At 41.8% G+C, this 144,179-nt stretch overlaps 1 protein-coding gene and 1 long non-coding RNA gene across 3 annotated transcripts; both read left to right on the top strand.

Moving 5' to 3' along the window:
* The first annotated feature begins 39,912 nt into the window (after window positions 1-39,912).
* On the top strand, window positions 39,913-43,253 carry LOC144930167 (uncharacterized). The gene is made up of 3 exons (XR_013635271.1): window positions 39,913-40,116; window positions 40,395-40,566; window positions 43,090-43,253. It is a non-coding gene; the product is annotated as an uncharacterized LOC144930167 (long non-coding RNA).
* Window positions 43,254-43,435: 182 nt separating this feature from the next.
* On the top strand, window positions 43,436-98,481 carry ZPLD1 (zona pellucida like domain containing 1). 2 transcript variants are annotated; one of them, XM_078851315.1, is made up of 11 exons: window positions 43,436-43,514; window positions 52,915-53,028; window positions 70,360-70,580; window positions 75,098-75,279; window positions 75,970-76,042; window positions 79,529-79,626; window positions 83,182-83,262; window positions 84,793-84,964; window positions 85,949-86,057; window positions 93,814-93,843; window positions 98,403-98,481. In XM_078851315.1, exons 2-11 carry the CDS (start codon window positions 52,923-52,925, stop codon window positions 98,429-98,431), a joined length of 1,101 nt encoding a protein of 366 aa, XP_078707441.1. In that variant the 5' UTR covers window positions 43,436-43,514; window positions 52,915-52,922; the 3' UTR covers window positions 98,432-98,481. The 2 variants fall into 2 exon arrangements, with proteins under 2 accessions (XP_078707441.1, XP_073162839.2); XM_073306738.2 differs by lacking the exon at window positions 98,403-98,481 and adding an exon at window positions 95,209-97,099.
* Window positions 98,482-144,179: the final 45,698 nt, after the last annotated feature.

The following is a 144,179-nucleotide window of genomic DNA, read 5'->3' as shown; positions in this document are numbered from 1 at the left end:
ACCTTAACTATTATGTAATACCCATGGCACCAAAATATTTTCTGTGGCTAAATCAGACCAATGAAAATAGGAGAAAATAACCTCTTGCTATACCCTGTTATATAATGTTTAAAAATACTTGTGGCTTAACTAGCATTTGTGGATAGTCTATTTCAGTAAATAAGTACATAAATAAACTATAGAGACATCACGCTTTGTCTGCAATGTACCTTTCTACCCTCTCGGTAGTCCTGTTAATGCTGTTACAATGTGTATCAATTTCATTTTTATTCCTTTCATCAGATGCTGTCCCTGCCTGTGTGACTTACTCTGTAAATGGGATGGTGGGAAACCTGGGCAGTTTCTTAACTTTGTTCTCTGCAGGCAAGTTTGACTGCGGGAACGTAGCACCAGGGTTTCCACTAGGAACAATTTGTTTCCTGGTTTCTTTATATGTTTCCTGGAATGAGAAGGTAGCACTGTTTCCTTAAATCTGTAGAGCAAGCCAGGCAAGTGGGCAGGATGAGGAAGGGAGGCAGAGGTTCTGAAATGAAGCGGATTTGGGGATAACACTATTTTCCTTATTCTAACAAAGTTCCTTTTTCAGTGGTTAGAAGAAAGTGACTCTTTCTGGATTTCTTTACTATTTGCATTATGACAATACTTCTCTCTAATATTAAATGGGTGTATATTTTTAGTAAGTTCAAGTCAGGTTATAGATAATAGATAAATAAACCAAGCTGCCATTCCAGATATTTATTATAGTGGTGTGTATCTCAGGAGTCAGAAAATGATCCTCAGCGACTTCACTTGACCACAAAGCTGCATCATGACACCGTAAGAGTTATTACCATTGTATCAGGTTAAAGCAGTTCTGCCACTTTGGGCATTAATCTTGGCTGGTCTCACAAACTAAGCATGGCTCGCTGGGTCAACACTCGAATAGGAGAGCTCCAGAGAAGATATGTGCTGCAGGAAGAAGTCTTGGTGATTCAGTAAATAGCACATTTCCCACTAAGTGAGAATTAAAAACGTGGGCTGGTCACGCACACAAATTGCACCGGTTTAGCTATTCTGCAATGGGGATATGGAACGGCAGTACATGTAGACACAACTAAGCTGGCTTTACTGTAGCTAGAGTGTACCAATATCGTGAAGCTGCTGCAGCCTGGATTTCAAGCACAGGCTAGCTGCCAGAATAAGTACCCAGGCCCCTGGGCAGGCTTGTACAGCCTGTGATTAATCCTGTGCTGCTGTGGCTTCACTGCTCTTGGTACTAGCACTAGCTACCGTGAGTTTGCCTGCTCATGCTGTGCACTCAGCCTCCAGCTGCAGAGTGGACATACCCTAAGGATCATAGAATCATAGAATATCAGGGTTGGAAGGGACCTCAGGAGGTCATCTAGTCCAACCCCCTGCTCAAAGCAGGACCAATCTCCAATTAAATCACCCCAGCCAGGGCTTTGTCAAACTGGGCCTTAAAACCTCTAAGGAAGGAGATTCCACCACCTCCCTAGGTAACTTATTCCAGTGTTTCACCACCCTCCTAGTGAAAAAGTTTTTCCGAATATCCAACCAAAATCTCCCCCACTGCAACTTGAGACCATTACTCCTCGTTCTGTCATCTGCTACCACTGAGAACAGTCTAGAGCCATCCTCTTTGGAACCCCCTTTCAGGTAGTTGAAAGCAGCTATCAAATCCCCCCTCATTCTTCTCTTCCGTAGACTAAACATCCCCAGTTCCCTCAGCCTCTCCTCATAAGTCATGTGTTCCAGTCCCCTAATCATTTTTGTTGCCCTCCGCTGGACTCTTTCCAATTTTTCCACATCCTTCTTGTAGTGTGGGGCCCAAAACTGGACACAGTACTCCAGATGAGGCCTCACCAGTGTTGAATAGAGGGTAACAATCACGTCCCTCGATCTGCTGGCAATGCCTCTACTTATACATCCTAAAATGCCATTGGCCTTTTTGGCAACAAGGGCACACTGTTGACTCATATTCAGCTTCTTGTCCACTGTAACCGCTAGGTCCTTTTCTGCAGAACTGGTGCCTGATCCATTCGGTCCCTAGTCTGTAGCGGTGCATTGGATTCTTCCATCCTAAGTGCAGGACTCTGCACTTGTCCTTGTTGAACTTCATCAGATTTCTCTTGGCCCAATCCTCCAATTTGTCTAGGTCCTTCTGTATCCTATCCCTACCCTCCAGCATATTTACCTCTCCTCCCAGTTTAGTGTCATCTGCAAACTTGCTGAGGGTGCAATCCACACCATCTTCCAGATCATTTATGAAGATATTGAACAAAACCGGCCCCAGGACCGACCCTTGGGGCACTCCACTTGATACCAGCTGCCAACTAGACATGGAGCCATTGATCACTACCCGTTGAGCCTGACAATCTAGCCAGCTTTCTATCCACCTTATAGTCCATTCATCCAGCCCATACTTCTTTAACTTGCTTGCAAGAATACTGTGGGAGACCATGTCAAAAGCTTTGCTAAAGTCAAGGAACAACACGTCCACTGCTTTCCCTTCATCCACAGAGCCAGTTATCTCGATGTAACATTGAACCTAAACCAGTACAAGTTTGTGCGTGGACACTTACATTGGTTTAAACCTGGCTTACACTTGTTTCGCTTTGCTCTGTTTAAATAAGAGGAAATGCCCTGTTAAAATAACAGGGGCAAGCTAAACTGATATAATAGTGTTTACTCACAATGTTGCCAAACTTAGCTGAATTGGTCCACCTTCACACTTTCAGTTAAACTGGTGCAACTGAGTGTAGGCCAGAGTTAAGTCTCTGCATTGTAGTGCTAAGGGTGCTTTGCTGCGGGACCTTCCATCTTTCACATGAGCCATGACACTGAGACACTGACCATTCATTCCTAGTCATTGAAGATTCCACAACCGTTTGGCTCAGATTGGGGTGTTAGGACAATGTGATGTGACAATGTGTGTCAAATTTCAGTTTGGGTGACTAGAGTCTACTTCCCCGAATTTCCCACTTCAATTGTAACTTCAATTGAAGTTCAAATTGTAACTTCATTACCTGTATGGTTATGTCAGATTGCAGTGTGCTGTTAGAAAGCGCTCGCATGCTACTCTAGAAATGGCTGCATTTTAATGGTGGATGAAATGATTCCAGCACAACATAAGAAAAGGAGGACTTGTGGCACTTTAGAGACTAACAAATTTATTTGAGCATAAGCTTTCGTGAGCTACAGCTCACTTCATGCATCTGATGAAGTGAGCTGTAGCTCATGAAAGCTTATGCTCAAACAAATTTGTTAGTCTCTAAAGTGCCACAAGTACTCCTTTTCTTTTTGCGAATACAGACTAACTCGGCTGCTACTCTGAAACCCAACAGAATATATTAATATTAAAGAACTTTGGTGCTTTTCTGCCAAAAAAGCACACTATAAGTGTAAAACTAATAATAAAAGTAATGAGATGGAGATACTAGAGGTGTCTGAACCATTAAGGTAGCTAGAATCTGTTCTGTTTTTTCCCCTCTGTGCCTGACTATTCTCACCCATTTCCCCCCCTGCCAGCACCTCCATGTTATACTGATAGGCTAAGCACTGTTGTTACCCTTTTAATGCTGACCTGTAACAACTGTTGCTATTCAATACTTGTGCCTCCCCAGGAAAGGCTACCAAATGGTGTGATGGTTTTGTGACGTGTGGGAAATGTGAATAAGGATTGATCTTGAACTCACCCAGCTGCATGTTGAACTCTAATTCTAAACCACTTTTGTTTTGTTTGTAAGTACTTTGGTTCTGTTTCATTGCTGTGTTTTCACCTTGGATGTTATGTTTCCATTCTGTATTAGGCTTCCCTTGCATCTCTTGTGGCTAGGTGAGGAATTACATTGCAGACTTCAATTAAGTTGCTGTCTGTCCTAGCAATAAGTCTGCATGTTGGAGTTTAATGGGCTGCAGTGTTCAGCTTATCTACATATTAGAGCTGCGTACAACTTGTTGGCTTCATACTTTAGAGTTACAACAACCTATAATTTCACCCTTGTGTTTCACTTAAATAACAAAATATGATTAAGGTTTTTTTTTGTTGTTTTTTTGGGGAGGCAGGCCTGTTTTTGATGGAAGATTTCCTGGATAGAGGCATGGTCAGGATCTAATTCTAAATCACAGTACCTTAATTTAGATGCATATTGAAGAATATGAAGCTAACTTGGATGTGTTTAAAAACCGTTTGTGCCACTGTTCAATCGTAAGACTGCATTAAAGTTCAGTCAGCAATAAGACTTGCGAAGTTCCATATGGTCAATATAGGAGTGTCTCTGCATTCCAACCAGTGGAAATAATTTATTTTGACTTTCAAAAGGCTTTTAATATGCTCATTTACAAAAGAATGCTAAGGGATCTTGGGTAACCATTGTGTGTGAAGAAGAGCCCTGTTGTGCATTGAAAATTGGTTTTGATATAGGAAACAAAGACTGGGAATAAACTGCTAATTCTCAGTATGGAAGAAGATTAATAGTAGGGCATGCCAGCCAGGAACATGAAAGGGACGGGGAAATCAGTGATATAGCTTTAAAGAGTCAATTGCCTACTTCTAACGTTCTATTCACAAAAATGAAGTGAATTTAAGATCCATTTACTGCAGCTTATTTTTGTTTCTCTAATTAAGGCTGAAAGTTAAAAGCAACAGTCTCTTGCATCTGTACCAAGGCCATGGGGATGGGAATGGAGGGCTCTAGGTTTGTAGAAGAGGAAGTAAAAGACTAAGAGGTTTCAGAGTAAGAGTGATCTAGTGAATAACCAGGGGCCTGTGAGCCAGAGAACTCTTGGGTTCTGTTCTGAGTTTTTTCCACTGGCTTATACAAAAATTTCAGCGTGTAAGTAAATCTTTGTAGGATTGGTCCCATGCTGTGTAATTTTGTCCAAGTCACTTAAAGGGACAGAGTCAGGTTAATTTGTTAATTTTATATATTTCTTTAAATACAGATTTCTGTACCAATCTAACTAGTAACGCCTAAAATGATTACTATTGGCAAAAATTTAAATACCTACTTATTTTTTCTCCATTTTTATGATGTATATTTTACTAATGTACTCAAACCTGGTCTCTGTGCTGAAGAACTTGCCCAAAAATACAATCAAAATCTGTTCGTCTACTTTGCAATCAAAGGGGTGTTTGTAGCAGCTGTAGACATACCCGAGATAGCTTTGATCTAGCTCAGTAGTTCAAAAACTGTGGATTGGGACCCCAAAGTGAGTAACAACCCCATTTTAATGGGATTGTCAGAGCTGGTGTTAGTCTTATTGGGGTGCAAGGCTGAAGACCTTGGGCTTTGGCCCTCCCTGCCCGGGATGGCAGGGTTTAGATGGGCTCAGACTTTGGTGTCCCCCCCCGTCCTGGGGTCATGCAGTAATTTTTATTGTCAGAAGGGTGTTAGGATATAGATATTCAGACCTGTCTGTAAAGGCCTGTACTCTAAGAATTTAGATGTATTCTTATCACTTGCCTAGTTATAGAGATATAAAAGAGAGAATCAAAATCACTGTCTGCCGGTGTAAAGGGTCTTCTCTTACTGTGACAGTCTGAGGCCCTGTTCTTAGGCTAAGGCCTTTGGCTAAGCAGCAGAGGCAGCCACAAGCTGGGAAGCGAACTGTCACATCCTCACATTCCAAACTAGTCACATTGAAAGAAGGTGCTATTGGGCTGTTAGGAATACTGTCCTGTCCTGATAGTGCCTATCACCTCCAGAGAAAGGGAAGTGCCTAGAAAATGTAAAAGGAAACTTAGTTTGATAGCATCCTGTCTGGCAAGAACTCACTTATCAGTAGCTGGGATGTGAAATCCCCACTTCTGTATTGTTTTGTCATTATAATTCCCACTTTGCTATTAGAAAAGGAGTACTTGTGGCACCTTAGAGACTAACCAATTTATTTGAGCATAAGCTTTCGTGAGCTCACGAAAGCTTATGCTCAAATAAATTGGTTAGTCTCTAAGGTGCCACAAGTACTCCTTTTCTTTTTGTGAATACAGACTAACACTGTTACTGTTACTCTGAAACCTGCCACTTTGCTATTGTTTGTCTGTATAATCTCTGACTGGTTCTGTGATTGTTTCTGTCTGCTGTATAATTAATTTTGCTGGGTGTAAACTAATTAAGGTGGTGGGATATAATTGGTTATATAATCATGTTACAATATATTAGGATTGGTTAGTTAAATTTCAGGAAAATGATTGGTTAAGGTATAGCTAAGCAGAACTCAAGTTTTACTATATAGTCTGCAGTCAATCAGGAAGTGAGTGGGTGTGTGTGGGGCGGAAATGGGAACAGGGAATGGGGGTGGGGAAATTGGAATCATGTTTGGCTAAGGGCAGGAATGGGAACAGGGTAAGGCTCTGTGGTGTCAGAGCTGGGAAGGGGGACACCAAGGAAGGAAACCGGAATCATGCTTGCTGGAAGTTCCCCCAATAAACATCGAATTGTTTGCACCTTTGGACTTGTTGCTCTCTGTTCATGCGAGAAGGACCAGGGAAGTAAGCGGGTGAAGGAATAAGCCCCCTAACAAAGGGGGTCACAGTGCAATGAAGTTTGAAAACCCCCGTAGGACTGAAGCCACAGCAGTCTGGACCCTAGTGCAGGCTAGCAGTCCAAGTGAGTACCCAGGGTGCCCGGGCAGGCTTGTACAGCCTGCACTGAAGCCTGTGCTGCTGCACATTCACTGCGATTTGGTACCTGTGCTACCGAGATTAAGCCAGCTCAGGTACGTCTACGTGTGGTGAAATCATGTCTCTGACTGCAGTGTAGACATACCCCAAGGCTGCATCTACAGGGTGAGCTTAGGGGGCTACTCGCATACCCGTGTTACTCGGATGGGAGGTAGTGCGAGTATAAAGAACAGTGGAGCTGCAGTGGCAAGGGCTTAGCCATGCTGAGTACATATTTGGGGTTCAGGTGTGTGTGTACCCTGTATGGCTACACTGCCCCATTGCTGCCGCTGCTCGTGCTAACGCGGCTACGTTACTATTTATACTCACGCTAGTTCCCATGGAGCTAGTGCAAGTCTGTGTATGCGAGCTGGATATCCCCCCTCCCCAGTCGTACTGTATTAGTTAGCGTGGGCAATGAAAATGAGCTATTGTTTATAGTCCATTTCTAAGATTCCTGGTTCTAGTAAATTAGCAGGATGCTGGAATGTTTGGATTTCATGCCTGTGTTTGTGGGGGAAGGGGAGGAATCTTATTAATTTCTGATCAAGTTAGATTGAATAAGAGTCCTTATAAAATTAAATGCTAGGCCTAAATTGACCTTTATATGAATCCTGTATATGAAACTCTATTTACTATGTTTCAATTTCCTCATTTGTAAATTGGCTATAATAATATTAGACCTGAACAAATAATTCACAATGAATGATTTATCCTTTTTCTGCTTGCAGAATATCCACAAACAACTCTTGATGTATTCGTTACTCAGTAAATATTGTTATATTTATGAAATGATCATGAGGACAATTCTGTGAGTATTTATTTTTTATGTGCTATTTGAGCGGTATTGATTAGGAGTGATAAATTACAGGATATTCATTCTGTTCCTTAGCTGGCTGAGTCCATAGCCTATATAATTATAAATAAGAACCTTTGCATGAGTGTGAGAGAGACATGTTTTTGGCAAACACTCAAGCATGTAACTCTGAAATTTGTCATTTTTTGCAAGGATTTGTGCCAGTAACAATCAATAACATGAATATTTGTGAAAAGCAAACACAAAAGAAATGAGCATGGTCAAAGCAATTCATGTAAACATTGGCAGACCTTTATTGTTAACCAGTATTCACCTATCACTGTGATACTTCCCTAACTCAAACGGATGTTGTGTTGGTTAAAGTTCCTAAGGTGCTTCATAGATATAGATAGATAAACACTTCCTCAAGTGTTTATTGGAAATGGCAATTTTAATAAATTCCTCTGAATATAGCCAGCCACTCAGTTTGTTCTGATGTACTGATTCTAACCTGGTATTTTATTGGTTGACTGTGTCATGATATCCCTGCTGGAAAAGATGTGGGTGGAGTTCTGAGAGGGGCCTTATTATTTATCTGTTTCATCAGTTTAGCATATCCATTGTTACTTTTCTGACTCACAATAGTGACTAGTCTATACATGGGGGGAATCCAGCATTACGCACATTTTAAAGTTTGGCATGAAAGGGACCAACAGTTATATGATGCTGCTTTGTGAGAGAATGAAAATAGGGCTGTCCCTCCTAAATTCCTATCGATATAGATAACACAGTGAGGTAAAGTAGTGCCATCCCTACTCATTTTACTTGAGGAGTCTTATTGAAGCCAACAGAACAATTTTTTTGAAAGTGAGCAGGATCTGGCCCTTAATGTGACGACTGCTGTTGGGCTCATATCCCAATTAAGACCAAAAGATGACAAGGGCTAAAAGCATGAGCCTCCATAGTGTGTTCAAGTTAGCTCCTCGATTTTTAGCCTCTGTGGATCATGCATATGAGGAGGGTGTGTAATACACATGAACAGTGAGTTCCAATGACACAGAAATTAGAGATAGAAGATCTTTATTAGATCATTGTCCAGCCCCATGCATGCAGGAAATAGGCCACTGAAAGATGTATGAGAAATTAAACTAACACTATATATGCTCTCAAGTCAAAGATGCTGAGTTTCAGCTTCATCTCTGCATGTCTGCATTGTGGTGGTTCTAAGTCAGATCCCTTCTGCTGTTGTCCCTTATTTTTCAGTTCAGTTGTGTGTGGGTAAAAGATCTTGAGCTACAGTGGCTGAGCTGATATTAAAATCATCTAAGAGGCTGCCTGATCTATATATAAAGCTGATGCAGGTCAAAATTCAAAGCTCCATCTTCTTTCTGAGGCAATAATCTACACAACTGAGCAGTCTGTGACTGCATTAACTCACTGCGATTTTTGACAGAAGAGACCTTGTTTGCACAAATCCCTTTGAATACTGATGGGAGTGTGATTACAGCTTTAACAAAAGTGAAAGCTGAATACAAATTTGGGAGGGCCAGGCAGTGTTTGGTATCACTTAGTGTTTTCATCCAAATTCTAAATCTTATTCATCCAGATGACTCTGATCTTCATATCAGTGCTCCAAAGGAAAAGAACAGAGGAGCAAAACAGCTTTTTGACCAAAGAACTGATTTTGTTATCATGTTACCAATGCACTCCATTTGGGATATTGTTCAAGGGCAGGATCAGTGCTGGGCTTTTGTTAGAGACCTTATGTTTAGAATACACTCGCTCTCCTGAGAGTTAATCCAATGGAAAAATGTTAAATTCAGGTCAGAAGATACAGAAGGTAGGATTTTGCTCAGCACGTTGAATTTTGCTGGCAGAGTAACTCTGCCTTAAGCTTAACACTAGCCTGATTCTTTTGAAAGCTTTCAAACTTAATAGCTAGATTCTATTTTCCAGTGTCAGGTTTTGTTCCTGAAACAAATTGGCAATTAGCCACCAACTAAGGGAACAAAGGGGGTTTATTCCAAGTAAATGCAATCATCATGCCTTGTCTTGGTATTTTTGTTTTCTTATGAGAGTAAAAATATCAGGTGTGTATTTTTAGCTGAAGAAATTGAACAGAAGTGAGTATTATATTTAGGGTAGCTATTCTTTTCTTCTTGGTGTTCAGCTGCAGTACCCATGCTATAGCCCTAATATCACTGCTTCAGGTGTAGCAGTTTCAAAATGTAAATGGACAAATGGTTGTAGTTGGCCTCTGCACGATGGGGACAGGGAGAAGGCACAAGGGTCCCCTCCCCATTTTGTGCCCCTTTGCATAGACTGGCCAACATCCCCCTGGAGAACACAGTCACTGCTCCCTGCAAGTACTCTTCTGGGTACCTATTGTCTGAAAGGAGGCTTGGGTGAAGTCAGAGCCATGGCTTTGCCTCCTGTCTCTGTCCAGGTATGGAATATGGAATGGCTCCCTCCTCTCTAAGAGCTATATTAGAGCAATAGAATGTGCTCCTCCACTGTCCCCAGAAAGAACTCAGTCTGCCACAGGGAGAATTCTCCCTGGGGGCTTCAGACTACCTGTACCCTACTCCAGCACAGTAGAGGAGTGTGTTGCCCAATGGTAATGTAGCATTCAGACCTCAGATTAGAGAGGAACCCTTCTAGAGGCATTAGGTCCTGCAGTGAGCTGAACAAACTGGAATCCTAGTGAATTCAATGGGATTTGAGGGCACTGGGGATCAAACCAGTAACAAAGTGGTACTTCGTTCCACTCTGAGCCCCCCAAACTCATCACTGTTCTGTATTTAAGCTAGCTCAGAAATACTTGAGTTTTTAAAATAGTGCTTAAATGAATCTCCTGTCAGACCAGAATCTTGTGAGGGGCGAGACCACCTACTTCACGTTCTATTGGGAATGCCCATGTCAAACATGAGGTTAGGGCAAAGTTCCACTTCGGTGCAGTACTTCAGTGGCAATTTTAGAGGTTTATATTCTTCATGCTATGTCACCGTATTTGAGATCTGTGTTAATGGCAAGACTTGCTGGAAATGATGCTAGTGGGTCACAGCTCATATTTGGAAACCATTGTGTTCTGCTTTTGCTGTCCATTTTCTGGCAGACTAGCATCTAATGTCATATAAGGCTGTGATTATTATTTTTTTTCCCCAATGGAGCCTAATGGAGTGAAGTGTTCAAATCCCAGTGAAATTCAATGGGATTTGGAAACCTCTCCTGTAGGAGCCTTTGAAAAAAATCACAGCCTTAGGCCTTGTGTAGGTGGGGAAATTTACTGGCAGAACCTACACAATTATATTTGTTTCAGAGTAGCAGCCGTGTTAGTCTGTATCCACAAAAAGAGCAGGAGTACTTGTGGCACCTTAGAGACTAACAAATTTATTTGAGCATAAGCTTTCGTGAGCTACATTTATATTTCGTGAGCAATTATTTGTATAATTCCCTGTGTGGACACTGAGATTTAGAGGACCCTTTTTTGATGTATCTCATCTCTTTGGAAGTGGTTTAAACTAAACCAAGCCATTTTGTGGCCACATGCCTACTTCTAGAAATAATTTGGTAACTCCGAAAGAATATTCAGTATATTGCGAATACCCTTTTGTATATTCCTTTGTCCAACAAGGATTTTTCTTTATCTTGCAAGATTCAAGCACACATCCTTGTTTTAATGCTAGCATGAAAAAAAGTCATTAAATAGCTCTGCAAAGAAAATCTACTCTAACTTGTATTGCTGGTTTATTCTTTTCTCAATACCTAATGCTTCTGAAGTGAGTAGAGGTCATCAGTTTGAACCATCCAAAAGAAGTCGTTGTAAATCAGTGTTCCTCATCAATAACACAGAATGCCTAGGAAAACTCCCCACCACCCTTCCTAGAATTCAGAAGTATTTTGTTTCTGAAAGTGGACACCATCCTAGGTAGCAGAGAAGGAAACCAAGTAAATAATAGAATTCTCTTAGTCATTCAAAGTGGATCACTTCTGCTGGACAGATTGTACCTCTGTGCATCCATGTTTTCTAGATGGCTGTTCCACCAATCCGTATGGTAGTGTTAGAACAAGACACCTACAGAATCAGATACAAGCTGGTGGAAGAGTATGGCTACCTGTTCCAATGTATATTATTTTTATGAGCGATGATAGACATTTTGATAGACTGATGCAGTTCTGCTTCCTTTGTCTTCATCTGATCCTGCAATTCCTTTCCATGTGTAGAGATCCAGTTTTGCTCCAGTAGGAATGCTGCGCATGGCAGGCATGGACATTATATGAGCAGAGCAGTGGGTCAGATAGAGTGGTTATGCATAGCAATTTAATAGGTGGTGTCCATTTAGATGGGAATCATTGGATGATATTTGCTTTGTGATGATCTGTGACTAAACAGAAGGCTAGATGGATTGTTCCCTGGCAGGCTCCTGCAACAGGAGCTATGTCACCACAGGAGCAGCTCTGGAAAGAAATTATGATTCAGATACCTCTCAGCTGGAACTCTTGATTGCTGTATGGAAGGGAAGTATGCTGCATTTACCCATTAGCAGAGCCAATAGTATTTCTCCCCCCCCCAACCCCCAGCTCTCTGCTGCATAAAGCCTGCTCTGTTGGCTGGTGGCATGTGACCAAGCACTCGTATACCACAGAGATGAGTGTAGTCTGGATGGGTGGATGGATATGTAAAGTTGAAGTGGTAAAGCTCTGGCACAGCCTACTCGTTGGCTCCTCTCTGCTCTCATTGCACCTCTCTCTGCTCACCTTGCTCGTTCAGGAGAATATTGGGCACACAGTCTCACTTTTCCTTCTCCCCAGACTTAGGATCCTAGTGAGCCCTGTGTTGCTGAGCTCCTGGCTGGGCCAGGCCTTACATCCTGTAATGGGCGGTAGTCACCTCTTTAGCACCTCCTGCTGCTGTGTGCAGTACTGCAGGCCTTTTCCTGCACCTGGAGCCCCCTGTGGGTTATTGGCTCGCTTTGCGGCTCTTCAGTGGCTTAGCACTCTGGCTAGGTTACACAGTCAAAAATCCCTTTCAGGATAGCAGAGAGACCAGCAAAAACCCTGTCTGTCTGCCCTCACCAGGGCCTTCAGCCCTAGCTCTGGGGCCTTTTAATCCAGACCTTCACTTGGGTTACTAAAGGAGCCTCGCCCCCTTCTAAGGGCTTAGGCTGCTTTGCCAGTGGGGGAACCCAGGCCCACCCACTACTCCAGGCTCCAACCCAGGGTCGCTATTAAGAGCAGCTGCATACTGCTCCCTTCAGTTAGTTGCTGCCACTTCCCTGGGCTTCTTCCCACCTGCCCCCTTTATTGTCAGCCCATAACTTAGGTTAAAGTCCTCTCTCTCTCCCATTTTAAGCAAATGCAGCCAGCTGAGCCCCTGTGGCCAGAGCAGAGCCCCTTTCCTCTCTCCTCTGGTCCCTGCCAGGAACTGCCCCGCTAAGACCCGGCAGCTGCTCTTATGTGAACCTTCTGGGCTGTAAGTAGCTGCTTCCTTGCAGTCTCTCAAGACAGGCCAGCAGGAACCACCTTCACCACTCCTTTCTTGGGTGGTGTAGAAGGACTGGGGGGGTCTGCTGATCGGAATCACAAAGGCCAGGTACAGGGTACCCTCCCCTTGCTCTCTGGTGTGGTCATGGAGGGATCAGTCATAATGGAAGCCAAATATTAAATTCTTGTTTGCTACTGTTAGGTTGGCAGATAATTTGGGTGCAGGTGTTGGCTAATGTTGAAATATAGCCATAATAGCCACAATAAACAGGCTTATAATATCCCATAGTGTACCTCCGTCACAGGGTAGAGCTTCTCCTACCCTCCAAGTTCTGCTGCCTAGCCTGTGCTCGTGGTCTCCTAATCACAAACACACAGAAGCTGTTTCTCTTTGACCATGTGGGCATTTATTCTTCATTTACAAAGCAAAACAGAATGTAGCCCAGGCACAAACAGCAGGAGAAGAATTAGGGTCTGGCTACTCTAAAGAGCTTACAGTGGCGCAACTCCCTCTAGTGTAGCTGCTCTAAGAGGACTGGGAGAGAGAGCTCTCCCTTAATTACTTCAGCCCCCACCAGCGGTGGTAGCTATGTCAATGTAGTGCTTAAGTCAGCGTAAGTTATGTCACTCGGGGCCAGCTAATTCACATGCCTGAGCTGCAGTATAGCCAGAGCCTCCCACACAGCTTTCTCTCCTCTCCTAGGCTTACCATCTGAGCTCCCCTTTCTTTCCCATCCCTCCCAACTACATATCCTCCTAATTACTGCCACCAAACGTCAGTAATCCTTAACAGGAATGGGTTACTTGCTTCAGTGAAGCCTGCAGCCTTCCTGGCGCTGCAGCAAACTCAGTGACCAGGATGCTACAGGTAGCGCCCTCTTACTATCTCACTATATGTAGGCTTGTCATCCAAATATCTTCCTTACGACAACGATGAAACAACTTAAGACTATGCATATAAATTATTGCTCTTATCAGTTATGATAAAATTATTCATTTGTTGTCAATATTTCATTGTCCAAATGCATCACTAAAACGATTGTGTAGTCAATTAAATCTTAGTTGCTCTTTGGAATCTTGTTGTGCTTCTTTTTCTTTTGCAGATAGCCAGACGTCCCTAACTAAGCGTTCGTTGAGGTTCTTATTCTCAATTATCTTAATGTCATGGGAATATTTTCGTACAGGTATTGATGGAATTTAAGAGATTACCTATTGTGCTGGTAGTTCATACTTTGCTCAGTACTGTACTTCACTAGAGTAAGTTGGAGTTGGACACTGAAGTCATGTTGTAGTTGGCTGGTGGAACCTTTCTGGTAATATCAAAGCCATGTACCAGCCCCTAGTGAGTACCTGGCTGAGATCTTCTCCTCACTATACAATCACGTGAACAAATTAGAAATCTCTGATTAAGTCATAAACTTCCAGGGGGACAAATACCGCACTCAGCTCTTGCCTGCCTGAGCTACCTTGTCTAAGGTTTCTTTCAACAACAGACTGGGATCCATTTAAGACTGAACAATTCATTTGTCATACCATGCAATACATCTCTTGGCTTCTGATTACTGGTTTGATGGTGCTCATTCTTTTGCAAGGGACCTGCTCCTCTTTAAAAGTTCAAAGTTGTTGTCTTTCACTAGGGTCTACTGACCATTGTTTAGAGGTGCTGAGCATATCCTGACTTCTGAAAAATCAGGCCAGATTCTTCTGCTCTAACATAACAAGCCAAATAAAAAAAACCCCTCCAGTTCCAGAACGAAATCCAAATACTGGATTTTGAATATGCTTTAATAGTGCTCGTGGCACTTCTTGGATGGTTGAAAACACTTGCTCTTGAGGTTCATCCTTCACAATGATCTTTGGATTTTGCCACTGGCTAAGTAACATACCCTGTTCTAACATATTACTTAGACCCAAAGTCTGTCCGTACGTAAGTGCGTACAGCTCTTATTAACTTTAATGCAGTCAGTCCCATGTACCCAAGGCAGAATTTATCTCTTAATTAGCATGCCACAGCTTTTTCCAATTCTCTTCCCAGCAGAGCATATTTATATCAAGCGAGGCATCCAGAAATTCCAGGCATTGCTTGTAGTGACTGAAAGTGATGAGAATCAATATTTAGCTTGCCTGGGGAGATGGCTATTGTCTGTAGGCAGAACATAATCTGTGATTAATGTCTTTTTCTTTGTACAGAGATCAGGAAGACGAACATGTGGAGTCGTTAAAAACAGGTTAGATGAAGTGCTTAAGAACAGTATATATTCAGCAAAAGCAGCAGTCCTGCCTCAATGGACTGGAGGGGACAAATGACCTACTGTATCTCGAATATAGGATGCATGATTTTTTTTTTTTAGTGAAATATTGTATAGTCAAGCAGAGATGCTGTTGTACTCATGTCACTGTTTCAGAGCAGTATATTTAGAAAGGAGTGGGGATGGGGCATATTTTCTAAAACTGGATTTCATGCAGCCTTGGTCTTGAATTTTGTTTTGTTTCAGCCCCAATTCAACAAAGTGCTTAAGCACATGCTTAAATCCCATTCATTTCAAGTAAGGGCAAATCCTCAGCCAAGTTCCCAGCCTGAGTGCAGATTATATACAGGCAATGGGAGGTAAATAATGATTGTCCCTTCCCTTTGTCCCCAGGTTACAGAGCAGATGCTGCTGCAGCCTCGAAGACGCAATAGTTCTGTGGTCCTTATGCATCCCCTTCAGATGTGTTTGTGAGTGTGAGGTACAGGAGAGGGAGGGTCTTCATACAAGTACATTCTCTTGGCCTGCCCTTGCCTTGGTGCTGCCCTGGTTCCATGCTGAGCAAGAGGTGTGTACTCCTCTTGCAGCTAGCCATATCCTGCCTTATTGCACAGAAGAATCTCACCAGTTCTGGCCCTTTGTGGGACTGGGATTTTCCCCTTAGAGCAAAGTTTTCCTTTTTGATTTTCCTGGTGTATCTTGAACTCTCCCTCTTCTTGGACTGATTGTCTGTGGGAGATATGGGACTACATTAGTAGGGAAAGCAGAATACTGTATTAGTCAAGAGTCACTCTTGTGTGGCTGTGAGAGGAGAACTTTGCCCTTGATTTGCAAACATCTTTCACAAATCAAACTGCTATACGACATCAGGGGGAAGCCCTGGAAAAACTGGGCTTAGCTGTTTAGTGTGTTTTGCTGCAGGGAGGGAAGAAGGTAATTTGTAGCTCCATGGACTGTACTGTGGTAGAATTCAGCTTGCAAGCAGTAAACCACTGAGCACCCTGGTGACAGGCCATAGTATTTCACTACCTCAGCCTCCCTTGTTGCCCAACTCACAGGCAAGCAATATTGGTTTCAGCCCCTAAGGGAAAAGGAAAAAACTACGATTAGTAGTGAAAATGTAATAGCAGCATTCACACCTTGTGACAGAAAGTTAAGCCTAAGGGCATTTTTGATCACAGAAAAGCCTTGTCCTTTCTGGCTGGCTTTGTAGCACTGCTGTCAGTTCTCTATGCCAGAATACAATTTCATCAATCTCAGTGGCTGTGCCTGTTGTCCTGGAGGGAGGAAAGGTACCATAATATATTTTTTTTAAAAACCATCAGAGGAGTATGACGAACCTCCTACTGAGAGTACATTGTTTGCAAATTGGCATATTGAAATGTACTTGAGCCCATTCTCTGCTTTGTTTCCTTGAATATGTTTTTGTTGATTTAGGAAAGTAATTTTCTTGGTGTGGGCATTTGTTTAGCGTTTCATTAATAGCTGTGCACTATACATTACTAAACAGGATTGGAATTTAGTAATGTATCTCACTTGGAATATGAATCTTCTGTTCAGTGCACCTCAGTGTGTGCATGTTTTGTTTTGATTTTCACAACAAAAAATGCATTAAAAGAACATTAAGGCTGTGAAATAAGTGAAATGGAAAGGTAGTGATAAGGATGAAACCTGCACACAATGCAGAACTCCATGATAAAGCTACACTTCTGTAACACTCTCTGGAGCTAGCCACTGAAGGGTTAATTTCCTTGTTTGTTTCTCAACTTTAATGGCTATGTGAACTGGGGAGGGCGGGGGAAATCTGTCCCTTATCATTTTTTCTGTTGAAACACCTGTAACTAATACCCCCATGAAACAATGCACGTAAATGGTTGCTGGCCATGCACAGAATAAATGTTGAAGTGCTCTGTGAATTTCTCCATGTAAATTTTTACTTGATTGTTGTGTATTTCCATAATTAGTGTAATTCTATCTAATTACACAATTTGTGTATGTATGTTAATCTCACATTTACAACTGTTTTATAATTATAAAAATCATTACGGAAGACAAATCTTTATTGGGCATAACCTTTTTGTATATTTAAATATGTGGTGCATATACCATGTACACAGGGCTTGAATGGCAACATCTCAGACATTTGAAAATGTGGTTACTTTAGTACAAGGGTTTCAAACTTGAAATAATGGCACAGGGTAAATTGATGTAATTTACCCATCCCAGAGATAATGCTGTGCATGCCACCTGCATCCTTGTATTTGTTGCCCTAGTGAACTTTGGAAATTCTATTTGATTAAGCTGGGACAGGTCATCTGTGTTTTCTTTATCAGGTTCCTGCTGTAAGATGCTTCAGCTTAGTAAAACACAGGTCTTTTCATCCTGATGTTATGGGGCAGGGGATAGTGAATGACATGGAGTTTGGAGTTAGGCATAACTCTGAAAACTAGTTTTTGGGTTCACAAAAATAACGTTGATATTTTTCCCTTGTAATCTATAATCATGGGTGTCACAGTTCAAGGCAACTGCACCTGTATTCCCCCTCTATGGAGCAGCAAGGGCATCTGGCTCCACTGGCTGTTGTCTCTCTTTGGTGGAGACCCATGTCTCTCTCCCTTTTGATGAGGTATTTCCAGGCTGAACAGTTTCCTGGCCTCCCTGTGTTGTTCTCAGCAAGAGGCTCTGCCTAAGCAGACCTGCTTACTTTCTTCTCCGAGACTAACAGAGAAATTGCTCGCCGTTATAAGTTACGCACACAGCACTTCCTATAAAAGCCTGTTGTATTCCTAAGGTACAAGCACTACAGAGAAAACATGAAAAACAATGGAAGGACCTACATGCAGGCTAATCAGCTTACCAGGGATCACTCCAACCCTAACATGGGCTCTGACAGGAGCAGTCCTTTAATATCCCACCCATGTGGGATTCCCCATGGCTTCAATTTCATCACAAATTCAGCACAGAACAAGCACCCAGTCTCATGGGACATCAGTAGGCCCAGTCCTTCCCATCATTGCATAAGGATTGGGGCTCTTGTGGACTACAGGTCCTGTCTCTTTTACTGGATCAGGAAGAAGGCCTTGCATCTGTTTAAAATCCAGGCTATGTATTTAATTTATTTTTTGTCTGTTGGTCCCTGGAGGACCCAGTTGTAACTAATATATTAAGCCATCCCCTGAAGAGGTGTGCAAAAGGCTAATAACTAGAGGAATTGCTTTAGCATCCCCTTCCTACGAGAGAAGTTATGTATGTACCATTCCACAGTAACACAAATACAACTGCATTTTTAACACAATGGACCACAAAGGTGTTAAACCTAATTCAATAAGGTTTAACTTAATACAGCAAAGTTTTTTTTTATCTTAATTCCGTAAAGTTTGTCCAGGATATTGTCAGTCTGTCACAATGGGAACAAATTAAACATGTGTTTTGTTTTTTTTTAAAAGGATATGCTGGCTAAAGGGAAATTGATTCCATACTTCTGAGCTAAACAAACATCCTAATCTTTAGGCTGCCACAAATAGATGTTTTATAATATGGTACAAGTATTTATTTTTCATTAGACTTCCCTCTCCTCTCAGCTCCTTACTCCATATTTGCTCTGGATTTGTCTGTCTTCTATATCTGTGCCTTGAGTCTCATCTTCTCAGTAGAATGTCAAACTATCAATGTTTGATTGAGTGAGCTTGACATTCGTGAGCTTTCCCATTTCTAGCAGATAACAGACCATTTTTGTCTTCGATTTCCTTTTCACTCTCACTACTGTAACTGTCAGCCACTTTCGTATAACATTCATTTTATCAGTTGGTGTAATTCATTATTGTGGTTTACATGGTAAACTTTACCCTGATAAATGCATTCATAATATTCCCCATTGCCATTGGATTTTGTGGCAAAACCAAAATATACAGAGAGATGTTATCAGTTGATCCTGTATGTCTTCAAAAGGGAGATCACATATCATAAGATGTGCTATTGTAAAATTCAACAGATGGGTAGTACCATAAACTCTAATTAATCTTTATTACATTAACTGTGGTCTTGATGAAATCTAAAAGTCTGTCCTCCTGCTTTGTATTAAATTGTGTATTTAATTTTGTCTCCCACTTAATCCCAAGTGAAATTTTTCAATGTGAAGTTACTCCCATGCAAAAAAGAATACCCAAGAACAAATGTGGTTGTGTCGAGCACCAATATTTTCTCCACGATGCACTTTCTTAGCTGTTGTTCCAAGAGATTAGTTTTTTTAATATGGCACTTTTACTTATTTTGTCTTGCAAATGATTAATGAATAAATATCTTGTCTGCATTAATCTAATTTTTAAAATGTTATACTGATCATTGGCATGTGTTTGTACTAACAGTCAGAGAGGTGAGGCTGGGTGTTTGGTGACATCAACTGTCATTTAAAGATTATGTGCATTTATGGTTGTCTTCTTGTATGTACTCATGGTCTCTAACACCCATACTCTGTTTGTAGTGTAGATATCCATGTACTAAACTGCTGAGCTACATGATAAAGGACATGGATCTATGCACTTTGACTCTAACATTCCAACCCTCTGAGCAGCTTCAAACAGCTGCCATTTAAAAAACAAAGTCAAAGTCCCGTAGAAACAATTCCTCCTTATTCTTCTCTGCCTTCCAAATGTAAAATCTCCACCACTCCCAGATTTACTCTTGTGCCCAGTTGACAATATTGAGTCCTGTGCCAGTGACAAGTTTGAAGATCAGGTATAGAAGAATTATTTTTAAATTTTTCAGAAGTAAGTTTTCTTTGATTTGTTAGAATTTTTCCCCTCCTTATGAATCCTGCACATGCTACCCAGTAGAGTTGTAAACTATTATTCACTGAAAATAAAATAAAAAATTGAATGAAAGTTTATGAATTCATTTCACCTGCGATTGATCCCCTTTTCTGGGGGTATCTTGTGAATATTTCTAGCAAATAGGTTTCCTGGCAGGAATGCTTGGCAAAACAGTGAGTTTTAATTGAATACTGCAGAGTACTGGCAAAAATCAAATTTAGAACGTCATAAGTGTGAATATTTATCTGAGAAACCTGATTCTGGGATTTCAGGTTTTTCAGTCACTGGCGGGGGAGGTTGTCCCAAAAACCTGAAACAAGAAAAACAAACGTCTTGTCTTGACTGGGGGGAGGGGGGACATTCAGTACTTACTATTGGTTAAAATTACTGGAATTTCAGATTCATATATTTTTAAGGCCAAAAGAGACCATTCTGATCATGCAGTCTGACTTCCTGCATCACACAGACCATAAAACTTCATGCAGCAATTCCTGCATCAAGTCCATAACTTCTGGTTGAACTAGAGCGTCTCTCTTAGGATCTCCAGTCTTGACCTAAACATTCCAGGTGATTGAGAATCTGCCATGTCTCTTGGTCTGTTTTACAGAGAAAATTTTACCTTGGGACAAAAATCTAAAAGGAGACAGCCTAAAAGAAAGGCAGTTTCCGTAACCACAGAGGGGGAACCAAAAGTTACAGGTCATTTTGGATATTTGTGTTTGTGAATTGAAGCTTTCTGCTCCACAGCCCCTTAGCCCTTTTTTTAGCTAGTCCTGCAGTGTGTCTAGTGAATGTGGTCCCGTTGCTATAGAATGATGACTTCACAGTAGCAGGAGGTACTGATGGGGGAGTACTCCGTTTGAAGATAAAGATCTTGAATAATTAACCAACATGGCAAGACAAATACTGTTAAAATCATGGCAGATAGCTCACAGTAGATACGCTTTAAAAGTTTTCACCAGTTTAAAAATTCCTTTTTGAAATAATGACAAGCAGAGAGATTTCTGAATATTAAACCATCCAGCTCTGGAAATCAAAACACTTTACAATTAAAGTAACATTCTTGTTTAACTTAAAACTGGAAAAAGAAAACATTAATCACAATCTAAAAGTGATCAATTTAAATATCTGCCTGCTGAGAGGAGTAAGCAGTTTAATTTTGGGAGCCTGCACACTTCTGCTTTATTCTCAATCAGCAGTGAGTTGTGCTCATAAATCTTCCATGCATCAATGGCAGATTTTACACCCGAGGGCTATATAGTACACTCCCTTCAATCCACACTCAGAATTTTCATTGACCTTAATGGGGGTGGAATGATGCCTGGTATGAATGGTAATAGGAAATCACGTTAATTTCTTGGTTACCAGCCTTGATGCAGGGCTGCTGGAAGGTAAATTGATGTCTTAGGCAACAAGTTAGGTGGCAGCTACCATCTCCTACCACCCCTTCTTCGAGGGGAGTCAGTCCTTAGGTCTTTACTTCCTAACAGCCTCTTCATGGGTAGCCTAGTGTCTCAGCTTCATCTACTGGTTCTGACAAGATCCCCTCCTCCAGGGGAGCAATAGAACTTGGACAGTTACATGAACATTTGTTGCATAAGACACACTTACCGTTATAGTAGAGTACACAGATCTAGCCTGTTCATGGATCGGAGATACTCTGTGCATCTTTGTCGTCAAGGCAGTTGATACTCAAGAGCACAAGCTAATATAGCTTAATACATACCTCAGAACTCCGGGTCCTGTCCTGTTCTCCCACCCCCCCATTTTTTTGAGAGATCAGTATCTATTTAGGGTGGATTGAGGTTTAAAGCTTGTTTCTCAATATTCTCTGTAGTAAAAGTCCCCTGTGTAGGTCTGCAATGTTTCAGAGCATATAAAACATTTTAATTACTCTCTTTTTGATGGACCATAATTATACGTGTATATAAACAAAACACAGCTGTTTCTTAATCACGTGTACAATGTCAATGATCTCTCTGTGACACACCAGGATACAATCCAGACTAATGAGCAGTTGTGTGAAACCTGCCCTGCAACCATGGATGCCTTACACTGCCTTGAGGAAGTAGCTCTGCTCAAACAGCCTTCTAGCATGTGTGTGAGAGAGAGAGAGAGAGACACTGCAGCCTGCCAGCCACACTTGGGTTATACTGTTGGCTTTCACTAACCTTGGTTATACTGCAGGGTGACCCCAATACACTCCCAGTCTCAGATGTCCCCCAGGAATGTGTGTCCTTTACTGCCCAGTGCTCTCCTGGACAGTACAAAATATTTTAAGTTCATTCTTCCTTAAAGGGAATAATATGCCACCTTATTTCAAATGATTATTTAGGCACTTTAATTTAAACACACTGGATTAGATAAAATGGTAAAACAGGTTTATTAACTCCAGAGATTTTAAATGCATACTCACAATGAGGCCTGAAAGTCAGAAATGGTTACAAAAAATTAAAGATAAGACATTGACTAATACCTTACTTCACAAACTATATCAGATTCAAGCAAAGTTTCTCACCTCATGCTTTCAGCAGTCTTACTGACCAAACTCTGTAGGTCAGGACCCCTTCCCCATAGTCCAACAAATACTTCCTTTGTCGCTTCAGGTACAGTGAATGCAATGGTCAGGAAGAGAGACAGGGAGGGTGCCTTGGGGTGTTTGTCCCTCCTTTTTATAGTTTGTCCCTCTTTTGAAAACACTTCCAGCTGGGCACTAGGAGACAGTCTATATGGAAGGATGTTCCCTGCTGGCTTTTTCTCACCTATTTGATCCTTCTTTATTTCCCTTCCTGCCTGATGACTCTGTTTGCTGCTTAAATGCAATTTAAGCAGAGCATGCATTCCATTGTTTAAGACAGATCTGTTTGCCAATCATTGTTTGGGCAGGGCTGTGGGGTTTGGAACATGTGTTAATAACACCATACAGGGAAATCTTATAACTTTATGTACAATGTTGTCACCCATTTTATCAGGACAATACTGACCAACAAATGATCAGTTTTCAAATGATATCTTCCAAGACATTAAACAAAAAATTATTACAGTAGTGTGTAAGTTGTAAACATCAGGCTATATTCTGTCACACTTGTTTCCTGAGTCAAACTTTATTGGTCTATTTGACTACTTTGGAACACTTGTGGTGCCATAAGATGCTTTGAACTATTTGTAAAATCTCTTCAAGGAGTATGTGAGGGTGAAATACACTCCGCTCACAAAGTCTGATGGGGAGGGGGGGGCTCTCTACATGTAGCGTGTAGAGCAAATAGGGAGGTGAAATCCACCCTTTCAATCTTTAGTAGAACAAGGAGAAATTTTTAATCTGAAACTTTTTGGTGAAAAATGCAGCTTTGGCAACATTGAAATGTTTCAGGATTTCATGTTAGTCTTGTCAAATTGTTTCAGGGAAAAAATCCACCAGAACTAAATGTTTCATTTTGATATTTTCAAAATGAAAAACATTTTAAATGTTTTGTTTCAAACAATGGCTTATGCCAAAATTTCCTTCAATTTTTTAAAAAAACCCAATCAAAAACCATTTAAAATGGTCAAAATCAAAATAAAATGTCTTGATTTTTTTTTTGTTTAAATGAAACTTTTGTTTGGCCCCACAATCTCCCCGCCCCCCAGAATTGCCAGTGAACTGAAAACTGTTATTCACACAGCTCCAATCTGGAGCTAGGGAGTAGGGCTGCCATGCAGCTCCTTATGCCTGCTTGTCCAGCCAATGGGAATATATTGCCACTTCAGTGCCAGTTGCACAATGAGTTGAAGCCATAGGATCTGTATAAAGGGGAATCCATTGGTCCCTCCTGGACTTGCCTCCAACATGCCCTCCTGCAGAGCCTGTGTGAAACTGGTGCAGAGAGACCTTTTTCACCTATGGTGTCTCTGCACAGGGCTTAGAAGCTGCACGTAGCTACAGCTGAATTTGACCTTTGGACTATTCATTCAGGACAAAAGATGACAAAATGTAGTGCAAATATAAAACACTTCGATTTAGTAAAGTCACAAAATCATTCTCTACCCTAACCAGTTGCAGAGACCAGTTGCAATCTGTTACTGACAGCAATATCTCTGCCAGAGTTACAAAGAGGAAATGAATTCCTCAGCTGAGAGCTCTCCGATGTGGGGGACCATCGCTTCGGAGTTTGTTTGCACAGTCGAGTACAGGGGTTCTCAAACTGGGGACCCCTCAGGGGGTCGCGAGGTTATTACATGGTGGGTTGTGAGTGTTCAGCCTCCACCCCAACCCCCACTTTGCCTCCAGCATTTATAATGGTGTTAAATATATAAAAAAAGTGTTTTTAATTTATTAGGGGGGTTGCACTCAGAGGCTTGCTATGTGAAAGGGGTCATCAGTACAAAAGTTTGAGAACCACTGCCCTACGGGTATGCATACCCTGGTTGAGAACCACTGGTCTAGTACAAGGGGCCCCTGATCCTCCTTGGAGGTTAATTAGGTATTGCCCCAATTGAAATTAATAAACAATAATTTCTACAGAATATCCATTGAGTGAGGAAGAGAACCAAGAACTAACTACAGGACTCCAAGAACTGAGTATACATGACACAGTTCATACAAGTCATGAAATTGTGCCTAAGGATTAAAAAAAAATCACGTTGGGACTTTTACCCATAATGCTATCCAGTTAGAGAGGGCTCTATCTTACCTATCTTAAAGACTGCCAGTAAAATAATGGTAGCCTGTCGTTCTAGTGCTATTTAGTCAGTGTATTATTAACGCTGTGCGTGTGACACAAAACGTTATAGCATTATACAGAATTTCTCCATGATACTTAATGTTACAGTTTGAAGAAACAAAGTGAAGTTAATTTTTTTTGGAAGTTATCTTTACTGTTTTAGGATGAGTAATAGAGCTGTGTGTGTGTGTGTGTGTGTGTGTGTGTGTGTGTGTGTGTGTGGAGCACAATTTACAACATGTTCTTGAGTATTGCTCTTCCGGCTTTGAGTCTTTCTTTGTATGTATGTGCTTCAGCCTGCAGCTTCTCCCCAAGAAAGATGCTATTGGATAGTAAAGGTGTAAATTAAATGGAGATATTTGCTTCCTTGGCGCTTCTTGCTTACTCCATGTCTCCTGGCTGTAAAAGTGAATATCTTTTATTTCCCACACACTGCTCAACTTCATATTTGATTTCATGGCCTCTGTTCCAAATCTGAGCATAATAGACTGGCAGTGATGGGCTGGAGCGGGTTCTCTGAGCTGATTTCCCAGCCTTCTCTGCCTGCCACTAAATCAGTCCTGCACAGATTACTTATCCCTGAAGCTCATAAAAATATTTCTGAAGTGCAGTTTTTATTTGCTTTCAGAATGGACTGGATTGCACCAGATAGCATCTTTTCAAAAGCTTTCCCTGGGGCAGAAACCCCCTGGGTCTTCTGCAATAATTTCATACTTTCTCCCTTTCACTGCATATTCCAAACAATGTGGTATATTTTCAGTATACTCGGTGGGTTAGATACTCAGCAGCACCACAGTTCTTGTGCGTGCAGATGATGGAGGAGGAGCTAGGAGGAAGGTGACTGTAAGACACCCTGGCACTCTCCCAAGCCTCAGGACAGTTGGATGCAGAGTCAGACCCTGACATAATTTACAAGTACTGTAGCTTTAAAGTTGTTCTATATTCTGCCTGTAAAAGCCCCCCAAGGGCTGCTATGCCATTTAGGGATTGCGGGAGTGCAATATGGCCAGGCCCCTCCTGCTGCTGGCTGTTCCCTTCTATGCATGGGGTGGGGCCACTCAGTGGTGACATTGAGCTTACGATGTCAGCTCTACACCTGCAGAGGAGTCCACTGAATGGTTCAGGCTGAGGCAAACTTATTTTGTGTAGGAACCCCTTTCTTTGCTTACCTCCTTCATGTAGATGTAGGGCCAAATTGTGCCCAACTTCTCAGAGTTTGCAAAGGGGGGTGGGCTCAAGGAACATATTCTGTGCTGCACTCATTGCCATGGCATTGGAGGATACACAAAATGTGGTAACTTTTTTAAAAGCACCCAAGTGACTTAGGAACCTATTTTAAGACGTGATTTAGGGAGTTAGGCCCAAGTTGTTTTTGAAAATGAGATGTAGGGTCCGAAGTCACTTATGCACTTCTGATAATTTTACCCAAGGAGACTAATGGCCATCAAATAGGGTTTCTTTCCAAACCTCTGCACTGGGTAAAATTACATGCAAGTTAATGTTGGTTGGTTGGTTGGTTGTGGTCATGGACCAGGATCAAATTGTGCTATGTGCCGTACAAACACAGAACAAAATGAAAATCTCAGCCCCATAGCACTAGCAATCGAAGTGTTGTGTTCTAAGGGCGTTGCCAGCACTCACGATTTGATTGCTAGTCTTGCAATATGTGGTGTTTTCCCAGGAGCTGAAGCTTTAAGGAAGGCTGCTATTATTACATGCAACTCTGAGCTTTTTTTTATGGTAAATAAAAAGAGCCCTGGGTTTATTATTTCGTAAATCTCACCATTTTTAAGCCAATCCCATAATTTTTGTGGCTTGACTCATGAACTGTTGGCAATGCTCTGAAAGGTGCAAATTAGTCTTATGGGCCAGAGAATCTGCCCCACTATGTGGTTGACACTAATGCTCAGGGACTCCTGTTTCCTTTCAGACCACGTCCAGACTTGCATTCCAGAATCTCCAGCCCCATGCTAATGTCTGTCCCTCTAGGAACATGATCCTCTTTCTTCAGCTCCACTCCTCATACTATACCCCAAACAACACTTAGTGCTTTCTCTGCGTCTCATAATTTCTGATCCATTCCAGTCAGGCAACTAGCATATCCACTAATTTTATGCTCACCACTGCTTGTTTTCTTTTCACAGTTAGGTTTAAAATTGCTGTTTGCTATGATGCACTAAGTAGAATTACTGGTTCTGCTGTTGGGTCAAATGGGAGTATTTGCAGATTCGTTTAAATGAAACTTTATGCTCTGAAATGCTATCACACTTTTTTAGTGCATCGAAGTTGTCTTATCTAATCACCAGTCTCAAAAGTGTACTTAGGCTTCAGTGGTTCTTAATAAATCTAGCACTATAACATACGATGCCCAGAAATTGGTTCATGTCTTACTATCTATAGAGCTAAGTCCTTCAGCTTCATTAATTTCTTTTTCTTTCATAGATTCTGGAGAAACATATTTACTGGATAATGCATGTCCATTGGAACCCCCCCCACATCCCATGAATTTAGTTTTCTTTAAGAATTCAGTTCTGATTTTAAAAAATCAGATACTTCACTTGAGGCTGTATTGTGTTTTTTCTCTCCCCCCCACCTCCCTGGCCCCTTTCTTTATATTGGTCCAGAATATCACTACTAAAATTAAATGCATTTGCTACAGATTGTATCACATCTCTGATTACATCTTGGACAAATTCTACTGCAGAGGAAAATCAAAATGATTTAGGAAGGAAAGATAGTGTGTGGGACTGGGATTTAGGAGGTTGGAGTTCAGTTCTCAGTTCTGCCACAGACTCCTTGTGTGATTTTTGAGCAGGTCGCTTTGTCCCTTGGTGGCTCAGTTCATCGCCTGTGAAATGTAGAGAATGTATAGTTTCTCTCACTCTTAGTCTGTTTTGTCCATTTAGACTGCAAGCTCTTAGGGGAAGGGACTCTCTCTTACTATATGTTTGTATAGCATCTATCTAGGACAATGTGGCCCAGATCTAGGCTGGAGTTGCTTCAGGATTTCCTAATACAAATAAGCCCAATATGAACAGATTCAGTAAATACTGAGCTGGAATCCTCTTCTGGTTCTAATTCATGACCATCTTTGAGATGCAACTTAGAAAATATTTAGTTTCCATTTACCATCTATAAACTCTCATTCATTGTATTTGTAGAGGTGGGGGAACTTCAAAATTGTTCATAACATTTATTCATATATGTCAATTCATGGGCTTCGCATACACACCTGACCATAACATGACCTTTTAAAGATATTTTCTTGCAGTTGTGATAAAAGAAGATAGGCAGAGGGTTAAAAGGAGAAAATAGGAGTAGGCAGTGTCTTTTAAAAGACAAGACTATTTTTAAATGGTTTAGAAAATTTGAGTTGTGCATATGTGACTCCCCTGTACCCCATGTTCACCCCTGTTGTATGGTTATGAAATATTTTGTGCAAAGTGTGCCTTGTGAGGTATCATCTGAAAAGCCATAATCTGCTGAATATTCCTATCCTGTTGAAATGTGTGTAAAATGAAACTGCGTGTCAAATTATGAGAGTTTGTTATATGATTGCTACTGAAATATGCTGTAACACCCTCAGCCCACTTTCTCAAAGGCACATTGGCATGGCAGCTAGCTGCTAAAAGGCCATTACCTGCTTAATCGGAGATTCACCAGCAGGGGAGTTGTAAACAAGAAATTTACAGTTCATCTAAAGCGGGGATCAGCAACCTTTGGCACGTGGCCTGTCAGGGAAAGCCGCTGGTGGGCTGAGCCGGTTTGTTTACTTGCAGCGTCTGCAGGTTTGGCTGATCGCAGCTTCCACTGGCTACGGTTCGCCGTTCCAGGCTAATGGAGGCTGCGGGAAGTGGTGTGGACCAAGGGATGTACTGGCTACATCTTCCTGCAGCCCCCATTGGCCCGTGGGAGCTGCGATTGGCCAAAGCTGTAGACGCTGCAGGTAAACAAACCGTCCCGGCCCACCAGCAGATTTCCCTGATGTGCCAAAGGTTTCTGATCCCTGATCTAAAGGATAGTTTGGACTAATTGTCTGCACCTCAGCGGGGAGACAGGGGGAGGGCTAATCCTCAGAGAGGAGAAGGATATAAAAATAAGGGACAGTGCCACCACATTACCTCTCCTCCCCCATCACAACTCATGGCAGCAAGATTGCTTGAAAGACAATAGGAGCATCATTGGACAGGGAGGAGTGATACTAGTTGGAAGGCTTTCCAGTTGGTATGGACTGCTGAAAGTTTTTGGGTGAGAGACCTTTGTCTTCAAATCTTATTTAGCTTGGTAAAGTTTAGGAATTAGGTTGTCTTATCTTTTTGTTTCTTTTATAACCAATTGTTATTTTATGCCTTAGAATCACTTAATCTACATTTCTCTAGTTAATAAACTCGTTTTATTGCTTTCGCTAAACCAGTGTGTTTTGGTTGAAGCATTTGGGAAATCTCTACTCAGGTTAACAAAGGCTGGTACATCATCATTTCCCTTGATGAAATGATAGACTATTAATGTGCTTGCATTGTTCAGTAGTGTGCTGGACAGTACAAGATGCACATTTCTTGGGGTGCAAGGCTGAGACTAAGAATTTGCAGGTGTCACCCTATGTGTAGCTTGAGTGGCTGAGAGAACATTCATGTAACTTTATGTGCTAATGGCTGAGTGTGAGCAGAGCCTGGAGAGGCTGCTTTCCACTAAGCAGTGTAAAAGGCACACTGGGCCCTGGTGGATGTCACAACACCTTGTTAGATGATGTAACTGTGTGATGGTATTTAGTGTTCCCCTCAAACTCCCTGCTGTCTTTCCTCCTACTGGTTTCAGCGTAACAGCCGTGTTAGTCTGTATTCGCAAAAAGAAAAGGAGTACTTGTGGCATCTTAGAGACTAACCAATTTATTTGAGCATGAGCTTTCGTGAGCTACAGCTCACTTCATGGGATGCATCCGATGAAGTGAGCTGTAGCTCACGAAAGCTCATGCTCAAATAAATTGGTTAGTCTCTAAGGTGCCACAAGTCCTCCTTTTCTTTTTCCTCCTACTGTTTGTTATGCTCACTTGTCATGTCCTAAACTAGACTGTAAGTTCTTCAGAGCAGTAATTGTCTCCTTATGTGATTGTGCTGCACCTAATATGCATTGATCCTGAATGGCTTTTGGATGCTACGGGCATGCAACAATGAATAGCAGTATTAATTATTGCTGGTCCTAAGTCCACTGTGAAGTCAAAACTGGTTTGACCTAAACGTAAAATGCGTCTTCTTGCATGATGGATAATAAGAACAAAGGGCCTGATCGTGATCTCGCTTACCATATACTGATGTAAATCAAGTGTAATACCACTGAAATCTAGTTTAAAACTGCATAAGATCAGAATACAGCTCAATATCTGCTCACTATCATGATCATCATCAGTCATCAATACCATGATGTATTTGAGTAAGCTCCCTTACCCTGTTTTCTTTGGATACCCTTACATTTCCTTCCTAATATTAAAATCCCCTTCTTTAGTGGTGGTTCTTGTGGACTCCTCTATGCTTTGTCCTACTAGGACATATTTTAGAAAAGTGATTCCTTATCCCCATAGGAGACACTGTTTTTCTAAAGGTTGAACATTTGGTCTGTCGGAGATATACACCGCCTCTTCCACAGGAGAGATTCAGGAAGTTCCAGCCCAGAATAACCACTAGCCAAGTGGATAGGACACTCACCAGGGATGTGGGATATCTTGATTCAAGTCGCTACTCCAGAATGGGGATTTGAATATGAGTCCTCTCATCACATGTGTTAAAATATCCAGTGTTAAAATACCCCAAAACAACACAATTTTTATTTGCCAAAAATTCAGAAAATTTTTGGTTGCAGTTTGTCCTAACCTGAACTGAATGTTTTTTTGTTTGTTTGTTTTTTTCAATTTTTCCGAACTGCCAGAAAACTGAAAAATCAATTATTCTAACAGCTATTGAAATTGTAATTTTTGTTTTTTGCTTCAGGGTCTACCTCGCTAAAATGTTTATCACTTCTCAGTCTGATCGTAATGTTGTATGCAGTCTCCTTTTTCTCTTGCAGTTCCAGTTTTAAATCTTTCATGTTCTGTTTCTTGTAGGACAAAAGTGTGTGTTTGTTCAATGCATTTTTACATTGGCTGTATGTTTCTATATCATTTAATGGCTTGCTTGCATATATGCAATCCTTTGCCCCCCACCCCCCTCCCCAGCTCAAGTGATCTGCATTCAAGTGGTGTAATTCTGCAAATATATTTTTAAAAAAAATCTTAACTTTTTATTCCACGTGAAGGAATACCGTGTATTCCCACTGAGTCTGTGCTCTCAGATGAAGAGTGTGATCTTACTATTTCTGAGATGTAACTGAGTATACTGTCTTAACTATCTTGTTAATGAGAACATATATAGGGAATTGATAGGATATTTTTATAAGGGATGTAAACCTGGAATGTTTCAGGGCCCAAGCCAACCACTACCTGATAGTGGTTAGGAAAAAACCTTCCCCCAAAGGAAGATTATTCCATAATTTTCCTCCATGGAGCTGCTTACACCTTCATCTCAAACTGCTGTTACAGGCCACTGTCTGACACAGTGGACTAGATGGACCACGGGTCTGATCCCTTGGAGCAACAATTATGTTGCTAATCAGACTTCACATAACTTTTCAACTAGGCAATAATTTTATTTTCTTGGGACCTTTCCCTTTTTTTAGTTCAATTTCAGTTTTAGTTTCTTTTGGTTGCTGTTGTCAAGTTGTCCTGAAAAGAAGTGATGAGGTCAGTCAGCTTGTTACATTAACAGAAACATTTATTTAGTACGTCTTGTTCAGGTGGAGCACATAGATTTGCTCTATCCATGGATAGTATTAATCCTTTGCAGATCTTTCTAGTCAACCAAAATTGAAGCATTTGATTGACATCTTGCTTAGGCAGAATGCTGATATATCTTAAGCCTGCAGAGATGACTCCCCAGCTCAGGGTTAAGGCACTTTGAGGAAATGTTAGTTTTGACTCCATTTGTTAAGTCAGACTTTCATTACAAGCCTTCTTCTTTTAATGGGCTCCCTTAAGGACTTGCAGGTAGGATGACCAAATATCCTAATTAATATCAGGACCATCCCGATATTAGGGTCTTTGTCTTGTATAGACACCTATTCCCCCCTGCCCCCCATTATTCTCCCCCGTCCTGATTTTTCACACTTGTTATCTGGTCACCGTACTTGCAGGTAAATTTACCAAATGGGCTATGAATTCACTGGAAAAGAGGTGTGTTTTTTTACCTTAAGAGAGCTAACTTGGGATAGCTTTCTCAATGCGGTATTGTAATAGAGACAAGGGACAGGTAGTATTTTTGTCATTGTAGCTAGTTGAGGTAAACTCCGTGACTGAAGTAAAAACCACCTGTATCCCCTAGGATTTTGTATCCAGACAGCTATCTCCAGGTGAAAACACACCTTTTCTGCAGCAAATACATGATAATAATCATTGGCTCCCTCTCACTAAAGAATTGACAGTGTTAACTTGGGTTACTTAAGTATGATGGAGGTACTTCAATGTTAAGCAGCAACCTTAACTTCAGCTCAACAACATATTTCCTCTGTCATAACCAGAGAACTTCAGTTCCCAATGCTTTCACTACAGCTTCTTTAATCAGCACTACATTCATTTTTAAGTAAAAAACCTCCTCCCCATGCCCAAATTAAACGTGCCGCATTTGGAAGGTGTGGCACTGAGGTGCAGAGAGATTCTGTGGCGTGCCCTGAGTCGCAGTGAGTCAGCGCTGGAGCTGAGAGTACAACCCAAAATCTCCTGGCTCCCTGTCTCGCGCCTGAAGCCCAAGACTACCCTCCTTCTTGGCTGTCGCTACTCAGTGTCTTTTTAATCTGTCCAGGTGCTTATGTGTCTGCACGGCACCACGGTCTGACCATGGCTGATCTCTCGCTGTTGCATCGAGCCTGGAAACCTCATACATGGAATGTGGTTTCTGAGCAGTTTTCTTGATTAAAGCCCTTGAATGAATAAATGATGAAGTGGACTTAACAGCTAGGGAAGAAATGGCTCAGATAGAGCAGTCGGTCTAGAGTGGATATGTTTCCAACATTGTTTTTGTTTTTATGGATTATTTAAATGAAGTCACTCTAATCACAATGGCTCATAATGTTTTCATTTTGTATAACAGCATTTACTTTGGTCGTCTTGTTACTGTACTCAGCACGCTCTTATGATATCTACCCGACAGCATCTTTCTCTAATGTACAGGCAAATGAGAATTGTAAGCCTTTATTTCCTCCCCATTTCATCTGGAAACAAAGATGAAATTCAAGCCTTGAAGTGTTTTTAATTCTTTTATTTGTTTTCTTCCTCCCCCTTCCCCCATGCAATAGCAGGGCAAGCTTCCCTCATGCTGTCCCACCAATGTGTTTTGATCTTGTCCTGCTTGCAGTATTTCTGAGATATTCTCACAGCGTGATGACAAAGAACTGTGATGAGGAAAATCATGAGTGTGGTCACGCAGGGCAACTCAAAGGGGCTAATTATGTCGCACTGATTTATGGGCACATCTGCAAAGGGCTGTGTAGTGGAGTGGTCACCCGCTCCTGCCTGGAAGGGCTTAAAACAGCCCTGGGGCAAGGGAAAAGCTGGGCTGATTGGGAGGCAGCCTCAGCAGTGGGGCCAGTGAAGCCAGGAGCAGAAGGACTCGCTCTCTAGCTTGTGGAGAGGGAGGGACCTGGCTGCTGGGAGCATACTAAGGTACCTTAGGTGGAGGAGGGCTGGGGGAAGGCCAGAGGAGCTGGGGAGCTCCGGCCTGGAAACCCCCGAGGCTGCAGGGATAGTGGAAGGCCAAATAGGTACTGGGGTTGCAGAGGGCAGGAAACAAGGATGGAAACAAGGATGCTAAGCAAGGGACACTGAAAGAAAGGAGAAAGCGGCCTCTTCACTAGTGGTGTGTTTAAAAAAAGAAAAGGAGAGGGTAAACTAAGGTTTTTGGTGTTCCAGGCTGGGCAGAGGTACGTTAGGCATTTAAGGGTAGGTAGAGCCGCCCTTATTTTGAATTGGGTTTAGGCGAGGATGACATCAGCACTAAAACTCAGAAGTGACATTAAAATGCATATTTTCATCACTTAATTTCACATGCAGAGTGACCACACTGCATGAATTTAATGCTTTTGAGAGTTTTATAAATAAATACATTGAGTAAATGCAATATTTCCCATTTGCTATGTTCACCCTCAACTTTACTACTGTTCTTCACTAGAGTGGATTTTGTTGCTTGGTAACGGGTAACAGTGTACTTTATTTATGATTTCTTTAAATGGTCCCTAAAACATGCTAGGATTTTTAGAGGATGACAGAAAAAGAAGTCCCTGCCCTAAGAGCTTGTAGTCTGAATTTCAGACACAATACAGTGAATGAGGGCAAAGGGGATTGTGGTGGGCATAGGATGTAGAAGGAAAAGGTGTACAAAGCTTAGGCTATGCAGTAACTTGATATGCACAATGGATCGTTCTAGGGAGACCTAAATAGGCAGATACCTTTACCACAGCCATAGCCAGTATTTCCCCCAACAGCTCTCCTACTAACACTTGCTGGCATGCAATGACGAGGCCCTTGCCTCCCACCAACCACCAAAACATGTAATCCCTAGCCCATTGCTCCCCTAGTGTCTGGTGAAGCTAAATGATGGCTTACTCCTGCATAGGTGTGACAAAGGTGGATGGGAGAGAAGGAACTGCATAGTTTGGCCTAAAGAACAGAAAGAAAAGACTCTCTCAGGAAGAGGTAGGGGTAAAACAAATGAAAGTGCTGATATACTTTAAAATACTACAGTGAATTTCCAAAATTTAAAAAAATCTAGTGCCCTTAGTTATTTTTCCCTATAGAAGATAAATGGCTCCCAAAGAAAAACATTTTTGATTGAATTTTGCACTAAACAAACACAATCATGTCCCGCCCTGCAGTCAGCCAGAACATGGGATGAGCACAGCTTTAAAAAAAAAAAAAAAAAGAAAAAGAAAGAAAAGGTAGGTGTGTGGGGGTGTGTGTACCTTTAGAGCATAAAGAAATGAGACAATGGAGTAGCAGACAGCTGGTACCAAACAGCCGGATTCACAGGAAAGGGCAAGCCGTCGGCAGATGAGGTGAAAACACTAGAAGGCCCAAAAGTGACAGCACAGCATTTTAGTGCTTACTTTGCAGTTTCAAACCACAAATAAAATCCCTACAAGGAGAAAATGGCAAAGGGGAAAATGTGATTCTTAGCGTCATGGGTCTAGAATGTCGTCTCCAACACAGAAAGGGGAGAAGAATGGAGAGGCTGGGAAACACTATGTGGTTCACCTTGAGGAGATCCCAGGAAATGTGTTGGAGGCTATGGAGTGGAAAGAACAACAATTTCTCAGACCCTGTGGGGAATCCCTACATGGTGGGAGATAGGCCCCTGTGATATGGTTGTGGCCTCTCTCTTCCCTCTGCTGACATGGCTTCATCAGAAGGTATGTTGGAGGACTGTCTGCTTGCCAAGGCCTGAAAGAAAGAATATACTCATGTGCTTAATTTGCTAAAGTGAAGTAGTAGCTGGTTTGTTTTTCCCCCTGCAGTAACCAAGTTCTGAGTTGAATAATAATCTCTCAGTATTGTACTGAAATTGGCCTGGTTGGTTTGCAGATTTTAAAGTATCCAAAGGTGTCTGTTATGTTCATCACAAGTAATAGAATTAGAGGCCCTTTCAGTGGCTAAAACACCAGATATAGTTGATTTGGTGATGACCTTGCTGTTTCTTAGGCAAATGCTTTTTGTTGTGCAGCTGTAACATTTTCAGGCTGATGAAATGGCAACAGAAAACACACAGGGAAGTTGGTCACCCTGCCAAAGACAGCTAGGCATAGTTCCCTCTTCACAACTACTTTGCCTTTGGGACTGTGCTGCACTTCTGGCTCCTGATTGGGTGTGGGAGCCGGGAACAGACCAGGGACCGGTTCTTGCATTGTGTTGTCACTAAATCTCTAGGTCAGTCCTATGTTCTCATTTTGATAGCTGTGTTGAGGTGTCAGCTTTTCATTTGTTTCAAGGGTTCTTTAGGTCCAGTGGTGATTTTTTTTTAACCTATCGCAAAAAAACCCCTTCGAAATACCACTGTATGCAATATTAGTACAGTGCTGCATTCAGTGCCTTGTACAGATGTTGGAGTCCATTTTGGCGCATGGCTTGCGGTGCTTGGAGGCAAGGGGGTGCTCCAGTTATACCATGTGCTTGAGAATATTCTTAGCCCAGTGAAATTGGTGCGCTCTTGGCACATGATGATTTGGGAGCTCATTATCTCTTTTGAAAAACTCATTTTCCAGCCTACTGATTAAGGTTATGAGAGCCTACTTTCAATATGCCTCCTGCTCAGTTTTTAATTCCCTGGCTGACAGTAAAGAAAATTCTAACCAATTGTCAGGATGGTTTATATTATTCTTTTGTCTGGATGGCACATTGATCCAGTTGAATATGCCTTCTTGAAAAATGAGTTTGTCTAAAATCCAGCTTGCAAAGGGGAGGTATAAAGGTACATAGAGTTTTCCTCTGACTGGGGACCTTTCTGTTGTTCTGTATTTTGGTACAGAGTATAACTTAGAGTTCTAATCTAAAGATCAAGCCTCTTGCATGGGAGAAGCTGAATTTTCTGCTTTATTGTGCTTAATAGGGTATTCCCTGATTGATTGATTGTACCTCGGCATGTTACGATTTTATGAATGTGAACTTCCCTGTTAAGATTGTTTTAGTAACTAACATGACTACATTCCAAGACCCCCATTCAATTTTCACTCCGTGTTTACTCAGTATTTACCTAGGAAAGTTTCAGAGAAGCGGGTTGAAATCTGAGTAAATACTGAGGGGGATTGTCCATATGGGAAAATTTTACCAGTTAGACTATAAATATTAGTATAACTCCTCTTATGGACCATGTTCTAGAATAAGAGTGTTTTTCTTCAATTCAGCTTAAACCCCTTTTGTATGTCAGAACATAAGCTAAACTAGAAGAGGGCTTATACCAGAATAAGGGTGTTCATATGGGGTGTTCTATGATATGACTGTAGGGTATGAATTTAAAGCTCTATTATACCAGTATATCTTTCCAATGTAGACAAGCACTAGATTGTGCAACTGTTACTTGCATGGTGATCGCTGATTCATGCAAGTAATCCACTTATTTCTGTTCTATTCAGTTCTCATAACACCCATCACTGTAGCATCTGGGACGGCGTGTGTGTAACTTCTCACCGGTGTGAGTAAGGATTGAATATCTGAGTAAACGCTGAATAAAGGTATCAGGATTTGTTCCCCAAATAATGGAAAATGCAGGCGTATTTCTTTGCAATGCAAGCTGAACTACCCACATTTTTCAACCAAATAATTATTGCTTCACTCACTCTACATTCTAAAAACGAACAGACTCCCAGTCCTTGAGATAATCTTTCAGCAACTTAACGCTAAACTCCAGAAAAGCACTTAGGGCCATCACAGAGAGGCTATTTTACTCTTTCTCAGAAATATACGATGAACTATCTGAATGGGAGAATCTGTCCACTCCTCTAAGTACTTAATGGGTTGCTTATTTCTTCTTGCCAAAGAGAGGCTGGTGATGCGGCTGCTTTGTTGAAGTAGCCAATGGCAGAGGGAGGGGAAACGGCACTACTGTAAAGCAACAGAGAACTAGCTTAATGTCACTTTCCAGAATTAAAAGGCCCCCCTCTACCCAACCTCCTGAAATTCTTATAGGCCTCCATAGAGGAAGAAAAATGCACTGAGTTAATGAAAGATGTAAATATAACACAATTAACAGGGAGAGGGTGTAGGACAATGGTTAGAGTAGGGGTTGGGAATTGTCTCTATTAAGTAATCAGGACTCTCGCTTGATTAATAACTGAAGGATGGATTGTTTAGTGTTAACCTCATTTCAGTAATGTGGGTCTACATTTGTACGGTATAATTTTGTTTGTAGGACTAAATGTGATGGCTAATGGTTTGCTGGAAATTAATTTTTAAAAAAATTAGATGATCCCAAAGCAAAACACTAGGTGTCAATATCCCTGAACTGTGAGGAAATGCAGATCCAGATCTGTATTTCGCAGCTGGCCCTTATTCCTGTAACAGGCCAGATCAAAAGCCTGGATCCTTCCAAATGAGCTGAAGGTGATATCTGAGTTGCGATCCAAACTTGGAGATCCATTGCTTTAAAATACAATAAAGAGAATATTTTAAAATGAAGAGGAGTTTTCACACAAGAAATTCACTGCTCTGCTGTTCCAAAGCACACTTATCTAGTCACTGCAAGGTATTTGTATAATCAGGGAAAAACTGGGAGTAGCCTGTTGCAGAAACACTCTCACAGATTTTAGTTTCAGTTAGCAATTGGTGACTATGTTCCCTTCACATCAAATTTGTCTTGCAAAAAGTAACAGCATTCTAACCCTATGGTGGATGAGGGAATTCAGACAAGGAAAAATATGTAACAGGTCATTGGTGACTGTCTTGTTTTAGCTACGCACATCACGGGTGCTTAATGCGTAATAAATAGTGAGAGTTATGGCAATGATGTATTTGGCTAAATATTTGATATTTAGAAAAGAAAAGCAGGTTATTTTAGAACTTGATTATTATTATCATTATTACTATTATTATTATTTATTTATTTGCATCTACAATTCTGAAAGCCACTTTTTTTTAAAAAAAGTTATAATAGAATAAAGTTTTACCTGCTGAGAAATCTTGGTTTAAAAAAAATCCTCTTGGACCAAATCCTGAAGCTTTTACTGAAACAAAACTGCAAGAGGCGTTTAGTTTGAGACTGGACTGTGTGAGAATTTTAACATTTGTCTCATTATAATCAAGCTATATTTTCCACTGAGCTGAGCAATCCTTTCGACCATACTTTTCCTTTCCTTCTACCTCAGCATAGCTCTTTGGCTGCCAAGGCCAAAAGGTGCATCATTGCTGGCTTGCTTTTTAAACCTCTTTCAAAAAAATCCACATGAAGAATCACCCCACCAAATAGCAAAGGAGAAAGCTTGAAATAAGGTAGGATTTATTTATTGACCATGTATAAAGTTTTCTAAACTATCCGTTTTGAGCATCAGCAGTTCTGATTTCAAAGAATGTACAAAAATGAGTGGTGAGATAGGGAAAGGTCTGTGTGGAATGGAAGAAATTTGAGTTTGTAATGAGTAAAGCATGTTGGAATTGTAATGAGGTATGTTTGAGAGCCAGAACAAGTAAATGTATTTTTTGTTTTCTCTTTTGATATATGATATATGCATAGCACTGTGCACTTATATTTTCTTGTGAGAATGACTGATTGAAATTTTGCTATAGAAAGTGCAAAAAACATTGAATATTTTACACAGCAAAATCATTTCTCTACAAATGAATAGCATAAAGTCAAAGAATTAAATGTCTAGCAAGCTCATGCTTTGTGGAAGACAGTCAGTCGCTTGCTATGACCCTTAAAGATGCAGATTCTTCAAAAGAATGAAGATAATTTAGTTTTTGTTTTATTTTTCCACATTAATGAGTAAAGGGGATTCCTATTCTTTAAATGTAAAGGGTAGGTAAATAAAATGTGTTTAGCAGTAAAATTACTGAATGCCATTATTTATAGAGACCTGGATAATGGATCCTTTTGTTTTTATGGGTACATGCAGCATGACCTTTAGATTGTACCTAGTACAACTCAATATTGAAGTGCCCATTTCTAAGTAGTAATAAGATTTGTTAATTGCTTTCTATAAATAACCAGATGAGTTAATTACCATTGGAACAAGTTTTTTCCCCCCTCTGCTATCTAATGTTAATGGATTTAAGGCTAACTTGTGGCCACTCCAATGATGACTGGAAAAGTGAGTGGGGAGAGCACAGGGAGCCAGGCCTACCATCAATTAAAGTGGTAGCTGTAATTTTGATAGTAGGGGATAGAGAGAGAGGTGAATTGTTTGTGCTGTTGGCAGTGTTAATGACCTATAAAGGAATATGTCTTACCAGCAGGAAGGTCCCAAGTCTTCATAGCTGTACAGTGAAGAGCACTGTGGTAGACTGTCTGGGTCTCTTCTCACTTATGCTGATCTAACTACTGACTTCAGTGGAGTTACTTCTGGTTTAGCTCAGTGTGTGAGAATAATCTGGCCTCATTGTGCCTTTCAAAGACATAATATTATACCTCTTCTGTACAGGTCAGGCTTTGAGGACCTGTCATGCAATTCATAGCACTTCATACATAATGGAATTATTTGCTTTGTATTGAAATGGAAAAGTGAAACTACATAGCTGAATCTGGCCCAGGATTTCACTGTGTTCCTAAAGAAAGGAAAACAGCCCAAACATCGTTGGAGGTCTCTGTGAAGCTGTACTTGCTGTCAGCGGTAATGGAGAGAAACTGCAAGCAGTGTTGTAAGATGATTTTATGTTTTTAATCATCTCATTTCAAAACCAGAAAGCAATTTTTTTATAGTAATGGTTTGGTTTTTTTTAAAATCAGGAGATTGGCATATTGGAAATCTGTTACAGGGTAGATGATGCTGTAAACACTCTTGTCTGTGAGACTGAAATTGCACTGCAATATTCAATCATAGATTTGCTTGATGCAGAAAGCTAACTTGTCTAAACTTTAGTAGGAATTAAGAGATGAGAAACTCCTTGTTGCTATGTTTGTCTTCGTTTTGTATTAGGCCAAACCTGGGCTCTTTCGTGTAGGCCATACCACACTGCTGATGGCATGGAATGGACTTTATATAAGAACATAACAGCCATACTGGGTCAAACCAAAGGTCCATCTAGCCCAGTAGCCAGTCTTTCGACAGTGGCCAATGCCAGCTGCTCCAGAGGGAATGAACAGAACAGGTAATCACCAAGGGATCCATCCCCTGTCGCCCATTCCCAGCTTCTGGCAAACAGAGGCTAGGGTCAGCATCCCTGCCCATCCTAGCGAATAGCCATTGATGGACCTATCCTCCATGAACTTACCTAGTTCTTTTTTGAACCCTGTTCAAAACTTTAGTTTTTACTGAGTCCTTACCTAACCAAACTCCTATTAATATTAATGACAGGTTTCAGAGTAGCAGCCGTGTTAGTCTGTATTCGCAAAAAGAAAAGGAGTACTTGTGGCACCTTAGAGACGAACAAATTTATTTGAGCATTTTGTTAATTTTGGGGGGAAAGATGTCAAGGTTCCTTCCCCACTCTGAACGCTAGAATACAGATGTGGGGATCTGCATGAAAACTTCCTAAGCTTACTTTTACCAACTTAGGTTAAAACTTCCCCAAGGTACAAACTGTTTTACCTTTTGCCCTTGGACTTTCGCTGCCACCACCAAATGTCCAACCGGTATATTATTAGGAAAGAGTCCGTTTGGAAACATCTTCCCCCTCCCTCCCCCAAATCCTCCCAAAAGTTACACCCCCCTTCCTGGGGAAGGTTTGATAAAAATCCTCACCAATTAGCATAGGTGACCACAGACCCAAACCCTTGGATCTTAAGAACAATGAAAAAGCATTCATACTCTTAAAAGAAGAATTTTAATAGAAGAAAAAGTAAAAGAATCACCTCTGTAAAATCAGGATGGTAAATACCTTACAGGGTAATCCGATTCAAAACATAGAGAATCCTCCCTCTAGGCAAAACCTTAAGTTACAAAAAGACACAAAAACAGGAATATCCATTCCATTCAGCACAGCTTATTTTTCTCAGCCATTTAAAGAAATCAGAATCCAATGCATATCTAGCTAGATTACTTACTAAGTTCTAAGACTCCATTCCTTTTCTGTCCCCGGCAAAAGCATCACACAACACATTATCACACTGGTGGTATCAGAATGATAATCATGAGCAGGACATAAATGCATAACCTCAGCACAGCATGGCTTCTGCCATTACTGCACTTAGAAGATGACTGCTGCAAAAAAATAATGCAAACTATGTTGCAAACTATGTAGGCCTGTATACCTACACAATACTTTGATGCTTAGAGTGATATCCTAAATGCAGTAATGGCAGAAACAGGACTTTGCTCTGTTTAAAAAAAACAAACCAACCAAAAACCAACCCACCACCCATAAAAATTTGAGCAATTTGTTAGCCTCTAAGGTGCCATTAATATTAATGGGAGGAATTAGCCGGAATAAGGGTCAGGTATTTACCTGGGTAAAGACCCCCTTAATGTTTGGTCTATAATAATAAATCAGATCCTGTAGTCTTTACTTGGTCAAAACTCCCGTTGAAGTCAATGAGTTTTGCCTGTTTAAGAAATGAGGAAGGCAAGATTTGGTTCTCTATGCTTACTGTGAATCAGTAAGGGCCAGATTCTGCCTCTCTCTTATGTGGGTGCACAGTGTTGGATGACTCAGGGACTGCTTCCTCCAAATTCCTTTGGAGGTGCACAATGCGCTGATGGAGAATAGGACATTGGTTTCCCTCCACACTGACCAATTGAGCTGGCTGGCTGTGCGGGGGTGGAGGAATCTGTACCTCAAAAAGGGGCATGGTAGTGTGCACACAGCCTCTGCCTTGGGGAGAGTACTTCTTGCTGTTCCTTCTGGAGCACTGTGGCTAGGCATCACTCCTTACTATGGACTGTACTTACATGGCATAACTGAGTTCTTGCTATTTAAGGGGCAGTGTGATTGCTTATTTCTGCTATTTGTCATTAAACACTGGTGGTATCAGAATGATAATCATGAGCAGGACATAAATGCATAACCTCAGCACAGCATGGCTTCTGCCATTACTGCATTTAGCAGATGACTGCTGCTGCAAAAAAAATGCAAACTATGTAGGCTTGTAAACCTACACAATACTTTGATGCTTAGAGTGGTATCCTAAATGCAGTAATGGCAGAAACAGGGCTTTGCGCTGTTTTAAAAAACCAAAGCAATCAAAAACCAACCCACCACCCATAAAAACCCCACCTTACTCAAACATTCCCTGTGGTGCCAAAAACTGTAGGTTACCATTTCCTTACCCAATGAGTAATAATAGTTTATAGGTACGGACTCTTCCAAGTAAAACCAAAGCAGGGAGAAACCCCCTCTGCCCAAGGTGCTTTTTAAAAAAAAGTAGAATTCCAGAACTACAGAAGTAGATGTTATGAAGTAGGTTCAGTTTCTAGCAGCTTGATCTTTGTCTTTGTGCACAGTTGGCTTTGTGTGCATTGATGTCTTGTTGGTAATTATAGTTCTGATGACACTTTGTATTCACGATGACACTCCATATCAGTTTCATCGCAACATGAAATGTTGCTTTTTTTTAATGAGTTTAACCCAGAATTGAAAAGGCTAGACATTTCTCACAATGGGACATGGATAACCTTGCAGATTAGCTACTGATCCTATCTCAGTGCTTGTCTCTCACTCTTTCTCTCTTTTTAGGCAGACAAGGGTTTCCCTCATCAAGCTGACGACAGAATAATTTTTCCAGGTTGATTGCTCACCCCACATGGACCTCTTGAGATATTTGTACAGAAGAAAAATGGAGATCAAAACCCAGGGAAATAAAAAGAGAGAGAGAGAGAGAGAAATTCAGGGTTGAAAAAAGCTACCATAAAGAACCTGCTCCGGTTTCAGTCTGGTGATGAACAGACTTGTTAAGAATTCTAAGACCTGTCAAATTTTCCCATCCTAAATCCAGGCATATTTTTAAAAGAATTTTCATAATGAGTGTCTCTTTTCCCCCATCTGAAGGGTCGGAGTATTTTCTGAAAAAGTTCTGCAGGGCAGAGAAGTCAAACACTTATTCACATGCAGCAGTACAGGATAGATGGAGTACAGTTGACTTCACAGCTACAGGGGATTTGGTAAGTGCCCATCATGTAAGCCACCTAAAACTTTCTAGAATATTAGCATTTTGGTTTTTTGTTTGTTTGTTTGTTTGTTTTTAAAAGGCTGCTTTCTTTGTTTATCATTTTATCACCTGTTAGGCAAGGCTGACCTCATTGGGAACTCGAGTGATGGAGGAGAGGGCATTACTTTAGGAGCTGACTATGAAAAAAGGGAAACAAATGTGAACATTTGCCAGTGTCAGAGTCTGAAAAGAAACATTAATTTTTCAACTTGGATTTTATTTGATAAGATCCAGTCCAGACCCATATTATTGTTTTGATGTGAGAAGGGCATCAAGGGTCCTCTCAGCAATTCCCTTTCAACCTTGAGGTTACCGCTGCAAGTCAAACACAGTCAAACCCTCTCAACATGATTCCATCAAGGAAACAATCTTATCTGACTTGCAGTGTCAGTCTGCCAGTTCCCACACTCCTTGCATTAATAGAGACAAACCGACCGCTTTGATAGGCGAGATTTCTTATCAGGATCAGACTGCAATTGAACATCAGTTCACTGATTGGAAGTGACATCTTGAATTACAAAGATGACTGGATATACTAATTGTACTAGCGTTGTTTCTTAAAATAATAATGACACTATATTCTTGACCAAGAAATAGCTGGAATTTGAAATAGTCTCTGTTAAACTGATTAACAGATACAGGTCAAGCTGACATGGTTATTGTAAATGTTACATGCACTGTGAGAAGTACCGTTACCCTAGTCTGAGGACAACAAAAGATTGTCTAGAGGCCCTGTTTTTTTACTTGTCTTGATCAAAGAATATTTTATCAGTGCATGAAATACTTTATTGTTTTCATTCAATTAGATCTTGAGCAGTATCCTTCCTCTCATTCTAGAGGCTGATTTTAATGGGACTTCAAACCTTGTTATGAATCCAGTCTGTTTATGAAAGGGACTCAAAACAAGGTGAAAGAAATGTCTGTAAATTAATTATTTTTCCATTTCAACATGGAACCCATTTCTTTTTCATTTTTAAATAAAAACCTGGCAATATTGTGTATGTACTCTGACCGAAAAGGTTTTAGGAAACTTATGGTATTATGTGTTTTCTCAAAATGAAATGTTGGAAGCAAAAACTGTGAAACCTGTAGGGATTAGATAAAGTTGTAGTATATTGCAGCAAAATTTTTCAAGTAGTTTCTTAAAACCAGGAAAGCTAAAGTGATTCTGATATAATAAACTATTGCTAGTTTGGTGCAGAGAAGTCTTGTTTTAATGGTGACATTGCTACAGTATCATCTATTTGCTAGTGATATCAAACTGTTATTTACTAAAGATTTATATTTATATGGCTCTCTCCAAAAGTGTAAAAGAGTCACTAAAATAGAACAGTATTCATTTAGATATTTATTTACTTGTGTGACTAGATGACTCTGGGGACAGGCATTAAAATATGGAGCATTTCACTGCTAGATCGCTGGTTTGAATCCAGCCCAGGGTTAGAGGCAACTAAAGGTCATTAGCATCTGATGCCTTTTTTGGTGGTCTCTGTAAAATGCTTTGATAGTCCTTGTAAATTCCCAGGAGGACGGAAGCCAACATCATGATCAGTAGTCTAAGAAGACAGTCAGTTGACTCAAACATGCATTGACAATGAACTACTTCTTACCCCTACCCCTGTTCAGCATAGGATTGAGGAATGTTGTTGGGCCTGCATGGGGAATTCTGTGCAACTACGGACTGGGCTGTGCACAGAGGACTTTAGTAATTTTGTCTGCAATCTGTCCCCTTTTGAAAATTTACTCACAGTTGAAAAGATCTTGGGCTGATTCTGATCGTATACTGGTGTAAATCAGGAACAACTCCAGTGAAGTCAATTGAGTAAAACCAATGTAAACTGGCATGAGAGAAATCTGAATCAGACCTTTTATCCCTCTCAGTAGTGAATATATTTTTAAAAGTAAGAAATAATGCTTATTTTACAAACATTCTGCTATTATTTCGCACATTACAAATTCTTCTGGAATACACAATCTGTAGTTAGTGCTCATAAAAACTGTAGGCTGTTTTGGGTAGTCATTTTTAAAAAATGATCAGCTTCTTGTTTATAGAGTACATAAACAATTAATGTCAGATTTATGTGTTGACTCATACTAAGAACTGCAAGTATACAAGGATGATGCTGGGATCAAATATTTGATGTTCAATGCAAGAATTATGCCTCACTATGGACACTCCTGCATATTCTATGTATGATCTTTGTTGCATCATCTGTATGTTCTCCTGGCCCTTTTGTCAATATAATGGTATGACCCAATAACTGAGGGTGGGTAGGGGTGTCAGAGAGAAATGAAACTAGCAAAGAAGCAGATCTTCATTTACCTTTTAAAAAATGAATATTTCTTTTTCCCTTTTGTAAAATCCCCCAGCACATGAATGCGTTGATCTTCAACATAACTGATTTCCCTTATTCCCATTTAAACATTGTTTAACAACAAATTAAAACTTATTTATGTGCTGAATGCCCCGAAAAGGCTGGCTAGTGGGCACATTCACCACATATTTGTGGGCTTAACTCTGTTTCCAGTTTAGCATTGCAATTCACCATTCAGGGATTGCTGATCTGCAGAATTTCTCTCTGCACTTCTGTGGGATTTTTCTGTTTTGCTTGATTTCAGAATTAGATCTTCATGGTATGGTTTGAAACTAGAATTAGATCTTCATGGTATGGTTTGAAACTAGAGAAATCTAAATCTGAAAAGGAAAATAATTCTTTGTTCTTCTAAGTCTCTGGATTGCTCTCGCAGAATGATTGTTCTGTCCACCAGTAAACCTTATAGTTGAAGCACATCCTACAGCTTCTTCATCTCTCAGGTGGAAGTATGACATAACTTCCCTAAGAAGCTATCTAAAAACATATGCTTTTAATTGTTGATATATCTATATTAAAAAAAATTTTTAAGACCAGAATCCTGTTGTATCTGTGTCAGCGCACAGTCAACCTGTGGAACTCCTTGCCTGAGGAGGTTGTGAAGGCTAGGACTATAACAAGGTTTAAAAGAGAACTGGATAAATTCATGGAGGTTAAGTCCATTAATGGCTATTAGCCAGGTTGGTAAGGAATGTTGTCCCTAGCCTCTGTTTGTCAGAGGGTGGAATGGATGGCAGGAGAGAGATCACTTGATCATTACCTGTTAGGTTCACTTCCTCTGGGGCACCTGGCATTGGCCACTTTTGGTAGACAGGATACTGGGCTGTATGGACCTTTGGTCTGACCCAGTATGGCCATTCTTATGTTCTTAGAAGACCCAAGGATTCAATGCATTGGTGAGAAACAAGGGAAGACTTAGTACTAAAGACACGGGCAGGATGATGATAGTGTCTGATCGTCTAGTTAAAGTGGGATATGTTGCAGGAGAGAGTTGGCCTGGTAACAGGAGGAAGTTGGCCCATATTTAAAATGGCTACTGCCATCCATGTGGTGCTGCCCATTTTAATTGGTATTTGTATTTATTTTTCCACTCATATTCACTGGAATATGAATACTGGCAAAATGACCATGTAGACATATGGAGTGAATAGAACTGGAAGAATTGTTCCATAATTACAACTCAAGATATTTCACCATGTCCATCACTGATACAGACTCTAGGTTTGAAATCAGATTCAGTATTTTCTTGAATAAAAGTGTAGAGTCATATTATACGTTGTTCAGTAGCATTCAGACAGCTAGTAGGCATGTGTGAAAATTCTTGCAAACTTCAAATGTTCTGTAATTTTGATCATGGATTTTTCATGTCTGAAAATTTGTGTTGGAAAAATTTTCTTTCTTATTTATTCTTTAAAAAAACCCACACCTTCGAGTCATTCAATGAGGGATCATAAACAGCATCATGTGAGTTTGCTGACCTGTCAGACACTGTGAATAATGATAGATTTCTCTCATAAATTATTTGGTGAATACTTAAAAATAATAAATATATTAATGGAAATCAGGATTGGCTCACAAATGAATAGTGATCAAAATATAGGGCTAAATTAGTAACAAATCTTAGTTTGTAATGAAAATCCAGCCAGCCCTACCAAAGAATCATGTCAGATCTTGATTTCAAGATGGAAGGATGGGAGCGGAAGAAAATAAGTATGATAGACACAGAGCTTATCAGTCAGATGCAGAAGGCCAGAGAGAGGGGCTCGAGCTGGATAATCCACAGACAATTACTTTGCCACAAACATCAAGTTATAGATTGATTTAAACAAAATGCTTTTGTATTCAATCACAAATAATACATTTAATTCTGGACATTTGTGAAGATTTTCTGGCACGGCAAAACTTGGGAAAGCAGGGTTAAGGTTCCAAAAAATGGTGATAATGATGTTACTGGGAGGTTGTTGTCACCATGATCTGTTTCTTTATGATGCAAAGTGTAGAACAGTCAGAACTGTCTCTGTGTTGTGCATATAAAGAACCAACTTGATTCAGTAAAGATCTCTGCTAGCTGTTTCTATATTGTGAAAATTTATTGTGTCATTAAATAGGGTCCTTAATTTGTAGACCATTTACATTTTGAATTGATTATTGTTTGTTTGAAAAAACGGAATAAACTGCAGTTTGCAAAATGACTTAATTAACCTGGCTTGATAGGTCTTTTTAAATCTCTGACTGTCCCTTTGTCCGTGTCCTTTCTATTAATGCTTGAGATATTAATCAAGTGAACTTCTGTTGGTGTTAATGGAAATCTTGTACACAAATTTCACCTCTGCCCCTAAATCCATAGGGAAAATAGAACCTTTCAAAGTAGAAAATAGCATACTTAGTACGAGGGAGGGGTAGGGGAAAAATCATTTGGAAGTGAAATTTTTATTAAACGGTTTAGAAAAATATTTTGGTGTGTTTGGGCCACCTTTTCAGTTTTCTTCACAAAGCCAAAGCATTTGTGTTTTTTATAATCATTTGAACATTAAAGATTACTTGAGAAAACCCTCAGCAGAGACACCAATGGGAAAAGAGGACTTAGAAAAATAAATGAAAACTCAGCATGTGTCAGTCAAAATTAGATCAGGTTTTTCAGCTAAGGATTTCATAGCCATTAAGGATCATATTTGCCTTATGGCATATGTCAGCATCTTTAGAGTCCTAAAACTTCAAACTGTCTTTTTGACAACTGACTATATTTCTTTCCTAGGCTAAGCAGCATTTTCAGGAATGTGCTGTGTGTGTTTTTCTTTTTCAAAATAGGCTCAAAGGACTTCACACAGCATAGTTAAAAAAATAGCAAAATTATGTGTACCGTGATTATTTGCTCATTTTTTTTCTTGTTTAAATAGAAAAAAATATATTTTTTGAATACTGAAACTAGACTTAACTCTCTCTCAGACAGACAGACACACAGACACACACACACACAATCCGTCGTGACTTGATTACAGTGTATAAATATCTTCACTAGGAGAAAATACAGGATACTAAAAGGCTTTTTAATCTAGCAGAAAGAGGCATTATGAGATCTAATGGCTGGAAATTAGTCAGACAAATTAGAAATAAGGCACACGTTTTTAATGGTGGGGGTGATTAACCACTGGAACAAACTAAAGTGATGGATTCTAAAGGAAAAGTGATGGATTCTCTATCTCTTGAAGTTTTTCTAGAAGATATGCTTTAGTCAAACGCACATTACTTAAAACAGGAGTAACTGGATGAAATTCTGTGGCCTGTGTAATTCAGGAGGTCAGACTAATGATCTAATGGTTGCTTCTGGCCTTAAAAATCTATGAATCCATATCTATATAAAATTCAGCAAATAGTCCAGATAAAATGATGAGGTTGATAATTATAATAGTCTGGCCATACGAGGTTATATAGGTATATAATTTTACACAGACTGTTTGCTGCTGGTGTTGGTCCATTCACCAACAGGATGGTCACTAGCACTTTTGTACTGGAGTATTGCAATGAGTACTATGTCTTTTAACAGGCGGTGGACATGTGATGGGGAGACTTGGCTGTAGGTGTGCCACTGTGGGAGGCTTGCCCGGACTAGTGGTCCCACCAAACATAGTTGTTAATCCAAAATATGGTATACTAAACTTGAGCCAGTGGTTGCAGAGGCTGTTCTATTCTGTTTTGCACAGGTTTTTAATACTGCACTCATCACTGTGTTATCTGCCATAAGATCTACCCCATCTAATGTTGTATATAAATAATATTTCCTTAGATGTGGAACAAGCAACATAACTACTGAAGATTCAATTGATTGTGTGTGTCAGCTTATACAGGTTAGGAACGTGTGCTACTTTTTTATACCTCCTTGGAGAAGAAATCCTAAACCTCAGTGGAAAATTACCAAAGTCCCACCTTTAAGTTGTTCTTCTAAAAATAAGATGGGTAACATGAAGCTATTGAAATTTTTTTACCCAATTTTTTTGAAAAACATAAGTTGAACAAAAAACTAGTCAGGCCCCCAGATCAGATTGCCTGGGCATGAATATGAAATGAAGGGTCCACTAGAGTATATTATACCTATAACAATCTGAGTATGTCTGTCTTTAACATGCTAGTCAGAAATATACAGTAGAATCCTGCCAGTGCCTGTTCCTGCCCCTATGAAATCTGTTGGAGTTGTCATTGACTTTAATGGTAGCAAGCTGAGTGCTAGAGATCATGGTGTAGAATGTCTGAGTACTGTCTTTGTGATTTAATATGCTTCACTTCAAGGCTCTCTAATTCTGCCTTTCTACTGCAGATAAGTCTGCAGTTCCCAGGCCAAATCTTGAGGTTCTTCTTCAGTATTTACTCAGGATCCAATTGTACTCTCTGTATCCATGTATGGAAGGGACAATCCATGCATGAATCTCACCTCCACTAAATGGAAAGGGTGTGGGCTGCCTCTGCCCCCCCATACCTCCATCTTTCCTGCACTCCTTAAAAGATGGCTCATGAATCTGGTGTTCCATGAAAATCTCAGAGATGCATGCTCCTCACACTGAAGGGTTGGTAGGGGTGGGAAGATGGGGAGAAACTGAGCACTCTGCCCTTAGACAGACTTAAATTGAAGTCCAGTGAGTAAGGAGTAACTAAAAACTGAGTAGGCTTGTTAGATTCTGGCCTACTCAAGAGGTTACTGGAGAAGAAGTGCTGCAAAAGATGTTATTTATTTGGGTCCATTTCTTCTGTTTTCCTCCTCTCCTGCTAAGACAAATAAAACATCAGCAGCTGAGGTTAGGTTAAATATTCAAAATTTTAGAATTGACAGTAAAATCTGTTTTCCATTGAAACTGGAAAGGTTACTGTTGTTCAGTGTTTTCCTTAGCTGCTTTTCAGATCAGGGATTTTGGTAGTAAGAAAACCAGTGTAGCAGCTAGAGAGGTAAAGCCAGATGGGTGTAAATCCAGTGTCATTCACTGAGATCACAATGTAACTGGATCAGAATCTGGCCCAAATAGAGCAGAATAATTGCAACTTTGTCCATCCAGTTCTGTAAAAGGAGAGGCGCCAGGATGTTTTACTGCAGGAGAGATGTCATTTTCCTGAGTGAAAAATCTGGTTCTTACAAAATAAAAATACAGATTGTATGTGAAAGAGCATTTCCAGCAGTGGGAAACAGAGGGTGAGAAGCAGAAAGTGAGAGAGTGCAAGTAAAGATTTTTGCAGCAACTCATGTAGCCAGCCATTTTCTTTCATAGCTTTTTCAACTCTTCTTGTCAACATTCACTGACAATAGGGTCTAATGAATGAAATAAGAAAGCCAAAATGTGCTCTTATTAACAATGCTTGAAATAAAATGGGATTGAACTTTTGTGACCGAGGAAATGTTGGCCCAGAAGCTGCACAATTGCTGTAAGACAAGCCTCTTTTGGATGTACCAATCAAAAATCTAGTTTGATTATACAGTACCATGTTTAATAAGAACCTACTATGTACGGTATTCCATTTTTTACTCCGTGCTTGTTCAAGCAAAACTGCACAGAAATTAATGGGTCAAATTTCTCCCGATTACACTCATGTAACTCCCTTGACTGTGCTGGGATTGCAAAAGTGTAAACGAGAGCAGAATTTGGTTCAACATTGTATATGCTCCAGCTTGCTTAAATTTTACTTGGAGGGGAGGAGGAGTTTTTGTGTACAGGGAATGTACCATATGAGGCTCTCGCTGCATGAGCCTTTTAAAAGGCTCATGTTTTGTTGGCTCTGTGGGCCCCATCCAAACCCCAATGGAGCTTTTCCGTTAATGTCAGTGCGCTTTGGATCAAACCTTGTGCAGGCACTAAAGATCCATTGGTACTTTTGCGAGAGAAAAGGGTTTAACCTAATGTCACTGGCTAGAACTTTTCCCTCACCCTACAATTGTCAACTCCTCTGCACTATGGCTGCCGTTCGCCATGCTAGAATGGCTGCATTTCAGTCATGTTGTATTTATACAGTTTGTGAAGGACTTTGAGATTATTTGGGATGAAAGACTGATGATAGTAATCTGAGTAATGTATCACTAGTACCACCATTATAGAAACCTAAACTTCGGAATTTCCCACCTCTTAGAATTTCACAGCATCTACTGTCTGGAAACATATGGAGTATCTTAAGAGCTACATTAGGGTGCAAAGTTATTTCCTAAAATAGAAAAAGTTCTATGTCTTTTAAATTCTGCAAGTTGTAGATCTTTTGTCAAACATTTTTGACATTTTGATAAAGCAAACATTCTTCCTGATTGGCCTATGTTATATATCTATTGCATATACACTATATCTTGAGGGTTTTCCCTCAGTCAAGTTATGCTCTAATATGTCCATTTGTTCTGATTTTGGAAACTGGTTGCCAAATTTCATTAAATTTTCTGTTTCTATGCAAACTCTCTAGTAAAGGCCAATGCAACTGCAGGCATGCTTCCAAGGCAGAATTTGGTGATAAGATATAAAAAGACAGATTTATTTCAGCACCTTAAACTTGAGAAGTAACTTACATACATTTAGCTGTATTGTTTTCAATGGTTTACTGAAGCAAAACTGTTTTTCTATCAAATCTATCTGATTTGGCAATACCTCTCCTTAAGTATTTGAAATTAAAAGAACAAAAATACTCTCTGTATGTGATAGTTAAATGCTCTGTTAAATCTGTAATATACTTTTGAAGCCTTTATTTCTTAGCTGTTTTAGGAGCTTTTTTCAAACCTTGTTGGACTTTGTTCTTGCCAATAGGATATAGGTCAACTCCCTAGAAATCAATATGCATTACTCTAATCCAGCAGTCGGAGAAATGGGACCCCCTACCCGTGGTGTATTGTCAATTTGGTTTGTGAGCCTTGTCCCTGATTCCTGGGTTGAAAACCTGAGTGGCTATAGAATCGTTTAATTGTTGCATTATGGCTCTTTAATGCAATAAACAGATGCATGCAATAACTTCATAATGTCTTGCTAGGTTTTGCAATGGAACGAATATGGTTACTGCTCCTCCTGACAATTCAGGTGCTTTCGGTGACTGCACAGTTCAATGGATATAACTGTGAGGCCAACCTACATAGCAGGTTTCCTGGTAAGTGTTAATGGGCTTTTTAGAATGGGCTTTTTAGAATGCCAACAGTGTGCTAGTTGCCTGCGGGCAGGTTTAAAGACAATAAGTTTGATTCTCTTCTCGCTTAAACTGGTATAAATCATGGGTAACTCTGCTGAAGTTAAGAGAGTTACTCATGGTGCGAGAGGAGAATCAAATGCGTTTGAGCTACCCTAAAGAGTTTACCATCTAAATACACCTACAGGGAGAGCTTGCATCCATAACAAAATTTAACTCTTGTCATTACTGACATTGCTAGAATTGTGCAGCTGTTCACTGGATTTTTTTTTTTTTTACCAGTACCATTCAAGGCTCCTTGCTTCTAAGTGTTAATGAAACAGCATGTTGTTTGTAAATAGTGGCCTGAATTAGAATACATTAAGAGTACAGCTTGAAACTTACTCCAGGTTTACTTTAAGGGCTGGTCTACATTTATAGCTCAGCAGCTGCAGCTCTTTAGTGAAGACTATCTATGCCGTCAGCAGAGCTTCTCCCATGAACATAGGTACACCACCTCTCCAAGAGGCACTAGCTATGTTGATGGGAGAAGCCCTCCTGTTGAGGTAGCACTGTCTATGCTGGAGGTTAGGTTGATATAACTATGTTACTCAGGGGCATGGAAAATCCACACCCCTGGGTGATGTAGTTATATAGACAAAAATTGGTAGTGTCGACCAAGCTTAAGAGTGGGTAATTCTCAGACAATCAGAACTTGTGGCTGCCTGATTCAGCAGCAGCATAAAGTGGACTCTCATTCTACCTATCTGTCTCCTTTCTGGTGTATGTGGGCGGGGGGGGGGGGAGGGGGAAGACAGGGACATGGCAAGGCCTGACGTAATGTAACTTACAAATATCATTCATGTCAAGAACAAATCATGTCAAACCACCCTGATAGCTTTCTTTGACAGGATAACAAGCCTTGGAGATAGGGGGGAAGCAGTAGATGTGGTATATCTTGACTTTAATAAGGCTTTTGATACTGTCATTATGCGCTTCTAGCATGACCTTCTCCTCATAAACAAACTAGGGAAATACAACCTAGATGGAGCTACTATAAGGTGGGTGCAGAACTGGTTGGAAAATCGTTCCCAGAGAGTAGTTATCAGTGGTTCACAGTCATGCTAGAAGCGCATAATGAGTGGGGTCCCACAGGGATCAGTTCTGGGTCTGGTTCTGTTCAATATCTTCATCAATGATTTAGATAGTGGCATACAGAGTACACTTAAAGTTTGTGGATGATACCAAGCTGGGAGGGGTTGCAAGTGCTTTGGAGGATAGGATTAAAATTCAAAATGATCTGGACAAACTGGAGAAATGCTCTGAAGTAAATAAGATGAAATTCAATAAGTACAAATGCAAAGTACTCCACTTAGGAAGGAACAATCAGTTGCACACACAGAAAATGGGAAATGACTGCCTAGGAAGGAGTACTGCAGAAAGGGATCTGGGGGTCATAGTGGATCACAAGCAAAATATGAGTCAATAGTGTAACACTGTTGCAAAAAAAGCAAATATAATTCTGGGATGTAGTAGCAGGAGTGTTGTAAGCAAGACAAGAGAAGTAATTCTTCCACTCTACTCCAGCTGAGGCCTAATCAGTGTGGAGTATTGTGTCCAGTTCTGGGTGCCACATTTCAGGAAAGATGTGAACAAATTGGAGAAAGTCCAGGGAAGGGCAATAAAAATGAATAAAGGTCTAGAAAACATGACCTATGATGGAAGATTGAAAAAATTGGGTTTGTTTAGTTTGGAGAAGAGAAGACTGAGAGGGGACATAACAGTTTTCAAGTACATAAAAGTTGTTACAAGGAGAAGTGAGAGAAATTATTCTTCTTAACCTCTAAGGATAGGACAAGAAGCAATGGGCTTAAATTGCAGCAAGGGCGGTTTAGGTTGAACATTAGGAAAAAACTTCCTAACTATCAGGGTGATTAAGCACTGGAATAAATTGCCTAGGAAAGTTGTGGAATCTCCATCATTGGGGATTTTTAAGAGGAGGTTGAACAAACACCTGTCTGGGATGGTCTAAGTAATACTTAGTCCTGCCATGAGTGCAAGGGACTGGACTAGATGACCTCTCAAGATCCCTTCCAGTTCTATGATTCTATGTATTGGCAAGTTTTTTTTAAAAAAATTAAAGTAAAATACTTCTATGGTTTAGGAGTTACCCCCTGCAGCTGGGGTAACTGTGCTCACACTGCCAGTATGACTGTATGCTATGAGAAGGTTATCTTGGGGAAGGCAATTTTGTCCCTGATTTTGAGCCCGCTGAAACATAGATGTGTGTTTTTGATAAAATTAGAGCTCATTCTACAGATGAGCATAATTTACACTCTGTGCATAATTGAGGAGAAGAGAGGAAAGTAGCTCCAAGCCAACTTTCTGCGCCCCTGTTCCTGGCCATCTTGGAGCCAGAACAACTGAGTAGCCACTGCACCAGCTGGTATGCTCCCTATACAGTGGAGGGAAGAGAATGAGTGGCATAGAGCCAGTTTACACCATCTTTATTCCAGATGACAATTCCCCTGCGGCAGAGGGATCTTTGGCTGTCCATTCAGGCAAGGTTTGATTGAGGTTACACTGCCATAAAACCAAAGTGAAGCAGTGGAGAATCATGCCCTGTGTTTCTCAGGCCCATCTTTAATGATTATACATGGAAGTCTGTTTCAGGCTTCTTAAATTAACCTTTTAACAATGTTTCCTCTCAGTGTGTGACAAAGTGTTAGGATAATTCTTTCCATTACATATGCATCAAGAGGTGTATATTTGCTACTTGATACTCATGAACTACTCAAGCTACTTGTATTAGTTTATTGTGTGCATCTAGAGGACCGCTTTAAAGTGTGGTTCCACTCGGAAAAGGTCTCTGTAGCAGTGGCCCTGTTGGATGTTATGTCTATGGTCTCAATGATTCCAGATAAAATGTGTTCAGTGTACCAGTAAAAAGGCACTTTTTTTCTGCTGCCATTCTCAAAACTAACCCCAGGATGTGAGTCAAGCTGAGTTATTGGTGGTGGTGCACAAAGCCCTGCATGCTGGATCAGAGGGAGATCCCCCCCAGAGTACAGTTCGCCAGCAGGCAGGTGCATGAGTTCACAGGTGGGCTCACAGTCATGTCCATGAACCCCACAAAGCAGAACTACATCAGCTTCACTGCATAACATATGTCTGCTCTGTGTGTGTATTCACAGTGTAACAGGATGGACGAGGCTCAGACACCTCAGGGTCCTGCCACACCCATCCCGAGAAGGGGCCAGTGGAGCTAAGTCCTGCAAGTCACCTAGAGAGACTGCAGGAAGGAACCAATCAGGAGGGGAAATTGCAAGGGGCTAGCCAATCAGAGGGTTTCAGGCTAGTATAAAAGGAGCTGCAGAGCACACCTGACTCAGGTCCTTGCTGGAGCAAGAGGAGTGCAGGGGCTGTTCCTGGCTGGCCAAAGGGAATTGCAGCACCACAGACAGCTCAGTGCTGCCAGGGACCAGGGGAGTTCTGTCTGGAGAACTACTAGTAATAGTCTCTGTGCAATGATCTACCATTGTCCTTTTCTCTCATGCCTCTTTGCCTTGAGAACTTATCTTAGTCCTGGTCTACACTAGGACTTTAGGTCGAATTTAGCAGCGTTAAATCGATGTAAACCTGCACCCGTCCACATGATGAAGACCTTTATTTCGACTTAAAGGGCTCTTAAAATCGATTTCCTTACTCAACCCCTGACAAGTGGATTAGCGCTTAAATCGGCCTTGCCAGCTCGAATTTGGGGTACTGTGGACACGACGGTATTGGCCTCCGGGAGCTATCCCAGAGAGCTCCATTGTGACCGCTCTGGACAGCACTCTCAACTCAGATGCACTGGCCAGGTAGACAGGAAAAGAACCGCAAACTTTTGAATCTCATTTCCTGTTTGGGCAGCATGGCAAGCTGCAGGTGACCATGCAGAGCTCATCAGCAGAGGTGACCATGATGGAGTCCCAGAATCGCAAAAGAGCTCCAGCATGGACCGAACGGGAGGTACGGGATCTGATCGCTGTTTGGGGAGAGGAATCCATGCTATCAGAACTCCGTTCCAGTTTTCGAAATGCCAAAACCTTTGTCAAAATCTCCCAGGGCATGAAGGACAGAGGCCATAACAGGGACCCGAAGCAGTGCTGCGTGAAACTTAAGGAGCTGAGGCAAGCCTACCAGAAAACCAGAGGGGCGAATGGCCACTCCGGGTCAGAGCCCCAAACATGCCACTTCTATGATGAACTGCATGCCATTTTAGGGGGGTCAGCCACCACTACCCCAGCCGTGTTGTTTGACTCCTTCAATGGAGATGGAGGCAACACGGAAACAGGTTTTGGGGGACGAAGAAGATGATGATGATGAGGTTGTAGATAGCTCACAGCAAGCAAGCAGAGAAACCGGTTTTCCCGACAGCTAGGAACTGTTTCTCACCCTGGACCTGGAGCCAGTACCCCCTGAACCCACCCAAGGCTGCTTCCTGGACCCGGAAGGCAGAGAAGGGACCTCCAGTGAGTGTACCTTTTAAAATACTATACATGGTTTAAAAGCTAGCATGTGAAAGGATTAATTTGCCGTGGCATTCGCGGCTCTCCTGGATGTACTCCCAAAGCCTTTGCAAAAGTTTTCTGGGGAGGGCAGCCTTATTGCGTCCTTCATGGTAGGACACTTTACCACTCCAGGCCAGTAAAACGTACTCGGGAATCATTGTACAACAAAGCATTGCAGTGTATGTTTGCTGGCGTTCAAACAACATCCATTCTTTATCTCTCTGTGTTATCCTCAGGAGATTGAGATATAATTCATGGTCACCTGGTTGAAATAGAGTGCTTTTCTTCAGGGGACACTCAGAGGAGCCCGTTTCTGCTGGGCTGTTTGCCTGTGGCTAAACAGAAATGTTCCCCGCTGTTAGCCACGGGGAGGAGGGAGGGTTGAGGGGGTAGCCACGTGGTGGGGGGAGGGAAAATGCAACCTTGTAACAAAAGCACATGTGCTACATATGTAATGTTAACAGCAAGGTTTACCCTGAAAGAGTGTAGCCACTGTTTTATAAAATGTGTCTTTTTAAATACCGCTGTACTTTTTTTTTTCTCCACCAGCTGCATGTATTTCAATGATCACAGGATCTTCTCCTTCCCAGAGGCTAGTGAAGATTAGAAAGAAAAAAGAATGCACTCGAGATGAAATGTTCTCTGAGCTCATGCTGTCCTCCCGCACTGACAGAGCACAGACGAATGCGTGGAGGCAAATAATGTTAGAGTGCAGAAAAGCACAAAATGACCGGGAGGAGAGGTGGCGGGCTGAAGAGAGGGCTGAAGCTCAAATGTGGCGGCGGCGTGATGAGAGGAGGCAGGATTAAATGCTGAGGCTGCTGGAGGACCAAACCAGTATGCTCCAGTGTATGGTTGAGCTGCAGCAAAGGCAGCTGGAGCACAGACTGCCACTACAGCCCCTGTGTAACCAACCGCCCTCCTCCCCAAGTTCCATAGCTGGCATTCAATAAATTTTAAAGTTGTAAACTTTTAAAGTGCTGTGTGGCATTTTCCTTCCCTCCTCAACCACCCCTCCTGGGCTACCTTGGTAGTCATCCCCCTATTTGTGTGATGAATTAATAAAGAATGCATGAATGTGAAGCAACAATGACTTTATTGCCTCTGCAAGTGGTGATCGAAGGGAGGAGGGGAGGGTGGTTAGCTTACAGGGAAGTAGAGTTAACCAAGGGGCGGGGGGGTTTCATCAAGGAGAAATAAAGAGAACTTTCACACCGTAGCCTGGCCAGTCATGAAACTGGTTTTCAAAGCTTCTCTGATGCGTACCGTGCCCTCCTGTGCTCTTCTAACCGCCCTGGTGTCTGGCTGCGCATAACCAGCAGCCAGGCGATTTGCCTCAACCTCCCAACCCGCCATAAATGTCTCCCCCTTACTCTCACAGATATTGTGGAGCACACAGCAAGCAGTAATAACAGTGGGAATACTGGTTTCGCTGAGGTCTAAGTGAGCCAGTAAACTGCACCAGCGCGCCTTTAAACGTCCAAATGCACATTCTACCACCATTCTGCACTTGCTCAGCCTGTAGTTGAACAGCTCCTGACTACTGTCCAGGCTGCCTGTGTACGGCTTCATGAGCCATGGCATTAAGGGGTAGGCTGGGTCCCCAAGGATAACTATAGGCATTTCAACATCCCCAACAGTTATTTTCTGGTCTGGGAATAAAGTCCCTTCCTGCAGCTTTTGAAACAGACCAGAGTTCCTGAAGATGCGAGCGTCATGTACCTTTCCCGGCCATCCCACGTTGATGTTGGTGAAACATCCCTTCTGATCCACCAGAGCTTGCAGCACTATTGAAAAGTACCCCTTGCGGTTTATGTACTCGGCGGCTTGGTGCTCCGGTGCCAAGATAGGGATATGGGTTCCGTCTATGGCCCCACCACAGTTAGGGAATCCCATTGCAGCAAAGCCATCCACTATGACCTGCACATTTCCCAGGGTCACTACCCTTGATATCAGCAGATCTTTGATTGCGTGGGCTACTTGCATCACAGCAGCCCCCACAGTAGATTTGCCCACTCCAAATTGATTCCCAACTGACCGGTAGCTGTCTGGCGTTGCAAGCTTCCACAGGCCTATTGCCACTTGCTTCTCAACTGTGAGGGCTGCTCTCATCTTGGTATTCTTGCACCTCCGGGCAGGGGAAAGCAAGTCCCAAAGTTCCATGAAAGTGCCCTTAAGCATGCGAAAGTTTCGCAGCCACTGGGAATCGTCCCAGACCTGCAACACTATGCGGTCCCACTAGTCTGTGCTTGTTTCCCAAGCCCAGAATCGGCATTCCACAGCATGTACCTGCCCCATTAGCACCATGATGCATGCATTGGCAGGGCCCATGCTTTCAGAGAAATCTGTGTCCATGTTCTGATCACTCACGTGACCGTGCTGACGTTGCCTCCTCGCCCGGTATGGCTTTGCCAGGTTCTGCTGCTGCATATACTGCTGGATAATGCGTGTGGTGTTTAATGTGCTCCTAATTGCCAAAGTGAGCTGAGCAGCCTCCATGCTTGCCTTGGTATGGCGTCCTCACAGAAAAAAGGCGCGGAACGATTGTCTGCCATTGCTCTGACGGAGGGAGGGGCGACTGATGACATGGCTTACAGGGTTGGCTTCAGGGAGCTAAAATCAACAAAGGGGGTGTCTTTACATCAAGGAGTATTTCAGGCAGGACTTCGCGGAGGGTTCCAATAAGAAATGGTGCACCTAAGTTATCGTTCTTATTGGAACAAGGAGGTTAGCCTGGCCTCTGATTGATACATGGCTAGATTTACCTCGCTGCACCTTCCCTGTGAGTGACTGCAGTGTGATCTAGAGAAATGAGTCCCCTAGACGGGGGAGGAGGCAAATGAGTACAAAACAAATCTGGTCTTTATTTCTTGTTTTGATCCACTCCATCTATCTTTTACATCTTTGGCTGGCAGCAGACGGTGCAGAAGGACTGCATGCCATCCACATCTCATGGCTGCTCGGCAGAAGATGGTGCAATTGGACTGCTAGCAATCCGTATCGCCTGCCTGCTCACCATAAGACGGTTCAATAGGACTGACTGCAGGACTAAAGAGAATGACCTGGTCAAGTCACTCCAAATTTAGTCCCTGTGCCCATGTCTGTCCAGGCGCTCGTGGCCGACGTGGCCAGGAGCACCTTGGACATGACGATGACAGCTACCAGTCGTACTGTACTGTCTGCTGCCAGAAGGCAATGGGTTGCTGCTACTGTGTAGCAATGCAGTACCCCATCTGTCAGCACCCAGGAGACATACGGTGACGGTTAGCTGAGCTGGCTCCATGCTTGCCATGGTATGGCGTCTGCACAGGTAACTCAGGAAAAAAGGCACGAAACGATTGTCTGCCCTTGCTTTCACGGAGGGAGGGAGGGAACGGGGGCCTGCAATATGTACCCAGAACCACCCGCGGCAATGTTTTAGCCCCATCAGGCATTGGGATCTCAACCCAGAATTCCAATGGGCAGTGGAGACTGCGGGAACTGTGGGATAGCTACCCACAGTGCAACACTGCAGAAGTCGACTCTAGCCTCGGTACTGTGGAAGCGCTTTGCCGAGTTAATGCACTTAATGCACTTAGAGCATTTTCTGTGGGGACACACACACTCGAATATATAAAACCGATTTCTAAAAAAATGACTTCTATGAATTCGACCTTATTCCGTAGTGTAGACATACCCTTAGTGCTAGCCTCTTTCAATCAGGACTCTCTTTCTCTCCCCCAGACTTCTGTCTGGAGAGCCTGTACCCCGTCTTTGCCCTGATCTCTCAGGGTTTACTCTCCCAGGTATTTCTTCCCTGGAAAGCATGTCTGCAGTCCCTGACTCACTTTCTTCTCCTGGATTTCAGAGTCTCTGTATGCTGATCCTCTAGCTGCATCACATAATCATATACTGTGTTGAGCAAGTGCTGTTTTTCATCTTTGATGAACCAGAGATCTTTGGTCATCTGCTCATTCTTGAACATGAGATCCTCCTGCTCTCTTTCAGCTGCCTCTAGTTGTTTCACCAGGTCATTATCTCTTAGGAGGGAGCTCACGGAGCCTGTCTGTGCTACTCCCCTCCCTATCCGAGTGTCCTGTTCTGTACCCCTGCCCTTCTTTCACCTTTCCCCATTGGAGTGATTCTGTCTGGGCCTCTGTGCTAGTTAGCACAGTGGTTATTTCAATCTGAGTTCCAGAGCTCCATCTGTGTTCCCACTGTAGCCCTCTGGGTTCTCTCCCTTTGGGCCTGGGCCAATGCTTCCTGCAAAGCCAAGCATTGGTCCCTCTGCCCCTGGGCTTCCACCTGTGCCCGGGCCAAGTCCTGCTCTACCTAGACCTTCTGGCTAATGATTTTTCCCTCAGGAGATGTTGGCTGCACTCAACTTTTGTTGGCACTTCCTCAGTGGGTCTCACACATCTGGGGCATTCTGATCTCGCCTTCAGGCTCTTTTCTGGGATCTCCTTACCTGGATCCCAGCCCTTCTGCTTTCCTTCCCAGCTGAGCTTGGACCCTATAGGTCCTGGGTTGCTGTCCAGGTCTTTTCCACATGAGGGCTGAATAACTCCCCAGTCTCTTCCCAAAATCGTTGGTCATGGCAGGTCCTTGACCACACCAGCACAGTTGAGCTCTCCAGCCCTGTATCTCCAGCCCAACTTCTGCTGTGGGATAGACTCGGGTCTCCCGATTGTACACAGGAGACATGTATTGGGAGGTGCCAGTCCAGGCCAGTTGCCCTCATGTGGTGATCCCCCACAAAAGTATACCCACACCCTGAGCCTACCAGACCCTTAACTATGGTGTCTTCGAGCCTGACTGTCACAACCCATGGTGGGAACACTCTGATCTTTGGAGTATACTCCCACAGATTGGTCCCATTGTAACAAGTTTAGTCACACTCCTTTAGTGGGCAGTTCCTTTTAATATGCCTGCACTGACCACACCTGTAGCACACTATTGGGTCTCCTAGCTCCTTCCCAGTAGTACTTCCTATAGGCTGCAGGGCTTCCTGGACCCCTTGCTATTGCAGTGTACCTCCTAACTCTAGAAGCCTTGGGGCTTTTCCCCCCATGCAAGCTTCCCTGGGCCACCCCCTGATGAATACCTCTCAGTTCACCGAGGAACTTGGGCTGTTCCTCTTCTTTGGCCTCAAAGTAGACCTCAGCTTGCTTGACTGCTTCCCCCATGGAGGCCAGCTTGAAATGCCTTACCCAGCTTAAAATGCCCCTCCTGGTAGGATCTTCAGGAATTGCTCAAGGACCACCTGATCCAGGAGCTTCTCCACCGAGCTGGTCTCTTGACAAAGCCAGCCCAACTCCAGGTTCTGTAACTTCTAGGCCACTACCCATGGCTGTTCTCCTTGAAGGAATGATTCTGTCCAGAACTTGTGCCAGTATGCCTTCGGAGTCATCCCCAGCCAATCTAAAATGGCTGCCTTCATCACTGGGTAGGAACTCACTTGCTCATCACTTACCACTCAGTAAGCTGCTTGTGCCTCACCCATCAGAAATGGTGCTATGTTGGCCACCAGTGGCCTCTTCCAATCCTGCTACCTTTGCCACCCACTTAAAGGTTCAGAGGAAGGCCTCAGGGTCATCGTCCAGTCCAAGCTTTGCCAGGCCCAGTGCCAATGGACCACCCAGTTCCATCACCATCTGGGTTCCCAGCTGTGGCATGACCCAGCTGCCTCTGTGTCCACTCCTGCTGGCTGGAGTGGATCTCCTGCAATCACTGCTGTGCTGCAAACTAAGCTTCCTGTTTCAGCAGGTTCTCCATCAATTGTAACAGCAGAGCCTGGGTCCGCTTCTGCTGCATAGCAGACCCCTGCTGCTGCTGGCCTGCCATCCACAGACAAATCACCTCTTCCATAATCATGCCCCTTGTTGATCAGGGGTTGGTCTGAAAGATCACCACTTCTGATACCAGATATAATGGCATGGCACCCACCTCTCAAGAGCACCCTTTCTGGTCAGGTGTGTCTGCAGTCTTTAAACAGTCCCAGCCCTGATATCAAGCCATACCCCCAGAGCTTCCTCCCTGGAGGCAATGGTTTTGCCCTCTGTGGGTCCTTCTGGCCTCAGGTCGCCACTGGGCCACTAAGTAGTTCAGATCCCCTTCTGGGAGTTTATTGTTGTTCAATTGTAGGCCACTTCCCCAGTGGCCTATGGTGCGGGGGGAACCTGGGCCCATCCACTACTCTGGATCACAGCCCAGGCACCTTGAGAATAGCAGCCAGGTGCCACTCTGTCTCTTTAACAAAACTGCTTTCAGTTCCCTGGGCCATTTCCCCACAGCCCCAGCCTTCACGGATGCTTCACCCTTACCTCAGGTCTCTTATATGTTCAGCCTCTGGAGCCATCCAGGAGCTCTTCCTCACTCCCCTGGTCCCTGCCAGCCCTAAGCTATCTGTAGTGCTGCAGTTCCTTTTGGCCAGCCAGGAGCAACCTCTGCACTTCTCTGGTTCCAGAAAGGATCTGACTGTGGTCTGCATTACAGCTTCTTTTATACTAACCTGAAACCCTCTGCTTGGATAACCCCTTGCAACTTCCCCTCCTGATTGGCTGTTTTCTTCACAGTCTCTCTAGGTAGCGTGGAGGACTTAGCTCCACTGCTCCTTTCCTGGGATGGGTTTGGTAGGACCCTGAGGCCTGTAGCAGAGGGCCTCTGGGCCTAGTCCACCCATCACACTGTGAATTACATACAAAGCAGATATATGTTATGCAGTGAAGCTCATGTAGTTCTGCTTTGTGGGGTTCATGGATGTCGCTGTGAGCCCACCTGTGAGTTCATACACCTGCCTGCTGGGGAGATGTGCTCTGTGGGAACTCCCTCTGTTCCAGCATGTAGGACTTTGGCACAGCTTATGGGCTTGACATGGGTATGGATCACAGAGCCTCTGGCCTGCTTCTTCTCAGACGAGGTGAGTAGGGGGAATGGATGTGCAACCATGACTCGTGCAATGATGAAGGTGTGACAGCAGTCCTCGAGCCTGAGTATGGTAGAGATTACTTCTGGATCGCCCCATTCTGCATTTGTTCCATGTGTAGAATTTCCCTTGATGTTTCTTGCTTGAAATTCCCCATTGGCAAGTGCAGAATTTCCGGCTGAGAACTGCACTGCAGATTCCAAATGAGGTTTTTTTTCCCGAAAGTTGTTTTGCACAAAAATAATGAAAAAAGTTTGGCAAATATATGCAAGTTTGGCTTCTGCATGTGTAAACGAAGGAAATAAAATCTCCCTAAAGCAAACATCAGAAAAGCAGCAGCAGCCTATCCATTTTTCATTTGATTATATTTTTATCATTTATTGCTGGGGTGGCATCTTGCACACCTGTGGCGTTGCATAAATAATCTCTCACAATTTTGATTTATGCTGTTTGAAGGCTGATTCCAAGCTAAGGCTTGAACTAGTCTGTTGGATAGAAGAAAAAGTATTATACTGATGAAGTGAAAATCCTATACCTTAATATTTAAAGACTAGAACTTTGTAGCACGGACTAAATTTTGCTGGAATAGTTCTGTCCGCTAGAAATGGGAAAAAAAATAATCGCTCCCTTTAGCTGAGATAGCTATGCTGGAAAAACCACCAGTATAGACCCAACTATTTTTAAAAATCAAGGTTGATTTTTCAAATTATACTTTCAAGGATGCTTTATTTACATGAAAATGACATTGTTCTTTGGTAACCCTAGAAAAGTTAGCATTGAAATGTGGGACTGAAAATCATGTACCCATTGAAGTCTTCAGCGTCATCTTCATCTAGGGCACCACTGCTAGATATGTTGTCATATGTTGTCATAGATATGTTGCTAGATCCTTGTCCATGCTGCACTTGGATGTCTTCCTACAAGGGAGGCTGCTCTCCAAACATTTGCAGAGTAGTGTGCATCTGGTCTTTGCACATAAGCATTTAAGTAGCTGAAGGATTGATTCATGAGGGCAAGGTATTTGACACCAGGCTGGTGTGATCAGTTCATCTTCCAAGACCCATCCATGCCCAATAGGGGAGGGTAGTTTTGGATGCACTCGCTCATCCGACAGCCATTCCATTGCTTGATAATCCACCCTCTTGATAGCAAATGCAAGAGGGCATTGATAAATGCACAGCTTGTTGGTGGCAATTTTTCTTTGTTTGTCTGCTTCTTGGAAAATATTCACTGATTATAGCACTGCAAGTGTCACAATGTTGGTCTTCAGACGGTAAACATTGCAGATAAATGCCTTGAGTGCATTTACGAACTCATCAGTGACTGCTTCAGCTGTCCTTGCTCTGAAAGTGCTTGGAAGAGTCTTCAGAGGCTGAATCAAATGCCTTCTGGTAAGATAATTTGGTCTTTCCAACCAACCTGCCAGAAAGGTAACACCCTGAAAGGGCATGGAAACCTAGCAGTGTGTCAGCTTTTAATTGTCTAAGTGGTAGGAAAACCTCTTTGAGGGATATACAGTGATTCTGTACCCCAGCAGCCTGCAGAAAACCAGGATCTTGTGGAAGTTTTGGGTAGAGTCTTACAAAGTGCACTAGAACATCTGGGTCTTGTGCAAAAATCCAGAGTTTAGTAGCGCCTCTCTCTCTGGCACTGATCGCAGGCAAGATCATTTTAGTGTCAGCCTCCTCATGGGAATGAAGAAGAAGAAGAAATTCCACTGAACAGTGCAGGGCAGCAGCTTCATTATGCCATGTAATGGTGAAACTCTTTAAGCAATTCTTCACAATCGGGAGCATTTTTCCTGCCAGATGTGTGCTTAACTCATCCTTCATGCGAGTATGGGACAGTAGCTTCTCCACTGTGACATTGGAGATGTTGGTGGAGTCAAACATTTTATATTGTTCAGGTGTAATATCATGGAGTCTCTTCTTTCTGGTCATATTTTTTTAATTGATTCCTCTGCATACATGTCAAATAAGAGGTAGACATCATCATAGGTCCAGTATTTTCTCCGTAGCCTCATAATGAAGTGATCAGCCAATTCTCAGCAAGTGTTAACAGTTTCTGGTTTGTTGAGAGCTTCTACCTCAGCTGTGTCATCTAGACTGCTACACTGAAAGGCCTCTGCTGGCATAAAGTACTGGTCATGTTGTCGGTAGATGCTGGTTTAGGAAGACGATGCAAGAAGTGCATGTTTGCTGTTCACCTAGCAAACATGCATTGAATTTCTGTCGCATTCAAACGTCAATTTGGTACCATTTTACCACGTACAATTTGGTACTTGACCTATGTTAGACTTTGGGAAACATCGCAATGAGATCTTGACATGACCAGGAGACGAGCAAACAATGACCTGTCTGCGGTCAGCTCTGTCATAGTCCCTGTCACCATCATTCTGAATGTCGTCTTTGCATTAGAACACAGCTTTAGGCTGTTCTTCTTGATTCTGTAGATTTTTATGAATCAAATGACACCTCCCTTACCTTTCTGTCATTAACTTGCCCATGGAATTACATGTGCTCCCAGACTAAACAGCTGTCTTTGGGTTTAAAGCACAGTTGCCAACTTTCATGAGGTAAATAAGCACTCCGACTTTCAAAGTAAACCAAATATCATGCTAATCCCATTTCAAAACAAGCCAACCCCTAAGAATCCCAACACTCTGTGAATAGATTCCCTCCTCCGGTGTGCAGTCTGGCACTGTGGTGGGCCTGCTGTGCACCCCTGACTCTCTTCCCCCTTATCCCTGCTTGCCCCCCCTTTCCCTTGCTTGCCGGGAGCTGATCAAAAAAAAAAAAGAAGCAACAAGCTACAACAAGCAGCAAGTTACAAGCCAAACAAGCTACAAGTCAAAAACTAGCCAACAAGCAACTCACAAGCCAATTAAGCCAAAAACAAGCCCAATTTCTGCATTTTTTCCCCCGGGTTTGGCATGTCTGGTTGAAAGCTCAAATTTTTACTTCAAATTCTCTCTCTCCCTCTCTCCTCAGAAATGACCAGAGAGCAGTAGACCTCAAAAACCATCTTGGTGAAAACTTTGTCAAAACAGATAATCTCTTCAAAATGTTCCGGCTTTGTCAAAACCAGATATTTTGATTAAATTTTATGGCATCAGAAGTGTTCCAACTAGCTTCCTTAGTCTACTTTTCATGCAGTCTGTTCTAAGGCAAAATCTTGGCAGCATATGGAAGTGTGCCTGGATAAAACTGAGCTAAGGATCTCCGTGGATATGGGTCATACTGTCCTGAATCTATATCTATATATATATATGCCCACCAGTACCACAGTATCTGAGCACTTTGCAGTTTTAACTGTATTGATCCAACCAACACTCCTGTGAGGAAAGACAGTGCTAATATCCCCATTTTACAGCTGGGAACTGAGGCACAGAGAGATTAAGTGACTTGCCCAAGGTCACATAGGAAGTCTGTGACAGAGCAGGGTCTTGAATGCAGGTCTCCCAAGTCCCAGGCTAGCACCATTGGACCATCATTCCTCTCTGCTACTGTTTGAAAAACACAAAGGAGATGCATTTTGCAGTGGAAGTATGAAAAATTTGTAAATTAAGCCTACACATGTAAATTACTAGTGTTCAGTGTCATAAATTCAGTAGAAACTAGCCTGAATTAAAGCATTCAGGGAGGGGAAGTAGGGGTCTTTGCCTCTGGATTCAGATTCATCTCTTAACATCTGTACTCTGTTTTTTGAGTTGCAGAATGGGCAGATTATACAGGAGTAACCCTAGGTACAGTGACAGGGAAGAACTCGGTATTGGGAAAGGCCAGATTGTTATAATATAATCCAGAGGTAATAAATATATAATTTACAGAGCTAGGGCACTGCTCCTCTTAAAGTCCATGAGAGTTCTGAAAATGACTTTAAAGGTAAAGTAAAAAGCACACTTCAAAAGTTGGTAGGAGTGAGGGTGGATACTTTTATTTTACATTTACATTTGGCTGCTGGCAACACTGCAGCATAACCTTAATGGTAAGTTCCTGTTGTTATGCCCTCTTTTCCTGCTGCCCCCTCCTCCTTAACATATAACTGGAGTGAGTGACTTGCTACCCATATCTACTGACGGCAAAGGGCCTGATTCCTCTCATACCTTTGTAAATTGGGGAGTAATTCCATGGAAATCAACAGAATTGCATATGCTTATGTGTGAGGAAAATCCCAGCCCGCCTCAGCCCAGCTCCTCCTACTTGCCTCCTACACCCATTTCTGCCCAGTGCTTAATGTCTGATATGTAGAGCAGGACCGAGTTTGGCCTGTTATGTACTGTATTTGATTATTTTTTCTTTAATGCCACCATTTAAGGCTGCATGTAGTGTTGACGTAGCTGTGTTGGCCCCAGGATATTAGACATCCACCTTGTCTCATGATTAAGGCTATCCACATGAAATTGCCTGGGCTTCTGTTGCATGGGGAAGAGCCAGTGCGTTGCAATGGAGATTCATTTCCTTCTGCTGTGGCAAATGCAGCACAACAATTTATTTGAGCAGTTGTAATGGGATAGTATTGACTGAAGTTGTTCTGCCATTTTCAGTAGCACTAAATCCTGAAGCAAATGCAATAAACTAGTTGTTGTTTAAAGGAGTAATGCCTGCATTTAACATGCTGAAAAATGTCTCTTTGTCGAGCATTGAAAAAAATGTTTAATAGGGTGCAGTCAGGAATGAGTCTGAAGGCAAAAGCTATATTATCTTGCACTGAAGCTAAACATAACTATCACTTGTTCCTCTAGCCCAGAGGTTCTCAAACTGGAGGTTGGGTCCCCTCAGGGGGTTGCGAGGCTATTACATTGCGAGCTGTCACCCTCCACCCCAAGCCCTGCTTTGCCTCCAGCATTTATAATGGTGTTAAATATGTAAAAAAGTGTTTTTAATTTATAAGGGGGGGGAACACTCAGAGGCTTGCTATGTGAAAGGGGTCACCAGTACAAAAGTCTGAGAACTACTGCTCTAGCCTGTTGTGATGTGTACAATTCTTTCACTGAAGATCACAAGAGTCTTCAGGACTTTCAAACACAAGGCCATTCTTCATCTAAAAATCTTTGGAATAGAAAGATGTGACTAGTTCTAATTGCCATTTTCTAGGTATTTTGTATTCAAGATGTTACAATTTGCAGTATGGTACATCTCCAACATACTTCACTTTATTGATCACTATCTCTCACAAGCCAGCTGATTCGTATTAATGCTAACACTGAGTGTTCTTAAAAAGGAAATCTTCAGAACAGTCATAATGAATTAATCTTATAAACTATTGATTGCACTTCAATCCTTTAACTGTCCTGTTTGAGCCTGTACTTGGCACATGAAGTGGACTCTATCCTGCCTCAGATAAGCACTCTCAGCTTCTATGAGAGTTGTACAGTTGCAATGGAGGGCAGAATTCAGCCCCCTGAATTTCTATTGAAAGCAGTGGGAATTACAAATGTATTCATACAGTGCCTAGCACAATGGTGTCCTGGTCCATAATAAATAAGGGCTTCAGGATCAGGACCTATACATTTAACCCTTTGCCCATTTGTATCCCTTGGCATTCTCTCAGTTTGTCAATGAGCTTATGATTTATTTAATGGTGAGATTTTGGGTAATCACTTAAATTCCATGGTAGATTATATGCCAAGTATTTTAGTTCTGATTCTTCATCAGCCTAGTTAAAGAACAGATTAGTGAGGTTTTTACTTGATAACACAATACGGATCAAACCCTCTGACAATAGTATGAAGAGTGATATGATAGATCTGTAGAATATAACCACACTAACTGATGTAGGAGTCATCCTAGCATTCCTATATAGTTGTCAAAAGAAATCCCAGTTCTTACATTTGCTTTTCCTGTATTTTCCTTACAGCTGAACGAGATATCAGTATCTACTGTGGAGTACAGGCAATTACTATGAAGATTAATTTTTGCACAGTTCTTTTTTCTGGTTATTCTGAGACAGATTTGGCCCTGAATGGGAAACATGGAGACGCTCACTGCAAGGGGTTTATAAATAACAACACCTTTCCAGCAGTGGTCATCTTCATCATCAATCTCAGCACTTTGGAGTCCTGTGGAAGCACTCTTGTGGTAAGGCAAGATCACTGTCAGATTGTATAATAGGTAGTAATGCCTGGAATAGAGTGTGGGGGGTGCTCGAGCATTGTATCCTATACAAAAACCTCTGAAACAGTCTTATACACTTAGTAAAAATTTGCTTTTTGAAAGAAATGAATAGCTCATCAATTTGAGTGCCAATAAGAAGCCAAGGATTAGGATATAGTGGTAGACAACAACTTTATTCTTATAGAGCTAGTTTGGAATTTTCCTTCAAAAGGATTTTTCACTGGAAAATGCAGTTTCTGCAAAATCAAAACTTTCTGCAGGAATAGTTCAATTTTGTGGAAGTTTTCCAAATTTCCATCTGGAAAAATGAAACAAATATTTTATTTGGGGTTGATTTTTCATGGGAGTTGTAGTTCAAGCTCCCTGACTGAACTAAATTTCCCATGGTGCAACACAGTCTGCCCTCTGACTGAGTGGCATGATGCATCATGGAAGTAATGTGTCTGCAGGCTTATCATGGGAGATGTAATCTGGCCAGGAATCCTGACTCCTAGTGGAGAATGGAGACATCAGGTATCTGAACTACAGCTCCCATGAGGCAATGCACCACCATAGGGAAATGCTGTATAATACTGAATTGACCTGAAACAAATGCTTTGCCATTTCTGAATCAAATATTTTTAGAACGTCTCAGTTTCAATATTTGAATTTTTCATCCGATTTCAGGACAAAAATAAACATTGAAACATCGGAATTTCCCACAGGAAGGAAATTCAGATTCTCACTCAGCTCTAATTCTTATTTAATATACTGCAAGTGTATGTACCACAACTGCTGCTGGATGGTGTAAGACCTGCTCAAATGTCTAATTTATGTTGTGCTGTAGTGGTTGGTCAGCAGAAGGATGGAAGCCTTAATAGTGTTAACAACTAGTTGAGATTCTCTTTTAGCGGAAGAGGTAAATACTTGTGTTTCTAGAGCCAATCATCTTAGACTTGATATGCTATGCAGCATAAATGACAGCTGTGATATCTGGCTGTGTGCAGACAGCTACAGATGAGTTATACTCAGGTTGTCACTTAAGGCAAGATTCTGGTATCTTTTTTGCAGAGCTGTAATTTAATTAACTTTAATGGAGTTACTCCTGATTTATACCAGCGTGAATGAGAGCAGAATTAGGCTCTCCGTCTTCTAAATTGTCGTATCCAACAATGCCTCAATCTGTGGGGCAAGCCCAGATTTTCGACTTGAATTTCCTTCTACCCCTTAAGAATTGTTGTTCAACTTTTCGCTATAGGTTGGATCGCTGCAGTATGCTTTCAGATGTAAGGTGGGGATTTCCGACACACACAGGGATGGTCTGGGTCACTCCAAAATCTGCATTAAGTAATTTACAAGAATAACAACTTACAATATTTTGCAAGGTTGCCATTTGTAGCCAGAGTTGATAATGACACTTCAACTTAAGTACTCCTAGCATTTTTTGTTATATGTTCCTGTTTTCAGTTGCTTATAACTTTGCCAAAGTGTTCAGACTGAAACTTTCTATGTGCATTCTCTGTCTCAAGCTGAATTTTCTTTTTAAAGGTTCAGCAAAAATAGTTCAGTTTTTTCCAAGGGTAAGGTTAGGAAAAATGGGTAGTGTTCATAGAATCATAGAATCATAGAATATCAGGGTTGGAAGGGACCCCAGAAGGTCATCTAGTCCAACCCCCTGCTCAAAGCAGGACCAATTCCCAGTTAAATCATCCCAGCCAGGGCTTTGTCAAGCCTGACCTTAAAAACCTCTAAGGAAGGAGATTCTACCACCTCCCTAGGTAACGCATTCCAGTGTTTCACCACCCTCTTAGTGAAAAAGTTTTTCCTAATATCCAATCTAAACCTCCCCCACTGCAACTTGAGACCATTACTCCTCGTTCTGTCATCTGCTACCACTGAGAACAGTCTAGAGCCATCCTCTTTGGAACCCCCTTTCAGGTAGTTGAAAGCAGCTATCAAATCCCCCCTCATTCTTCTCTTCTGCAGGCTAAACAATCCCAGCTCCCTCAGCCTCTCCTCATAAGTCATGTGTTCCAGTCCCCTAATCATTTTTGTTGCCCTTCGCTGGACTCTCTCCAATTTATCCACATCCTTCTTGAAGTGTGGGGCCCAAAACTGGACACAGTACTCCAGATGAGGCCTCACCAATGTCGAATAGAGGGGAACGATCACGTCCCTCGATCTGCTCGCTATGCCCCTACTTATACATCCCAAAATGCCATTGGCCTTCTTGGCAACAAGGGCACACTGCTGACTCATATCCAGCTTCTCGTCCACTGTCACCCCTAGGTCCTTTTCTGCAGAACTGCTGCCTAGCCATTCGGTCCCTAGTCTGTAGCTGTGCATTGGGTTCTTCCGTCCTAAGTGCAGGACCCTGCACTTATCCTTATTGAACCTCATCAGATTAGGTGTTGCCAATGCTACTCCCCACCCTAAACTGTGTGGCTTTCTTATGTTTTAAAAAGAGCTCTACCACCTCCATAGTTTGGAGCAAGGCCTTGAAATTTGGCCGACAGCTCTAAGGTCAGAAAGATGTCTTTTGCTGTTCCCATGAAAATTACCCAGATTGGGCAAAATTATAAGCCTCTGAAAATTGCCATTTTGACATGTTCATAGAGCTTGTTAGAAATTTGCTGTTAAAATCTTTGAACATTCTGCCTGCTCTGTGCAGGCTACCATTCTCTTTGGAGCTCCCTATATAGCAAATTCTCTGAATATGCACTCATGCCCCGCAGGGCTCCCTGTGTATATCCAGATAGTGCAAAGATAAAGCAACAGCTTGCAGGGAAACAATAGCATCCCTTATGGTTTAGGTATGCTGGGCTGAGAGTCAAGAGGAGACCATGAATACTGATCTCAGCTGTTCCATTCACAGGTGTTAATACCCCCCACGTTTCAGAGCCCTTATTGCTAAGCAAGACTAATACCTCTCTGCTTCATGAGGGAGGCAGGCATCCTTCATTTTACAAATGGTGTAACTGAGAGGCTGTACTTCTGGAAAGGCTGGGACTAGAACAGAGAACTCTAACGTAGCAGACTCCATTCATATCCTCTTAACCACTCCAGCTTTCAGAATTAACGTGCCACATTTTTGTGCTAGGCTGTACTGTTTGTGATGTCTAGACTTCTCTCTCCTTCAGAGCCAGGAATGTGGATTCCTAACATTTTTCTGCTGTCTAGCAAATGGCTATGTACACCAATGGCAAAATGTACGGGGAATAACAGCCTACTATTGCAACCAGGTTTTCCATTAGTTCAAGAAATCAAGTTGTGCTATGAATCTAAAGGTCCTGGGTTCAAACTCTGATGAACTACCCAGGTATGCCGAGGGCAGCGTGGTTTGATGAATTCCTGGTTTTTCCCCAGTTTTTATTTTTTAAAAATATAGGAGATTACATACAAAAACTACATCAAAACAATGCAAAATCAAGCTACAATTAGGAAACGCCAGAGTTAATCTCCTGCAAACTCAATGTGACCCTGTTGTGTACATGCATTATAAGATACTCTTAATTACATATTCAGTTCTTAATTACTATTTTCTCCACATGACCATTAATTCACATAGTACATGGGATATATGGTGAATGAATCAGTGGGTTGCAGGAAGAGGAAGAATGTTCACTTGTGTTTTGAAGGTGTTGGATGGGGACCCAGGAGAGCTGGGTATTATTTCTGTGTCAACTACATACTTATGTGATGTTGAGCAAATCAGTCATAATTCAGACATGCAATGGGGCTGAATTAAGGTTTCACAGGCAACTTTAATTGTGGCATTGTCTAAATATTGAGTGCTTGGATTTTCAGCACTGGCATTCTTTTAACTTAGTTTTTGTGTGAGTAATTTATTATACATAGATATGCATCTCCATACAGACAGATACAAGCATTGACCAGAAATTCAATTGTTTGACTTGAATTGCTTTAGTGTCTCATTAATATCACTTTAAAAATACTATAACTCTCCCATTTCCATCATCTATTATGTGATTTGGAAACCTTCACAAACAAACATACCAGTAGTGGCCACGCATCACTTCAGTGAGTGGGATTCTGTGTAAAATAACTTCATTTTCAAGTATTAAAAACTCCACTATTTTGTTACCTTTCAAACCAAATAGAACTGCTTCTTCAGTCCCCTCCTCCCCCCAGCGATCCATGGGAATTCATCAGGAATGTTCAGAGAAAATGCCCACCTGAAAAATTATTCACGGGACCTCAGGACATTCCAGATCTGTGTTTAGGCTCTACGACCATATTTTGCATTCAGTCAGACCCCCGTAATCCCAATTGACTACTGGCTGTGCAGGTGAAATAGAAAACAGAATCTGATTTAGTAAGCCCAATTCATCTCTGGTGTACTGAATGAAGTTACACCAAGGATGAATTGGACTCGAAGTGTCAGAATTTTTCAATGTGTTTGTATTTCTCTCTCTCTCTCTCTATTTTTTTTAATGTGCTTAACCTTGTGGTAATGTCTGTTTTCGTACCTTCCTCAATAGGTATCCTCAGGTCCAGGCATCAATGCATATGGGAATGTATCAGTGGTACAGATAGGTAACGTTTCAGGCTACATAGATACGCCAGATCCACCAACAATCATCAGCTACTTACCAGGGCTTCTGTACAAATTTAGCTGTAGCTATCCATTGGAATACTTGGTCAACAATACACAATTGGCTTCGTAAGTATGCTTTTCATTCATTCATATATATTTATATATATAAGGGTGAGGGTGTCTGTCTACATGCATCTGCACAACCCAACATTTATCTCCATAAAAATTTGTGGTCTTGTACTGATGGTGAAAAAAATAAAACCAAGATTGTGGGAAGAAGTGGCAGGGAGAAAGGGGAGACTGAAGAAAGAAGAAAAGTTTACTAGGGGATCTATATAATACAGTGATTTACCAAAACTACTGTAGTTTGTTGCCTGACTAGTGTAAAAATTTGCCTTCTAAATGCATGTGGTTTTATGACAAAATAGTAGCTGCATACACATTTTAAATTTCCCATGCAATATAATATTTTTGTGTAGGGTAATCAATGAATGTGTAGTGCAAGGAAACACATTTTCCAGGAGCCGACACACTATATCATGGAGAACTGGTTCTTTTATGCCATTTTGCCTTTCTGCTAATTATTTGCCTGATTCATGTTTTTAATAGCCTCCATTACTTCCAGTATAGTTAAGGTCCTGTCATGGTCTCCACTATAAATTCCTATTTTCAGAGATTTCTAACACAAACCTTAAAAAAATCACTCCTTATGATGTATCTCAAGAACTGATTTTGAGTAAAGAAGCACTGAAATATGAAAACGCAAACAAACAAACAAAACCCTTAAACAGTTTCTGGTTTCTAAATCTGTTTTAGGTCATCAGCTGCTATTTCTGTAAGAGAGAATAATGGGACATTTATCAGCACTCTGAGTTTGCTGCTTTACAATGTAAGTATAAAATTAGTAAACAAATTATATGTAATATTCTCTGAATTACATGGCTGCAGCTCTCTTTGACAGAGCAGAATTAGGCTCCTTATGTGTTCATTATGTTCTATTTTCCCCGGAAGGGAAGCAGGCCTTTCAGACCGTTGTCATTCATCTAATTGTTACCTGGTGCTTGTCCTTTTTTTTAATTTATTTTTTTTTTAAATGCACCTGTTGTCTCTCTTCTTAGTCTCTGCCCTGAATGACCTACCATCTCTCCTTTTATTCTGCACTTGTACAGCGCCTAGCACAATGGGATCCCAATCAACAATTAGGGCTTCCAGACCCTTGGGCAGTACAAATTATAATAAGTGATGCACTAGAATTCAAATATATTGCATATTGTACCTGCATATTATATTTATTCTAAATATGATCTTATAACAATATTGATATGTTAAATTTCTCACAAACTTATGTAGAGTCCAAGCCTTGTCCAAGTATGTTGACCATTTTAAATAGGAGTGAAGTTTGCAGGATTTACCCCCAATCTATACATCCATACAGATGCTTATTGCATGTACTTTGGAGACTTCATGGGTTAATATTTTTAATAACAGCATTTGGCTGCTGACACTTCTCTCATACTTTTTCAGAAATTGGGTTTGAATACACATCACTGTGTAAACTTTTATTATGTAAATCTGGACAACGACAGTAAAACGTAAAAAATGTGCAGACGTCTATTTATAACAGCTACATTCATTTCTGAAATAATTTTTGTTGATTAAAATTTTTATTCATACATTTTAAATACCTGATTTAAATATCAATTTTTCAATCTATCAAGCAACGTTTTTGTAAATTATGAATCTGATTTTTTTGGCTTTATTATTCATGCCATCGGGATGCTGAGTTATAATTCATGCAACTGATTTAAAAGTCAATGCTTTTTTCTTGGAATATAATGAGCTATAAATATTGTAACAGGACATTTTCCAAAGGCATTTTTTTTAAAATTCACGTTTGTAAGTTTGTCATTTGGTAGAGCAGAGTTCTTAAAAACAGATTAAAATGAAGATTATATTTCTCCCATTTTTAAATAAATATGTAGTAAAAAGGAGAGAGAGCCAAATTCCTCAAAACTACAGGAATTGTATAGTGGATAGGAAGAGCCATTCACCGTTTCTGCAGTGAGAGAAGAATAAAATAAATATCATGCTGGAATATGCCCTTGAATGAAGTGCCCAAGTTTAAAGGGCCTGATCCTGCCCAACTGTAGTCAGTAATGTCAGATCCAAGGTATTCAAGTGATTAAGAATGAAGTCATTGGTGTTTGACTCTGAGTTTTGATCTTGTGAGATGCTCCTAGAAGAAATACTGCAATTCACAGAAGCATGAAAAAGCAACCAAACACAAAGTATTAAGATAATCTTAGTAATTGTAACTATTTTTAGGAACTTGTACATAGATGAGCTATACAGTATATTTTGCTCCTGATATTAAAGACCAACGTTTACAAATGCAGACCCCAAAAATAGACATTTAAAGCCATATTTAAGTACATAAGAGTCCTGCTTGTCAAAGGTGTTGTGCATTTGAGGCTGTGAAAATCAAATCACTTTTTTAGGTGCCCAGAAGGATTTAGGTGCCTAAGTTCAGACACCTATGTTTGAACACTTTAGACAGGCTGTTTGTTTTTTGTCACTTATTTCTCTGATGTTTAAAATTGTTATCCTTAATTCCTCCCCTCTCTCCCCCCTGACTTGTTGATGTTTTCATTTGTTCTGTTGTGCTACTTCGTGCCTTTGCCGTGTGTTAATCCATCTGCAAAATTTATGAACGCAAGCACAAAACTAACCATTATGGAAAAGATGTAAAGAGACTAATAGGGATTAAGGCTTGGATTTTCAAAGGAGCCTAAGTGATTTAGATACCCGTGTATAAATCCTTGGGGTGACTGCAGCATGTGTAGCTCAGATACTGAGTTAGCTTTGCTCTAATTAGTTTGCTAAAAATAGCACTGTTGTCATGGCAGCACAGGCCGTGCCACAGGCTAGCTGCCCACGTACAATCCCTTCTTCGTCCCTGGGTAAAAACTCAGGCAACTAGCCCATGCCATGGTCTGTGCTGCTGCAGATATATTTAACAAGATAGCTTGATCAAATTTAGCTACACATGTTGCAGTCGCCCCTCACAATTGCAGTACAAAACCTGTCTTTAGACTCCTTTGAAATTCTCAGCCTAAACCAATAGCGATCTGTAGAAATTACTCCAAAAATCTGTAGGACGTAATAAGAGTGAGATCTTTTCTACAGATTCTCTTAGCCAACATACAAATTTAACAGAGAAGTACACCCCACTATCAAATTCTACCGCTTAGCTTAGAAGTTCTGTAGCCAGTTTTCTCTCATTCTCTTTCATATTCGAAAGGACACTTCCATAGGAGTGAAGTACGTAGAAAGTTTACAAATTATGTTTTTCATTCCTTTAGAAAAATCACATGCTTTGCGCATTTAATTTAATATTTTCCAAACTTTCTGGTGTCTGCTACACCATTCTGGTTTTATTGCGACACAGCTTGTGCAAGGCAGGACTTTTTGAAAATGTGGACTGAGTCTTGGTACCCTCATCTCCCACTAGAGGCCTTTCTCCCATATGCTGAACCTCCCCCACCACTCCCATCTTTCTACTGCTCATCTGCAATATATTAAATGATGTCTGGTCCCCCCCGCCAAAGTGGGTCGTGTATTGCTGAATTATGTCTGTGTCAACAAGTTCCTACTTCAGTTCCTGGAAACCTTGGCTGGTAGGCCCTCTTTGTGAATTTAGCAGCATACACAGAGCACTGGGGTACATCCACCAAGTGTCTTTGATTGTTTATACGCCAGGTACATCACAACATAGCAGGAGATATGCTCCCTTGCTGCTCCCTGGTTCAGCTATTTACACAGTTTGATTTCTTCTCAGGAGTACCCAGTTGGTGAGCTAATTACCTCATTAGCTCATCAGGTTCTGTACAGGTGCAAGTTTCTACCCTTCCAAGTCCAAACTACTGAAGTCCCTTTCACTCTACCTATACCCGGTGCCATGGGTATTCTAAGTGACCAGGGTGCTGGCTTCCAAAGAGCTCAGTTTATAACTGCTAACAGCACCCTGTCACAGTCTGACACTCCATATTCATTTTACAACATTGTACAAGCTGTGATTTTTCTCTCTCTCTCTGTACACACACTTACACTAGTTTGGTAATGGAGCTTTTGAAAGGAGGTAATTTTTTAAATACAATCTTTGTTTGTTATCTAACACTTTTAACATGTCATTTCCCACTAAAGCTGCATTGTGGAGAGCAAAACATCTGTTCTAATTGTCTGAGGGCAAACCTTGAACTTTGCGAAACTTGATAGCACTGCTGTTTCCACTAAGCCAACTGACCAAAAAAGCTTCTGTGTTGCAAGGTGTTGGTATTGCCATTGTGTTACAGCAACTGTGTGTGTGTTTTTCCAGGACTCAACCTACAGCCAGCTGCTGGTTATCCCCAGTATAGGTTTACCTTTGAAAACAAAAATATATGCAGCAGTGCGAGCAACCAACCTAGATGGCAGGTACAGTAAAAGATATTGTTTCTTCCCTTTCTAATTTTTGCAGCTCTTGAGCAGCATCAATCACCGTGTAAATATATAATTATATATGGCTTTTTTTTTCTGACCGTCTTTTATGGGGCTTGGTAGAATTTGATTTTTTTTAAATAATTTTGATGGATAACTGATTATTTTCAAGCATTGCTTTTTATTAATTTAAATTTTTACAGGTGTGGAAAACTATGGGAGTGTTCAACAATAGGAGAATCAATTATGTAATAACAGTACACATTGAGATTCAAAAAGTTAAATCTTTATAACTGTTAAAATACAAACTGTGAACATTGCGTCAAAATATACAAAGTAAATATCCTTACGTTGAACTCTAATAAGTTCTGCCATTTTCTTACCTTTTCTACCTGTACATTTTGAGTATTATCGATGGAAATATTTTTTTTGTAGGTTTGTGTCTGTAAGGTGAAATCCATGTTTACTGATAAAAATCTAATACTTCCAAGCCTATTTACAAGTAATGAAATGACTAATCTGTGTGAATCACTTCCCTCTGTTGGACGGAATCAGATCTGTTTTGCTATGTGTCACAGGCCCGTTATTGGTAATCATCAACAAAGATTCTCCTTGAGCTCAAGGGAGCTTTTGTAAGAGGAGGAAAGAAAGGAAACAAAAGTGTAGGAATAAATGGTCAGTTTCCATAATGGAGAGAGGTAAATAGTGGTGTCCCCCAGGGGTCTGTTCTGGGACCAGTCCTGTTCAACATATTCATAAATGGTCTGGAAAAAGGGGTAAACAGTGAGTGACAAAATTTTCAGATGATACAAAACTAGTCAAGATGGACTGCGAAGAGTTACAAAAGTTACAAAAGGATCTCACAAAAGACTAGGCAACAAAATGGCAGATGAAATTCAATGTTGATAAATGCAAAGTAATACTCAATAGCAAACATAATCCCAACAACACATACATACAAAATGATAGGGTCTAAATTAGCTGTTACCCACTGAAGAAAGAAATCTTTGAGTCATTGTGGATAGTTCTCTGAAAACATCCAGTCAATGTGCAGTGGCAGTCAAAAAAGCAAACAGAAAGTTGGGAATCACTAGGAAAGGGATAGATAGACAATATCATAGTGCCACTATATAAATCCATCATATGCCCGTATCTTGAATACTGTATGCAGATGTGCTCGTCATATTTCAAAAAAGATATATTGGAATTGGAAAAGGTACAGAAAAGGGCAACAAAAATGATTAGGGGTATGGAACAGCTCCTATATGAGGAGAGATTAATAAGACCGGGACTTTTCAACTAGGAAAAGAGACAACTAAGGGGGGATATGATACAGGTCTATAAAATTATGACTGGTGTGGAGAAAGTAAATAAGGAAGTGTTATTTACTCCTTCTCATAATACGAGAACTAGGGGCCACCCAATGAAATTAATAGGCAGCTGGTTTAAAACAAACAAAAGGAAGTATTTCTTCTCACAATGCACAGTCAACCTCTCAAACTCTTTGCGATGTTGTGAAGGCCGAGACTATAGCAGGGCTCAAAAAAGAACTAGATAAGTTCCTGGAAGATAGGTCCATCATTGGATATTAGCCAGGATGGGCAGGGATGCAAAACCATGCTCTGAAGTGTCCCTAGCCTCTGTTTACCGGAAACTGGGAATGAGCGACAGGGGACAGATCACTTGATTGCCCGTTCTGTTCATTCCCTCTGAAGCACCTAGCATTGGCCACAGTCAGAAGACAGGATACTGGGCTAGATGGACTATTGGTCTGACCCAGTATGGCCATCTTTAAAAAAGGGAAGAAGGAGGATCCTGGGAACTACAGGCCAGTCAGCCTCACCTCAGTCCCTGGAAAAATCATGGAGCAGGTCCTCAAGGAATCAATTCTGAAGCACTTAGAGGAGAGGAAAGTGATCAGGAACAGTCAGCATGGATTCACCAAGGGCAAGTCATGCCTGACTAATCTAATTGCCTTCTATGACGAGATAACTGGTTCTGTGGATGAAGGGAAAGCAGTGGACGTGTTGTTCCTTGACTTTAGCAAAGCTTTTGACACTGTCTCCCACAGTATTCTTGCCAGCAAGTTAAAGAAGTATGCCCATACATTCATGGACTATAAGGTGGATAGAAAGCTGGCTAGATTGTCAGGCTCAACGGGTAGTGATCAATGGCTCCATGTCTAGCTGGCAGCCGGTATCAAGTGGAGTGTCCCAAGGGTCGGTCCTGGGGCTGGTTTTGTTCAATATCTTCATAAATGATCTGGAGGATGGTGTGGATTGCACCCTCAGCAAGTTTGCAGGTGACACTAAACTGGGAGGAGAGGTAGATACGCTGGAGGGTAGGGATAGGATACAGAGGGACCTAGAGAAATTGGAAGATTGGGCCAAAAGAAATCTGATGAGGCTCAACAAGGACAAGTGCAGAGTCCTGCACTTAGGACAGAAGAATCCCATGCACCGCTACAGACTAGGGACCAAATGGCTCGGCACCAGTTCTGCAGAAAAGGACCTAGGGGTTACAGTGGACGAGAAGCTGGATATGTGTGCCCTTGTTGCCAAGAAGGCCAATGGCATTTTGGGCTGTATAAGTATGGGCATTGCCAGCAGATTCAGGGACGTGATTGTTCTCCTCTATTCGACATTGGTGAGGCCTCATCTGGAGTACTGTGTCCAGTTTTGGGCCCCACACTACAAGAAGGATGTGGAAAAATTGGAAAGAGTCCAGCGGAGGGCAACAAAAATGATTAGGGGACTGGAACACATGAGTTATGGGGAGAGGCTGAGGGAACAGGGGATGTTTAGTCTACGGAAGAGAAGAATGAGGGGGGATTTGATAGCTGCTTTCAACTACCTGAAAGGGGGTTCCAAAGAGGATGGCTCTAGACTGTTCTCAGTGGTAGCAAGTGACAGAACAAGGCATAATGGTCTCAAATTGCAGTGGGGGAGATTTAGGTTGGATATTAGGAAAAACTTTTTCACTAGGAGGGTGGTGAAACACTGGAATGCGTTACCTAGGGAGGTGGTGGAGTCTCCTTCCTTAGAAGTTTTTAAGGTCAGGCTTGACAAAGCCCTGGCAGGGATGATTTAACTGGGGATCGGTCCTGCTTTGAGCAGGGGGTTGGACTAGATGACCTCCTGAGGTCCCTTCCAACCCTGATATTCTATGATTCTGTGATGTGAATCCTGTCCAATGCTGCCATGAAATTCTTAGTGGAGATGATATGCACCAAAGTGATACCCGTTGAAGTGCTATATGGTCACTGATTTGTAACAGCTTCTTTACTGTGGAACAGATGGGAGTAAAACCATGTTGGTTAAATTGTATCATTCATACACTGCACAGTCATTGTGCAGTAATGTAAGTAATGCAGAAAAATAAAAACTATTATACTGCCATAGAATGGTCTCAGTGAGAATGCAGGGATTCTATACATGGCTCGTAATTGTACATAACTGTGTAGGTTCAGTTCATCAGCTAGTACTATCAACTTGTACCTCGGTTTTTTTTTTTAAATCTTTTTCCTTGACAATTATCTTGCTCCTCATGCAGATGGAATGTTTTGATGGACTATTGTTACACCACTCCATCTGGTAATCCCAATGATGAGCTTCGATACGATCTCTTCTTTAGGTAGGTACTTTGCAAATCCAGCATTTGTATGTAAATGCCCTCCTTTTAAGACCGCAATTATGAGCCTCTGTATGATAGTGTGATGCTACATTTCTTGACAGGCATGAGGTTTTTCAGGAAGGTCCAATGTCTATGCTTGTAAATAATTTATTAGTCATTAATCTAGCTATTTTTGGACATAAATATTGGGTAAGTGTGCACAGGCATGAAAATTGTGAGCACCAATGTAGGTGTAGAAATAGGCATTTTGCATGCACATACTAGGGGCCCTCTACTCAAATTTCAATGGGTATGTATTTGTTAACATTTATTTTAATGCAAGTGAGAGGATGCCCTGTGGGTAGATGATAACCATCTAACATGTCTAAGGTGCTAATTCAGGAAAGTGCTGAAGCACAAGCTTAGGTGCTGTCCTGAGTGGAAATGGCTTCCTGAATCGGGACCTTAAAGGATAGCAAAGAGCAGCTTGGTGTCTCAGCAACCCCACAGATTGAATCATATCAGTGGCTCTTGATGGAGCTGCTACCTTTGTTCAGAGGTGCTTATCTATATAAATGAGCTTACCTGATAACTTTTTGTTTCAGGTCTCATAATTATTTGGAGATTTGAATTTAAATGGAACCTGGAGCTGAGTTTCCTTGGATTTGGTTTTGATGTGGCAAAATACACAATTCAGTACCACTTTAAAGAAGTGTGTGTGTGTGTGTGAGAGAGAGAGAGAGAGAGAGAGAGAGACATACACATACCCTTTGTGGACTTCTTCAATAGTGGCTCTCCTTCCTGCTATAGCCCTCCTTTCAGCAACCACCACCAGTTGCCTTCTTTCTTGTCCTAGGACTCTTCTTTTCATCCCCCACCAGCAGGCCCATCTCCTAGTCACCTGCTCCTAGTCAGGTGACTGGACTTATTACCTCCACATAGGGAGGCAGGCCACATCTGGCACAGGTTCAGCTGAGCTCTGAACCCTCTTAAAGGGTCAGGTCCGTTTGTGACAGGGTGCCCTTATAAATACAATGTCAAGCAGACTTGATTTCCAATTGTCAGTATTGTTGGGTCCCTATCTGCATTCGCTAAGAATGCAAAACCAATGGGACAAAATTGTGCTCTGGCATAACTTTCACTAATGTCAACGGGTGTAAACACTGCAGGATCAGAGCTAGTTATCTCACATCCTGTGTGTTCCAGTCTAAGACAAGTGTATCACCTAAAGAAAATATTGGAAATGTGGCATTCTTGAACACAGATCCTTTTTAGTGTTTGTAAGAGTAATTCTGACTCTGTGCCTTTTGTCCATTGTCATTCTCTGCCTGCCTGTGCATCTGAGCAGTGCTCACTGCCATGCCATCTTAGACCTTGATGTACTATAGCACACTTGAGACTCTCATAGCTGCCCATTTTGGACATCATGGCACTCTCTTGTTTTGCACAGAGCTTAAGCATTGATCTTTTTACTTATAGTCCTTTATTCTCAGGGGCTAAAAATCAGAGGTACACATGGTCATCCCAGTTTTAATCTTTTATACCAATTAGCTGTGACAAGGACCCACAGACAACTGTAATTGAGAATGGCAAGAGTCAGATGGGCCGGTTTTCCTTTGAGGTGTTCCGCTTTGTGAAGCACAAGAACCAGAAGATGTCTACAGTCTTCCTCCATTGTGTGACAAAGCTGTGCAGAACGGATGATTGCCCCTTTCTTGCACCTGTAAGTTTTGGGTGGAGCTCTGTCAATAATCTTTATGAATCTGTGCTGTGCCAGAGGCAGAACTGTGGGGCCATTCTACACCTGTAATTTGCAGATGGATAGGAGAGGTGGAGGGCATCTGTGCAAATGAAGAAAGCACCTAGAGTTTGAACTTGTTGTTTGTTTCTAGAGAATGTGAACGCAACAAATGAAGAGTGGCATTTCAATGTCATCACCATTGTGTGACGTAACACTGGGAACTGTAAAGCTGAGGGGAATTGGGTTTGGCATAAGGAGTGTTCTCCTTTAAGTCTCTGGGTCAAATCACGCCTCGGATGATAGAGACCAAAGGTGACCACTGTCAGAAAGCCATTCAGATAGTTTATGAAAAATGAGCTGGTGGTCTTAGGATAGCTCCTAGAAAGCTCAAGGATAGAGAATGAGTTTGAGCCTTAGCCTGACCTATCCACTCATTTCTAGATGTGATCCCCACAAGACAAAGTTGAAGAACATTCATAGGGTGTTCAGGGGAAAGTTGCACTATCACTTCCCCCTCCTGTGCCTATTTAGTGGGTAGAGTATATGAGTCTTTAATACCCTTTGCCTAGCAGCAGAGCTGGTCAAAAATATTCTGATGGAACATTCTTCCATCAGAAAATGCCATTTTGTTGAAACTCAAACTTCCTGTGGGAACATGTCTATTTTGATGAAATTTTATTTCAGGAAATTAATTACTGAAAAGTTTATTATACAGTAATATGGATATTGTACATGAGCTCAATGCAGTTCCATAAATGAAATGAGGCAAAATACAACTGGAAGCCAATCATTTACAACATGCACTCTTAGGAGGTATTGCATCTCTTTTTATTGCAAAGTAATTGAATACATACAAGAAATAAAGTTGTAGTATCACTTTTTAAAAGAGCTGGCATTAAATATGGAAGCACAGGAAGGCAATAATTCTACTCCACTCTGAAACTGTGATTTTGATTAACTTCTCAGATTTGCAGTAACAGAGAAAGAAGAGATGCTGTTAAGAGAACAACTTGGAGCCCTCAGAGCACCTCTGGAAATGCTGTAATCTCTGCTGGCCCCATCATTACAAGGAGCGGTAGGAATTCTCAAACATTTCTGTATATTGCAGGAATTTAAAAAACAATGCTTTGCTGTTTGAGAGTTTGCAGTGACTCAGCTAAAAAACCCAGCTAACTTATTTGGGTCTATTCCTACGGCTAAACTTTCATGTAAAAGTTCTGAGCCAATTGTTTTGGTCATATATGCATTCAAAACACCCAATGAAGTCATTGTGGGTTATGTGCATGTGTCTGAGGCTGCCATAAACACCTAAACTCAATAGGCTAAATTCCATTGCCCATACAGATGCAGCTTCCACTGAAGATAATGGAAGGTGCACCCATCTAACACAGAAAAAAATTAGCCTGATTCATTTTGCTTAAAATCAGAGCTCAAGATGGGAAAGCCACAAAATGGAAAAAATTGTTTAGAAGCTAATGAATACCCACTTTAACATTAACTACTCCTTCTCTTGCCTGGCTCTTCCACTTCCATCTTAGGGTATATCTACACTGCCAAAAATGGTGTGTTCTTAACTAGGGTTAGCTCACTTGATTTAAATTAGCAGTGAAGACGCAGCAACTTAGCTCTTAACTCACTTTAAAAGTTTGAATTAAAGCCTATAGGGCTGCTAACCTAAGTTAAAACACAAATGGCTGTGCATTCACTGCTATTTTAACCCAATTTAGCCCTGGTCTACACTTGGACTTTAGGTCAAATTTAGCAGCGTTAAATCGATGTAAACCTGCACCCGTCCACACGATGAAGCCCTTTATTTCGACTTAAAGGGCTCTTAAAATTGATTTCCGTACTCCGCCCCGACAAGTGGATTAGCGCTTAAATCGGCCTTGCCGGGTCAAATTTGGGGTACTGTGGACACAATTCGATGGTATTGGCCTCCGGGAGCTATCCCAGAGTGCTCCATTATGACCGCTCTGGACAGCACTCTCAACTCAGATGCACTGGCCAGGTAGACAGGAAAAGAACCGCGAACTTTTGAATCTCATTTCCTGTTTGGCCAGCGTGGCAAGCTGCAGGTGACTATGCAGAGCTCATCAGCAGAGGTGACCATGATGGAGTCCCAGAATCGCAAAAGAGCTCCAGCATGGACTGAATGGGAGGTACGGGATCTGATCGCTGTATGGGGAGAGCAATCCGTGCTATCAGAACTCCGTTCCAGTTTTCGAAATGCCAAAACCTTTGTCAAAATCTCCCAGGGCATGAAGGACAGAGGCCGTAACAGGGACCCGAAGCAGTGCCGCGTGAAACTTAAGGAGCTGAGGCAAGCCTACCAGAAAACCAGAGGGGCGAATGGCCACTCCGAGTCAGAGCCCCAAACATGCCGCTTCTATGATGAGCTGCATGCTATTTTAGGGGGTTCAGCCACCACTACCCCAGCCGTGTTGTTTGACTCCTTCAATGGAGATGGAGGCAACACGGAAACAGGTTTTGGGGACGAAGAAGATGATGATGATGAGGTTGTAGATAGCTCACAGCAAGCAAGTGGAGAAACCGGTTTTCCCGACAGCTAGGAACTGTTTCTCACCCTGGACCTGGAGCCAGTACCCCCCAAACCCACCCAAGGCTGCCTCGTGGACCCGGCAGGCGAAGAAGGGACCTCCGGTGAGTGTACCTTTTAAAATACTATACATGGTTTAAAAGCAAGCATGTGAAAGGATTAATTTGCCGTGGCATTCGTGGCTCTCCTGGATGTACTCCCAAAGCCTTTGCAAAAGGTTTCTAGGGAGGGCAGCCTTATTGCGTCCTTCATGGTAGGACACTTTACCACTCCAGGCCAGTAACACGTACTCGGGAATCATTGTACAACAAAGCATTGCAGTGTATGTTTGCTGGCGTTCAAACAACATCCATTCTTTATCTCTCTGTGTTATCCTCAGGAGATTGAGATATCATTCATGGTCACCTGGTTGAAATAGGGTGCTTTTCTTCAGGGGACACTCAGAGGAGCCCATTCCTGCTGGGCTGTTTGCCTGCGGCTGAACAGAAATGTTCCCCGCTGTTAGCCACGGGGAGGAGAGAGGGTTGAGGGGGTAGACACGCAGTGGGGGGAGGGCAAAATGCGACCTTGTTACGAAAGCACATGTGCTATGTATGTAATGTTAACAGCAAGGTTTACCCTGAAAGAGTGTAGCCACTGTTTTATAAAATGTGTCTTTTTAAATACCTCTGTCCCTTTTTTTTTTTCTCCACCAGCTGCATGTGTTTCAATGATATCAGGATCTTCTCCTTCCCAGAGGCTAGTGAAGATTAGAAAGAAAAAAAAAACGCACTCGAGATGAAATGTTCTCTGAGCTCATGCTGTCCTCCCATACTGACAGAGCACAGACGAGTGCATGGAGGCAAATAATGTCAGAGTGCAGGAAAGCACAAAATGACCGGGAGGAGAGGTGACGGGCTGAAGAGAGTAAGTGGCAGGCTGAAGACAGGGCTGAAGCTCAAATGTGGCAGCAGCGTGATGAGAGGAGGCAGGATTCAATGCTGAGGCTGCTGGAGGATCAAACTGGTATGCTCCAGTGTATGGCTGAGCTGCAGCAAAGGCAGCTGGAGCACAGACTGCCACTACAGCCCCTGTGTAACCAACCGCCCTCCTCCCCAAGTTCCATAGCTTCCACACCCAGACGCCCCAGAACGCAGTGGGGGGGCCACTGGCCAACCAGCCACTCCACCACAGAGGATTGCCCAAAAAAAAAGAAGGCTGGCATTCAATAAATTTTAAAGTTGTAAACTTTTAAAGTGCTGTGCTTAAAGTGCTGTGTTGCATTTTCCTTCCCTCCTCCACCACCCCTCCTGGGCTACCTTCGTAGTCATCCCCCTATTTGTGTGATGAATGAATAGAGAATGCATGAATGTGAAGCAACAATGACTTTATTGCCTCTGGAAGTGGTGATCGAAGGAAGGCGGGGAGGGTGGTTAGCTTACAGGGAAGTAGAGTGAACCAAGGGGCGGGGGGTTTCATCAAGGAGAAACAAAGAGAACTTTCACACCGTAGCCTGGCCAGTCATGAAACTGGTTTTCAAAGCTTCTCTGATGCGTACCGCGCCCTTCTGTGCTCTTCTAACTGCCCTGGTGTCTGGCTGCGCGTAACCAGCAGCCAGGCGATTTGCCTCAACCTCCCACCCCGCCATAAATGTCTCCCCTTTACTCTCACAGATATTGTGGAGCACACAGCAAGCAGTAATAACAGTGGGAATACTGGTTTCGCTGAGGTCTAAGCGAGTCAGTAAACTGCGCCAGCGCGCCTTTAAACGTCCAAATGCAGATTCTACCATCATTCTGCACTTGCTCAGCCTGTAGTTGAACAGCTCCTGACTACTGTCCAGACTGCCTGTGTACGGCTTCATGAGCCATGGCATTAAGGGCTAGGCTGGGTCCCCAAGGATAACTATAGGCATTTCAACATCCCCAACAGTTATTTTCTGGTCTGGGAATAAAGTCCCTTCCTGCAGCTTTTGAAACAGACCAGAGTTCCTGAAGATGCGAGCGTCATGTACCTTTCCTGGCCATCCCACGTTGATGTTGGTGAAACGTCCCTTGTGATCCACCAGTGCTTGCAGCACTATTGAAAAGTACCCCTTGCGGTTTATGTACTTGGCGGCTTGGTGCTCCGGTGCCAAGATAGGGATATGGGTTCCGTCTATGGCCCCAACACAGTTAGGGAATCCCATTGCAGCAAAGCCATCCACTATGACCTGCACATTTCCCAGGGTCACTACCCTTGATATCAGCAGATCTTTGATTGCATGGGCTACTTGCATCACAGCAGCCCCCACAGTAGATTTGCCCACTCCAAATTGATTCCCAACTGACCGGTAGCTGTCTGGCGTTGCAAGCTTCCACAGGGCTATCGCCACTCGCTTCTCAACTGTGAGGGCTGCTCTCATCTTGGTATTCATGCGCTTCAGGGCAGGGGAAAGCAAGTCCCAAAGTTCCATGAAAGTGCCCTTACGCATGCGAAAGTTTCGCAGCCACTGGGAATCGTCCCAGACCTGCAACACTATGCGGTCCCACCAATCTGTGCTTGTTTCCTGAGCCCAGAATTGGCGTTCCATAGCATGAACCTGCCCCATTAGCACCATGATGCATGCATTGGCAGGGTCCATGCTTTCAGAGAAATCTGTGTCCATGTTCTGATCACTCACGCGACCGCGCTGACGTCGCCTACTCGCCCGGTATGGCTTTGCCAGGTTCTGGTGCTGCATATACTGCTGGATAATGTGTGTGGTGTTTAATGTGCTCCTAATTGCCAAAGTGAGCTGAGCGGCCTCCATGCTTGCCTTGGTATGGCGTCCACTCAGAAAAAAGGCGCGGAATGATTGTCTGCCGTTGCTCTGACGGAGGGAGGGGCGACTGATGACATGGCTTACAGGGTTGGCTTCAGGGAGCTAAAATCAACAAAGAGGGTGGCTTTACATCAAGGAGTATTTCAGGCAGGACTTCACGGAGGGTTCCAATAAGAAATGGTGCACCTAAGTTATTGTTCTTATTGGAACAAGGAGGTTAGTCTGGCCTCTGATTGATACGTGGCTAGATTTACCTCGCTGCACCTTCTCTGTGAGTGACTGCAGTGTGACCTAGAGGAATGAGTCCCCTAGACGGGGGAGGGGGGAAGCAAATGAGTACAAAACAAATCTGGTCTATTTCTTGTTTTGATCCACTCCATCTATCTTTTACATCTTTGGCTGGCAGCAGACGGTGCAGAAGGACTGCAAGCCATCCACATCTCATGGCTGCCCGGCAGAAGATGATGCAATGGGACTGCTAGCAGTCCGTATCGCCTGCCTGCTCACCATAAGATGGTTCAATAGGACTGACTGCAGGACTAAAGAGAATGACTTGATCAAGTCACTCCAAATTTAGTCCCTGTGCCCATGTCTGTCCAGGCGCTCCCGGCCGACGTGGCCAGGAGCACCTCTGACATGACGACGACGGCTACCAGTCCTATTGCACCGTCTGCTGCCACAAGACAATGGGTTGCTGCTACTGTGTAGCAATGCAGTACCCCGTCTGCCAGCACCCAGGAGACATATGGTGACGGTTAGCTGAGCGGGCTCCATGCTTGCCGTGGTATGGCGTCTGCACAGGTAACTCAGGAAAAAAGGCGCGAAACGATTGTCTGCCCTTGCTTTCACGGAGGGAGGGAGGGAACAGGGGCCTGATGATATGTACCCAGAACCACCCGCGACAATGTTTTAGCCCCATCAGGCATTGGGATCTCAACCCAGAATTCCAATGGGCAGCGGAGACTGCGGGAACTGTGGGATAGCTACCCACAGTGCAACACTCCGGAAGTCGACTCTAGCCTCGGTACTATGGAAGCACTCCACCGAGTTAATGCACTTAATGCACTTAGAGCATTTTCTGTGGGGACACACACACTCAAATATATAAAACCGATTTCTAAAAAAATGACTTCTATAAATTCGACCTAATTTCGTAGTGTAGACATACCCTTAGATAGGACGAGTAAAGAACACACCGTTTTTTGCAGTGTAGATGTAACTTTAATGACATTAAGTGTGACTTGTGTTGGTAATATACTTTTTGCTCAGCTTTCAGCTGTAAATAGAGCCTGAGGCAAACAGTTCAGGTTTTCAGTTTAAAGACAGTTGCCCAGATTCTGTTCTCACTTAAACTGGTACCTATCCAGAGTGTAATTCCACTGATTTCTGTTCTCCTAGAATTTTAAAGTGTTTCAAATACATCTTCGAATTTCTGAGAAGCATTCATTTTGTGAATACCTGTGCTAACTAGTAAAGATAAAATATTTTGAGCCAAATTCTGCTGTTGGATGGATGTAAGTAACTGTCATTGGGTCAGTGGTTTCAGTGGAGTCGATCTGGACTGAAACCAATGAAACTGAGAGCAGAATGTATTCCCATAGAGGGAAAAGAATTATTAGGACTTGAGGACTAATTTGTCTCTGTTTGCTGTGTAGTGGTGGATGCATGGATATGCAAGAGGAGAAATTTGCCCATAGAGAATTGGGAATGTATTCAGTTTTTTGTAGGTGCTTGGTTAGAAAAGTTTTTTTTTTTTTAAGTAGAATTGGATGAATAATGCCAAAAGATTCTGCACATATTTGAAGTAGATAAGGCATTTACTTCGGCCATTCTCATGGCCCTTTTGAGTTCACTTTTTATGAATGTTCAGTTAGTTTAAAAATATCTGGGGAAAACTAATTTCAGAGTTGCAAACATGAGGAAACTGAATTTTCAGATTTGCACTTATTTTGCACCACACATGATCATTCAATCAGGGAACAGAAACAAGACCACAGGATTTATTTGAGCAGTCATAAGCAATACAGCTCAAATTTCAAATATTTGGGATCAATCTACATAGGTTTACAAAAATAGAAAAATATTAATCAATTGCCTTTGGATATTGAATACATTCAAGTAAACCACAGAATGTTCATGGATATTCCATGAGCAGAAGAGGTGGCTAAATTCTTTCAATACATGATTGTTGAAAATTCTTTGCTTAGCTCTAGTTTAGCCATGAATAGATATGAAAAGGGGAAATAATCATTTTGCAATTGTCATCTATTTCAGAAATGGAATTCAAATATTTTATGGAATATATAGAGGACCATTTTACTTTTATTTCTGGCTTTTAGGTTGCACAGATAGGAAAGATAGTTGGGTATATGAAGCACTGGACTATGACTCAGGAGGCCTGTGTTCAGTTCCTGACTGCCACAAGTTTCCAGTGTGACTTTGGGCAACTCATTTAATCTACCTTGTGCCTCAGTTTCCCTTTTGTGAAATGTGCAGAAGGGTACTTCCCTACCTTGAGGCTAAAATCTATTAATGATTGTAGAGCTGTCAGGTATTATGGTTATGAGGAGCCATATAGAAACCTAGATAGTTACATAGGATTGCTGCTGCTTGTGACTGTCTGTCTCATGTATGTTTAAGCTATTTTAACACTGTGCTCTTTCACAGAGACCTTGCACTTGTTTGTTTATCTATAATAAATAATTTTAGACAAAATACGTGGCTTTTTCTCTGTGTACAGAAACAAAATAGTTATCTACTTCTGAAGGCAAAAGTGTTTAAAAAAAAAAGAATGAAAGCCATTGTATATCCTAGTTAAAAATAAATACAAGTCAGGACCTTGAAATAAATGTACTTTTGAGCTGTGATTGAGGCTTACAAACAGAAAAGCAAAACCAAACAAAGATAAGATATTTAGTTTCAGGACCGACAATGAGGAGTAAGTGAAAATTAGGGAAAAAACATAAACTTATCCCTAAAAACATAAACTCATCCCTCTGTGCTCCTGTCAAGAAAAAAGTGTGTGTGGAGGAGAAGTTTTCTAATGCTTTCTAGTCGCAGATTTCCTTAATGAAATGAAGATAAAGTATCCCCACTATCGCAGAGCTCCTTCCCCCTAGTACAGCACATGGTGAGAAGAAGTAGTTCCTGCTACATTGTTTTGGATCATATTTTTTATGAAATGGGACAGAAGACAATTAGCAACACGTTCAGATAACTGGACCTTGATAAAGATTTTTTTTTTGGCAGAGTAATAAGTGGTGCATTAGACCAATATCCTCGCAGTAAAAATTAGGAAGCTTCTTATAGTTAATGTTCCTAGCCTGACTTGATCAGAGACATTGATTGTGACAAGCCACCATTGCCAACACAGTTGTTGAGTTTTAGGATAGTCCTAGCTTTATGTTTGTCTGGTTTTAGTGGGAGTGAAGAGAGGATGCAAATATTGATATCTGTAAAATATAATAGCTCCATTTTTATATTTTTATACAGATGAGACACCAACCAACAATTCACAGCTAGGTAAGTTAATCAGAATAAGAGAAACACAAAAGAGGGGTGTTACAGGAGTGCTACACTAATGAGTGGGTAAACCATTTGGATTCAGCTATGTGTTGAAGTTTTCCTTATTACCATTAATTTAAAAGGAGAAAATATGAATGTGTTCTAAAGAAAGCAATTGATAAATCTGGAATGCTCCGTTAAGTTCATGTGCCCAACAGTTTAACAAATTCCAATCTCTACTATGGAACTAAAATTACAGATCAAATGCAACCCTATTTATGCTGCTATGGCACATTAGGAAACAGTGCAACTGCCAGAAGCCAAATGGCAGGTTTAAGCAATAAAGTCATTTCCTACTACAGATGAATTGAACCACAAAATGGTCATTATGGGGCAGCCTAGCCTGGCAGGCTTCACAGCTCAAAAAGGTAAAAATCCTGTTTCAGTTCCTGTAGTCCCTGACCTTTCTCCTGGATGTAACCATAGGAACCACACAAATGGTCTGTGGTAAGGCAGATGGGAATGAGTATCAGGAGATGGATCACTTGAGGATTACCTGTTCTGTTCATTCCCTCTGGGACACCTGGCATTGGCCGCTGTCAGAAGACAGGATACTGGGCTAGATGGACCTTTGGACTGACCCAGTATGGCCATTCTTATGTTACAGAGCCCAATGCTTCTGCTCTGGTGGTTGAGGAAGTAGGCTGTATGGAAAAAATATGGGCTAGTATATGGGGGAGGAGGTCTGCAGATTGTCAGAGTGCTCCTCCTCCTGGTCACCTGGAATTCTTTTGGGTGGAGAAATACATCTGTAGTGCATTCCTGGTTTCTCGGTTACTGTTGTCTGGCTGATCACTCTTTGTCAATATTTACTAGGGACCCATGTAACAAAATTCAGCTGCTATCCCTCCTGAAGTCTAAGGCAACTGGGAAAGAACCCCCCCTAGTTCTCCCTTCCTCCAACCTCCCCTAGTTCCCCCCTTCCTCTCCCTTCCTCCAACATTTGAATGGTGGGGACTCCAGAAGCATGTTAAAGTCCCTCCTCCATAATAAAATCATGTAAAAGAGAAACCTAGCATTAAATAGAAAGATTTAGGGTTCCTGTCAGCTGACATCCTGCACACCTGAGTATGGAGTTCAGATCATCTTATGCGTTAAATATTGTCCTCTTGTCTTATACCCACACCCATCATGGTGAATGTGCGTGTGAAGGAGCTATGCACCTGCAGCCGCTCCCTAAATACATTAGATAGACTTAATGTGCAGTTCAGTATCAGCCTGTTAACTGTAATTTTTGTATATAAAGGCATTGTGGCAGGAAGACCCAGCTCTGCAGAGAGAGATTCTGATGAGACCTTTCTGTGCCTTTTTTTTCCCTTGCAGCTCATCCAAATGGACCTCCTTTCCAGCTGAACTCAGTCACCAGTGCACTGATTTCAGGAATAGTCATTCTAGGGATTATGAGCATTTTCTTTTTTGTATGTTCCCTCACCCTCCTGCACAGGAAATGGCCCAGCAGCTCAGTTCTGGGTGGCATACGAAACCCAGTTTTCAACTAAAAGGGACAATTAATTTGCACTTGTTCTGGGGGTGGGGGATTGCCTTCGTTGTCCATGAAATACACTTATGTTATAAATTTACCAAGGCAACATTCTGCCAGTATCAAACTTCAGCTAGTCTTATTTGTAGTGTTGTAGACTTTATTGTATAGCTAAACAGTCATAGTGATGGCAAGAATCCTACGTAATTCTTCTCATTTGTGTTTGTGATCAGACTATTGAACATTTTGCCTGTGGGTGTACTGACAATAAAATTGGTGTCCTACTGTCTCACTGTCAACCAGGGTCTTAAAATTTAAAGATGCTTAAGATAAAACACCTTTAAATACACCATTATTAAACCAGACCTGGCCAACCTGCCACATTCACATTTAACCACCACCTTTGATAAAGACTGCCTCTACTTTTACCTTTTTTGTGTATTTTCCTACTTTATTGTGGGACCTTATCAAGCAAATTATTGTAGCTCAGAACCTACATTTTTATTTTCTATCTGGATTAAAAATAACTGCAGAAAGAATCAAAATAAGTGGACGGTGATTATCATTCATTTGGAAATGGGGTCATATGACAGAGTGGGCAGAAGTCTGCTCTGTCTTCTAATTCCATTGAATTCAGTGGGATTGCACACAGTGTAAGGAGAGTCAAAATTTGGCATGGTATCTGTCTGTCAAATTGTTTAGTGCTGAAAATTCAAAGCCGTTTCCTGGGTACAATCCTGTCGTTCACTCAGACAAAAAACTCTCACAGGGAAGTCTTTGACAACTTTAACAGGAGCTTGCCTGCATCATCAGTTGTTCAATTTTTGCTAAGACTTACTTAAATGCAGTCAGCACTGCTATTGCCTTGAGTTAAACTCTGCTGTCATGGACATCCTAGGGTGGAAAGAGTTTATTCCTTTATTTCTAAAACAAAACAACCCTCCCACCCTCGAACAACAACAAAAAACCCCAACACTTTTCCAGCCAAAAGGATGTTTTAGGGCCAAACTCTGCAGTTTGAGCAAAAACTCCACTGAAGTAATTTGAAAGGACCAATTCTGTCATATCAGTTGCACAGTTCAAAAAATAAGGTGGTCTTTCCACCCAGAGCTTTCCACAGAGTGATGCTTCCCTTTGGCTGTTTTCCCCATGAGCTAGACTTCCTCCCTGTTTGGGGAAAATCCTTGCAAGAACAGGCCACGTGCCTTACCAAACTCTCAGCTCCAGCTAATCTGATAAACCTCAGATCATCTGAATTAAGTGTGAATTATCATGTGTCCCTTTCAATAGGTGTCTATGAATAGGAATTTAGGTACATCTATCCAGGAATCTGGAAGAGGATATTGGTACTGATGACAAGCGTGGCAGTGGTAGATACAGTAGATATATTAATTTGATTGCTAAACAGTTAGTTAGGATTTGGGTCTAGTCTCAGTAAGTAAACTCTTAACTTCATTTACCATGTACTGTACATATTGGCTCAGCAGCACCTCATTGTTATTTATCACTTTTTCCCGTATTAATCATGTGTGTGCTTTCTGTGATGCGACAGAAGTGGTTAATGTTCAGGGGTCTCTGAATCTCAAGACTAAATGCAAATACAGATATGTCATATATCACTCTTCTTTGATCTAGACAATGCTGTATAAAGGCCTGTTCAGAAATTATCCAGCTGTTGTAGTGTAGGGTCTTTAACAACAACACTGTGCATGTTTTCCTCCAGTCTTAATACCTCAGAAACAATTTTTTGCACTTCAGGGGTTAGGTCTGATGACATGTAAAACATGATTGTTTAATAGAATAAACTGAAAAATATCAGAAGAAATATTTGTCTGAATGTCTTTCTTAGAGGCAACATGTAGGAGGGGACATAGTGGGGGTCAAATGTTCCCACAGATTGGCCTGCTGGGAGTGGGAGAGAGAGGGGCTCTATCCTTTCCCTGCTCCTCCCCCGTGGCATGCTCTGCTTCTGTCCCTGGCAGCCGAGCCTGGGCAGGGAGAGGGCCACCGCTGCCTCCCCGCCAGGCTCTCTCAGGCAGAAGCGGCTTCGTCTCATTCCCTGCCCGGCTGCCAGGGAGAGCGGCCGAACATGCAGGGAGGAGGCACAGGGAGAGAAGACTGGAACCCCTGCTGCAGTTAACGTGGGTGGGGTGAGCGCGGTGGCCCGGGATGGGCACAGGGCAGTGAGGTCACTGGGCACAGGAGGCACGTGAGCGATCACATGTCCTCCCCTTTAGATTGTTCCCCTCCAATATGGGGAGGCACCAGTCGGCTATGGTTATTGTCTTGATTCTGTTTCAAATTAAAATACTTAATCCTACAGAGGTGAAAATTGGGATCACATGTTTAATCTAAGTAAATTTCTTATATTGTGACTAGAGCTGGGTGAAATGTTTTATTTTATTTTATTTTATTTTGGCTGAATAGTTTATTTGCCTAAAAATGGGAACTGTTCATGAATTCTCATCAATTCAGCTAATAATTTCTGCGGAAAAGTGTGGGGGGGGAATGCAAAAAAAAGTCAAAATATTCATTTTGATATGTTAAAAATTAAATATTTTGACTTTTTGTTTTGAAATTTAGCTAGATTTCATTAAAGAAAAGTGGTTAAAAAACCATCTCAGAATGAAACATTTAGTTTTGGGCAGAATTAAATGCTTTGTTCAACCCCAAAATTTTTTTGTGTGGGTTGTTTTTGTTTTCGTAAGAAAAACAGAAACATTGTTTCAGGGCAACCTGAAATGATTTTTTTCAGATACTTTGGTTTGGCCACTAAATCAAAAAACCATTTTACTGGCTGAGCTCTAACTATGACTTAATCTAAACAAACATCATATAATCATAGTGAATCTAAGGGGAGTAGGGAGAAACTGGAGATTTGCAGGAAATGAGTGAGATTCAGATTTCAAGGCTTATCATGATTCATAGATTTATTTTTTTAAGGCCAGAAGAAACCACTGTGATGGTTTAATCAGACTTCCTGTATAATGTAGGCCATAGGACTTCCATGAATTAATTCCTGTCTCAAATCTAATAGCTGGGGTTGAAGAAGAACATCTCATCTAGAAAAGATCCAGTCTTCATTTAAAAATTTGCAGAGATGGAGAATCCACCATATCCAATGGTAAATTGTTCCAATGGTTAATTACCCTCACTGTGGAAAAAATTGTACCTTTTTTCTAGTCTGAATTTGTCTTGTTTCAATTTTCAGCCACTGGATCATGTTACACCTTTGTCTGGTAGACTGAAGAGCTTTCTATTATCAGATTTCTTTTCCCCATGTAGGTTTTTATAGACTGTGAGCAAGTCACCCTTTAATCTTTTCTCTTTGATAAACTAAACAGATTGAGCTTCTTGAGTCTTTCACCATAAGGCATGTTTCCAGTCCATTAAGCATTCTCTTATGATTCAGGTAACACCACTGAAAAACAGTAGTCATTGTTATTGGAGGTGCGGGGGGGGGGGGGGGGAAGAGATTCTAAGCATAACCCGTGATCAGTTCAATAAGTTTGTTATATCTTTGAGTCCATCTCAGCTCTTGGAAGGGACAGTACCGTAAGGGAATTGTTGTAAATAGACATAAATTTTTATGTCTATTTATGTTAAATAGATAAATACATAAATAGTTAACAAGGAACCACCCACTGGTCTGCTGGCAGCTTGGGTATTGTGCTGCTGCTATAGTACAACAAAGTTCCATGTAAAAAGTATTCTGCTTAGTAGATGACAAGTTAATTAAAATGTCCGATATCAGGTTTACCGCCCCCCCGCCCAAACTATTGCCCCATGTTATATGTTCTGCTATGTGAGTGAAAAATGCATGATGTTCTAATGACTGCACCATGCATGTCAGTGGGGATGTGATCAAGGTACCAGGCTGGGAGTCAAACCTGGGTTCTGTTATTGCAGGTCCTATTGATGGGCAAGGCACTTAACTGTTTTGTGCCTCAGTTTCCTGATCTGTCAAATGGGATAATCCCTACCCCATTTGTGAAGCACTTTGCGATCTACAGGTGACAAGTGATATATAACAATGGAAAACTATTATTGTCATGTGTTGATCTGGCATTGGATGTTTGTTTATTTATTTATTTTGCATACCATCGCATGGGAGCACACTTGTCCACTTCTTGGGAGTGCACTTGTCCATTGGAGATAAAAATAACCAGAAGAGGTAAGTCTTATTAATGCACATTTTGTTGATCGCATCCTCCTGTACTAATGCTAGATATAGCTTATGGAAGCAATGTCCTTAAAATATGTATGACCTTTATGCATGTAATGTCATGCGAGCACCAAGCAGTGGTATCAGTAACCTTAGTGGAAGTACATCAGATATGTACAGCCTGGTACACAATAACACAGATCCTGTAAAGCAAGCCTTTAAAGTTAGTTTCTCTCACTTGCCATTATTCCAAGTATTTGACATATTTTTCAAAAACAATGGGAATTAACTTAGGGTCAGATAATCACTCTTGTTCTTCCTCGTACAGTAGAGTAGAATTTGGGTTCTCAGTGTGGTGGATTTTGCCTATGATAGTTCAGTTCGAGGTTGGGGCTTGCCCACATCTCTGAATAGGCCTGGGGTTTAGCCTCCAAAGAGCCACTAGAGCCATTTGTATTGAGCTTCAATAATTCCTGGCCTTTTGTAGTTTCCCCAGTCTCTGTTCTAGGAGTGGGTCAATCTGTGGTGGGGAAGCCTAAGTGACCCATGGAGCATTAGCTTGAGGCACGATGCCTTCTATGTTTCATTGAGGGAGTGGAGGAGAGTACATGCCAGTTAGAATGGCGTTATGCTTGTCTGCCTGAAGGTAATATTAGTGACATAGAATGGAGAGAGATTACCAGGAACAGGGCAAAGCAGGGCCGGTAGAAATTAGAAAGCACTATAAGGTCATCTGATTGTATGACTTTTTTGGGTGTGACATCTTAGCCTCGTCACACATAATGGGGTTCTCCTGCTTTTTAAGTGAAAATAATAGACCAGAAGAATGTTTAGCTGTGCTAATAAAACTGGTTGTATAAAGGATGCACATGATATTTCTGTAGACCCACAGGGTAACTCCAGCTATTAAAATACTCCTGGTCAACCTAAATGCAGCTTACAAGTTTGTGATCTTAAAAAGCTTAAGAAGTCAGTGAACCAATTGATTGGTGGTTGGTAGAATAATCACAGAAGATTCTGAGGGTTGCTCTAGATCCAAAGGAACTTAATAAAGCTATAGAGAGTTGTGAGTACTTTTGGCTCCCTACTTTGGAAGAAATAAATAGCATAACCAGCTGGAGTTAATACATCCTAGCTGCTAATGTATTTCAGTTGATTTTGGCAAATAGTCCCTGGATCAAGGTATATCACAGTTCCCACTCGGTTTGGCAGACAATGTTTCTGATGGCTGCCTTTCATATCTCTAGTGTACTGGGGTAATCCACAAGCGGGTACGATAGATACTCAAATGATTAGAAGATGTTCTAGCCTATAAGATTTCCTCACTTGGAGGGCAAACAGGGTAGAGGAGCACAATATTAAACTAAGGAGAGTTCTCAGTGTTGCATGCAAATCATTCTGCAGATTCCTGCCACCCCTTATGTAAGTGACTCTTGAAATCTTTCCAAGTGCCTTTGGAGCAGAGGTGATAAATTTTGTTGGGAGAAGACAGATCTACAAATGTATGCTACTAAATTTCCCCAGTTACATACACTGGTATTCATGGGGTCATGCTCTTTATTTGTATGAGTGCTATTTGTGAAAATGTGTGTGAATCCAATACCTTCTGTGCTGACTTTGTGCTGTAAGTGGACTATTCCCCAGTCAGCAATGAAATCTTGTACACTCCAGTACGAGTTTAAAAAAAAAAGATGCTATTTATATGATTAGGAGAAACTCTCCACAAATTGAACAGCTCATGAAACCATATTGGATGAATGTTATTCATCTGAGCCATATGGTGGATGTTTATGAATAGGGCTCAATCAGCACACAGCTACGGATTTACAGCTGCAGAGGACCTATGGATCCTAGGCACAGGTTGAAATGCTTGTGGTATACTTTAGGGCTGCCTGGTGTGATGTGTGAACTGCTTTGTGATAAATTAGGATGAAGCTTTTTTTAGCAGCCCCTGGCTTAGGGCATTTTACATAAACCACCTTCTGATTTAATGGAAAACCTACATCCACTCTTCTCCTGTCTCCCTCTGCAAACACACAACCCAACTTTGGATGCATTATTTATTTCCCCCCAATGCCCTATCATGGGGCTGAAGACAGATTGCTTCAGAGCTGGCAGAGTAGAAGAATTTGGGACAGAGATGGTGTGGGAGAAGGTCAGCCACTGAATCCTGGACCTAATAGTCAGTATTTGTTTAAATGACTTCACAGACAGGTCCAGAGTTGAATTAACAAGACTTGTTTACAAATAGCAAATACATTAGTAGAAATCAGGAATGTTTTGCAATTGATTTGCAAACCAAAAAAAGCCTAAATCATCTGTGTTAAAAGATGTATTAGCATTGGAAAAGATGCAGGGAAGGGCAACAAAAATGATTAGGGGGTATGGAATAGCTTCCATATGAGGAGAGATTAAAAAGAGTGGGACACTTCAATTTAGAAAAGAGACAGCTAAGGGGGAAATATGATAGAGGTCTAAAAACATGACTGGTGTGGAGAAAGTGAATAAGGAAGTGTTATTTACCCCTTCACATAACACAAGAATAAGGGGTCACCCAATGAAACTAATAGGCATCAGGTTTAAAACTAACATAAGGAAGTATTTCTTCACACAACACACAGTCCACCTATGGAGCTTGTTGCCAGGGGATGTTGTGAAGGCCAAAAGTATAATTGGATTCTAAAAAAGAATGAGCTAAGTTCATGGAGGGATAGGTAAGGCCATTCTTATGTGTTTTGGTTTGACTAACCCTGTGACCAAGATGGTTTTTTTCCTGAATACAAGAAGCAGAATGTAGCATCTCTGCATACATCTTTTTTTTATTTATTCCTGAAAGCAGTTCTCTGAGGTTGTTTCTGTTCTTAATTTCCATATTTTTCACATAAATGAAACTCTTTTTCAGAAAGATGGTACCTGAGGACATCCCCAAGAATATAGCGTGACACTCACATCGATGTCTTACAGAGCCATTTCCTCTTACTATTAAGAATCTGCATGACATCCACTACCTCTGCTATTTAAAATGGATCTCACAGTCTGATTTGGTGAGTGCTTTTTCCTCAGCACATAAGAGGATTTCTTTTTATCTCATGTCTCTTCATTCAAAACCAAAATGTTGTTCCTATGCTTGTTGTCATGTTGTCAGGCTCATAATTCTTAGCAGGCAGTAACATTTGTTTGCACGGTCCTGCTTCAAGAGCAGACAGAAGTTTTCTGCGAAGTCATCAAGCGCTGAATTGAGGAGGAATTTGTCTAATTACACAGCTGGGTGATTCAGTGAGCTGGATTCATCAATGTGATAATAGGTAGTTCTGGACAATAGTTAACATTCATAGTGGCAACTCATCGTTTCTGGGCCAGGGAAAGAGAGTGACTCTGGACTCTATAGCTTGCTGGTTCATTAGGGCACTCACTGGAAGGGGGGAAGCCCCTGCTCCATTGACTACTTAATTATTCATAAAAAGTGGAAGAGCTTCAACAGGAGAGCGTGAGAGAACCCCACCCCAGAATGCCCCATACCTCAGTGATTAAGGCCCTTACTAAAGAGGTGAGAGACCCAAGCTCAGATCCACACCAGGCAGAGGGGGGAATTGAGCACGGGTCTCCCACATCCTAACCGCTTGGCTAAAAGTTATGAGGGTGGTGGCGGCAGCATGTCGTCTGCCTCCAACTGTTTTGTGACTCTAGCCCTTTAAAAATGCCACCCAAAATATTTTGGGTTGAATTGCGTCTTTTGTTTGCCTCAAAATGGATTTTTTCGGTTTGCCAATTTTTTTTTATTCTCAATTTTCAGATGTAGGTTGATCCAAACCAATTTGTTTTGGAACAGCCAGAGCACCAAAAAATCAGTTGTGTCCAGCTCTAACTCCGCACTTGTGGGAATGCATCTAAACTACTCAAATATGGGTATATAAACCTAAGGGGAAATCACTGAACGATAACCTCTCTGGGTGTCTGTGTTCTCTGACTTAAAGGAAATACACAGCCAATCAGTGAGAAGAATGGAATAAAAAGACCATGGGACTGGGTTGTGAGACAGCATGGTACATTTGGTATAAACTGCCTCAGGAACTGTAGAAAAAGATCCGACACTCTGGATTGTAGGGAAGAGATTCAGCTGGGCATCTGGGTTACAAAGGTTAATGCCCTGTCACATTAACAGGAGCCACTATCCTTCGACTTCAGTGGTTGCTGGAACAGCTGATAAATTATAATGCAACTCCATGTCCACTCTTGGGTGTGGCTTCAGCTTCTTGAAGCGGTTTGTGGCTGGGATGAGGTAGAGCAGGCTGGTCTGTATCAGGGAGGCCAGCCTCACATGGCGGCTTCCGCAGGCTCAGAAGAGTGCAAAGGTGAAATCTAAGCAGCCTGCCCTGGGTGCAGATCAGATATGCCTCATTGTTTTTGCAGCATTTTAAAAACCACAGGAAACTATGGGAAAACTGATTATCAATATTTGTAGAGAATGGTATTGGTATATTGATTGGTTAATCACCTAATGCTGCTGGGTCTGGGAGCCTTTAATTAAGTTAAGCTTGTTAAATGAAGACAAGTGTATATTTCCACCTGTCCAAACTTGTGGTTGCAGCCTCATTCAGAAAGATTTTTATCGTGGATAATGTTCTAGGGCAAGTAGAAAACAACCCAATAGCATAGAACTGCCTTAATAATAGCTTTGGCTATAGTTTAACCCTTTGAGAACATAAACATTGCTTTCGCTTGAGATAGGGGCATGAACTCTACAATAATACTTTGCATTTGCTTAGCACTTTTCATAAGGGGATCTGAAAGTGTTTCATAAATTCCTTAAGCTTCACCTGTGTGAGTGATATACAATGACTACCATTAAAAAGGGAACATTTGCCAACAGTTACCAAACAGTAGTATCAGTGAGATAATACAGTATTCCTAATAGACTCTGAAATAAGTGGTACGACAACTGCTGGTAAATGTTGACTTTTTATTACAGGTAGGACCTGGTAGGGCTGCTTTTGCTTTTGCCAAACTTTATTTGCGCTAAAATTTCCGTGCTGGGCTGCTGCTTCACAGTGTTGTTTTTTTGGTTTCAACTAAAACAGTTTAACCCTTTCTGAGAATAAGATTGAGGGAAAATACATTGTTTTGTCCATATTAGAAAGATTCTTACTGTTTTGTTGAGAAGCTCTAGCGCTTCTATGCACTGGAGAAAGGGTTTGCAATTTGGGAGGGTGGGGACACTGATGCCAGGAATGTGCCTTTTGCCATCCCCATGAAAATTTGCCTCAAAATCGCCATGCTAAAAACCTCAGTGGTTAGGAACAGAGTGAAATGGAGATACGATTGGAGGGGAGTGGGAGATTGGAGCAGAGTTGGAGTGGGCATGGTTAGGTGCAGAAAGTGAGGAGACCTGAGGTGGGGGAAGGGGTGGAGAAGAGTGGAGGGCTTGGAGGGCAAGAGCCAGGATGCTTGGGAGTGATGGTGGATAAGAGAAGATGGGAAGTGGGGCAGGAGCTAGGATAAGGGCACAGAGGCAGAAGTATCTGTAACCACTAGAGTGCGCTGCCCTTCAGAACTTGGAATTAAACCCAGGAGTCCTGAATCTCTACCTTCCTCTGTTGTCAGCAAACAGCTGTGAAACCCACTGGCAAAGTGTGTGTCGCATCCCTCATTACTTATAAAGGATAATAGCCTACTACTGCTACCAGTTGCTCTGTTAGCTCCCATGGTAGACATTTGTGCTATGTATCTAGAGGTCCTGACTCAGCTGGTAACCAAGGTAGGGGACAATATTGTTACACATCATAGAAATTCTATTTTTTCCCCATGTTTTTAAATGAGGAAATTACATCTAAAAAACTACCTTAAAAGAATATTGAGGTAGCAATGTCAAGCATTGAAAAGTTGGGGAATGCCACAATTAAGACTGCCTGCACAAAGTTAATTTGGTCATGCTGTGCATTATGATACTCTGTAATTACATGATCAAATACTATGTCTCTACAAGACCCCAAGGATTCTTTCCACAGTGCACAGGATGGATGGTGATCTGAGAAGGAATCAAGGTTTGGTGGAAAAGGAGGCCGTTGTCTGTAGGACCTATGTCTCATTACTGCACAAGTTCAAAACTGTAGTGAATAAGGCAGGGGATTCGAGGAAGAGAAAGGAGGGTCTCATGGGTAAGACAGTTGAATGCTGCCCTAGAGGACGGGATTCTTTCTCTGCCTCTGCCACAGAGTTTCTCTATGACAGTGAGCTAGTCACCTAAGGTGTACTCTTAGACCATACTGTTCATAGGTGATTACTAAGGGTATATCTACACTGGCAAGTTTCTGCGCCACAAGTTATACCACTTTCATTAAAATGCTGGAATTAAACTGCTGTTGAATGTCCACACTTGTGCTCCTTTTGACGCTGGAGGGCATCCACATTAGCAGCTTTTGCAAGGGCAAAGACAGCAGTGCATTGTGGTCGCTATCCCACTGTGCAATTGGCCCCAGGGTGCTTTGGGAAGGGTTTGCAATGCCTCATGGGGCAGGCACAGCATCACATGATGCAGGTTTCCCAATCCTATTGTTCCATGGGCATCCTACTACATGGCCAGCTGCTTTCCAACTGAAGTGTGTGTGTGTGTGGGGGGGAGTGTGTGACAGGGAGTGTGTGTGTGTATATGGAGGGGGGAGAGACATTTTGGGGGACAGAGAGGGTGTCAGCATGCTGTCTTGTAAGTTCAGACAGTGGCAGGTAGCAACCAGCCCTGAGGCAGGGGGAAGGGGAAACCCTGACATCAGCCCCTGCCTCCATCCCTGGGCTCTCTGCACAGCAATCTCTCTCTCTCGCAAGGGCTGTCAGAAATGGTGCTTTGAAAGGGTGCATGTCTCCAGGGCAACCGAGTTCAAAACAATGAGCAGAGCATTCACTTGAGACGTTATGTAGGGTGACCAGATGTCCCGATTTTATAGGAACAGTACTGATATTGGGGCTTTTTCTTATATAGGCACCTATTACCCCACCTCTCCCATCCCGGAGGCCAATTACAGCGCCAAGAGCAATCAAGTGCCTACACTGGCAACAGAGCGCTGAGCAAATAGCCTTATGACTCTCGTTGAGGTGTTTTTTTTGCAGCACTGCAAATGAGGAGTTTCTGCGCACAGGGTGGCATGGCAGTGTGTACATGTCTGCAGTTTGAGTGCAAAAAGCTGCTTTACTGTGTAGAAACGTGTCAGTGTAGATGAGCCCTAATTGTTTGTCTCTCATTATCTGATGCCCAATGTGAGACAGCGGGGGTCAGATTTGTAAAAGTGCTGAGCAGTCACAGCTGCAACTGAAATAATTTGGGACCTGTCCTTTGAACATATAAAGTTATCTGGAAAATCAAGGCCTAGGTGTTTCAGATTGGTACATTGCCTCTCAGCTGTTCTGTTTGGGGCTTGTTTCACATAAAACCCCAGTGTCTTCAATGGCATTACTCTGATCTTATACCTTTGTAAAATCAGAATCTGGGCCTTTATAGTTAAGAAACTAAGGCAAACAAAGTTCAAAAGGCAACCCTCGCTTCCCCCTCCACACCTTCAGCTGTTTATTCTTATGATTTCAACAGGATTGCTCTGGTGCTAGAGCGGTTGAATATGATCCTCATTGCTTTGTGAGTTTTTCTCAAGAAGAAATCATGAGGAAGAGTCCTACTTCAGACGACTTCTTGCTGCTGTGATTGACTCTGTTAATTGTGCCTCCAGGTGTGCCAGGGACAGACAATAATCTCTCTTAATGAGGATATGCAAACTACATGTTTTTTCCACTGCCTGCAGCTTGATAGGACAAAGCAACTGAGCTGGATCCTTGCTGCCATTTGTACAGCATAAACCCAGCGCCCCCTGTGAGGCATATGCCTGCGACAATTTCAAGGCAGCGAGCATACAATGCAATAAATGTTAACATCCACGTGTGTTGATTTGATGTGGTGAAAACAGCTCTTCAGTTCAAGCTCCAGTGCATCTCATAAATGGGTCCCTACTTGAATAGTTGATAGAAACACAAAAAAGTGCCTGTTTTACGGAAGAAAATGTGGATTTTTCTGGCATAAATTATATGATTTCTTTTCTTGCTTCTCTCCTTATCTATGTTCCTCCCCTTCCTTTTCTCTGACACTATAGTTTCTTGCCCCTTTACCCCTCTTTCCTTTCTTGTTAGTCTCTTTCTAGTTCTTTTTCAGCACCTCTAAAGCACAATCCTTCTCCTATTGGTTTCAGCTTCTACCTTACCAATAGTAAAGAGCAAATAATTAAGAAATCAATTTGCAGACACTTAGAAGATAATGAGGTGATACGTAACAACATGGATTTGTCAAGAACAAATGGTGACAAACCAACCCAATAGCTTTCTTTGACAGGGTAACACGCCTTGTGGATACAGGGGAAGCGGTAGATGTGGTATATCCGGACTTTAGTAAGGCTTTTGATACTGTCTTGCATGGCCTTCTCATAAACAAACTTGTGAAATACAACCTAGATGGAGCTACTATAAGGTGGGTGCATAACTGGTTGGAAAACATTCCCAGAGAGTAGTTATCAGTGGATAACAGTCATACTGGAAGGGTGTAATGAGTGGGGTCCTGCAGGGATCAGTTCTGGGTCCAGTTCTGTTCAATATCTTCATTAATGATTTAAATAATAGTATAGAGAGCATACTTATAAAGTTTGTGGATGATACTGAGCCAGGAGGAGTTGCAAGTGCTTTGGAGGATAGGATTAGAATTTAAAATGATCTGGACAAATTGGAGAAATGCTCTGACGTAAATAGGATGAAATTCGATAAGGACAAATGCAAGCTATTCCAGTTAGGAAGGAACAATCAGTTGCACACATACAAAATGGAAAATGACTGCCTAGGAAGGAGTATTGCAGAAAAGGATCTGGGGGTCATAATGGATCACAAGCTAAATATGAGTAAAAAGTATAACACGGTTGCAAAAAAAAAAAAAAAAAGCAAACATCATTCTGGGATATATTTCCAGAAGTGCTGTAAGCAAGGCATCAGAAGTAATTCTTCTTCTCTACCCCATGCTAATTAGGGCTCAAGTGGACAACTGTGTCCAGTTCTGGGTGCCACATTTCAAGAAAGATGTGGACAAATTTGGAGAAAGTCCAGAGAAAAGCAACAAAAATGATTAAAGGTCTAGAAAACAAGACCTATGAGGGAAGACTGAAAAAATTGGGTTTGTTTAGTCTGGAGAAGAGAAGACTGGAGGGACATAACAGTTTTCAAGTACATAAAAGGTTGGTACAAGGAGGCGGGAGAAAAATTGTTCTCTTTAATTTCTGAGGATAGGACAAAAAGCAATGGACTTAAATTGCAGCAATCTAGGTTTCCGTTGGACATTAAGAAAAACTTCCCAACTGTCAGAGTGGTTAAGCACTGGAATAAATTGTCCAGGCAGGTTGTGGAATCTCTATCATGGGAGATTTTTAAGAGCAGGTTAGACAAACACCTGTCAGGGATGGTCTAGATAATATTTAGACCTGCCATGAGTGCAGAGGACTGGACTAGATGACTTCTCGAGGTCCCTTCCAGTCCTTCAGTTCTATGATTTGTGATCACCAGCTGCTGATGCATATCACAGGGCCAATATTAATAGCACTTCTGGGGCAGTATGTAATGTGTAGAAGGAGGGGAAACGTGGACAATAGGGAGAATATTCTTAATTTTGTGGGCTTGTGGAAAGTGCTTGATGATGGAGTTTCAGAAAAATCACAGTCAAAATCAGGCCCTGCTTTATTGCTGAGAAACACTGAGTGGGGCTTTCTTTGAAGACTATCAGTTTCCCCCCTAGCTCAGCTGGGATGTCTCTCTCCTTCCCCCCAACTCCAGGAAGTACAGAGTCACACAGAAATCTTGAGAAATGGTGTGCTTTTGTGTGCACTTAATTGTAATTTGGTGACTTAGTTCATGTGAGCAGCGCCAATGAAATAGGAAGACAGAGTTAGAATGGTGTGAATAACTGATTGTTTTGATTTAGTGGCTGAATTGAAAAATTTGAAAGACAAATTTCACGTCAAAGAAAATGCTTCTTTTAGTTTTAGAGGGTTTTATACCTTTTTAAAATTAAAATTGAAGTAAAATTTGAAACACTCACTTCAATAAAAAATGTCAAAATATTTTGTTTTGAAAATGTCAAAATGAAACATGTTGACTTTCAGAAATATTTTTTCTGAAAGAAACAATTTGGCAAATGTGAAATGTTGTAGAATATGCTTTTTCTGGTGAAAAAACTTTGTCTGAAAAATGTCACCTTGTTCTACTCCAGAATATCAACGTATCAAAATGACATGGGAAGAAATCAGATATAAGTGGCCTGCAACACTTATTTTATTAATTCTGTCCTTTCATCTCCAATACTCTGAAACTGCAGAGAAGAGAGAGTTCATTAAAAAGTGACCAAGATTAAAAAGGCAAGGATTTAGTTTCAGGACATAAAGTGAACCTCTTGCAGGGCTGAGGTTCCATATTATTATTTCCATAGTTACAATAGTTGAGGTGAACCTTCAGGCCCCACCTCCAGCACAAACAGAGTCAAGCTGGGGGATGAGTTGACTAGAAACTTGTCAACTGATCTGGATACAACAGTTCTCCCTCCCATCCCTGTGTTGATGGAACATTTAATTTTGTTCATGAACCATGATAAAACCATTCCACTTGTAATGTAGTAGTGGCAGAGCAGTGGAGGGGGCAAGCTATATTTAGCATAGGGTTTTATACTGCTCCCTATCACTATAGTATCTAAGGGTATGAGTACACTGCGGTTAGACACCCGCGGCTGGCCCATGCCAGGTGACTTGGGCTTGGGCTGCGGAGCTGTTTCATTGCAGTATAGACTTCTGGACTCAGACTGGAGCCCAGGCTCTAGGAACCTGTGAGGTGGGAGCGTCCCAGAGCTTGGGCGCCAGCCCGAGCCCAGAAGCCGACATTGCAATTAAAGAGTCCCTTAGCCTGAGCCCTGCAAGCCCGAGTCAGCTGTCATGGACCAACCACGGGTTTTTAATTGCAGTGTAGACATACCCTGGGCTGGAGGTATAGGAGAGAGAGTAGCCAGTTGGGTCCCTTGTCTCACAGGTCTCCTTGACAACAGGTCCTGGCACCTGGCCACCATGTCCTGGACTCTGTTGGACACTAATGTCCACCTCTCTGGGGGCAGCCTATAAAATGCCTGAGCTGGCCGGGGGTGGGAGAGCGGGACACAACTGCGCAGAGCGAGACTGTTGACATCCTGTGACATCATAAGGAAAACACTCTGGTTTTAGGATCCAGATACTTCTAATGCTACTACTGTACAACACATGTTTATTTTCCATAGGGTCTGTCATACAAGCTGGATCCCAAAGTGATTAAATGGTCACGTTTAAATAGCGGCGTAAACGCAGAGGGAGAGGGAGACATTAAGATATGCAAGCAAGCATGGAAAGATGTTTTTTCAGATGAAACTTGAAAATGGATCAGGCCTGATTCTTTGATCTGAAACAGTGTTTTCAGTATAGGTTGCAGCACCTTCCAGCAACCTAGATCAGAGTCACAGACAACAGGGCTCTGTATTTTATTTTTGAGCACATAAAGACTAAACTATAACATTGCCCAACAAGCAAATCTTTATGACTGATATACAGCTGCAATCAGTTTAACGGTTGTGCTATTTTGTTCCTGAACCAGCAGGTTTCCAAATCAATATAAGTCAGCATGAGAGAATGCTAAGTTGCCACTGTTGTAAGTTAATGTTAGCAAATTTACTGAGGCATCATCATAAAACTGGAGCCATTAAGGTTAGTATACATAATGTCATCATGTCAGCAATGTAGATGTAAGCTCAGAAGCAGTTGAAATTAGCATTGCTTATAGCATTGTTTATATCAGGCTGTATTGCTCATAATACTGATGTTTGGGGAAATACTTCTTTGGCAGATGTCACACTTAACATCCAGCTGTCGGGAAAAGAGATAGAATGGCGTTAAAGATCTGTATTAAAAATGAAATGAAATGGGTGAAATGTCAGGAATTAATGTGCCTGTGTGTAAATAAATAGCCTGAAATTCTTGAGCTTATCACTTGGCTTTTGTTTGGAAAGCATGAACGTGGTGTCCTGCAAATTTCAGTGGTAGTTCACCCCCCCCCCCCCCTCTCATCTTGAGACCAGATCATCCCAAGAACAATGGGAGGAGTCTGAATTCTGCAAAGTGAGTTATCTTAACATTTTATAGAGTGCTGGTCACCATAAAACTGGGCACAGCTGTGTTACATCCCCAGAATGAATTTTGGGCTTTGAAGTTAAACTCCTATTGCGGTGTGGCATGACAAGGTGAAGAAGTTTTTCCACAACACACTTGTGTAATAGCTCTACGTTGTGTTGCATTATGATGCGGTGCTTTTATTGTTGCATCCTGGTGCCATTATATTTCTCCATAAACAAAAAGAAGATGGATATTTAGCCCTATACCAAAATAGCATTTTGGGGGCATGTGTGTGGGGGAAACTACTGAAAGGTACTCTTTCGCAACAGTAGTGAAACTGCAGTTTGGAAGCTAGCAGCAGTTCTAGTAAGGATGTGGATTTTATTTCCTATTGAGATGAATTTATTCTGTGTAGACAAACAGCCACATGAAACAGATTAAGTTTTGAACTGAACTGCTCCCCTTTCAAGCATAAAGCCTTAAAGTCTATCTCTTGAGGGAACTTTCACTTTGACTATATCCTCCTGAATTCAGACCTGGTGTTAATTGGTGTAAATGCCAATGTGGTGCATGGATGATTGCCCTATAGGTTTGAGGGAGAAGAATCCAGTAGCCTGTGGACCTGGAACCCCGCATCCCCACAGCAGTTTCCATGAAGTTAGGGGGAAGGAAAAATCACTTTCTTTTCAGTGAGCCCCTCACTGGGATCTGTGGGTTTTGGCTTTTGTCTGCTAAGGAAAGTGGCACAGGGCAGGAGCCATAAATTGTAGGGAATGTTAATTTAGTATGTTAACATTACTATACGATCAGTCCCCACCGGTTTCCTGAGCTGTCATCTAAAGGATTGTGTGACTTTAAAAACTCGTTATTGGAACGTATCTTACTTTTTATAATCAACTTCAGCCAGCTCAGCACCTATGCTGAAAGGGGTGTACTTGAAAGAAATGTCTAACTTAGTCAGCAAGGTACAGACTTAAGGGTATTTGGGATTTTTATTTTGTATTTTGACCAGCTGCTATACATCAGTGCACACCTCTATAGGCACTTTATTAATAAAGAAACATCTGTTAATATGCTTATGAGTGCAATGGACTGCAGTGCATAGTCTGTTCCGCCTGTTTTTTCTCTAATAGATCATATATCCCATCAACTGTTTATACCTGAAAACCAGATTAAACTACAGAAATACCTTGGATTGAGCATTACCATTTCATTTACATTTGATAGCAGAAGCATGACATTTGTGGTTAATCTACACTAATTTTGGCTTTACATGATGCACGAACGTGATCTTGGGTGCCAGTCCTCAACTTCTTAATCCGGCAAAATTCCCACTGAAGACTCCTTCTATTCTCCAGTGAATTAAATAAAGAGACTTTGAGTTGGAATGGGCCATTTATGGATCATGTGGACTCAAGCTGAGCCTGTGGGTTTGGGTTATCCCTTACAGCTCAAAATTCTGATACACGAACAAGCAAACAGTGTCTACAGAAGCAGAGAATGCAAACTTTCCTCCCAAAAGGTTGAGAGTTATTTATGCTAATTGATTCACTGCTGCTGAGTAGCTGGTAGGGAGGATGAGAGTAATTCTGATTAATAGACTCATGGATTTTAAGGCCAGAAGGGATCATTAGATCATTTAAATCCATAGTTTTCATTAGACTATCTAGTCTGACCTCCTGTATATCATAGGCCATAGAATTTCATCCAGTTACTCTTTACAGATCCCAATAGCTTGCTTTTGACTAAAGCACAACTTCCAGAAAGGCCTCTTACGTGTGTCTCATATAAAGCAAAAATAGATTTTAAAAAATGTAACAACGCTGATAAAAGTAAAATAAAGATGTTAGTATTGTGTGCATTTTTATACAGTCATAAAGTAAGAATTCTCCAACAATTACTACACAGTGTTTCTGTCCCTAGAACAGGGAGTATCTGCATAACCTCAGATACTCTTTTTCATTGCAACCACTATATATACTGGTGAAACTTGAACTTACGGACTGTTTGATAAGTTCTAAGTTTTTGATCTCATTCTTCATACAGTGATTGCAGTTAAAAATGTTTCTTTCCAATTTTCACCATTAGATAAGAAAATTCTGTCTGTCTTCGAATGGGCAGAACAGGTGTTCCATCTCACTTACCCTCACAAAGCTAAAAGGAGCTTTACTGAGACCATTGTAGCCCAGTGAAATTTGCCCAGTGCACAGAAGCACTTAACAAGGTGAACAGGATGGTTCAGATGCAATCAAAATGGAAAACAAATCCAATGTCTGAATATGGGGCAATGATACGTCTGAATATAGGGCCAGATTCTGCCATCCTTACTCATGCTGAGTAGTTACTTTACTCTGGGCCTGATTCCAAACCTATAGAAGTCAATGGGAATCATGCAATTCACTCAAATGTGACCAGTCTGGCTGAAATTAGTGGGAGCATCAGAAGAGCAAAGTGCTACCCACCAAGAAGAAGGGTATCAGAAGATGGTCCTTGGTTAGGGTGACCAGATGTCCCAATTTAATAGGGACAGTCCCGATTTTTGGGTCTTTTTCTTATCTAGGCTCCTATTTACCCCCCTCACCCCATCCTGATTTTTCACACTTGCTGTCTGGTCACCTTATCCTCGGTTGGATAAGTGGAGTGAGAATTCTGGGTCTTCTGCTCTAAAAACACATGGCCTGATTTTTGACTTTAATGGAAGTTGTGGGTGCTGGGGACCTCTGGAACGTCAGACCAATAACTTCCTATCACTCGATAGGGAATAGTCATTAGCTGTCAATTTACATCTCCTTGGCCCAGCAATTAGAGATCGATTATAATCACAAACACTAGAAGGTCTGACGTTCAACTCAGTAGAGGAGTGATACTAGGTACATACTCTAGCCTCCCAGGGAACATAGGTAGAGTACATAAAAGTGTGCGTGTGTGTGCAATGACAACACAGTCAAAACACACCCACATTTTTCTTTCTAAGAAAAATGAGTAATGTCTACACTGCAGCTTGAGTTAGTGCACTAAACATAGCAGTGTGGACATTTTGGCACCAGCAGAGGCCTGAGCTAGCCATTCAAGCCTGGACCCATGCGACTCCCTTGGTCTGAGCTCAGGTGGCTAGCCCAAGCCTCTGCTGGTGCTGCAATGTCCACATGGCTCTTTTTAGAGTCCTAGCTCAAGCCTCACTAGTGTGACTCTGTCCACCTGGCCTTGGAGGTTTGTTCTCAGCTACACTGTAGGCGTACCCTGTGAGCAGACATGCCATACTCGTGGGAAAAAAACGCAGAAATTGAGCTTGTTTTTGGCTTAATTGGCTAGTTTTTGGCTTGTAGGTTGTTGCTTGTTGCTGCTTCTTTTTTTTTTTTTTAATCGGATCCCGGCAAGCAGGGGCAAGGGGGGCAAGGAGGGGAGAGAGTCAGGGGTGCACACCACAGTCCCAGACTGCATGCTGGGGGGATCTAGTCACATAGAGTGTTGGGGTTCTTAGGGATTGGCTTGTTTTGGCCTTGTTTTGAAATGGGATTAGCTTGATTTTTGGCTTATTGTGAAAGTCGGGGTGCTTATTTACCACGTGAAAGTTGGCAACTGTGCCTGAGGGGCAATTTGGTGTAGTTAATGGAAAGTGGCCCATCATACTCTCCATCCTATCATGTATTTATTTTAATTACTTACTTCAGTGGGCGTTGCAGGTGCTCAGCACTTCTCAGGATCAGGCCCTTCACATGTTTCTCATCCTAGCACCTAACTGTAAGAGTAAGGGGATATTTAACAAAATGGAACAAGCAATAAGAGGAAATACTATTTTACGGATTGTAGCATAGGGTCAACTCAGGGAATCAGCACACAGAGGAGCTCAGGTACTAACAGGGGTGGGCGTCCACAGAAATAATTCAATAGTCATTGAGTCAAATATTGGATTGTAAATTCCCTATCCCCAGCTAAAATAAACCAAGCTTTTATGACTGCGGGTAATCCCTGTTTTATTTAGCTTTAGTTTTTATTGTATCTAGAAACGCAGTAGCTGACCCACACGTATGTTTATCACATCTCACAATTTTCTAACATTTCTGTACTGTTGATGTTCCTTGTGAGAAGGGCAGTACAGAAAATAAGTTGAGGGGAAACGGTGCAATGACCTGTAATAACTCGAGCCATCCTGTTAATGCTTGTGAGCCGTTTTTCTCTCCGCACCCGAGGAGACAGATTTGTTATTTTGTTTATCAGTTGGTGGTAGGTGGAGGGGTGGGAGAACCAAATGACCTACAATAAATGGATGGACTTAATCCATGCTTAGTAACAAAAGCAACAGCAGCATAAAAGAAAAAAAGAAGTCTTATGTTAGCAATAGCCAAGTTGCCAACTAACCTCCTTCAACATCAAATGATGTATGAGTAAATCAGAAGTATTATTTGGAAAAAAAGATGTCTTCTCGGGGACAGTCCTGTTATTTCTTATAACAATAATCTATCCGCAGATAGTAGAAAGTCAATATTGTGTTTGAGAGAGGCCATTGACATTTTAGGAAATTGCTTTGCTTTATTTTGCTTGTGCTAGAGAATTTCCATTTATTATCTGAGATCTGGTGGTGATTGATTCGCGGAAGCGGGGAGTGATATTTGAATAGTCTGAGCTGCACTGACCTACTTCCCATAATAGCCCGATAAGATGCTCCACAATGGATTGTTCTCCAGAACAGATGTATCTGGAAAAAAAGCATTTTGCTTCATAGGAAGTTTAATCTCATCTCTGCCCCTTACTGGCTATACTTTAATTCAAACATTTAAGGCATAAGGATTACCCAGTGAGGCACCCTGGGCTTTATTTTCTTTGGTTGTTTGCCTCTACCTTCTGCCTCCTGTTTAAGGATTACCTATAATAGCCCGATAAGATGCTCCACAATGGATTGTTCTGCAGAACAGATGTATCTGGAAAAATTCAAACATTTAAGGCATAAGGATTACCCAGTGAGGCACACTGGGTTTTATTTGCTTTGGTTGTTTGCCTCTACCTTCTGCCTCCTGTTTACCTAAATCCTTCAGCTGTCAGCCTCAGTCTCCCTGCCCTTCTTGCTCTTCACCATCCTTCTTTCCTCTCTCCACCTCCCTCCTTTTACCCCATGTTCCTCTTGCTTTTCCTTCTCCCTTAATCAGAAGAACACCCCTCTTTCTGTGAATCTGGCATGACAGCTACATTGCTGGCTTTAATTTCATCTTAATTTTTGGAAAATGGAGCATTCTAGCATTTAATCTGAACAGAAATGTTCAAAGTATATCAAAATTAAACCGATGTTTGCAAAAAAATATTGAAAAGGACAAACAAGATATGTAAAACTTTGGGCTTTGCAACCTTTACAATTGTCCTTTTGAGTCAAATGATACTCAATAAGTCTCTCAAAAGTTGTCTGTTTAGTATTTTAATGTTGAGGCTGTTTACATCAATAATTTATTGCCATGTAACTGAAATTCACAGAAGGGCTTTAAGACTTTGGCGGCTGTTCAAATAAATAGGAACAAATGAGGCATCTCCACAGTTATTTTTTCACTGAAATAAAGCTATAGCTCATTAAGGCATGAGTCCATGGAAATGAGCTCCCACAATTAAAAATACCTTCCATTAGTGATGATCCATTTCAGGAAAAAACCAACCAAACAAAAATCAGCCCAGCCAAAACCAAAAAATACCGTCTCAGAAAACATCTTTCTGTTTGCACTAATGTATTCTGAATAAAACAAAAATCAATTTGGTGCTAAGGCTTTTCTGTTTACAAAAAGCCCTCAATGGAATCAGGTTAAATAATGGAAAAAAATATTTTTCTGCCAAGAGGGTGTATCATTAAAACAGGAATCAGACAAATGAGACCCTAATGCATCTTAATAAAAACAATATATTCCCGTACTTGTTCTAAAATCCTGAGGCTCTACACATTTTTTATACTTTGGCTGCCAGCTATGGGAAGCTCAATTATAATTGCCCCCCTTCTAGCTCCTTATGGCACCTACAATAGCTAGCTACTGCAGACTGTGTTACAAGAATGTTGCAGTTTTCTGAAAGCATTATATCTTTTGTACATACTCTAGCACTGTGTTCAACAAATTAGAAAGGTAATGATTTCACATGGGTCTCCAACTGTTGAAAATATTTTTCTGGCCTAGCTATTATGCTCTTTTCCTTTAAAAACTTGCAGTTTTATTTTGAAAAATAACTACAGTGTGTAAAAATGGCACTTTCTTACTCAGCAGGTCTGCAACGTGTGTGTATTAAGAGTCATATACATTTTCTTTAATGAATAAAACAAGTGTTTATTGCCCTATAAGCCTGTTAGCACTGCAGAAACCATTGAACTACAGGACAGTGACCTGATTCTTTTCCGGCTCACGCATAATCAGCAAAATTGTTTTAACTAAATTTAGATAGCAGAATCTTTATTCTTGATGATGCATGAGCCAGAAAGAACTCATCTTAACTTTCAAGTGCTGGGCTGAGCTTGTATGGCTCATAGTTAGGGAAATACAAATCTTTTAACCTGTACATTGATCAGATTTGATTAGGAAATTATAAAGGACAATAAATGTGGATGCTCACCGGGTCAGTTTTACAAAGTCACTTTTCAAAATCCCTAACTGCATAAATAAGGTGATAACTAACTCTCTCTAGATTTGCAAAGTCTTCCAAACTGGTGTACCATTCAGCTATGTTAAGTTTCATAGCATTTTTCTAGTACTTAACACAATCTGTCTTTTGGCAAAATCAGGCTGGATTTTGATTAAATAACTAACGTGGTTTTTCTAATGTTCAGAAGACAATTAAGATCTTTGGTATCTGCTTATTCCTCCTGCTGCATTTTTTGAGGTGATCGCTTCCTCGATTCCTGCATATATTTCTAAGCTGAGTTTCAATTTCAAATAGAAAACCACCGAGCCTGCACACTGATGTAATAACATCGTGGTTTGCCATATTGACTACAGTACAGGAAATAAGAGTGTGACGATTTAGAAATGTGTGACTACTTTAATTTTTTCACGCAAGTTTATGTGGGAATTTGGTATCCAGGAGTGTGAAGGATCTATAGGAACTATCATTAGACATAATGTGGACAAGCATGATACAATACAAGCCTAGTCACTGCCCGTTACTTTTTAATTGTTTGACACTTGGATAACATTGCAATGCATGCCTTAGAAGTACCTTAGATGTAGTGGATAGATGGAATGCACCTCAAGTCTTTGACCTGTAGTTTCCCCCACTGTTCCACTACTAGGCATTCTTTGAGCAGAGACTGCAATGATAACAAGTTGGTCTTCAGCCCGTTTCTGAAGGTAGGGAGAAGCTGAAGCAACCTCTTTGATATTTGCACTGTGTGCAAACCTGAAGGCCAGGCCTTCCAAAATGCCTACTGTACTGTGGTGTAGTGGTACTAAGGAGATCTTATTCATGACAGAGTATTTTTTTGGAGTTCAGTATGCATGCTCCCCATTGCCTGGTCCTTCAGTGCCACTGAAACTTGGCTTTTTGGCTGTGCCTGGGCATTACCAGGATCTGGCCATTTTAAAAACATTTGTTAACCCAAGTGAAGCATGTTAGCCATTTAATATGTATTCTTTAGCCATGCTAAAAGAGAAGTTGTATAAAGCCAGGTGATGAATCTAATGCTCTGACTTTTAATTCATCTAGTCAGCCAATTTTTATTTGCACTGCTGTGTTACTATGTGGTCAGGAGAGAAAGGAATGAATAAAATGGAGCAGAACAAGATTTTAGATCTTCGCTAGGAGGAAAGAAAAAATGCTGAAGCTTTTTCTATGGCCCTACTGATAATACTGTTAGAACTAATTGTTGGCCATGCTGTTAGATAAATGTATGTCTTTAATCTACTGATTGGAAATAGATAACTGAATTCGTAGTGAGGCAGAAACCTAGCAAAATCAAATGTATGTTCAAAACCATTGCCCATAAGTTTAACTAGATCATTAGGGGACAATGTTCAGTTGTGCCAAGATAGATAGATAAAGGGAATTCTATGCCCTCTTTCTGCTTCCCCTTCTCTCAAGCTATTGAAGGACAAATTGTCACTATATTTTCAGTCTAATGCACTAGCAATAGCTTAAAATGTTGGTTCTCAGCAAACTCGTCCTCTGGCTTTGTCTGTCATGCTTGATCTGTGTGAGCTGGAAGAAAATATGTGCCGTGTTAAACCAAATGCAATGTTTTTAAATTGTTAACTACAATTTAATTACCATCAGTCTCAGTGGACTTACTCTCTTCTATACAATATTTATATATGTTTGTTATACTCTCCTGACTAATGCTTATAATCAATTCCTGCATAATGGAACAGAATGTAGAACACAGTTATCCTAGCAGAAAAGTCAGTGCAAGATTCCTTTACTTCAGCTTAAAAAGCAAAAATCAGCCACTGTAACTCAGTTGTCCTCTTCATGTCACCTCTTCCCAGGCTCGAGGTGGCCCAGTTGTGAATCATAGTGGGGTTTCCCAGGGAAGCCTTCCATACGTCCCTGCCCATCTCCACTGGAAGATCCTTGGCGGTGGAAGGGGAAGATGTCATTCTCTGGCATCCATCTTAGCCTACATCTACATGACCCGCGAGGGGTGTGAGTCTCCCTCTCGCACAGACATACTCTGTCTGTGAGTATGAGTGATAAGCTTATCACTTGGCTTATCACGTTCACTCGATAAATAAATAGCAATAGTAGGGTAGCGATGGTGACAAGGGCAGTGGCAGCAGTAGCATGGCTAAGCAATGGCGACGACAAACACCTCCTAAAAATGTTCATGGCCTGGCTAGGCTGGGCTGCCGCTGCCTGAGCTACGGCCGCTACACTACTATTTATACTGGCGACCGCTCTCGGCGAGCTACCACCAGTGTATGTGTACACAAGCAGAGGACTCTCACCCCTCGCTTGTAGCCTTAGTGAGAGAAGATTCTAGACTGGGAAGTATAGAGAGAGAGAGAGAGAGAGAGAGAAGCTGTGTGTTGCCAACTCCAGCACAGCCAGGCTTCTCCCCCGGATTGCTGATGCTGCCACTCTGCACCATGTTGAGGCACACCCTGCCTTGAGCGCTCTTCCAGGCAGTCGCCGGGCTGGGCTGCCCAGGCTGAAGAAGTTCCAAGAGCACCAGAACACCCTGGGCACCAAAAGTGAGCGTCTTGGCAAACCTCACAGAAAGGGGAACCCCGCTTACAGCAGAGAGTTGGGCGCTACTGTGACCTCTCTCCTTTTGTAGGCGTATAGTTTAGTACCATAATCCAGACACAATGTAAATTACCCTACCCTTAAACACTCATGCAGCATGCAGAGACCTCTGATGACATCTTCCGTAACTTCTCAAAGATAATTGCTAATGGCTCAGATACCTCCTCAGTCATCTCCTTGAGTATTCAGAATGCATTTCATCAGGTCCTGCTGACTTGAAGACATCTAATTTGTCCAAGTAATTTTTAACTTGTTGGTTCCCTATTTTAGCCTCTTCTGATCCTACTCATTTTCACTACATTAGACATCTGATCACCACCAACCTTCTTGGTGAAAACAGAAACAAAGAAGTCATTATGCATCTCTGCCATTTCCACATTTTCTGTTATTGTTTCCCACCCCCCACCCGCCCTCATTGAGTAACAGGCTTACCCTGTCCTTGGTTTTCCTCTTGCTTCTCATGTATTTGTAGAATGTTTTCTTTTTACCCTTTATGTCTCTGGCTAGTCTGATCTTGTTTTGTGCCTTGGCCTTTCTAATTTTGTCCCTACATTATTGTGTTATTAGTTTATATTCATCCTTTGTAATTTGACTTAGTTTCCACTTTTTGTAAGATTCTTTTTTTAAAATTTTTAGATCATCAAAGATCTCCTGGTTCAGCCAGTGTGGTCTCTTGCCATACTTCCTATCTTTCCTTTGGACCCTTAATAATGTCTCTTTGAAAAACTGCCAACTGTCTTCTATTGTTTTTCCCCTTAGACTTGCTTCCCATGGAATCTTACCTACCAATTCTCTGAGTTTGCTAAAGTCTGCCTTCTTGAAATCCATTGTCTTTATTTTGCTCTTCTTCTTCCTACCATTCCTTAGAATCATGAACTCTGTCATTTCATGATTACTTACATTCAAGCTGCCTTCCACTTTCAAATTCTCATCCAGTTCCTCCCTATTTGTCCAAATCAAATCTAGAACAGCCTCTCCCCTTGTAACTGTCGCCACCTTCTGAAATAAAAAATGATCACCAGTACATTCCAAGAACTTTTATTGGATAATCTGTGCCCTGCTGTGTTATTTTCCCAACAGATGTCTGGATAGTTGAAGTCCCCCATCACCACCAAGTCCTGTGCTCTGGATGATTTTGCTAGTTGTTTTAAAAAAAAGCCTCATCCATCTCTTCTTCCAGGCTAGGTGGTCTGAAGTAGATCCCTACCATGACATCACCCTTGTTTTTAACCCCTTTTATCCTTACACAGAGACTTTCAGGAAGTCTGTCTCCTATTTCCATCTCAACCTCAGTCCAAGTGTATACATTTTTTATATATAAGGCAACACCTCATCCCTTTGTCCCCCTGCATGTCCTTCCTGAGCAAGCTGTACCCCGCTTTACCAATATTCCAGTCATGCATATTATCCCACCAGGTCTCTGTGATGCCAGCTATGTCATAGTTGGGTCTGTTTACTAGCATTTCAAGTTCTTTCTGCTTATTCCCCATACTTCTTGCATTCGTGTACAGACCTGTAAGATACTGATTTGATTCCCCCACCCCAAGTTCTGTCTTGTCTCTCCTTTATCCCTGCTATAACAGCCCATGCTCCTCCCCAAATTCCAAACTTTCTCCCAGGTTTCCATGTTCTTGACTTACCTGTGGGCTTTGGTCACTTGCCCCCTTTGAACCTAGTTAAAGCCCACCTCACTAGGTTAGCCAGTCTGTACCAAATATGCTTTTCCACTTCTTTGATAGGTGGACCCCATCTGTGCTTAGCAGTCCTTCTTTCTGGAACAGCATCCCGTGGTCAAGGAAGCCGAAGCCCTCCCAGCGACACCAATTTCGCAGCCAGGCATTCACTTCCAGGATGCATCTGTCTCTGCCTGGGCCTCTACCCTTGACTGGAAGGATTGAAGAGACGACAACCTGTGCCCCCAACTCCTTCACCCTTACTCCCAGTGCCCTGTAGTCACTTCTGATCTGCTGAGAGTCATACCTCGCAGTATCATCAGTGCCCACCTGGATGAGTAGTCAGATGGGATAGTAGTCAGAGGGCTGGATGATCCTCAACCAATCCCTTCATAACATCTCAGATATGGGCCCCTGTCAGGCAGCATACATCATGGGATGCCATGTCAGGGCATCAGATGGGTGCCTCCATCCCCCTCAGAAGAGAGACACCAATCACCACTACCCTACGTTTCCTCCTGGAAGTGGTGGCTGTGATCCTCCCAGCCTGGGGGTACATGGCTTCTTCTCCTCCTCCTCCTCTGGGGGTGATTCCTCATCAGTTGTTGCATGTTGTCTGCTGCTACCTACAAGCCACAACAGTGATGTGCTGTTGTTTTTTGTCCTCTGTAAGGTTATCTACTGTTATCTGTGCAAGTTTTCTTAAGTGGCTAGAATATGGGACAGTGAATCAAGCCTTCTTTGTTCTATTCAAGGTTCCCGCAGGGTCTCATTTTATAATAGATATGGTGAAAGAATATTCAGTCAACAGTTTATTTGATGGATTTGGGGCATTTTTAATCATTTAAATAATTCAACAAATAACATTTCATGTTATTTGATCAACTCTTTAATCATCTGGAACAGAGTTTGACAGATAACTTATTGAGGTTTTTCATTAGTCATTGAATACATTATTCATGAGTAATTGTTTACAATATTTGATCATCCCTGGCATGATCTGACTTCCATTGAGTCTTTCCACTGCCTTGAAACAGAGGTTGGATCTGGGGCTGAAAATCGCTAACTTCTCTTTACCTATTTGTAAAATGGGGCTGGCAGTACTTTCCTACAATTCCTAATGGGTGCTATAAAGCCTTATTAATTAAGACCCTGAATCTCCAAGCTGTGCCATGGAATCACACCCCTAAACCCATGCACAGCTCAATTGACTTTAATGGAGCTCATTGTGGGCATACGGGACTACCTGCAACTTGCAGGATCGGGCCTTGGATTTTAGACCGGGATTTTCAAAGAAGCCCAAGGGAGTTAGGTCCCCAATCCCAACTGAATTTCAGTAGAATCTAGGCCCCTAAGTCATTTAGGCTCCTTGAAAATCCCAGCCCTCAGCTCTGTAAGTCAGTTTGAGTCTCTTGGAAGAAAGTACTATATCAGAGCAAATTATTACTGTTACTGACATGATAATAAAAAGATGAAATTGGACATTGTCAAGAAAAGTAGCTATGAAGCCCAATAGCATAAAACACCACAATTTACATTACACATCATATGGTACCTGTATTTGCTCATCTAAAGTTACATTTCATGTTAAATTATTGGCAAATGATTACAGAAGTGATTACATGGCCATTCACAGTACTTATTAGCATTTCATTGATAACATTATCAAATAAAGCTGACTTAATTGTCCTCTGTGTGTAAATATTTACATTTTCAAATGCTGGCTCCATTCAGTTCTTTGCCACTGAGGAACACAGTGTATTGCTTCTCAGAAAGCACAGATTTGTCATGGGTGACTACCTCTATTCTCTGTGCAGAAGAAAGGACATAAAAGATGGTATGCTTTCTTGGGAGAGTGTACAAGAATAACCACATAATTTGTGTTCAGATATTTGCATAAAAAATGTACAGTAATTTATCACAGTTTTTAACTCAATATCCCAATATCCATAAAATCTAGAGTGGAAAAAGAACTATTAGATCATCATGATATCTATGTCCCTACCATTTCAGAATTTTTTCGTGTAGCACATTTACTAATGTTTTATCCACATTTAAATCCACCAAGTGATGGATTGGCATTAGTTTCCTTGGGAGATTATTCCATAATCTAAGATCTCATCACTGGGGAATTTTCCCTGCTATTCAGTCTCAGTTGTCTCTTTCTTAATTTCATCCCATTTCTTCTAACTATACTTCTGTGCCTCATGCTTTTATGTCCTATCATCTTAGTTGTCACTTAGCCACGCTGTCCATATCTAGGTCTCTTAGCACAAGACGTTCAAAAGCACGGAAGGGAGTTAATGTCTAACTTCCTATGTGCTTTTGAAATTCCCCACCTTCATCTTTCTATCGTATTTCCTCCTACATGTTAGGATGATAGTAGTTAGAAATGTAAAAGAGCTATTAAATCATTGTCCATTGTCTCTTGAGGATTGTCACGCAGGGCAGTTCTGCTCACCCTACAATTTGTCAATATTTTTCTGGTAATGTGGTGCTCAGGTCACAGAGCAATGTTCCAGATGCTGTTGCATCAGAATCACCCAGGGCCTTATCCCCAACTCAATGAAGTCAATGGGAAGATTTTCATTCAGTTGGCCTTGTACCAGGCTAATAAAGAGGAACATTGATGTGATGCCTCTGAAGCAATGTTAAGGAATAATCATTTCATAAATAACAGCCTGTTGCATGTTGCAAATGCAGAGGAGTTAAAGGACAACAATCCTGCATAAAAATGGAGGCAATAATAGACAAATATCTAATACATCTTTTACATTTCTAACTACTATCATCCTAACAAGTAGGGGAAGCAATCATCGCAGTTGAAGAACAGCTAGTGAATTGTGTGTTCCAGTGGGTTCTGCAGTACTTAGACGTTTTCACACTTACCGGCTTGTAACAGGGTAGCACGCTGTAGGAAACTGAGCATGGATTCAGGATCCTCTCTTGAAGGATCCTACTATCCATTGCTTTATGGAGGTGAAATAAAATTTCTGCTGATTCATTGTAGCAGGTACAAGCATGTAAGTCCAACTAATATAAAAGGGCTTGGATCCCCTCTTCCAGGGGCAGAGGAGAATTAGGGCAGAGCCTCTTGCCTGTTCTTCACTTTTAGTCCTTCAACCTCTGGACCCCAATCCCTCTCAGTTCTTGAATCTCTCACCAGCACCTCTTCCATATCTCTTGTTTTAAAACTCTCACTCAGTTCTGGCTTTTTCCCCTGAAGATATAAGCACACTCTGCTTTCCCTGATCCTCAAGAAGCCAACCTTTAATCATGCCTGCCCCTCCAGCTACTGCCCCGTCTCCCTTTATCTCTTCACCTCTAAAGTCATTGGCCCCAGTTCTCAGGTATGCCATTCCTGTACTTAATGTGGGAATGCAATGGGCATAAAGGTGGCTTTAGGCCACCATTACAATCCCTGTAATCTGGGGCCATTTGGGGGTCACTGCAGGTCCCTAGTGCCAGTTGGAACAGCCTCAGGGATGATTTAACCTGTTGTCTGCCATGATGTGGGGTCCTCCTCCCACCCTAATGAATACACACCTCCTCTGTGCCGGAGGCTGGGAGTGAAGCTGGTGTAGGCCTACTTTGGCAGCTCTGCACTGTTGGGGAACAATCATATTCAGGGGATATTACCCAGGAAGCCATTTCCACTCTCTTTAAAACCTTCTGTGCCACCAGAGCAGCACTGAGACCCCTTACTGGAATGTAGAAATGTCCCCACTGCACGAGGGGTTTACAGCCACCATCCTGAGTGCCTCTCCTCCAAATCTAGTCTTAATCCCCTCCAGATCAGGCCTCACTCCACTTGTTGTCACAAGGGCTTCTAACCATCTTTTACTGGCCAATCTTGGACTTCTATTCCACTCTCATTTTTTATTTTTAAGCTACTCTTGATACCATTGATAACTCCCTCTTCTTTCCTTGGGTCTTTTAGCTCTATCCTGTCCTGGTTCTCCTCCTACACTGGTCACTCCTTCAGTGTTTCCTTTGGTGGAAGGGTCCTCCTCCTTCCGTTTTCCATTTTTTTGCAAATCATACAAGGCTTTGCCTTTGGCTTCCTCATTTTCTCCATCTTCATGCTTTTCCAGGTGATCGCATCTGCTACTACTCTCTCCAGGCTCACAACATACAAGTCTGCTTCTCCATTCTGATCAGTCTCCTACCGATTCAGTCCCACACATCAGCTCTTCTCTATGACATCCCCTGGATAGCTCTACTCTAAGTGACATGACCAAAACTGAGGTGCTGATTGTTTTTCCCCTGAAACCCTTTAAGGGAGCAAAAATTCTCAGCCAGGATCTCATCTCCTTTCTGGATTGCTGTAATCTATTCTATCCTCTCTGGTCTTCTTGGCATCCCTACTAGATTTTCCTCGTCTCTGGTTCACACAAAATACAGCCAATAAGTTTATCTTTCTGGCCCACTGATCTGACTACCTCACCCAACTCTTTGACTCCCTTCACTGGCTTCCCCCTGCTCCAATGTATCAAGTTGAAGCTTCTTGTCCTTGCCTATTTGGAGTTGCATAACTTTGCCTTTGCCTATCAGGCCTAGTGTCATCACATGGCCCTCCCAATCTCGTAGTGGATAGTGCCTACAATATTTTAGATGCTGTAAAATAGTAAGATCAGCTATGAAATGAGACTGTGCAAGAAAGCACTCTGCTCCCTCTGTCTATTCGGTGTCATAAAAATATTTACTGTAGTGATGACACATGTTAAAAAGAGCAAAAACTGCGGAGTGGACACAGCGAGGTGTGGCAGAGAGAGTTGGTGTCCAGTCTAGTTTTCATCTAGTCAGCAAGCTTGTTCATTCAGGTTTCCATTCTCCCCTTCAGATTTTGTCTGAAGTGGCTTGCTTCATGTTAGCATCTCTTTTGTATAGAACTGTAGAGGTTAAAATTTTCAAATGACCATCTGACAACAGCAACTGGAAATGTGACTATATCCATATGTGGAAGTGACTTTTTTCATTTGCATTTTTTTTTAACTTCTGTGGAACTGCTCTTGTGAATAAGTGCTAATCAGCACGAGTTAGGGTTGCAGACTCACCCTCTGAGAAAACAAGGAGAAAATAATGTGTGCTAATAGCAATATAGGAAATATTTTTAATGTTTAGAATAGCATGAAAAACAACAATTGCCAATAGAAGAGAAATGAAATGAGAGGATAAAGTCTAGAAAATGAAGCAAAGCAAGCAAAAAGACAAATAAACAATAATTCAAATATTCATGAGAGAGACAACATGGGTGAGGTAATATCTTTTATTGGACCAACTTCCATTGGTGAAAGAGATAAGCTTTTGAGCTCCACAGAGCTCTTCTTCAGGTCACCAGGTCTTCCTAAGACTGAAGAAAAGCTCTGTAAGCTCAAAAGCTTGTCTCTTTCACCAACAGAAGTGGGCTCCGTAAAAGATATTACCCCACCCACTGTATCTCTCTAATATCCTGGGACCCAGACAGCTAGAACAACACTGAATAAATATTCATGTCATGATTGTTCATTTCTAAGGGTACACTGCCACCTAGCAGCTTTTAAGTGAAATGCACCATAATAAAATGTTTTTAACCTTAGTATGGATCTTTAACTGCCTGATTCCCAAATCCACTGTGTGGGCTATGTTTCAGAGGAACAGCCGTGTTAGTCTGTATTCGCAAAAAGAAAAGGAGGACTTGTGGCACCTTAGAGACTAACCAATTTATTTGAGCATGAGCTTTCGTGAGCTACAGCTCACTTCATCAGATGTTTACCGTGGAAACTGCAGCAGACTTTATATACACACAGAAATCATGAAACAATACCTCCTCCCACCCCACTGTCCTGCTGGTAATAGCTTATCTAAAGTGATCAACAGGTGGGCCATTTCCAGCACAAATCCAGGTTTTCTCACCCTCCACCCCCCCACACAAATTCACTCTCCTGCTGGTGCTAGCCCATCCAAAGTGACAACTCTTTACATAATCAAGTCGGGCTATTTCCTGCATAGATCAAGGTTTTCTCACATCCCCCCCACCCCCATACACACACAAACTCACTCTCCTGCTGGTAATAGCTCATCTAAACTGACCATTCTCCAGGTTTAAATCCAAGTTAAACCAGAACATCTGGGGGGGGGGGGGTAGGAAAAAACAAGAGGAAACAGGCTATACAAAAATATTCAGTGAGGAATGTGTCAATGTAGTTATAGTTTTTGCAGTTGAAAGCTTATGCTCAAATAAATTTGTTAGTCTCCTGTTCTTTTTGAGAATACGTTTGGTAACTGAAGAACTTCCTGATTACACCCAAGTAACCTCTACCCCCAAAAGTAAGGACTCATTCAGTTTTCAGGTGGCAGTACTGTTATGGCAGGGGACTGGTGGGTCAGGACTCCTTAGTTCTATCCCTTGTTGTGCTGCTGGCTTACTGGAGTATTATGCTCACTACTTGGCATGATGTTATGAAATATTAACAAACAGGAGCAGTTTAGGGAAGAGCTAGAAATTATGAATGTGCTGGAAGAATCCACTTGTGTGATCAGGAAAGATTGCTAAATATGGAGGAATTTCTAAATTGGATCAGCAGTAGCAGTGTCAACAAATATCTGATGGGTGCAGAGATGGAGAGGAATATTTAGGGTGGTTCTCCAGGGATGACTAGGAGTAATGGGATGAAATTTCAAAAGGAAACATTACAATTATGTATTGGGGCATGCTTCCCTCACAGTGAGACCTATTAGGCTGTGCATAATCTCCCAAGGGAAGTGGTGGAAGCTTCATCTGTTGGGGCATTTTAACACTAAACTAGATTAAATACTAGGAAGTTACCGAAGAGAAAAATCCTATGTTGGCATAAGGATGATCTAATGGAATAAATTTATCTCTGACTTCTTTAAATCTGTCCTTATCTTAGGATACATAGGGTATATAGATCATTCTATTTCAGAAATCTTCCAGTGACCCTATATTATATAATAGCATCAGTTTAATTTCTAATACCTTCCCCATCCAAGGATGGAAGAGAGAGATCCTGCTTTTATACTTCCTGCAAATGGTGATATAATAGGAATTTTCCATCTCTAACCAATTTGATCCATTATAGATTTGGTTTTATGTTAGTACTGTGTAATTTGAATTACTGTGGAAGTCCCATATATTTAGATTAATGTTGCTGTGTCATATAGGAAAGAGACCCCTTTAGTTTGACAGATACACCACTCAAAAATCTTATTGAGCCACAAGCTATTTTTAGTTAATCATCTGTTTAAAAACAACTCAGTGGCCTCCTTCTAACATGTTAATGTCTTCTATTGGTATGGTTTTGTGGGACTCAGAGGTTTGAAAATGCCTCTAAAAATGAAGTGAGACTGAGAACTTCCTATTCAAAGATGCATTTGTGTATATGTGCAAATTGGCATTATGATCAAAATGACTGGTTTATATTTGTAATTGCTTGAGTGTACCCACTGCTTAATCTGAGCACAGACTTTACAAGAAAAGGGAAACAAATAAATCATTAACCTCTGGAGGGCTGGATTGTCTTCTCACTTACAAAGATGTAAATAAGTGGACAGTGAAGGAACACAGGTGGAACACAGGTGGAAGGAACCACTGTGAGAGCAAACTCAAGACCTGGATTTTTGTGATCTCAGTAGACAAGTTCAAGTTACAACAAAGGAAAAGCAAAATTTTTCTCCTTTTTTCTCCTCCTCCATATATTTTGAAATCTCATTTATCTTTTTAAGAGTTTGCTATTGGCAAACAGCCATCATTCTGCACCATACAGAATTTTTTTCTCCTTCTTAAGGTCATTTAACAAAGGTAATTTAATAACAATACCCATAAAAGTATTATACCAGCCTCGTGCTATGTTACGGAGCATGTTGCAACAATTACCATCTTTATATATGGGATATAAGTGCTTCAGTTCCTCTGTCATGCTGAATCTTTGTATTTCTTTTTCTTTTTTCCCCAGGGGTCAGCTCAAAATAACTGTCTTGGAGATACAGACAGAAGCTCCAATTCAGGAAAATAATTCTCATATTCTTAAGTCTAAGCATGTCCTTAAAGTCTCATTTCCTTAAGAAAGGACTTCAGCGGATATGTAATTGTTTTTCTAAATAGGAATACTTGCCTGAATGAGTTGTAAAATCAGTAAAATCTTGTTACTGTACTTGAATAGGTTTGGGGACACATTCTGGCTTCACAGAAGGCAGGTTTGAGCCTTGAAAGTGCTCACTGTCTTCAGTGTTAGTAAAATAAGAACAGTGGTCCAGACCAAAGGACCTCCTTGCCAAATAAATTTGTTAGTCTTTAAGGTGCCACATGTACAATTACAAAGGTTTCAGAATAACCTGGAGCTTCTAAATGACTTAGGTCACAAGGCTCAGTTTTGTGGTGGAGCTCTGAGTATTGGAAGCAGTAGCTGTCAAACTGTGGCCCATGTAACTCTCTTCCCCAAAGTCTGTGGAATAAAATGTTTTGAGAAGCCAACAGTAATGGGGAGGGAAGATAGCAGGGGAAGTAATCCATGTAAGGACAGTTCACTTATTAGGTAGCCTCACAACAGAATAGTTGAAGAATCACTTGTAGTCAGGAAGAACTAGCATGTGCCTTCTAGGTGTTGTAGAGGTGTGCTGCAGGAACAGATGTGAGAAGGGGATGGTGGACAAGAGATTGGGTGGAAAGCAAAGTAAAATATAAGGAGTACTTGTGGCACCTTAGAGACTAACAAATTTATTTGAGCATAAGCTTTCGTGAGCTACAGCTCACTTCATTGGATGCATTCAGTGGAAAATACAGTGGGGAGATTTATATACATAGAGAACATGAAACAATGGGTGTTACCATACACACTGTAATGAGAGTGATCACTTAAGGTGAGCTATTACCTGCAGGAAGGGGGTGGGGAGAACCTTTTGTAGTGATAATCAAGGTGGGCCATTTCCAGCACTTGACAAGAACTTCTGAGGAGCAGTGGAGGATGGGGAATAAACATGGGGAAATAGTTTTACTTTGTGTAATGACCCATCCACTCCCAGTCTCTATTCAAGCCTAAGTTAATTGTATCCAGTTTGCAAATTAATTCCAATTCAGCAGTCTCTCGTTGGAGTCTGTTTTTGAAGTTTTTTTGTTGAAGTATTGCCACTTTTAGGTCTGTAATCGAGTGACCAGAGAGATTGAAGTGTTCTCCAACTGGTTTTTGAATGTTATAATTCTTGACGTCTGATTTGTGTCCATTTATTCTTTTACGTAGAGACTGTCTAGTTTGACCAATGTACATGGCAGAGGGGCATTGCTGGCACATGATGGCATATATCACATTGGTAGATGTGCAGGTGAACGAGCCTCTGATGGTGTGGCTGATGTGATTAGGTAAAATATAGGAGTTGAATGGAGAAGTACATGAAACCATAAGTAATCCAGCTGGACTGGCTTGTTCTTCATGGTTCCTCCTTGTGAGTGTTGATATGCACTTAGGGACTAACATTGCAACTCTTCATTAAGACAATGCCAGTAACCAAATCTCATGCTTCAGGGCTTCTGCTTGTAGGGGCAGGAAAGAAATGCTGCCCCCGACTGCATAATTGTACTTTGGGGTTTGTTTTGCCTTCCTCTGAAGCCTAAGAGATTAGCTACAGCTAGAGATGCCACACCAGACGAGGTAGGCCAGTGCTCTGAGGTAGTATATAGAATCCTCTGTCTTAGATGCCAGGCTGGTGGGTCTTGCTCACATGATGAGAGTCTGAGTGCCAGATTTGGGGTCAGGAAGGAATTTCCCCCTAGGTCAGGTTGTCAGTGACTTGAGGATGGTGGGTTTTTTTATTTTTGTTTTTTTTTGCCTTTCTCTGCAGCATTGGGCATGGGCCACATATTAGGATCATCTGCGCATAACTCACCTAATCAGGGCATAAGTGGCACCTGAGTGTCTCCTGGTCTCTGTCTCTGTGGGATAAAACAGTTTAGTCTACGGAGGACTGAAAGGCTTTATCTAACTAGTCATTGGGCTCAATATAGAGGTATTTGGGTGGAATTCAAGTCAGACTAACTTATCTAATGGTCCTGTCTGGCCTTAAACTCTATGAAACTATGGTGATGGATGCTTTATAAATACAGACAATTGCTCTACATAGAAATATTCAGTAGCATGTGTACTTTGGGTGGGCAGGCCAGGGGAGGCTCATGCTGGAGAGTCTCTCCCCTCCAGAAGAAAAACAAAACAAAAATCCCCCAAATACTAATGATCATCCCTATAATCCCTTACTCAGAGCAAGCTGTGGATGGGTTAAATGAACTTGTATTGTCTTATTTCCTAATAAACTGGGGAAGCGATTATGAAAAGTTTATAAGCTTTGTGTTAGATAATCATCCTCATTGTTTCACTCCTACTGCATACCATGTAAAATAAATTAAACTAAATGAGCCTTTATGGGAGTTCTTTGTAACAATGTTTTTGTTTAGAATTTTTACCAGCTTTATGGAGCTCCTTAAATTACGAAGTTCTCAGAATGATCTTCCAGTATCCATCATGTTTGCTGAAACATAAAGATGAAATGGGAACCTAGTTCTCATATAAATACCCTCCGGGACTAATTACACTGATTTGACTAGACTAGCAGTTAGATCTGAATTATAGTCATGAATAAGTTAGATCTTAATTAAAGTCATGTATAGGGTGCAAAAGGCAATGTCATACATGCAAAGAAGCTGCTTGGTAATAAGTAGAAATTAGTATTAATAATACGTTGTGTATGAGATTTGGTTTCCAATTTATTCTGTCTATTGCTCTATTTAGCTATCTCTCCATATATTAGAGCATACTGTTCTCATTACCATAGTATCTGAGTGCAGTACCTCTGTCACAATGTTAAGTAAAATATCACAAAAGCAAAAAACCAAACCAAACCAAATAATCCATTTTCAGACATCAATATTTAAAGTGTTCTTTAACTGTTAAGGCTTTTAAAGGTGTTTCTTCCATTTTGGGTACTACAGAAACATTGGCAATAATATAATGTATTGTAATAGTAATAATTATTACTATCTTTTAAATTCTATAAGGATTTCCCAGAAGGTCAGCCCGTGTTTACATTTCCCTGCTCCCATATCCAGTGAGCTTCCTGGCATTGACTGTACTAATCTTTCCCCTAACTCATCTATATAGGAATGTATTGGGTATATGTGGGTGCATTGGTAATAATACAGTGTACTTTTAAAAAACTGTTAGCATGTGTGCAATCATCAGCTTCATCTGTTTGTGACTACAGACCCTGCAACACTTAGGACAATAGTAAATTCATTCCAGGTTTCAATCTAAAGTGAACTGACTGGATTAAGCAAAGTGAGTGAGGATGATAGGCCCAGGAGTGGGGTGGATGGGCAAATAGGGTTTAGTATAGAGGAGATTGTTCAAGACTCTACAGTGTTTTTGAAAATTTTATTTATAGGAACATTGCCATTTTTTGTGTGTTGCAATTAATATCAACATAATGACAGATCATCCTCTTCTGCCCTAATGTGCACGTAAGGGGAAAACCTACTCCATGAGTAAGTAAGGATGAGCATTAGAAACTGCAATGTTCTTGCTCCTCATGACTGGAAGCAATGGTGGCAGGAAAGAAGCAGGGTCTAAGGCTTGTGCAAACTATGTGAAGCCTTAAGATCCAGGCGAACTCCCAATCTTGCTAATCTCATTGCGCCTCTGGATCCCCTCCAGCAACAGGAGCATTACAGCTGGTTCAGTTGATGAAAAGAGAATCCCCTGGCAAGTCTCTATGGTTTATTTTAAAAAAATTATTATGATTATTATTTATTTTACTTATGATATTTTACTTCATTTTGCTATCTCTTATTCATACTTATCTAAGTCTGGAAAAAAATCACACCAGTGGTGGCAAGAACAAACCCATAGCCAAAGATACGAGATGCAGTGTTTGGTTTTGGTACAAATGGGCCAGCTAGGCTGTATTCTTACACAGATTAGGATGAAGACATGATTTGGAATTTGGATTCAAGTCTAAATCCTAGCCTGGAGAAATCTGATGAAATTAAAAGGTAAATATAGAAAACCTGATATAAATAAATGCTTTGTTTTATACAACAGACACTAAACCTGTGGAACTTGTTTTGTTACACAGAATTTAATGGAACACTGTATAAACCCCAAACTGGGACAGAAGGGGCTAAGGAGCAGTTCTGGGCCTAGGTGGCTCCACCCTGGAGCGCCTGCAGAGCCTACTCCAGCCGGCTGAGGCACTTAAAAGAGAGCCAGACAGCTCAGAAGAGGGGCAGATAGGAGAGATCTGTCTTGGGAGCTCCTGAGTAAGGGTGCTGCTGGAGTCTTGGATGCAGGTGGAAAACCCGCAAATGGCAGCTATTCCAGGCCCTAGACTTTCCCCAAGACTGGGGAACCCTCCACTCTAACCTATGAGGCTTTTGACCATGCCCTGGACTGGGAAAGTAAGTGCCAGGAAGTGGCCCAGAGGGGCAACCCTGAAGCACTCCAGTGTGTTTTCTATCACACCTCTTCTCGAAGGGCCCTGGATTGAAGCCTGATGGAGAGGGAGGGTCTGGGCTCCCCTACCAAACACTCTTTTGTAAAAGGGACACAAACCTGTCCTCCTCGTCCCTTGGCAAGAATAATTGTAAGCCCTGACACAAGGGCGTTCAACCCGCAGGCCCTGGAGGTTGGCTGAAGACATGGGGAACTTCAGGAGAAATGTTAGACTCTGTTACCCAGTGAGGGGGTGGACTCATTTGATGACCTGGCCAGTCACCAGTTGCTACCTATGGGAAGGGGAACTCCATAGCTGGCAAGGGACGCCAGAGTTGGGGGAGAGCTGGGACGCAGTGACCTAACCACTAGGCACCACCACTGGTAAGCCCAGCCTTGTCACAAATACCAACAAGAATTAGACATTTATATAGAAAATAATATCTGCCATTGACCAGCTAGCATAAAAAAATATTAAGAAGATAGCTCTCCTGCTTCAGGACGTTAATCGATCACGAACTATCTGGGGGTTGGAATAAACACCTCCCCCCCCCCATAGGAATATTACCGCATGTGTGTCTGCTATGGGGGATACCTTCCTCTGAATTGTCTGGCTCTGGCCATTGTCAGAGACAGGCTATCAGACTAGATGGACCCTGGGTCTGATTCAACACGGCAACGCTTATACGTCCTAGGAATTATTAGGCACTAATACAAAGCAGTGCATTGTCCTAATATTTCCCCCTAACAATGCTTTCATTTCTGGCAAGGCTTCTCTTTCAGGACAAAAATAAGAAAAAAGAGATGGCTTGGATTGCAAATACAGGTAACACATCCCCTTAAATCATTGATTTATTGACTCAGAGCTACTTAAAAAGGTAACTCATCATTTAGAAGTGAGTGGCAGGTGGATTATTCAGTATGCATTGTTATCAGGATGTGAATGATGGCTATCAATTTGAAGTGTTAGAGTGAAAGCCTGCAATAAGGTTGATCCATGGAAGGCTCTTCCTGTAAGGGTAAAACAACTGATCCTTCACTTTATGCCTACAGTGGAATTTATTACGTTATCCTCTGCCAGCCCTATCAGTTCTGGACTGTGGCACTTCCTTGCACACAGACAACGATTAGACCAAAGTTGGTCTCACTTGGCTGGTTTTATGCATGTGTTTGGTTCAAGGTGTCTTGCTCCCACTGGCAAATGGAGACACTCCTTAACTCTACTTGGCATGAAGGAGCAGAGAATATCACTCTAACTAGGGCTAATATAATTAGAAGTACATTTATATTTGTGCTGGAAGACCAAGGTCAGAAGACCGATTAATCTGAAAGATTGGTTCACTGTAAAATGCTTGACTGTTTTCTTCCCGCCCCCCGACAGTGCTGTGCATCTCCTCTGATGTCCTCTCTCTCTACAGGCCTGTGCAATGTCAGGTTAGGTTGGAAAAGAAAGTAGGAGGGATATAAGTAGGTTATGGTGTGTTGCATACGTGTCAGTGAACACAATGCAGGAAAAATCTACTGTCATCTTCTGGGATCTCAGGTACTAAGATGATAGGGCCCTATAAGTTCCTAAATCAATACAGTTATCTCTAAGGAAGTGACATTTGCCAACAGTTGCCATGCTACGTTATCTGAGATACCATAGGAAATAACTGAGATAATTGTTACCAAATATTGACTTTTTATAATGGTGATCACTGTAGGTTTCAGGTTAAAACAAGTGTATCACATGCCTTTTACTTCATGAATGAAATAATAACCCTTTACACTCATATAGAACTTACACCTGAGGAGCTCAATGTGGTCTTTACAAAGGGGAGGTAGCAACTAATATTATCCACATTGTAATGGTTTCGGGGCAAGGTTACAACTTTCATTAACTGCCTGCCAGTGGTGATTCCTGGGATATTCTTAAAAACGTGCCTCTCTCTTCGGGCTTGTGTGTCCACAAGAGGTGTGCTGCTTCAACTATGCTGGTGTAATTCGAGCAGTACAATCTGCCCTCCCTAGCGTGGACAGTAAAACTGGTATAAAACAAAGGGATCCATGAAGGGACTTAGGCATTGCAACGCTGAGCATCAAGCTCACAGGAACAGCTCTGCTATCCATGAAGCCAAGTAGGCCCCTCTGAGCACACCTGCTAGATCAGGACCCACAAGCAACTTAGATGTCCAGACACTTATCTTCCCCAGTTTGTGAATCGGTCTAGGGATGAGGTAGGAGGAAAAGCATCCGGACACCTAAAGAGAAGCAGCAGTGTGCATGCTTGGAGGCTGAACATAGGTGTTGAGGGAATTTTTACTCTGAAAGACTCAGGTGCCAAGGGAGTTTCTCTGGGATTTAGGCACCGAGGACTCTTCACGGATCCCACCTGAAGTTCTTACACCAGTATAGCTTACTCCCATCTGGGAACAGAAAAATCTCTACTGGTGCAGGACACCTTTATAGCAGTATAAGTGCATCCACACTAGATGTTGAGCTGGTGTAACTATTTTGGAGAAAAAGTCCCCCCACCCCAGTTGACAGTTATACCAGTACCACTTTCCAATGTAGACCAGGCTTTAGAAAACATGTTTTGCTCTGTAATGATGTCAGATTTTTTTGTTGCCCTACATTCTGTCTAGTCATTTGTCCGAGCCAGATCAGAATTGGAGTACTTTGGTCCAGTGCAAAGTGAGTGTAAATGGCTGTACAAGGTGCATGATGACGGAGAGTCAGGCCCTATGTTTGCATTGTGATCTTTACCTTACTATGTGTATCATACATGTGAGCTGGCCCTACATCTGAGGTGGCTGCTGTTTCTACATCTAAGGGATGGAATAGCTTTTCTGCCTAATATAAAAATAGAGAATGTATATTTGTGTGGCCCATGGGCGAAAACCAGGCCATTCCCTTGTCAAAGTCCATTGGAGGAAAGGCACATGTGGTGCACTCATCACACAGGCAGCCTAAAGCCCTGTTTGGAGCACGGGAGCAGCTGCAGAAGCTGCATTTCAAGATAGAGATCATTTTTGCTTCTCATCTTGGCTTTACTCTGCAGATCTTAAGAGGATTCTTTTTGCCCTTAAATTATGGCAGCTATGAATAATCTTTGCTGCTATATTTTTTTTAAATTGAGCAAATATTTCATGCTCGTGAAGAAGGTCAGAGATTAGCTGTACTAGAACATGAAGTACCAGTTAACCTCAGGCCACATGTAGCTGAGCAACAGCAATACAAGCGTCTCTTATGGTACATTGCCAAATATCTCCAAGTATAAACCTTCAGGGTCCATTAAACAGAACCCCAGTGTCCTTATCTAAATGTACCTAAATGTATCTAAATATATATGCCAGTATATTTTCTTTCCTCCAGAAAATAAAAAGATTTTGAAGAGAAGCAGGTTCTCACTTTCAAAAGGAGCAATTTCAAGATGGTTTGGAGCTGCAGCTGCTTTTCAGATCAGGCAGGCCGGAGACATTACTACTGTTTTAGTGCATATTTGAACACCAGCTGACATGTACAGAAACACCAGTTTTAAGACATACATTCTTATTCCAGCACCACTAAATGGCCTGGTTGGCATCTGCTATGTGTGTGGCAGGATCTGTGCCTGCTTCCTGCAGAAGTGGTGGGATCCTTACCCTACTTGTGGCGGTAAAAAGCATTTGGAAGTACTAAGTAATTCTAGTAGAACTATCGAGTGTGAGTAACAAGCTCTGAAATTGATTCAGCTCAGTGACCTAGTGTGTCTGTGCTGTTCTGGAAGGATTCAGATTTGGGTCCCAAGCTTGTCACTTGCTGTAGGTTGGCAAAGGCTGGGAGAATAGTGGAGGCAGCAAGTCTAGCTCATGGTGGGCAGAGGGAGCATGGCACACCACTCTCTGTTGAACCCCCCCCACACACACACACTTTCCGAGTGGGGTGCAGGATCTGGGTTTATAACAGGGGTGGGCAAATGTGGTCAGAACATGTGAATTCCTCCCTCAACATTCACTTGAAACTGTGCTGAAGTAATTTTTTTCTTCTGAAATGGCTGTCAGAACAGAGGTTTTGTACTGCCATCTCTCAGCCACAATGCGTTAAAGCCAGAAACAGGAGCAGAAGGACTTGACTGCATATTCAAGGTACCAGTTCTGAAGAAAGGAAGGGTGGGCAAGTTGGTTGCCCCCAGGACAAGTGGGCAGAGGATTTTTGAGAGGAAAGGGCACTAACAGTTGACCCCTCAATTAAGGAGGATGAGAAGGAGACCATCAGGCCAACTGTGAAGAAGTGGTAAAGTGAAGCACTGATTTGCTGCTCCCTGAAGATGCTTGTGGAAGCAGGTCACTGAGCTCCTACTTGGAAGACCGCTGAAGGTAATGAGGGGCAGGGGAAGACAAAGAGGGGAGCGGGAAGCCTGAAAAATGATGGGAGTCCTTAAAAGGTTTGGATAAGCATCCCCTCTTAATCAAATCCAAGTGCTGAAACTGTCATTCATCCACCCTTAGTTTATTGATGGTGAGAGCTCAACTCAACCTATTTTTATAAGATCATTGGTGAGGGAAAGGTTGAGAATTAGAAGACAGAGTTTCCCACCTGTAATTAAATTTTACAGTCATTTCAGGCTATTGTATGCTAGGCAAGGCATCGGCCAAACGAGCTGCATTTCTGATAGGTAGTAAGGGAAGTTTCCTGTAGAAAATAGAACTCTCTTCACAAATCACTACAGAACAGGTCATCAAAATGTTTTTTGCATGTGAAAATGTGAATTCAAAAATAATTCTCAGGTTCTAGGAGCAGGTAGAAAACGCGGCTATGAACAACACTGAGCAAATAAGGAAGTTTATTTTTATAACTTAGGGAAAGTTCCTCTCCTTCACAGAACAGACACAACCACAGCTGAAGCTACACTGGTTAGGCAAAAGTAATATTGCAAAAGCTTGGGAAGAGTTCATTAGCTATGGTGAGCGCAGGCATAATGTTTTGCTGGAACTTTGCAGGCAACTGATTGTCATTTTGATAGCTAGACTACAGTAGCTTATACTCAGTAAATCCCCATGGTCTGTGTATATATTGTCATTCACACGGAGTTATTTTTCATTGTCCAAGAGCTACATAAAGCATAAGCAGTATCTGCACAATGTGCAGCATTGCATCCAAGGTTACTGGGAGAACTTAACTGATAGATAAGACTCGTGTGGAGATAAAGAATTAGCGGTTTTACTTGAGATATGCTGCACATATGCCTGATATGGAGTAAAACTCACCAAATGGTACTCTCCAAGTGTACACAGGTCCCATGTAGTACCTGAGATGGATTCTTAGCGGATGGTCTCTATTTTAAGACTTCCAAAGTTTTGGTCAGATGAGATCCATTTTAGCCATTATATATAGCCACGGATAGACTTTTTCCACACACAAGAAGGACAGAAGGAGGGAGGAATGGAGAGAATCTACATTGAAAAAAATGAAAGATTGAAAATGACATGAGATCGAGAGAGACCAGCTGACATTTGTGAAATTCACTTGGGGTTTTTGATATGAAATCTTAGGCACAATTAAAAAGAGCTTTGAAGTAATGGTAAAATCTTTAGCAGATATGAAAGTGGCGGGGGGTATCAAGGCTCAAGAACCTTTCTGTATGCATTTGCATGTTTAACTTCATTAGCTTGGTGATGTTTGAGGAAATTTTTAGCTGTATTGAGCCTTTGACCAAATACTTGCACAAGATAAGAACTTGGTACATGTACAATCTCGCATAATCCTTAATTCCCAGAGCTCATCAGTACCCGTGGGTGTAGCTAGCAATGAAGTAGGCTACCTTTTTCTAGTATTTTTCATTACTTGCACGAATAGGGACTCAAAAAAGTAGATGACAGGGTTCAGTGCCCATACATGGGAGGGTCAGAAAGAGAGAGTTTTGCTTCATCGTAACACAATAGAGACTGTGACATTTAACATATTTCCTGTTCATCAGTCTTTCAAAACCCGAGTTGCCTAATTTCCTGGAGCCAGCAATGTATTGGTTTATTTATTTTGGACACCAGTGAAATGTCATTTTTTGCCATTGTCATACCCCAGTAAAGGATAGACAAGCGGCTATTGGGTGGAGGCTGGTAAATGATCATTATAATTTCACAAGGCTGTCCTAAATTATATTTCAGTAAATTCAACATCTTGAAAAATAATCTGAAATGAGGTTGAGTTTTTCCCTCCAATTTTTATTCATTATACAACGATAATACCACCTAGCTCGTACATAGAACTTTTCATCAGGACATCTTAAAGAACTTTACAAATGAGGTTGGTATCGTTATCCCCATTTTTCAGATGGGGAAAATGAGTCTCAGAGGGGTGACCTGACTAGCTCAGCAGGCTAATATAGTTTTCTGTACTAAAAGCCTCACCCACTGAAGTGAATAATAAGGCTCTCATTCATTGACTTCAGTAGGCATTGGATCAGGCCCAAAAGGAAGTTGATGGGATGGATTCTCCGGTCTGCTACAGCTATTCTGTGCCACTTGGGCAGCACAAAATAGCTATATTCTGGCTGAAGGTGGCCAGTAGAGGATTTCACTTGTATAGGAGAACTCAGATGGGGTAAAACCAGTGGAGGCACTGGCAGTGTCACAGTCTCCTATACCAACTATCCCCACCACCTCTGGAGTAGAGTGTGCGTTAGGGAGGGGGATGAGTGAAGCAGAGGTGGGCTAGGGGCCGGCGAGAAGCATTGTGTGGGCATGGCCAAGCAGAGCTCTGCTATGCATCTGCTCTGTTTACATAAATTAGATTAACTTCTCAGCTGCTTTACTGTATGCTGCAGCTGGGCAGCATAGGATCAGAGAGTTGCAATCAGTTCCCTGATGCACCCCCCTCTCCCCTGGACTGAGCAGAGCATGGCTGTAGAGGAGAATATTTCCCACAGTAACTGTTAAGCTAAGATCTCTTGACCATGGCTTTGTAGAGCTTGTTCCATTGTCCTTTTCACTGTGTTTTCCATTATTTGTGGGTTATGGGTGTGGAAAGTTGAAACCTGACTCGCGCTGATTTTCAAGAAGGGTCAGTGACAAAATTAGATTTTTCTGCCTATCATCCTAACTCAGGCTGAAAGCCTGCAGTCTGTTTCTTTGGTGGTAAGTGCATGGTATTGGGATAGACTCATGTCACTTTTCAATCATGACAACTATCAGGGCGTCCATTTACAGGAAATGATCTGATGGCTTTTGTAAATACTTGTTTGAAACAGAAAAATGCCTAGATATAAAAGGAGGGATTAAAGAACTAAATCTTATTTTCTGCTATATCAATTTCAGGTGCCAGAGTAGACAGTGATGTATTTACTGTTGAAAACTTCTCCCTAAATAAACTGTACTGCTTTCAGATGGGTGTATTCTCCCTGCCCCTTCCACTTCTCCTGCCCCAATGCTCATGCATGGCTTTTATTTGGGCCAGCCATTGCAGGAAGACTGCATTGTTAAGGAATAGATTGTTCAGCATCTCTGTGGCAACTGATGGTGCCAGAATCATAGAATCATAGAATCATAGAATATCAGGGTTGGAAGGGACCCCAGAAGGTCATCTAGTCCAACCCCCTGCTCGAAGCAGGACCAATTCCCAGTTAAATCATCCCAGCCAGGGCTTTGTCAAGCCTGACCTTAAAAACCTCTAAGGAAGGAGATTCTACCACCTCCCTAGGTAACGCATTCCAGTGTTTCACCACCCTCTTAGTGAAAAAGTTTTTCCTAATATCCAATCTAAACCTCCCCCACTGCAACTTGAGACCATTACTCCTCGTTCTGTGGCAGAGCCTGTGGCAGATTGAATGCAGTTATGTGCTGGCCCTGTGCTGCAAGGAAGCTCAGGGTATGATGTTTGGGAAGGGAATGGAACTGTTGAGGATCCATTTCCTCTGTTCACAGGCTTTCTCTAAGCCCTTAGCTTGGATCCATCTTTGATCCACCAGGAGCTATGGCATTACATGGCATTAAAAGGCATCCTCCAGCTACTCAGCACACTGTGTGCTGCTGCAGGTCACCACAGAGCCTGGGAAGCCTACTGTTTAGCAATACATTGACCCAGTGGTTGTTGGTGGCCCTTGAATTTTAAAAAATTAGGCAAGTTGCTTCATTCATGAAAATTTCCTTTGTGTGGTTAATTAGCTCCACAGATCTGTTAAGATAGGTCTTTGGCGGGCACTGCAGTGAGGAGGCAGATGTGTCTATTGCTGGAAGGGCAGGGAAGCCACTCCCCCTGAAGGGACTGCCAATGAGGAGTGATTGGCTTCTCACTGCAGGCAGGCTGACTGGATCCTACCTGCTGCAGAGCATCCTTAGAAGTCAGGTAAAAAAGTAGGAAAATAATTTTCAGAAGCTCATTCCAATTTGGCCCTAATTTCTTGGTGGTTGTGTGGAGGGTGGTTCTTGGGGCTCTAGCCTTTTTCCTTCCTGAGGGTCTTTCCACCTTATTGCTCTCCTCTCAGAAAATGGCAGAGAAGGCAGTTAAGAAGGAGATCAAGGAGGAGGTTCTGCAAATCTTGTTCATCCCCATTGCTGGACTTTTTGGATGGAAAACTCTGCCTCTTGCAAGGGGGAGGGCTCGCAGTGCTTCTGAGGAAGCACTGTCTGTGCAATGGTCACCTCAGCCCTCCTAGGCAAGGAAAGAGGCAGGATCAGTGGGGCCAGGCAGAAACATGGCTTTTGGCTCTATTGGCAGCAGCAAAGACCAGTTTCCTCTCCGGTTGGGGGCATCGCTCTAGATTGAATGTCTAGAAGCCATGGCCTGCTCCACAAGCTGATGTAGTGATTCACTGTGCTCTGGTTCACCACTTATCCATGGGCCACAGTGGGTGGTTCTGAGCTTGCACTGGGACACCGAGGAGGGTGGTAAGAGGCTTTGAGGTCCATCTTTTAATCAGATTTGTATAAATTTGGGATAGCATAAGTGGGAGCACACAGATCAGTCCCATTTTAGAGCTAGGGATAGTGTCAGAGATTCCCTACTTACAGTGGGGAATACAGTGTTGAATGTTCCTGTGGTGGGGGTGTAAACATCACACTGGCACCGAAGGTTTAACTGGGGCTGGAGAGCTCAATCAGTGCACCTGGAAGATGAGCATTTTAAGATGAGACCAGCTGTGGGAGATCT

Source organism: Lepidochelys kempii, chromosome 1, assembly GCF_965140285.1.
Source record: "Lepidochelys kempii isolate rLepKem1 chromosome 1, rLepKem1.hap1, whole genome shotgun sequence".
In the NCBI taxonomy this organism is placed as follows: domain Eukaryota; kingdom Metazoa; phylum Chordata; order Testudines; family Cheloniidae; genus Lepidochelys; species Lepidochelys kempii.
This window is presented reverse-complemented; position numbering and strand designations above follow the sequence as displayed.

Bases quoted from the DNA above. Each gene is read 5' to 3' on its own strand.
- ZPLD1 (XM_073306738.2), top strand. From the start codon at position 52,923: ATGGAACGAATATGGTTACTGCTCCTCCTGACAATTCAGGTGCTTTCG. The intron at 76,043-79,528 runs GTAAGTATAAAA...GTGTTTTTCCAG, and splicing joins TGAGTTTGCTGCTTTACAAT to GACTCAACCTACAGCCAGCT. The intron at 86,058-93,813 runs GTAGGAATTCTC...ATTTTTATACAG, and splicing joins CCCCATCATTACAAGGAGCG to ATGAGACACCAACCAACAAT.